Source organism: Nelusetta ayraudi, unplaced genomic scaffold (genome assembly GCF_046127955.1).
Source record: "Nelusetta ayraudi isolate G7.1 ecotype Tasmania unplaced genomic scaffold, CSIRO-AGI_Nayr_v1 ptg000135l, whole genome shotgun sequence".
NCBI classification, from domain to species: domain Eukaryota; kingdom Metazoa; phylum Chordata; class Actinopteri; order Tetraodontiformes; family Monacanthidae; genus Nelusetta; species Nelusetta ayraudi.
In genome coordinates, this window is record NW_027466185.1 from 5,783,848 (window position 1) to 5,928,026 (window position 144,179).

The 144,179-nt window shown below is 42.6% G+C and overlaps 2 protein-coding genes across 4 annotated transcripts in view; both read left to right on the forward strand.

Annotated features, from left to right (window-relative positions):
- Nucleotides 1-29,026, forward strand: part of scube1 (signal peptide, CUB domain, EGF-like 1) — a 95,628-nt gene extending 66,602 nt beyond the window's left edge. For both annotated transcript variants that reach the window (XM_076011211.1, XM_076011210.1), the window contains 15 exons: nucleotides 11,779-11,901; nucleotides 15,058-15,174; nucleotides 16,434-16,556; nucleotides 17,357-17,476; nucleotides 18,734-18,832; nucleotides 19,017-19,133; nucleotides 19,924-20,082; nucleotides 20,373-20,576; nucleotides 21,430-21,591; nucleotides 22,557-22,724; nucleotides 23,775-23,936; nucleotides 24,038-24,235; nucleotides 24,742-24,894; nucleotides 26,082-26,161; nucleotides 27,322-29,026. In XM_076011211.1, coding sequence (XP_075867326.1) covers nucleotides 11,779-11,901; nucleotides 15,058-15,174; nucleotides 16,434-16,556; nucleotides 17,357-17,476; nucleotides 18,734-18,832; nucleotides 19,017-19,133; nucleotides 19,924-20,082; nucleotides 20,373-20,576; nucleotides 21,430-21,591; nucleotides 22,557-22,724; nucleotides 23,775-23,936; nucleotides 24,038-24,235; nucleotides 24,742-24,894; nucleotides 26,082-26,161; nucleotides 27,322-27,474 — 2,138 coding nt within the window. In that variant the 3' untranslated portion in view covers nucleotides 27,475-29,026. The remainder of the gene's footprint in view (nucleotides 1-11,778; nucleotides 11,902-15,057; nucleotides 15,175-16,433; nucleotides 16,557-17,356; nucleotides 17,477-18,733; nucleotides 18,833-19,016; nucleotides 19,134-19,923; nucleotides 20,083-20,372; nucleotides 20,577-21,429; nucleotides 21,592-22,556; nucleotides 22,725-23,774; nucleotides 23,937-24,037; nucleotides 24,236-24,741; nucleotides 24,895-26,081; nucleotides 26,162-27,321) is intronic.
- Nucleotides 29,027-37,206: 8,180 nt separating this feature from the next.
- On the forward strand, nucleotides 37,207-119,470 carry mpped1 (metallophosphoesterase domain containing 1). Of its 2 annotated transcripts, XM_076011215.1 has the most exons (8): nucleotides 37,207-37,305; nucleotides 37,492-37,628; nucleotides 43,280-43,665; nucleotides 48,644-48,825; nucleotides 75,095-75,320; nucleotides 108,555-108,670; nucleotides 115,513-115,626; nucleotides 117,803-119,470. In XM_076011215.1, the coding sequence occupies exons 3-8, from the start codon at nucleotides 43,487-43,489 to the stop codon at nucleotides 117,919-117,921; spliced, it is 936 nt and encodes a 311-aa protein (XP_075867330.1). In that variant the 5' UTR covers nucleotides 37,207-37,305; nucleotides 37,492-37,628; nucleotides 43,280-43,486; the 3' UTR covers nucleotides 117,922-119,470. The 2 variants fall into 2 exon arrangements, with proteins under 2 accessions (XP_075867330.1, XP_075867329.1); XM_076011214.1 differs by lacking the exon at nucleotides 37,492-37,628.
- The last annotated feature ends 24,709 nt before the right edge of the window (nucleotides 119,471-144,179 follow it).

A 144,179-nucleotide genomic window follows, 5' to 3' on the forward strand; every position in this document is an offset into this window, starting at 1 on the left:
AAAAGGGATCTGCCTCATCGTGTCTGTCTATCATAATCATTTCAATATAAACTATGTGGGGCATGTCTTAAAGCTACCAGTTTGATAAACGCCCTTTCATCTGCGTTGACAGATGAGGTTGATTCAGCCACTCACGATGACAGACACGCCGGTTCGAGGAGGCGTTTCATCGCAGGGCTCTCATGCCAAACAAGGCAGACGACTACTGGGGCGAGGGAAGATATTTTTGAACTGTTACCAGATGTCTGATTAGAAGATGCAGTCTGGAGGTAGGGTGAATTATTGTGCGCGTGTGTGTGGGTGTGTGTGTGATGTTTGCGGGTTGATGAACACACACACTTTGCATATTAGTCTGTGCGCAACACAGAAAAAGCCCCATTAATGTGCCAGGACAGTTGTGGTTGTGTGAGTGGGTGCGTGACTTGGTCCAAAGCAATGTGGTCTCAGTTTTGTAAAGCATATAGTGTGTACTGGCACCTGAGACACGTCCTCACTGGCCTGCATTCCTCCTCGACCTGATAAAGGTCTGCACACTCAGGCAGACACACACACACACACACACACACACACACACACCCACAATCAAATCCTGGCAAGAGAAATGCACGATTGTGTCATTTAAGCAAAAAGGGCCTTTTAAAGTAGAAGATAAGTGAAATTTTGTAGAATATGCAAAGGGAGGATTTCCCTCCCCTCCAATTACGAGGAAATCACTTTAGGTTTGTGTGATTTACCAATTTTGCATTAAAAAAAAAAAAGTACAGTATAAAATGTACTGTATTTCCAGTTCCGTACCAAAGTTAACTAAATGTCCTTTCAGAGAACAAACAAGGTTTATGGCTCATTCAGCAGCCCACCTCCGGGGGACAATCAAGATAATTTAGTCTGCCTTTAAGACCCCCAAATTCCACTGGAAGTATCTGCGCCACAAATCGGCCTTGATGGGCTGCACTGTACACTGTAGAGAAAACAGTATCTTGTTCTAGTCAATCTGTGCAATTGGACCACATGTGGCGGGGCGCTTCTGGCACCCCGTGGTGCTGTTGCCTACCGGATATGTGCCAGGTCTATTTCCAAGTAGTGATGTAGTCAAGACCACCTTTACCAAATCAGACCATGATGGGACCAAGACCAAGTCAAGACCGAGACTGAGGCCAAATAATGTGTCTCGTAAGGTCTCATGAGCGAGATTGGACTGAAGTATTACAACACCATTTTCAATTGCAGCTGCCCAGTTTGTGTCAATAGTAGCTTAGTATGTATATATGAATGCCCCAAAAAAGAAATCAGTTGCAGAGAATGCACAGTTTTTATTGAAAAGTATTTGATCTATATGCTATATTTCATAAAGAATCATTGTTCTCAATGCTTTATAAACCAAGTTAACAAAGGAGGTAAACCAAAGAGATGCAGAGTAGTATTGATCTGAAAAATTCAAATTAGGCCGTTTTTTTTGCGAGGTTATCACTACAATGTGCTGTGTGACTTAGCTCATACCTTCAGCCAGAAAAAAAAATATATATAAATCTTTACTAAAAGCTAAGATCTGTCTTTGATTTTTGTTGTCATATTTTGTTCATACTTTGTGGAACAAGGAGCATTTGTATTTAAATCTTATTTCCATCCATCCATCCATTTTCAATACCCGCCTCTTCCTCAACTCAGGGTTGCAGGGATCTGCTGGAGCCTGTCATAGGGCTGTCATACAGCGAAGGCAGAAATCTTCAATAATTCCTTTACTGCAAAATCATTTCTAGTAATCAGAGAGTTTTTTTTTTTTTTTTTGAACATCTTAACAATCTCAATATCGCGATATATGGCTGCAGTATTAATGGCAGTCCGATGACGCTTTGCCAAAACAAACGTAGATCGCCGGCTGTTTAATTGTTCCTTAAAACTGAATTTCCACTGGCCCACATGCACCCCAGGACTGTTTGTTATTAAACCAAACCGAGTGCAGGGGTTGGTTTAATACCTGAACAAATACACGCTCCCTCCTGGCCTGATGTCTGTCCTCCACTCTGGCAACACCCAAGAAGAAAACCAGTTCTCTCCAAGAAAACTAGAACCCCTGTAAGTCCGTCCATAATTATTTGTAGAGGGTTCGAGTTTCTGCAAATGTAGTCTATTTAATTGCCTTTCACTGCAAATATTTGGTAAAACTATATTTGGTCGAACGCTCCACTCTGTGCATTTGCGCCCGATCGGTATGAGCAACACATTCCTTCAAGAAACTCTAGAATGTGGAAAAGGTGACGGCACAAGACTTCAGCTAGGTCACTTTTTGCAGGTCGCGTCTGTGCCTCCCTCCGCTTCCCCTCGCCCTACATCCTCCCCCGCCCTCCGCCCAACCCCAACTCACACACACACACAATCGACTGCCTCTTACATAACATTGTGACCAAGGATTTGACCTCTGGAACCAGTTTCACTTTTTTTTTTTAGCAGAACCTTAAAGGTTAATTGTGTAATATTTGGACATTTTGAAGACGAAACGGCCACATCCAGTAGTTTCACTCACCCACCCCCTTCTGAGCTTGCCAGTGAACTACAGTGACCTGCGCACGCAAACCCAGATACCTCGTCCATCTTCTTCTTCGTTGGTTTATTAGAGGACGCCAGCATTCACCCTAAATAATATATATATGTATATATATATATATATATACATATATATATATATATATATATATATATATATATATATATATATATATATACATATATATATATATATATATATATACATATATTTATATACACACACAATGGACCTTTAAGCAGCACCAGCCCTTCCCACCAGTCCAGTTCAATGACATTAGTGGAGGGGATGGTCCTTTTTATGCAGCTAAGCTCCACAGTAACAACTTCTGGAGCATAGGACTCCATTGGACACAGCTTTATGCACACAGGTGCAGGCAGAGAGTGGGGGAGGGAGAGGGGTTGTTTAATTTGGCGCATATGAGATGGCTGTGGGACTCCTCCACGAACAGCATATGCATGTGAACATTTCTGAATAGTTCTTGCAAAAGGACATTACTAAGACATGCATGGTGTCTCAAGTATTTTCCCATTCCGGCTCCGGCTCATTGCAAATTTGGAGGGATTGGCCTTAGTCTTGATTTACCGTTAGTCCCCTACCAACATTTCTCAACCTTTTTCCCCCAACTTTTTGTGTGCAAGTCTTTCCCAATCTCTGTGAGGATTGGGCAGGTTTTCTTTATTCCTTTGTATGAATACAAAACCAAAATCAATCTGCTGACCAGGCGCATTGGGGAGCCTGTCATTCTTCAGAATTTTGTTAAAAAGATTTTACTCATTGAAATTCATTTATTTGTTCATTATAAGTATAAGTTGAAATGATCAATATTTTAAAATGAGCTTACACAAATTTAAAACATTTTGCCACTTTTGATAAGTACACACTTTTATTGGTTCCGAAAGTTTTTGTTTCTTGGTTTGTAACTTTGTTGATTATGTCTTTATTACGGTGGCCGACAAGGGCCAAATACAATACAACTGCCTAATTCGCCTTAGGTGGCGAAAACAGCTGCAGGTATGGAAACGATGCAAATTCCCAAACCCGAACACAAGTCTAAACCAGGTACACAAAGAGGATTGTGGTGCAAACGGAAAAAACGCGCTGCAAGACACAAAAACATATACTTAATCATCAGATACAGAGAAGCGATGCAAAACACAACAGGTGAAAACCAATAAAACACATGCAAACCAAAAAAAACGCTACATAAGCCAGTCACTACAGTCACTACTACGGAACAGCTCAATGGTGAGACACACAGGTAGACCGAGGACGGCTCAAACAACAGCAGGAACGTAGGGCTTAGCATGGTGATGTGACTTTTATTTGAGTAGATTTTATGCCAGTTTCTACTTGAAACTTTGTTGTCAGCCGTTCTCGGTCTACCTGTGTGTCTCTCCATTGAGCTGTTCCGCTAAGAGCGCCCCCTGCAGGTTTGGAGCACTTCTGTTGTAGTGACTGCTTTATGATGCGTTTTTTCGTTTGCATGTGTTTTCTTGGTTTGCATCTGTTGTGTTTTGCAACGCTTCTCTGTTTGCAGCACATTTGATGATTATGTATATGTTTTTATGTCTTGCAACATATTTTTTTTTGTTTGCACCACAATCCTCTTTTTGTACCTTGTTTTTTAGACTTGTGTTTGTGTTTGTGAATTTTGTTTCCATACCTGCAGCTGTTTTCGCCAACTAAGGCGCATTAGGCAGTTGTATTGTGTTTGGCCCTTGTCAGCCACCGTACTTTATTGATAGTGAGTCCAAATGATGGAATAGGGTTGGGGGAAGCCTACCTAACCTTAACCCATCGTTTATAAGTATGAATACACAATCAATACACAAATATACTTACAAATCAAGTAGGAACTGTGAATAAGTGTGTTCATTAACAGCTTACGAGTGTGTATTAATGTAAGAAAAATGCTTTATGAATTATCAGTTGCAACTCGATAAGTGTGCACTTAATATAAATTGCTACTAAATAATTTGTAACTTGATAATGAACCATATAATGTTGTATACGTGTTCAACCTGTAAAATGCCTTACGTATTCATTTTAACATAGCTGGAAAGTTTTGCTTGGGGCTAATTTCTCTTTTTTTTTCTTCTGGCAAATGTTCCCATCAGAGCTATAAAACAAATTACATTGACCAATCAGATGAATTTTCCAACACTTTTTTTTTTTTTAAATTAAGTCCTTTATTCAGTCCTATAGTCCTACCCTTTTACATCATTATCTTCTGGAGAAAACCTAAGGTCACTGAGGCTTTTATGAGCCATGAATGAGACCAGTGGGAAAACTGTGATAGAAATTCTTTTTGTTTTATTCTGCCCTCTTTTTGTACTTTTCTGTCATGTCTTGTTTGGTTGCACAAAAAATATTTAGTTCAACATGGTTTATTTTGGTCATCATGGTCAAAGCTGTGTTAATGTTATGTTCCCATTAAATGGCCTTTAACAAGTTTCCCAACATGTTCTTAGAATTATTTCCTTGTAACATTTTTTAACGTTCTGTTTATAGTCTCAGAACTTTCATAAGCTATGTTCAATTGGAAATACGTGACTTTTGCCAGCTTTTTTTATTTCTACTCTGGTTGTTAAGTTGCTCTTAAATCCGATTCCGTGTTGCTTTAAAAATGCCCTAAACAGCACTAAATGTGGCCCTCTGGAACAGACTGCATGCCAGAGCAGACAGTGGCCGACTATTGGTCGAGGGAAATGTGTAGTAGCACTCTTCCAGGGCTACACACAGCTCTTGGGCAATAGATGGAGCTATTGATTGAAGGTTGAGCTGACATATTGATCGTCTACAGTAAATGTCAGGCAGACATCTGCTGTGTGTGTGTGTGTCTGTGTGTCTGTATGTGTGTGCGTATAGGCGTGCTAGATTGTGGATTGTGCACCGTGTGCAAGCCTTGTAGCGTGAAAGTGATAAATGACTGTAGAGACTCAAGGAACCATAAAGAGACGCTGTCATGTATGTTTGTGCATCCATCTGCGTGCACTTGACTAACAGTTACGATTCAATCGATGAACGTCATGAGCAGCAGTTTTTCATCCAAGTCTTTTCCTCTGTGAGTCTACATCTGGAGACTTCAACTGGTGAGGAATGTTCCGTGTTTGCACACATAACGAGGCCGCAGCGAGTAGCAGTGGTGACAGCAATATTAGCAGATCCTGGCTTCGTCGCCGTGATCACAATTTTTACAAGACTGATGTGGTCTGTCTCTTTCGGAGCGTGCGTATTTTGGATAGCATTGTGATATGGTAGCGCTGTGGTTAGCGAAAAAGAAAAAATGTCCTGCGTTTGAATCCCATGGTCTGGTCGGCATCCCAGGGTTCTGGTGTTATGGAGTTTGCATATTCCCCCCGCCGTGTACGTGTGGGTTTCCTTCAGGTTTTCTTGTTTCCTCCAATCAAAAAAAATCTGTTGGGCACTCTAGGTCAAGTTAGGTTGCAGTTAGGGATGCACTGATACCACTTTCTTACAGAACGAGAAGAGTATGAGGGCTTGCATTTCAGTACCCACAATTACAGAGTACTTCATAAGGCCATTATAGAATGACCTTGATTTTTTTTTTTTTTTTTCCACAGATTTTCTGTTATTTGAACCAAATTCCTCAGCATGTTTTTCTAGAACAAGTTTCACTGCAGTACAAACACACATTTAACAAATTTGTCATTTCCTTACATATACAACTGGTATTGGTGTCATGGTATCAGCACGTATTTTAGGAGTACGAGTAGAGTACTCAACCCCTGTATCGGTAGCGATACCCGGTACTAGTATCGGTATTGTGCGTCCCTAGTTGCAGTGGCATAATGACAACTGACATTTTAAATTGATAATTATTGATTTTTTTATGAGCAGTGATTTACAAATATGACGTGTGGAGAGAGGGATTGCTTGACTATAATTAACAATCTTGAATAGGGCAACTCCAAAAGTTATCAATTGATGATGAAAATGAATTAGCAGCGAACATTGAACATTTTGAAGAGAAATTATTAATGTTTATCGTTGGAAAAAGAGCCAAAGCCTAAAGGCCTAAATATGTTTATATTATATCTAACTTCAAAAGCTGTTTTTTCCTCTGTTAATACTTTAATTTATATTTTTGATCTGTTTTGTTCATAAAAGTATCTCCTTAGTTGAGTTTTAACACCCTACTCCAGTTAATCACAGAGCCAACACACAGACAAGCAGCCGTCCACACTCGCAGCCACACCAGTGGAGAATTTAGAGTTTCCTGGTCAACATATCTTCACCGCTGTGGGCAGAGGGATCGAACGTCAACTGTACAACTGTAAAATGTAATAACTAAGAGTATGCTCCCTGGTCATCAATTCCCCTCTAAAATTCATTTAGATACAAAACCACATGTAAACAATGTAAACATGTAAACAAGTAATACAAAACCACTGTTGACAGCACTTTTTGCATCACCCCCATTCCCATATGAGCACTTTTATTCATTTTTATTCAGTTTCCAAACTTCCAAAATTTAATTTCTCAAAACTTACTAAACAGCCTGTTTACAATTGGATGATTTTATTAAAATGTTTCCAAGGTCTTTTGATGGCGAGTCCTAAACTTTCAGACCATGTAGGTCCATGGGGCCATTCGTTGAATATATTGTCTCTGCAAACACTTTGCTACCATACGTCACCTTCTCGGAATGGATTCTCTGAAGTGTCTGAACTGTTGCTTCAACAACAATATTAACAGTTTTTCAAGAATATTGCTCAACACACAGGTGTAGTACAGATATTGTACCGAGATGTGCAAACTCTGTGACCATTATTCTTTTTTAATCTCAGGTCTTAAATACTTTGGTAGCATTTCTTTGTGTTTTGCTTGGAAAATCTTCCTCTGACACACAGATTTTGAAAAATAAATAAATGTACTATTTCAGTTCTGAATAAATAGAAGGGAAACACCAAAAATGCCTCCCTCTCTCTGCCTCTTGCCCACTCTCCCAACTTGCTTTCATCTTACCTCTCCCTTCCCTCACAAACTTTATTATTTCAAGATGTCCCAAGGCCTAATGTGTTTAGTTAAGCTCAAAGCTTATTTAAGCTTAATTAAAGGTAATTATATACCTAGTTATAAGGCTCCCCAGAGTGGCCATTAAATGTGGGTAGTTGTGGTGGTTCTGGCAGTGTATGCGGCTGCCAGAATCATTATCAAGCTGTGTTTGTCTGTGTCGGGCAGATCTGGGGTGGTATCCACTGTTTTAACATAGGCATCAGAGCGTAAACAAACTGGGCCAAGGGGCATTATTGTGGAATGGTTTGTATATTTATTTATCCCAGTTTGTTCTGACTTCCAGCTGCAGCGAACTCCTTGTGTGCTTTTTTTCTTTTCTTTTTTTTGGATTCCAACAAGCTACTGTCAGCTTGTCATTAGCAAAGTATAGAACAGTGCACATTATGGATTTGGATATTTTGAGGCTACGTGAGTGGCAAACAAGCATCAAAATAAAGTGTTGCTTAGAGCAACAGAGGACTAATATCAGGTTTAGCATGATGAACACTATTGTTGGCTGAAACACTGCACCTTTCGCTTCCCCTGCTGTCCTCACACAACCCCCGAAGCTCCTTCTTCTCACTGCAGCCGTAGGGAAATCCATTTTGATCCCGGCCAGATGGTGGGGACAATCCCTCTGAAAAAGGCTGCTGACAGGACGTGCACATTTACACACATTCTCCCTCCACTACCAGCCAGCCTGGTCGTCGATTTCCCTAGCAATTGCAACATATTTACATGAAGAGTTGAATACAGCCCGAGCTCCCCGAGGTCACCGAGTGAAGGGATCAAGCCTGGGAGGCCGAGGTCTACCCTGCTGGAAAAACACAGTGGCAGGCTTATTGGATGTTTTATAAGAGCTCCTTTTACGATACACTGAGGAGGGCCGTGAAAGTGAGCGTAGTGAGTGGACTTATCTGTACACCGACTCACTCCTCTCCACTCTTTTTTCCCATTCTTTTCTGGCGTAGCATTAACTTTTCAGCTTGGTACGCATAGTGCAAAGTCTAAATTTTAACGCTGTCTTCCCCCAGTAGATTATTTTCTCGCACAAACACGCTATATTCTATTGATACACCCCAAACGCTTCCACAAAGCCTCTTTTTTAACATTTTTGGAGAGATGTTGGAAAGATAAACAGAAGCCACAAAACATGTTGACCCCGCGTCCTGAAACCCTAAGAATGTTTGTAATTTTTGTTGGAAGGGTTTAATTGGTCTTGTCCTGGTGCCAGTGACATTAGATCTGTGGCCCAGCGGTGGAGGAGTTGATCGTCCAGCAACAATAAAGTAAACACGGTGAAGGCACACACACTCTTGCCGGCTGTGTTGAGGAAGTGAAAAAGACACATAAACAAAGACTTGCACCGGCGAAATAAAAACCAAACTCTTGTTGGCTCAGCCTCTCTTGAGTGGCTGTCGGGGTTGAATATTTAGAAACATGGCAGCTTGGGTCGCTTGTTTTCTTGCAGAGACACTGACAAATTTGTGATGTGGGTTTTGGCGGGCAGCTGTTTTTCATTCTTTTCGGTAGAACAACTCAATTTGTCCAACTTTCTAACCATTTGTCTTGTCTGCCTCCAACTGTCCCACCAGTGGTAGATTTATAAAGTTCATAACAGTGTATTACACATTTTTTTTTTATCTAAAATAAACGACATTTTTCTTTTTACATTGAGTTGGACATTGAGCATATGTCTGTTTATTTTATAGTATTAAGCTGGCAAGTTGGCATATCAACAGATCTGCTTTTTATTTTGTCTCTTAGCATATTTTCAAATGTCTGTGAATAAACTGGACATATTGGAAACGTATGAATTCGTTTTGGGTGATAAGACATGTATTGTATGTATTATATTTCTTTTAAGAATTGAAGGTGCCTAGTATAAAAGCTTCCACTGAGGCATCACTGGGAATGTTCTCAGTGGTCTGTCCCCAACCACTTAGCCCTCTGTGTTGTGCATCAAATTACATATATAGTGTCCAGATTCTTTTAAAAGGTCCAGTGCGTAATATTTGGAGATTTTGAAGAAGAACCAGCGACACCAAGTGGTTACATTTTGAATTACAGTGCTCTTTCACTTCAGTCTCTTTTGGGAAACTGTACCCTCCCTCTCTTGAGTTCGCCAGTGAGCTACAGTGGCCTGCGCACACAAACCTGGATACCTCGTGCACCTTCTTCTTCTTCGTTGGTTTATTTGAGGATGCCAGTGTTCACCCTGAATACCAAACACACAGTCAGGCAGCTGGATAGTCCACACCAGGCTTCCTTACAAATATGGTGGTAAAAATGGCAGCTAACTGTGAGCAAGACTCTTGATACAGCCCATTAGAATATACATGTATATTCTAATGGGCTGTATGTTAAGCTTTTACCAATATAAAACTAATAAATCCAGCCAAATTTTACACACCGGACCTTCAAACAAAGTGGGAGAGTGAAGTGTCATGGCTAAATAGGTAGATATAGATAGATATATTTACTTTATTAATCCCAAATTGGGAAACTCCACAGTTGCACCACTCAAAAAACAAGTCAAGCAGTTATCAAAAACAGTAGTGAAGAAGTAGCTACGAAAACACACAAGTCAATCTATGTACAAAAAATACAGTTAAATTGTGCAGAGGCAGGGATAAGCAAGGTTTTCAAACATTAGTGCATATTTGCCATTGAGTCCAGGAATAAAGATGGTCATTAATAAATGGTCCTTCAAATTAAAATCTTTACCCCATGACCCTCTAACGCCCCCAACCCACCCAACCCCAACCAGTGATACAACAGTCTGTTCTATGTGGGAGATGTGACATGAGGTAGAAGCAAACATATCAGATTTATGGATTCATAAAAATTACAACAAAAAAGATGCTGAGGGTGCTGTAAGAAGAACCCGTTGTAAATTTTGGGCTGAGATTTTTTGGTAGCATGAAGTGCTGTCAGTGAACAGGCAGCTGTTTTGCTATTATTGTTCCTGATAAAAATTTTGGATGGGTGAATTGGAACGGGTTCATCTGAGGGAAGAGAGCCGGATGATGTTGCATGGTTGGGGTTTGTGAAACCAGATCCACTCAAGGCTTCACTCAAGGCCTCATGGCAGCCACAAAGCCCCGGGATGATTGTACTCATGGTGTTATTATTTCAGAATTAGTGCCTCAGGACAGCAGCACTACACCTGGGCAAGAGCTCAAGAATGGTGGAGCTATTTTTCTTTCGTCGGCTCAGTGATGTTACCACTTTCGTAACACCAGTTTTACCAGAGATTTTAGAGAAAGATGTTGAAATCAAGGTCTTAAAACTGAACCACAGGCCGAGGAAAACTTTGGTAATAATAGACGGAGTAAGCGTAAGAGGTGAAAGTCGAGTCGTTTTTATGGGGTTTGGTGAAAGAAAAAAAAGATGTTGGAAGTTTTCGCTTTGGGTATTCAACAACACATGATCGTGAGTTTCTCAGGAAATATTCTCTGTACATAAATGTAATTTCAGCAAATAATCCATATATTTTTCCAGCCAAAGTTCATCTAAATTGGTTTAGCTATCATTATTTATAATTTATCTCTTTTGAATTGCCTATAACTCTGTGATGTATTTTTGGGCATTTTTGTGTGATGTGTTCAGATGTGTCAAACTCACTTTGATTGGATAATGCCACATAGTTCTGTGTTATTATGACAGACCATCTAGAATTTGATACATTGTTATTTTTCATACCTGGTGTGTTATTTAGCAAAAAGCCATGTTAAAAGAGATGAACAAGTCAGTTTCTCCTAAAAGCTTCCCTTGAGTCAGAAAAAGCTTTATTGCCAAGTCCAATTTTACAGATTTTACACATACAAGGAATTTGTTTTGGGGATACTGGTGCCAACAGTCTACTAAAATAAGGGGGATGTAGTTTCTGGTCAATATATTAACACACCATTGACTTTTAATGAAAGACAAACACACACATTTGTGGCTGTGTGAGGCTGCGTAAAATGATGTGGCAGGCCAGATTTGGCGCGTTTGTTCTTAAAGTTAAATTGACTTTTTGGGGATGTGAGTAAAGAGTGCAGCACTGAAGTCAGACAAATCTATTTTACAGGGACAATACAGTGTATCGTCTCTCATCTCATTTCATCTCTCATTGAATTTGTTTATCAGGGGTCATGAAGATATTTTTTTTTTTTTTCTGAGAATTAGCTGAAAGCCTTTTTTTTAATTTATTTTCTTTTTTCCCTCAGACATCGATGAGTGCCTGGAGAACAACGGAGGCTGCGACCACTTCTGCCGTAACACAGTGGGATCTTTTGAATGCAGCTGCCAAAAGGGCCACAAACTTCTCACTGATGAACGGACGTGTCAAGGTCAGTGAGTGACCAGCAGCTTTTAGTGCCACATCATCTCAAGCTGAATTTTCAAATTGTTTTTTTTTAATGACGGATACCAGTTATTATTTTTTTGACACAGGTTATTTTGGGGTTTGAGCTGTGTACTGGTTAGGTAAAATTGTATCGCTGTCTTGGGTGTAAATACAATTTAAAAATGTAAAAATAACAATGCAAGTTCATGCAAATGTAATACATGTTAAACCAGAGAATCTAATGGAGTTTCATATGTGCTTTTGTTGCTAATCTTATGGGTAATTCCTTATTGTTTAAAGGGGTAATATGTGCTTTTCATCACTGTCAGACATAAAATCATAAAAAGAAATGGAATGTAAAGCTCTTGTGGTGCAAGAGCTTCACAGGACGTACTCTTTTGAGCCCTTTCTACCCTCTTGTTTAGAAAGCCAGACTGGCCACACATGCACGTTGGCACATGTGACTCGTTGCCTCCTCCTCCTCCTGTCCATCAAACTGTCGACCCAGTTATACATAGCGAGAAGCAACCGCCCCAATGGCCGACAAACAATGCCGCAACTTCAGAAAACACATGCAAATACCATTAAACACACTCCAAATGAATGCCAACATTAGCTAAAATTATGCTGAACATAACAGACATAACCCTGAGTCCAAAGGGTTGTCTTCTGTTACCTGAGCTTGCATTTTGATAGATTGGTAGTTATACTTCCTGTAGTTGGTAGTAGGCTACAACTTGGTAGGTTAGCAGAAACCATTGACTTGTGCTAGCCTAGCACTGACCAACTCTGCAAAACTAGAAGGACTAGCTGAAATGTGTTGAAACAGCACATTGGCTAATTTGGAAATGGGCTCCTATGTCCAAAATTCTGATCCACCTCTTTGACTGGCCTTTGAAAATTGGGGGAAATTTGGGAAGCTTGATAAAGTCTGTTTGTGCTGAAAAAAGGCGCTGTTTGTTGAATTCAGTATAGATGGACTGTAGAAAGGAAACATTCTTGTGCTCAGTGATTGCATTTGCACATCCACAGGCAGATTCTTGCTTACAAGTTGCAGCAAGTGAAGCATTGGGGCAGAGAAACAGTCAATATTATTTCTAATCAACAGTAAAACCCTGCGGAGCCTCTATCTACAGCTCAGACCACAAAAAATGTGCATGTGGGCGTGTTTGGTGTGGTGGGTGTTCAGCAGTTTGAGGGCGTCTCACATCACTCTTTGTTGTGTTTGGATCATTTTAATAATGTGGTGTTGAGTGTTGCCAGCCACATTGCAGCTTCAGTGCCCAGGTTTTAGACACCTTCACCACTGTGGCCACCAGGTTTCCATTTCTCATGCTAAAAAAGAAATTGATTAGTCAGCACTTTTTTTGTTGCCTTTGTAGAATTAAAGGTTAAGTGTGTAATATTTGGAGATTTTGTGAAGAAACAGCAACCTTAAGTGGTTGTGGTGCTCTTTAACTCTCCTTCCCCCTCCTGGTCTTGCCAGTGAACTACGGTGGCCTGCACACCTAAACCTGGATACCTCATCTACCTTCTTCTTCTTGTTTGTTTGAGGACGCCAGCGTTCACCCTAAATACGAAACACGCAGTCAGGCAGCTTGATTGTCCACACCAGGCTTCCTTAGAAATATGGCAGTGCAAAATGGCAGCTAACTGGGAGCAAGACCCTTGATCTATGCATATTTTTATGTGTTTATGAGAATCTTTCCAAGGGAAGGAAAACCAAATGACTTTTAATATTATACTGCGATTACACACTTTTATTAATGTATTTATGTTCAGTATGTTAAGCTTTTACCAATATGAAAACCATAAATCAGGCCAAATATTAAAAACTGGACCTGTATAGCTCATAGTAGCTCATAGCCACGCATGACAAGACAGGATTTTTTTTTTTTAGAAGTGGAGACAGAAGGAACCAAAGAAGAAGAGTAAGTACTTGTCAAAGGAGCAAAAGGAGTTGTCAGCTTTTATTCCTTCCTTTTGAATGGGATGGGCTTTGTTCTCTAGAATAGAACATGCAAGCCACGACTGGAAGCCAATTTTATAAATAATTCTTTTATATAAACAGGTGTAGACAATTTTTGTGTGTGTGTGTGTGTGTGTGTGTGTGTGTGTGTGTGTGTGCGGCTTTACTTATGTAAACTTTGGCTGTGGGCTTGGTCTAAACATGTGAACTAAGTCCTCAGATGCCTGGAATATTTACCGAGCCAACATTCAGCTCATAAAAACTTCCTCCTTATGACAAACTCCATTATAACTTGCTTTATTTTTAGTCACTGTGAAGCCCCCAGCAGGAAAGGGCAAAAAATAAATCAGGGGGACGAAGATTTTGTAGCTTTTTAAGTCGACATCAACACGTGATAGTGAAGATAAGCAGAAACTAAAGCAGCTCTGTAGGGTTTTTGTTTTGTTTTTTTAAACCATTTTTTTTACCTTGTTGGTGTATCAAACTGTTTTTCTCTCAACACTTTTTGTTATGTTTTTTTTTTCCTAGCTCCCGTAGCTGCAGTGGCACTATCTGTAAACAAATGTGCCTAATTGCATGTGTTTTGACACAGTTTTTCAGCACAAACCTTCAAAACTGCGCTTCACACCAATGCCCTTTCTTAGCACAACCGCAAGTGCGATGTTGCTTTTATACAATTGTACTACAAACTTAACTGAGGCAGATTTTCTTTTTAAAGTCAGACTATGACCTTAGTTTAGTTCATTTGTCATCAGCCTCCATTAAATCAAAGGCTCTACAAATTTCTTGATTGACATTTAGTTATTATTAATTACTGATAAGCAAAGTGTATCCTCGTAGCTCACTGACAAGCTCGGCTAGAGGGAGGATGAGCGAAAGAGCGCTGCAAACCTGATGTCGCTATTCCTTCTTCAAAATCTTTACTCAAAATCTCCAAATATTACGCGCTTAAGCTTTAAATATAGTAGTCAATATATTCAGATCCAATATATTGATTCAAGTGGTGGATCTCGTCAAACTGGCATTAATTGATACCAGTACCAGCTTTCTTATCTGTATCAGCAGTGTTGGGCTCAATACTTCCGCCACTATGTGAGACCCCCTGTCGATCTCCTGTGGAAAAAAGTGCCAGTGCTGTAACATTTTATCATCATAACAACAACACTCCCCTGCCTCCACTCCTTCCTCCAGACATTGACGAGTGCTCCTTCGAGAGGACCTGTGACCACACCTGCATCAACTACCCCGGCAGCTTCGAGTGCCTCTGCAACAAGGGCTACATCCTGTACGGCCTCACTCACTGCGGAGGTGAGCGCTCGGCGGCATTCTAACGCCTGCTGCAATGTCGGCTGTGTGTGTGCGCGCCCGCGTGTGTGTGTTTGCGGATGGAAATGCTTGTCAGAGTGTGAATGTGGCGAGGGGGGGGGGGGCTCACTGAGCGTGTGCAAGCCAGCTTTTGCTTTAAAGTCCTCTCACACATCAGTTCCCCTGAATAAATCCTCCACCTGGCTTGTTTTTTTTATGTGCCTGCATGGCTGCACCATTAAGGTGACATACATCACGATTTATGATTCAAGATTCAAGAACTTTTGTTTGTCACATGCTCACAGTATGTGCAGTGAAATGTCAAAGTGGCAAACAGCAAAAAAAAACAACATTCACAGAACAGAAAGCAGCAGCAGCAACAATCTAGAAAAATACTAAAAAGAAAAAAAGGAAAAGAAAGAAGCACACTGAAAGCTTTTTTATGTACGCGTGTGCTCTGTTTATTTTTTATTTTATTTTTTCTTTCTTTATTTCCTTCTTTCTTTCTTTTTTGCTTTCATGCGTGTTTTGTCACACACCTGTGCACAGTCAAAGCCGCCACCGCTGCTGCGGACGTCACTTATTGAACAGCGTCATGCACGATCGTTGGAGCGGGATACAACAACACTCAGCGGCCACTTTATTAGACACAGCTCGCCGATACGGATGCATAAAGACCGCGCAGACAGAACGCTGCACCAGAGATTCCGAGGAAGAAGTGGGGCAAAGAAAAAATGCCTCCCCTTTCAAAATGAAATACAATCTATCGTGATTACTAAAGATCTGACCAAAAAAAGCAATGAAGTGGCTCTTGACGAACTAAATACCTCGTCTTGAAATGCGTCTTCTCGGGACACAGTTCCCAACGTCTTATATTTCAATATACTAGAACTATATTTCACTAGTTTTGGCTTTCTGGCACTTAGTATTTTTTGTTGTGGCTCGATTTCAAACATTTTTTGCTATCAGTCCTGTAAAATAAAATGAGATAAGATTACCACAATAAGAAGACCATTTTTTCTAAGTAAAAAAATAAAATATTGCAACACATGTCACATAAACCCTGGCAAAGCCAAAGTCATTTTAAGCAATGTGACACACAAAATTATGGCAGTAAAGACAGAATCTTACTTCCCTATGTCAGTGATGAAACAATGTTACAGTTTGGCGACTAATAAAAATATTTTTTCTTGAAACTTTCATGCGCCTTGCAATCAGCATCATTGCTGTACTCTCTCTCTCTCTCTGCTGTTGCATCTCAGACGTCGACGAATGCAGCATCAGCAATGGGAGCTGCGAGCACGGCTGTGTGAACACCCAGGGCAGCTACGATTGTGTGTGTCCACCTGGACAGAAACTGCACTGGAACAAGAAGGACTGTGTTGGTAAGTTAAATAAAAATAAATAAATAAATAAATAAATAAATAAATAAAAAAAACTGAGACAAAAAAACACCTAAGTATTTGTACTACAAATGTTTGTTTCGAAAATGTTCCCGCAAATTGAAAAAGGTTCTTACAGTGAGCTGAGAAGATTTTTGGGTGCAGAAATGAAGAGTCTCACTCCTCATTTTCAATTCGAGCCTCATCGGAGCCGATAGAATAGCCGGTAGTCTGTGGTAGACTTTTTCTCTTTGTTGCCTTAAAAGTCCAGAGTGTAAAATTTGGCCTGATTTTACAATTTTTATATATGTATATACATATGTAAATATATACATATATATATATATATATATATATATATATACATGTATATATATATATGTATATATATATATATATATATATATATATATATATATATATATATATATATATATATATATATGTATACATACACCGCTATATTTCTAAGGAAGCCTGGTGTGGACAACCCAGCTGCCTGCGCATTTGGTATTTAGGTCGAACGCTGGCGTCCTCAAATAAACCAACAAAGACGAAGAAGGTGGACGAGGTATCCAGGTTTGAGTGCACAGGCTACCGTAGTTCACTGGCAAACGAAGGAGAGGGAGGGTTGAGCAGTTGAGCGGTTGAGCACTGCAATCTAAGCCTTTAAAGTGTCACTTTCTCTTTATTTGATGTTGGAAAATACCTCTGTGTGTAAAGGCGTTGATTATTAATTTCTCCGTGTGTATGTGAGCGCACAGAGTGGTTGTCATGGTGATGTAACTCTGTGTACTCCTCAGAGGCGGTGAAGTGTCTGCCCAATGGGAAGCCAATGCCGCGAGCCCAGCTGACTTGCACTAAGAGTGGCGGCGCAGAGGTCTGCTCACTGTCCTGCTCCTCCAACGCCCTCTTCATTGCAGGTACACGCACACACACACACACACACACACACACACACACACACACACACACACACACACAGTCAATGCAATGAAAAGCACATCAAGGCAGGAAAACAGCTGAAAAATTTACATTGGATAGATAGATAGATAGATAGATAGATAGATAGATAGATAGATGAGGGTGATATTTTCAAAAACATCCTTGTCATATTTAGGCTAAATCAGAGTCAAAGGAATTACCATATACAGTTTTAACGAAAATAAAATAATCATGAAATATAAACATATTAATTTTGTTTTTTTCAGACATTATTCTTGAGAAACAAATTTCTTATCAAAATTGTCTTACGTGACATAGTGTCAGACAACTCCACTAAGTCACTGCATGGAACCAATAAACAGAGTGCAATTAGCAGTCTGTGTTGTACTTACTAGTATTATTGTGTGTAAAACTCTATGGAAATATGGTTCCTTGTCCCATGATGGGTTGAATTGAATGTATTTTTTTATGTCACAGGTCAACGTGACTGTTGACTCTCAATTCAGTAACAATTCATACATGTGATGATTCAGACTTTTGAAAAATAACAACCACACAAGCATCTGTTTATTTTTTTAATAGTTGAGCCGATGTGTACACTAGTGATGCTATGGGTTTTTTTTCACTGAAAGTATTTGGACGACATATACTAATGTTGAAATCCCTCATTTACTCTCTGTTAAATGAAAAATGTTCGCTAATTGGAGACCAATGCAGGGACTTCCAGTCTCATCGTTATAAGACCAGAGAACGTCGTCGACTTTTTTTTTTCCCCCGCCAAAAATGGTCAGAGTGGCATTTCATTTCGGAAGAAGGAAGCCAGTAAAATTTCCAGACGTAGCTTATTTCTGACCATTTGATAAGTGCTTTTAAGAGCCCTGAAAGACTCACCCTTTGTTTCTTTTGAAATCTGCTTTTGTGAGTGCTGAAAATTTGATTAAAAAAAACATTGAGAGTGAAAGAAGGAGATGATTAAAAAACAAACAAAGTTGTGACTATAAGTTAGCATCTACAGCAATGTAATTAATCAATCAAATCTCACATTTTCATCAAATGTTGAGCACTTGCAAAAGCAGCTTTTAAAGAAACAAAGGGTGAGTGCTTCAGGGGTTTCAAAAGCAAAAAAAAAAGAAAAAGAAAAAATCATATATCCCTGAAGGCAGCAGGAGCATTTGTCTGAACTGGTATTTTTCTGATTGTGTTGCCTCTTTCTGTGTCTGTTGTGTTGTTCTCAGACTCAGAAAACAGCTACACACTGAGCTGTGGAGTCCCTGTACAGCTCAGTAAAGCACCCCCGAAGAGGAACACCACCACTGGCCCCCCCACTTGCACTGGTACGGTCGAGCAAACGCGGCCGGAAAGAAATGCACCACTGTGCCAACCTCTGGATTAGGGGCGGAGGATTTCCTCTGCCAAATGAGGACATGTCCATACAAAATTCAACACATTCTATCCTATATATGCTATGATTAACAGTTTGCTGTTTCTTTTTTGTTTTTCTGTTGTCCTTGAATGCAGATGCTCTGGCTCCGCCCATCAAACAGAAAGCCAGATTTAAGATCAAGGATGCAAAGTGCCTCCTGAGGCCCCGTAACAAGGAGAAGCACAGAGAGGCAACCAGACAGAATCAGCAAGGTGACACGAAACCTTCTGCCCGACTTCACTTAACGTTCACCTCCTCTTTCCAATTGTCCATGTGACTTTCCATGATTTTTTTTTTTTAACCTTGCAACCGAAATTTAACCAACTAGTAGCAGGGGAAACTCAGCATGACCCTTTTAAGACATGCCGCCGTAGCTCAATGTCGTGTCCTTGTGTGTTTTGTGTTAATTTTCCTTTTTTGAAAAAATAAATGTACCTGTTCCTTTTATACAAAACACACAACACGAGGTGAATGTGACAGACTTCTTGAAGACTCGAAGGCTGCCTAGTTTCTGGAACATTTGAAGTGAATCCTTGATTCGCCATGTGCATGCAATACTGAACATAACGGCTGAGATCTCTGTTGACAACTTTCATTTTCAATGTCAACATCCCTCCAAAAAAAGTGACAAATATGATTTGTTTTTTTTCTTCTTTTTGTTTTTTTTACTGTTTCAATCTGTTTCATTCTGTACCTTATGTCGTTATTTGACATTTTCCTTGCTCGTCAGGGCTTTTGGTTTTCCACAGAGTGCTCAGCTGCCCCCTCTAGAGGTGAAAAATCGCATAGCGCCACTTTAATATTCTATTGTATAAAAACTTATAATATATATCGGTTTTAGAGTGAGCGTCATTTCTCAGCTAGCGGTCTATAACTTGAATTCACACCGCCAGATTTAACATGTAGCATATATGCTACGTACTTTAGCTCTGCATCTTTTATCTTAAATCAAGATTTTTTTTTTTTTTTTATATATATTTTTTTCATTTTGCACTTTACCAGGAGGCCAGTTCCCCTGCACCAACGACTGCCAGGTCACGTTTGTCAACCTCAAGTGCGACTCGTCAAAGAAGCGCAGACGTGGCCGCAAGTCCCCTGCCAAGGAGGTTTCCCACATCACCGCCGAGTTCGAGATGGAGATGAAGGAAGAGGAAGCGTCAGGTGTGGCACCCCCTGGTGTTGGCCCGATGTGGCTTTTGCCTTGCGCAACTTTTGTCGCATTACGTCTTTAAAGAGAGCCTGGAAATTAATCTTCATCTCTCCTGTTTGGTTTTCCCTGGAAAATGGAAATAATTTGAATATGTATTTTATTTCTTCATTTCTTTTTAATTCACTATTTGCACTCGTACTTTAATGTCTCTCTTTGCACTGTTCATGCTTCTATAACTATGCAAATTTCCCCAATGTGTTATATATAGAGGCATTCTTAGTTTTCTTATTCTTGAAATCAGACTCCTGCGACGTGGACTGCGTGCGGGAGAAGATAAGGCAGAAGCTGCAGAGCACCATGCGGACGCTCAGGAAGTCCATCAACAAGCAGCAGTTCTACGTCCAGTTCTCCGGGACTGAGTACGAGGTGGCCCAGAGGCCGGCCCGGGTCCCGGACAACGCAGAGTCCTGCAGTACGGGCCAAGTCCTCCAGGGGGGCAAGTGCGGTAAGTTATTCTGCTGTGATTCCCGCAGCACTTTAAAGAGGCGCCTGTCAAGTGGTGGGTCGCAATACAAAAGTTGGGCGCGAAGCTGTTTTGATGAATATCTTGAATGTGCAAATTTGATAAGGCTTCCTAACTGCTATGAAACAATTCCTTAACATAAAATAATATAGAGAGAAAATTTAAAGAAGCAAAATTAACTTAACTCCAGTGACCTATTGGAAAAGGAGTGAAAAGAAGCATAGCTTTGTTATTGGCTAGACATGATAGAAAAGGGGCGAGCGTTTTTATTTTTAATATTAATATTTTATCAATAATATTTGGATATTTATATATAATAATTAATGTGTGTCCCGACTTCATGATAGGTAAAAATGTGAGTCCAGAGACTCCACCAGTTGATAACTACTGCTTTATAGGGATAGTAGTGTAGGGACAGTGTGGTGATGATGATGCATGCAGGTGGTCTGGATTCAGACGGAGGGCAGGATGTTGAAATGGAGAAAGAAGTCCATGGAGGAAACTGCTGAGGAGAATCCATATTGTACAGATTTGGAGCCTGTTTCAAATAAACCCAGTTAGCTCGCTAGTTAACGTACCTTCCGATGAAGTGGTCGCTGCAGACGCGGATTAGCATTAGCATTAGCAGACTCTGCTCCTCCCCAACCGCAGATGTATGGTTAAATGCACTTTTTACAGTGTAGTTCTATCAGCTTTTTACTCTTCTCACCTTCATGAACAACAAGAACCTTTGGAACTTTTTTGGAAAAACCCTGCTTCTCCTATTCTGAGTCAGAGCGATTGGAGCAAGTGTAAACTACACAAAACATGCTCACCTGAGTTTCCTCCCCGTCAGTGAGCTGTGCTGAGGGCACGTTCTACAGCGGGGAGCAGGAGCAGTGTGTACAGTGTCCCTCTGGGACCTACCAGGACGTGGTGGGCCAGTTGTCCTGCGAGCCGTGTCCCAGCACTGAAGCACAGGGCGTCGCTGGAGCCAAGAATGTGTCCCAGTGTGGAGGTGAGTCACTCCCAACAGAAAACTGTAAAGTCTCAACCTCCTCAGATGAATGAAAATGAATGAAAACAAATGAAAATCATTAATATTATATTGTGTTGATCCATTTAAACTCCATTTTAAAAATGTATCATTAAACGTATGTGAAGGAACATGGTTTCACTGTCCGACATGAAGCTCATGATCAGGGAGACCATTAGGCATCAGACTGTGTGTTCAGGAGAAGCTGATTTTTTAGTCTTCTGACTGCCAGGCAGCTGTAGTCTTTGCTCACTGGCACTAAAGGCAGCCTTACCTATGGTGTTGCTTCAGGTGGAGGAGTCTTTTCTGCACACGTTTCATTGAATTGTAAGAGTTGGCACCACCATGTGGCTATGTACTGTATTGCACACTAAGACTCTGAAACTGAACACATTTTTATTGTACGTGAAATCAATATATACTGCAATACATATTGCTGATGATATTAAGACTTCCAACAGCATCGGAAAAAACAGCACTTATCATTAATTACTACTACTGTGGCTACGACTACTACTGCTACTACTACTACTACAATCTGGCTCTTCACAATCCAGTGCAATAGGGCCATGCAGAATACAATCAAACACTGAAGCCCTTCCCTTGACTAATTTGGCACTCTAGCCTGGTAAACAAACATTGTATCATTCATCTCTGAGCTTCCTGTGCTCCTCAACCCTCAACCCTCAGTATTGTGGTGAGGTCTGCCATAGAATGTTGTAGATGTTGTTCTTTATTGTATTTTTGTTTGTTTGGATTTTTGCAATTGATCATCCAGTGGAGATTGGAATCCGCCGCCTGGCTCTTATTCACAATATTAACATCAAAAATGTGTATCATCCCCTTTTTCAATAAGCACATCAGAAGAACGTAAAAAAAAATAGTGGCAGTTGACTTTTTTTTTATTTCTTTTTTTATCCCGCCCTCTGACCTTTCCTTCGTCTCAGGTCAGTGTCCGGCAGGTCACTTCTCTGCTGATGGGTTCCGTCCATGTCAAGTCTGTCCTCTGGGCTCCTACCAGCCAGAACCGGGCCGGGTCCTGTGCTTCCCCTGTGGTGGAGGTCTCATGACCAAGTTCGATGGCGCCATGTCTTTCAGGGACTGTGAAGCTAAAGGTGATTCTTTGCTGCTTGTTTGTTTGTTTTTGTTTTTTTTGTTACGTCGAGCTACTCATATTGTCTTTAAAGGTCATGGTCCCTTGACCTTTAACCTGTTGAAGATGGATTCTGTGCATCATGTCATCATGGACAACTGTTTACTGTTTTTGTTTTCTGTTTTTTAGCAAAATAATGCAAACTTTTTCAAAAATCACCAAATACCACCTACAAAATAACGACAAGCTCATCAGATTCAACTGAATGTTGTTGATTTGCGTCTCTATTTTTGACCTCCTTAGAAGACACACCAAGGAATCTTTTTTGATGCATTTGAGACATTAAGAAGACTCTTTGGTTATCATTTTTACAATACTGCTTCATTACTGTGCAGTGATCTAAATCGAGCTTGAACTTTGAACCTATTCATGCCTGTTCTTTGTTGGGACACGGCGAGTGTCACAGTTCGTGTTGTGCTTGTTTGTCTACTTTCATTCTTTACGGAGTAAACTGTACGCTGACACCTACAAACATTACATTACAAAGGTAATTGGCTACAATTATAAGATACCCTATTGAAATGTCATAGTAGTGTAACTATTTCAATTAATTTATCAAAGTAATGTAACTAATGGCATTTGACTATGTTTTGATTTGATTGCTTTTCTGAATTTGGAATAAATGTTCTCAACTGTTTAGACCTGTTCCAGCACTGGAACCTGTTTATTAACCACATTTTTCTTGCTGGAGCTTCAAAATCACTCACAAACTTCTGAACTTGACAGGGGAACCAATCAGAAGCTTCAGAGTAGTATCAAGCTTTCATCCGAGGAGGGAAACAGAAAAAGGACGGTGCTCATGCCAAGCCAGTGCGCGAGAAAACCAAAGCCTTTTTAGTAAAAATTGGTCTGATGTAATCATGAATATTTCCACAAGAAACTGTAATTTAATCACCTATTTTTTCCCAGTAATGTAACTGATTGCAGTTATCTTTATTTTGAAGTTAAATTTGCGTCATAACGTTAACTAGTAACTCGTTACTCCCTAACACTGCCCTGTTACCTCCTGCAGTGCACTGCGCTCCTGGACACTACTACAACTCCAGCACTCATCGCTGCATCCGCTGCCCCGCTGGAACCTACCAGTCTGAGTTTGGCCAGAACTACTGCATCACCTGCCCGGGGAACACCACCACTGACTTCGATGGCGCCACCAACGTGTCACATTGCAAAAGTAACCACTTAATAATAAAAGTGTTCACGTTTTACCAGATGCACCATTCGCACCGGTCAGCCGCCTAACAGAGGGTTCCTGCGATGTTGCCCGTCCCTCAGATCAGGTTTGTGGAGGCGAGTTGGGGGAGTACACGGGCTACATCGAGTCTCCCAACTACCCTGGGGATTACCCATCCAATGTGGACTGCGTGTGGACAATCAACCCACCGCACAAGAGGCGGATTCTCATCGTGGTTCCTGAGATCTTCCTTCCCATCGAGGACGAGTGTGGCGACGTGCTGGTCATGAGGAAGAGTGGTAACAGGACTTTTCCTCTGTCTTGTAGTTGTTGCTATCTAACAATATGCTTACATTAGGAGTCTTGCTCTGAGTTAGGGTCATGGATAGATGGTATCAAAGATTCGAAAGGAAGTGACATAGCTTCTAAGAAAGCCTCGAAAAATCCTGTTGGAAGACGAAGCTAACGTCAAAGAGGGTGGCTAACATTGATAGAGATAGGCAATGATTTTACCCTGTGTGACATCCTTAGCCTCCATAACTGTATTCTTGACCGGCACAGTAACTTGAATTCTGGACCCCAATCCTAAACCTAACCGTGACCCAAATTCTGATCCTAAACCTAACGGTTGATTGATTGATTGATTTTATTTAATTCATGCTTGCAGTGGAGCCTGGGCAACTCGGACCCTCCATCTCTTCCGACGAGAGTTGCACCACACTCTTTCTAAGGAAGCTTGGATTGTTGAGATTATCAGTGTTTTTCCCCAGAATGCTTTCTAAAAGGCTGCTCTTCTGTTCTGCAGCACTTCCCACCTCCATCACTACCTATGAGACATGTCAGACCTACGAGCGGCCCATTGCCTTCACCTCTCGTTCTCGCAAGCTGTGGATCCAATTCAAGTCCAATGAGGGAAACAGTGGCAAAGGTTTCCAGGTGCCTTATGTCACATACGACGGTGAGTCACCATGAACACTTGAACAGTCACAGTCCGGCAAGTTCATATGGTTAATGGACGGGTTGAAGGAAGTGGGCGGGCCAATGAGAAGCTCCAGTTTGAGGGCGGTGTGATGGTAAATGGACTGGACTTCCTGTATATAGCACTTTCCAGCATCGTCATGGCACCCCAAAGCAGTTTGCCTCTCATTCACCCATCCACACACACACTCATACACCAATGGGCAACTGCTGCCATGCAATGCGCTGCCAGACCCATTGGGAGCAACCTTGGGTTCAGCGTCTTGCCCGAGGACATTTTGGCATGTGGACACTTGGAGCCGGGATTTGAACCGCTGACATTTCAACTGTTGGACAACCCTACCAACCCTACCCCCAACCAACTGAGCACCGATCAGTGTCAACTGGAAGGAGCTCTGAACAGAAGCAATGAAAAGAAGAAAATCCCTGTAATCGATTAGTTGGGTCAAAGAGTGACGAGCTGACCATTAAAACAATGGATGAGAAGCGATCTTGTCCTCCCATCATTCTTCTTCTGAGGTGTTTTCTGCACCAGTGCTCGCAGTATGTTCTTCAAGTCGCAATGTCTTGTTGTCTCGTTGAGTTGAATGATCGTTGCCGATTGTTCCTTGCTATATATTTTGAAAAACACTGTCTGATGACCGGGCCTGGGACCTTTCTGTGTGGAGTTTGCATGTTCTCCCTGTGTCTGCGTGGGTTCTCTCCGGGTTCTCCGGCTTCCTCCCACAGTCCAAAAACATGCATGTGAGGTCAATTGAACATTCTAAATTGTCAGTGTGCATGTGAGTGTGAATGGTTGTTTGTTTCTATGTGGCCCTGCAATGAACTGGCTACTTGTCCAGGGTGTCACCCTGCCTTCACCCTAAGACAGCTGGGATAGGCTCCAGCAGACCCCCATGACCCTGAGCTCGGGACTAAGCGGGTATGGAAAATGAATGAATGAATGTCTGATGACCACTTTACTTGAAAATAACAAATCTAGACCCATGCAGATTTTCAGTCAGATTGAAGTTTGTTTGGTCAGCTCCAGAGTCTGGGTGCTGTGTGCTTTTCAGCAAACTCTGGTTCGGACAACACTGTTGCAATGTGGAAGCACCCAGATCTAGTGCTTAGCTGCTGTCAACACCCATCACATTCTAACACATGCCTCTCTCTCTTTCTCTGTAGAGGACTACCAACAACTGATAGAGGACATAGTAAGAGATGGCAGGCTCTACGCCTCCGAGAACCACCAGGAGATCCTGAAGGTACAGATTTGAGATTCAAAGATTTTGTTTGTCATGTGCCACGTTACGTGGCAGTGGAATGTTGGTGTGGCAGAAGTGAACTTAACTGTGTAAACAAGGAATAAAGAAAGTGTAAAAAGGAATTTAAAAAGTGGCAAGTTAAGTGTACTGTACAGATAACAGTGTTTGAAGTGTCATGCATTATAATATCATATCATATCATATCATAAGTTGCGAACAATGGAATGCAAAATTGAAACAATACCATAATAATATATGATAATAACAACTAGTGTTGTCAAAAATATCAATGTATCGATATTTTTTTGATACTGAAAATTAAAAACGATACAATATGACTTCTCCATAGTATCGATATATCAGTACTACATCGAGGCGACGTGCGGCGCCGCCAACACACACACAAAGACCCCGAGCGCTCCCTCCGCTACTTCCCTGCGAGGCAGGAAAGGAGGGAGGTCGCATCGCGAACAGACTTCTGTGGGACTTCAGCATGACCCCCCCCCCCCCTCCCCCCGTCGACCAAACAAAACTTCCGCGGGACTTCAGCCCGATCTCCGTCCGCCCCGCCCCCCTCCACTCCGCCCCTCGAAACTTCTGCGGTGGCTAGAATCGAAAATCAATACTTTCCCAAATATTGTATCGAAGTCTGAAATCCAATATCGTGACAACACTAATAACAACAACAGTGAAATAATATAATCAGAGTAATTATTAAGTAATCACTATGACTGTTTAAATGGGACTTGTTAATATAAAAAAAAGTTATTTGTAAATTTTAGTACAAAGTTAAAAAAGATTTTAAAAAGTGGCAAGTACAGATAAGGGTGTTTGAAGTCTCATGCAATATAATATAATATAATATAATATAATATAATATAATATAATATAATATAATTAGTTGCAAACAATGGAATGCAAAAAGGGAAACAATGTCATATTAATATATAATAATAATAACAACAGCAAAATGGTAACAAAGATAATAATAATAATAATAATAATAATAATAATAATAATAATAATAATAATAATAATAATAATAATAATAATATTAATAACCAGCCATGACTGTATAAATGGAACTCGTTTGTTGCTTTCAGTCTTTGATTTGCCCAGTTTGCCGACTCTCTTTGGTGTCTGTGCCCTTCCAAAAACAGGACAAGAAGCTGATAAAGGCCCTGTTTGACGTCCTCGCCCACCCCCAGAACTACTTCAAGTACACGGCGCAGGAGTCCAAAGAAATGTTCCCGCGCTCCTTCATCAAGCTGCTGCGCTCCAAAGTCACCAGGTTCTTGCGGCCGTACAAATAGAGGGACGGCCTTTTGCAGCCTTGCGGAATATTTTCCCTGCCTCGCCTACGCCAATCGAAAGTCTAGCAGCCTAGATGTAACTCTCCCACCTCCTCTGCTTCATCTCACGCCAGGGTCAATTTTAATGCTTATAACCATTCTTTGAGTGAAAATCAACTTTCCATATATGGTCACATGATGCCTTTCCTCACCTTTGACCCCCTTTAACAACAACAACAACAACAACAAAAAAAAAGCTAACGTCCCTTCAGTTAGTGCAGATTTGAGCGTAAGGTTTCGACTGATGTGGGTTTTTGAAGGGCAGTATTATTGTTTTTTTGGTAGTGTAGCAAAAGAAACCTGATAAATAATTGTGTGTATATATTGCTTCTTTTAAATTTTAGACATTTTATACCAAACTGTTTTTTGTTTGTTTGTTTGTTTGTTTGTCTGTTTGTTTGTTTAGTTTGGTACAGTGATATTATATACGCAGGGTAGCACCCACACTTACACGCTGATTCAGTTCATGTGCAATCTGGAGTGCAATATCTGGAGGTTCCGTAACACGAACCAGAAAGCAGTGAGCAGAGAAACGTGACGTTCGTTTTAGCAGGAAGAGGAACAACACTTGGCAGAAAATGTTGACTGAACACTGAATGAAAGGGAGGGATGGCCTGTAGATGGCCCACAGTAAACTACTCCAACAACCAACCAACCATCCAACCATCCAACCAACCCTTAGTGCACATTGATGTTTTATGTTACAAACACAGGGTCCAGAGTGCTGTAGAATTTGCTGGCATACTTGTTGTCATATTAGCAGGATAATGATCTTGAACGCTCTGCGATCATTATGAGTGCACGAAAATAAGTCAAGATGTACCTAACAAGTATGGGAACATTTTAGTGTTTAATGAAAATCATTTACAATGTCTAATTAAAAGTGATGGGGAGAATTCCAAGTGTGCAAGATTCTGTGTGACTAACATTAAATGTAGGCTGTTTTAAAGAGCCTAAAATATGAACCATGATGCTTTGTTTACTCTTTATTGGTTTAGCACACAACTAAGTGTGATTATAATACAAAGCTTTGTTCTATAAATACTTACATTTTTCAAGTTTTAAGCATTTTTAAATTTTACAGTATTCAACTTCTGTAATGATGCTGCGCATTGCACACTTGACATTCATTCTCGAAAATAACATTCCATTAGACTTTCAAGGCATCAACTGTCAAAGCCATCCCATAATATGTTCAGCACATCCTGGCTGATTTTCCTGCACTAGTATTGTTCTTAGAGCATTCCAGTAGATTATTTCATGAAGCTGCTTCTAATGGTTTGCTATCAGTGCCCTGGTATAGATTCAGGATAGACATTATTGCTGACCTTTCATTAATAGTCACCCTTACAATAATGTTTCCTCTCACACAAGAATCCCACTTTCTTTTTGGCTTCTTTTATTATGAAGTTTTCACAGCAGCCCGAACTGTACTGATTATATAATTTAAATTACACTTCCAATTGCTAATGGTGGCTTGAGAGAAGAATAAGACGGGTTTCCATTTTTCTCATCCTGCAAACCGACTGGGAAGTCACCGCTTAATCAAACCAGAAGACTGAAATTCTGCAGTTTCCGCAGTTCGTTTGCTGCAGGGCTCAACACCAAAATAACCATTAAAAAATCGACAATAATCAACGACTTGGACAATTTGTTGGGAAAGAAAGAAGAAATGTTTTTATTTTTAATTATTTAATTTCCTGTAAAGGATTAATAAAGTACATCTAATCTAAATTTGCAGGCAAATGGCACCAATGTCAGTGAGGCCAGTGAAAACCAATGTAATGGTCAAACAGATAATATTTTCTACCAACATTACCAAATTTCTGCACTTAAATTACTTTCGTATACATTTTTCTAATATGTCCCCGTTGTGTCCCGCATTGTTTTCTGTGTTGTCTTGTTTTTATAATATTTATATTCCAACATGTTTGAGAGCCAAGTTACACATGTGTCTCCCATTCACACATGTGACACTGTACATGTGTTGTAGGTAAACATGCAGTGCAGCCCATGTGAGCACAAGGCAGAGCCGACATAACAATCGACATATTAATCGGCCAAACAAGAAAACAACAGGAAACATGATTTGAAACAAATGTGCCAGTCGGCTCTTTTTTTTCCACTGGAGAACTGAGAGAAATTGAAAAGGGGAAGAATCAAAAGTTTATATTGTAATTTTTTTTTTAATTAGAAAAAAAAGATATACAAAACCAGATAAACTACCTGCTAGTAACAGAGTGTTACGTTAAAGAGAGAAATGTATGTGATGTAACTAATATTTGGAACTTTAATTGCACTTGAATTTTATATTTTAAACTGTACTTAAAAAACAAGAAAAGAAAAGAAAAAAAGTTTTGTATTTTGTTACCTTTTTGTGTCGTTACAAAATGTGCCACGTGTTGGCACTGCCGAGAGCGAAAGACAAACTGCCTCTCCTGCTATCAATTCCACTCTGTAGCCTGCAGTTGCTCCGAATAACTCAGTTCCAGTAGCTTCAAGTGCCCAGTTATTTTCTTCGACTCAATCGTGTTTTTTTTGTTAAGTGGTCAAAAGTCAAAAGTTAAAGTGAAGCATCAGTAGACTGTACGTGCTTTTTGCATGAGGTGTGTGTGTGTACATATGTATCTGTGTGTGTGTGTGTGTGTGTGTGTGTGTGTGTGTGTGTGTGTGTATATTTCCCGTATATATATATATATATATATATATATATATATATATATATATATATATATATATATATATATATATATATATACATATATATATATATATATATACATACATGTGTATATATTTACACACATATATACATATATTTACATACATGGACATACAGTATGTATATATACATGTATACATGTACTTGTATATCCTCATCCAGACACAATCTTTGCATCGCATAGGAAGTACAGAGTGTATACTCCACTTTAAGAATCTGACTAGATGTTCCTGTGTCACTTCATTTTGCTATTAATATGTCTAGAGATCCTATATTGCGTTTTGAGGATGGACTTTTATCTGCACAATGCGAGTGGAGGAGTGGAGAACCTCGCGGGCCAGAGTGGAGTGTTGGTCTGGAAGTGAATGTACTAGCAATGGAAAGAGAGTCAGAAAAGAGAACTTTGTTTCCTGATTGTCTGTCAAATGTTTGTATCATTTGTGGCTTCAGGTTGTATGCCGGTGACTTTTTCTTTGGCCGGTTCATTAAGAAGCACGTCTCCCTCAAACAATTCATTCGGAAAATGGGACACTCACCATGCAATGCCTCTTGATGGAGACAAAGCTACTCCAGGGGTTCCTGTTAATGGTTTGCAAAGAGCAGGGTTTTACATTAATATGGCCAGTGTTGATCTAGAATGAATGAATTGCATCATTAAGGACCAGACTCAGAGTCTTTCTTTTTTTCTTTTTTTTTTACCCTTTAACGTACAAATCATGTGCTGCAAAGTCTTACTACTTCCTGTTTACTGTCTCTGAGGCACTCATCCATGGTCCATGGTCCATGGCTAGCTATCTATAAACAATAGCACCCCCATTGTATAAAAAAGATGGGCAGAGCTTCAGGACCCAAAAGGGGGGCCAAAGCACAAGGGTTGAAAAAAAAACCTGCATTCTATTGTTTGGCAAGCAGAGGCCGCCAAAATGGTTGAAAAGAAAAAAGAAAAAAATGAATGTCAATTAGGAGCATGAATTTCATACCTATACAAATTGGTTCCATTTTTTTTTGTTGGTCTAAATCTAAAACCTAAGTGAGAAACTTGATCAGCTTGATCCCCATTTTCCATTTTTTTTTTATCTCATTCTAGAACTTGAGAATCAGATAATGTTGACTGGCAGATTTGAAAATCTTACTACCTAATAGAATTACGATTACAAATTTCCTCCTGATCTGAATCAACTATTTTGTAATAGACTGTGACTTCTCTAATATAATAAAGGCAACATTATGACGGGTTTGATGTGATAGGTTTAAATTTGTGGGCAAGGACAGAGAGATGTCATGCATAAATAAACTTTTCTTCAAGCATTGTTCTCCGACATGTTGTGTCAGCAGCGTTTCTTTCAGTGTCATTCTCTGTCATTTCGGGGAGGTCATTGTAAAACACAGCACTGAAACAAGATGCAACACTGCAGTTTCGTGACACCAGGCCATTTAAAAGATTCAACAATTGCTTCAACTGTTATTGTGAAAGAATCTTGAACTGCTTTCCTCAAACCTCTCTGTTGATTTTGACAGCCAGAATTCTTGCAGTGAATCAGAGGGATTGGACCAGTAGTTCATGGTTTTGTAGTTAGCAGAGAGGAGCAGGCTGTCCAGCTGTACCGAGGATTTACTGTGAGATCAAAATTTGAAATTTGAAAGGTGTTATTAAAATCCTCCTCCTTTTTATAACAAATTCTTAACAAAAAATGGACTTCACTAGAGCATGATCCGTCTCCCCGAAAATAGACGTAGAGGTCTCCCGTCTTGCTGTTGTTTCAGGCTGACATGGTGTGGTACGTCCCAATAAACCTTTCGAGGTGGCCGCTGTTCTACCACAGTGAGACACACATTATACAAATGCCCCAAACCTGATTATTGACTGACTGTTTTGTTTTTCTTCCGAATGTATTCTGTTGTGAGTGAATCTGAGACTGTGAGAACTCGAATAATGTGCGTAGAGTGAGTCTGTGAGTTTGACTCTCGGTGCCTGTGTTAGGGATTGAGTGAGCCTGTTCATGTATGTATGAATGTATGTATGTTTGTGTGTATGTAAAGTCCAGTTTGTAGGGGAATCATTTTTAACGTCTGTGTTAGTCGGTTGCACCCAAAGACAGAAGCTGTCACGCAGTGTCGTGCCATTGTCTGGTCCCCAAGAAACTCCAGTGCTGAACAAATAATAAAACAGTAGCAGACAAGTGACTCCCGCCATGTCTTTCTTCTGCTTGCGTCGCAGCGGGGGAGCGGAGGAATCCCCGTATCTGCTCATTACATCTCCCGTCGTTCCCCAGTGCCGTTGTTACCGGCGACCAGCCCAGATCTGCTGCGGGACGAGTGAAGCTGACGCTGCTAATATTTGCCGTTATCTTCTCAGTGACGCGGTCTATCTGCGCGGCACATCTGAACGCTGCACCGGAAAACATTGGCTGTCATCCGTACCAGGATGGCACTCCCCCACCCTCCTTCCTCTCCACATATTCTTTTTCCATTCCATCCTGGCTAGATGGAGATGCAGAGGGAAGATAACCAAATCTGCACTCTTCATGCTCTCACACTGCTACAACTGAAGCAAACGGTGTACAACCATTTATTAAGCTAATTTATTATCCTACTGAATCCTATTATACGTTAAATGTCGATTTGATGCTTTCAGTTTACATCGTTATAGTTAAAAATAAGCTGTGTAGAATAATTACAAGAAAGTTTATTGTCCTTCTTTAAAGGTCCAGTGTGTAATATACTAACCATAAATACATTAATAAAATGTATAATTGCAGTACAATAAAAATCATTTGATTTCCCTAACCTGAGAATGGTTCTTATTTATATTTAAGAAAATCCATAGATCAAGGGTCTTGCTCCCAGTTAGCTGCCATCTGGGCCACTATATTTCTAAGGAAGCCTCGCGTGGACAATCCAGCTGCCTGACAGCGCGTTTCTTATATAGGGTGAACGCTGGCATCCTCAAATAAATCAACCAAGAAGAAGGTGGACGACGAGGTATCCCGGTGTGGTGTGTGTAGGCCACTGTAGTTGACTGGCAAACTCGAGAGAGGGAGGGTGGGCAAAACAGTACTGCAATCTGAAATGTAACCACTTGATGTCACTGTTTTTTCTTCAAACTCTCTAAATATAACACTTGAACTTTAAGGGCTAAATACAGAGTTTCTAGCTTCACACTGATGCTCGGGATCACTACGTTCTGCGGCCTTCCTGCTTTAGTCGGTGCAAAAAATGATTTCTGAATTCTATTGAACGTAAGCATTTTAATTGAAAGAAGAGGTTTGGACTTTTTGGAAAATAATTGATCACAGCACGACGCCTCCACTTGATTGATTAACAGTCTGAGTGTGTTTGCTCCAACGTAACATCCTGTCAGTCGGCTGTGATACACACGTCACCTTGCAAATGTAGCGACGCATCTGCATATGTGCCCATTTCATTTTCTCAAAAGCAGCAGTTCGTGGCAGTGTTCATTTTTAAGACATTGCAGAGGGGTGTGACGCTGGAGTACATGATTAACAGTGTAAATGTATTTATGTAAATGTTCTGGATGCTGGTCTCCTTTAATGATGGAATTCAGTGTAACTTGTCTGGTGCCTTGCTGCCTTGCTCGTTAATCACGTGTGACAGGTTGATCCGATATTTACCGCCTGACTTATTTTCCCCCCCTCCTTCCTCTTCCTCCTCAACGGGACATCCAATCAGCAGACAGCATCTGGAGGCAAATGTGACTTCGCCAGATGGTCAAATGGCTCACGCTTTACTATCTTCTTGCCTTCCGTTGCTCTGTTAAGAGTTCAGTGATGAAACGCAAGAAGAGAAACGTGTGTTAAGTGGTCTAATTGTCGCATTAATTCACGCGGGTTTGTTGGGTGATTTACGGAAGGTTTACAGTATTGGCCCATACACACCTACAAACAAGCCTATGGTTTATCAGTAGAACTGATACACTGTCGGCTATAAACATGGATTCATTTACAAAATATGACTTACAAGTATTTGTAATATATGTTACAAAACAATACTTTGAGGTTTTATTACTTAATTTCTACTCGTGGCTATTTAACCTGGAGTACTACTTTATCTTATGCTGCCGTTCTTAAAACATTGACAACCTGCTAATTCCTTTTGCTTCTTTAAATATATATTTAATTTTGCTAGTTAGTATGCAACACAGAAACCAAAAAGCTTAACAATTGCAGTGTGAAAATACACACTGCGTTACCAGGACACAAACTCCTAATTTTCTCTGAGAAATATTTAAAAAAAAAATCAAAAAAACAACAACAACATATTAATCAAAATTTAATTGATTCTTTAAAACTAATGATGACTTCACGTTTTACATCGCTTTCTGGCTGCATAAACTGCATCATCCTGACAGACTTGTCGAGGGCGACAGTATTTTCTTCAATTGTCTCTTTATATTTCCTATATAATTCACACATTGAGCGACATCTTATCTGTCTGCATCCTCGCTTTTTGCCAAAGATGCTGTACGGAGGCAACAGGCAGCAGGCTGAGTGACTGCAAGTGCGCCAAAGTCCCGACAATGACACTGCGCGTCCAGCAGATGGCAGTGTCCATCCGAGCTGGGATTCGCGACGCCTCTTGCGCCCAACCTTTGCCTGCGTTCTCGAGCTCCAAACTGCGGTCTGTTCGCTGAGCTGATTACCGGGCTTAATCCCGCTCCATTCACCTGCGGATAAACAGGAGCAGGGCCGGTGATGTGCCGTAATGCTCTCATTTCAGCGATTATACCCCTTTTGCAACCCAGAAGAGGAATTATTTGATACGTTTTAGCACGAAATTGTAGGGATTTATTAACATTTGTTGACTTGAACAATAAGCAATCAATCAAATCAAAAGTGATGAACAAAGATTTTCACCAAAAATTCCTTCCTAATAATTTGTTGTCGTTGTAATAATCCATCTATCCCAATCCACGAGTTTATATAATTTGCTTATTTGCTTATTATTCCCAAAATATTAACACACCCTTACTTTCTTCTTTATTTCATTTCATAGTTAATTACCAGGAACCATTGCAGTAAAGGAACACAAAGCTGTCTCAACCTCATTTTAGAAAGTCTGATGCCTATTGTAACAGTTGCTGCTGCAGGCTTCCCTGACAATTCATCAGAGTGAACCAACAAAAGGTGTTGAAACACAGCTGTCCTCCTATGTGTGGGCGCATTAACTTTAATATAATTTTAAATGTTATCATTATCATTAGTGTTGTTGCATTTCAATTCAGGGGTTATTGGAATATTTCACTGTGACATCGTGTCTCTCGGATGGACTTGGAAGAGAAACTAGCATCTGACTGGGTATTTGAAAATACACTCAAGCATATTGGAAGAGAGGATATAAAAGTTAGATTTGTTAATGTTTTAACTGCAGGGCTCTCGTCTGACAATAGATGGATGCCTCAGAAACAAGAGGGAGAAACTCCAATTATCAGCAGATTTTTCCCTTTTGAATCTTCTTCTGAACCAAATTTCCAACTGTATCTGCATTCGACACCGTTGAATGCAGTGTTTGTCGACTGTAACAATCCGTCCGTGCACGTCAACCGTGAGCAGCAGGAAATTGTGACCATCAAGTCTCCTTTTTTTGAAACATTTTCTGACAGCTGAATGATGAATGGATTAATTTTGATTTGAATTAATCTTCATCGCTGGCATGGAAAGTTGACTCATTTTCTTCTTCTTCTTCGTCTTCTTTTTTATTTTTTAGAAAGTTACAAATTCACTCTCAGAGAGTTCTGGTGTGTGGGCTCACGGGGGAGAGAGAAAGAGAGAGATGGAGAGAGAGAGAGAGAGAGAGACTTTCTGTCACCTGGCATGCAATTAGGTCAGCTTGATTAAACAAAGTCATTATTTTTCTTCAATGTTGAGAAATATAGAAGAGTGAATGCAAAAAAGTCAGTTCAGTAAAGATTACATTGTTTAACTTGATTTAGTATAATGGTAAAAATTTAGTGTGAATGATTTTGGCCTAACAGAATATTAAAACACATCAGTAATTTGGCACACTTTTGCTGTGCACTTACTCTAAAAGTTTACAACACAGCAGGTTGAAAATGTATCGAGCTAACACAGTGTATGACAAATTTCAAGTAGATAAAATATCCCAAATCCTTCAGTATCTTTAAAATTGGAGCGTCATCAAAATGATAAAGCTTCTGCTGCTGCTGGTTTATGTCCTGCGAAATTAGGTTTCATACGTGTTACATTTATATTTGGTATGCCTTTCCACATCAGAATGAGGAAGGGGACAACTGAAAGATAGATTTCCATGTTGAAAGAGTCAGAGTGTGACAGCCGCTAACAATAATCAGCATGTTCACCTTTCACGTGCTATTGCTGAATAGAGGGATTTTTTTTATATCATTTATTTATTTACGTAAGTATATATCTGTATTTTTTTATGTATAACTTAGCTAAAAAGCCTTGCACTGTCACCTTTTTACACATTTTCTAGTTTCTTGTAGGGGGAGGAGGGGTGGCGGGGGGGTTATGACCCCCCTGTGTTGGAAAATTGACCTAGCACAGCCCCTAGTGTCCCCTCTCCCTGCCCCCGACACAGGGCGCCGCGTTGTGCGACGCGCTGCGAATGAGCAGCTCCGTCGCTCCCTCGCCAGGAGATCCTGTGGGCAGGACCGTGTGTGTGTGTGCGTGCGTGTGCGTGTGTGCGTGTGTGTGTGTGCGTGTGTGTGTGTGTGTGTGTTTGTGTGCGCGCGCGCGTGTGTGTGTGTGCGCGCGCGACAGAGGAGGAAACGGAGGCTGGCACAGAAGAGAGGGAGAGCGAGAGAGGAAGAAAGGAGGAGGCTCATCCCCACCACCACCGCAACGAGGCAGCAACAGCAGCAGCAGCAGCGGTGCACCACGGGGCTTCGCGTTCAAACTGACCAGCGCGTCTCAGTCACTCTTTGCCGGCCGGCCGGCACATCACACACGCACACACTCGCACGCACACACACACACACACACACACACACACACACACACACACACACACACACACACACGCACCGTCCTCCCTTTTCCTCCGCAGGAACCAGCAGACACAGCAGATTCAGGGTACGTAAATTCATCTTCCTCTTCTTCTTGCCTTTTCCCCCCTTTTTTTTCTTTCTTAAAATTATCCGCAAGCCCTGTGTGCGTCGGTTACGCGGCGGAGAAACACGGGCTGCTTCCCCGTTGTTTTTGTTGTTGTCGTCGTCGTCACTCGTCCATCATTTTTTTTTTTTTTTTAATGTCCCCCAGTTAGAGCGCGAAAATTGTAGGCGCGAGGACAAGGTGCGTTCAGGGCTCACCGTTTAGAACGGACACGGCTCCAGCGGCGACAGCAGCTGCGGCGGAGGAGGAGGAGGAGGAAGGTGAAGCCGGGTGACGAAAGTCAGGTCAGGCTGAACCGGACTCAGAAAGTTTGAAGTTAATTTGAGACGCACAGGTGCTAACGACACATCTTGCATGAGTGGCAAGGATGAGAACTTTAGTGCAAGGTTAGTACATACACACATATATATAGATATATATAAACTTCATTTTACTTTACGTCCAGTTGACGCAAAATAAACAAAACGTCTTTAAAAGGCGATATCAGTTAAAACAAAAATACGACCAAACAACGATCTTCCACGCTGATAATTCGGCTTATTTGACACAGCTGCGGCTCCGCACTCCTGAATGATCGGAGGGATGCAGCGCCACACTTTAATGCCCTTTCCAATTTCCTGTGTGTGTCCATATGTAGCAGACAAGACAAGCAGCAATAGTGGGTGCGCAGAAAAAAAAAAAAAAATGCAAAAACGCCAAAGCTTCCCGGGTGTTTGTAATTGTGCGGGAAAGGGAAAGCTTTGAATCAGACAGCTTCCAACCCACTCTTGTTCCCTTTCATTCTCAAACCAACCTTACTCTGAGATAATTCATGGTAAATATGTACATTTTTGTGCGAGTAATGCTTTGACAAAGGCTTAAACTGAATTGAAATTCAAATGCCAACAACTAGACTCTGTAGTTCTGTAGTTATTTATGGTTTTTGTTTTTTTCCACACGAATATGCAAATTTAATTTTCACATAAAGATGCGCTTGAACAAAACCATAAAACATGCAATTGATTATTGCCATTGATTTTAAAGAGATTGGGGTTATCAAAAGTTGACCAATACAAAAGCATTAACTGAAAAGTTCATGAAGGGAATGTTTAACAGACAGCGATTTCAGATTAATTGGATTGTTATATTTGGCAGGTAGGAAATCAGTGGCTGCTTAGTTCGGAGCGTTTAACACGATTATAGAAAGTCAGTGGTGCAGACGTTTGAAAATGAATTTAGAATCCGGAAACACACCCTTCCCGCTGAGTCAGCCGAGAACTGTTGTACTGTTGGAATCACAAGAGACTCAGTACATATCAGTAAAAACATTGAATGTGTGAGGTGACGCAGTCGTAGAAGGAAAAAAAATGTTTGTACCTCTTTATAATTTTACAGAATGTCAAAGATCACCTTTAAATATAAGGAGGAAAACCTTTTTGGTGCATCAGGACGACACAACCCATCGCAATGATATTTTTTTTCTGTCAAGAAAGAAAAAAGATATATCACAAAATTATTTTACTCGCACTGGATGTGTGGCAACAGGACAGTGCACGCGCAGAAGAGAGCATGGGAGCTAATGTGGGTGATGGTACTAAAAGAAATTGCGCATTAAGACTTCAGGGTGATTCTTTCTGTGTATGTTACAAATGCATGCAGTTTCCATTAAAATGTAACATAGAGATCTTCGCAGTATGCTTAAAAGTCACACCTTTGCTGTTCTGATGCTGCTCACCAGACCGTGAACACACAGAAACACAACTAGAATTCAGTCCATTTTATTTACTTTTACTTTATTACAGTACACAAAGAGTAGAGTTTTATCCCCTCACTTTTTAAAGAATTGTGTAAATATCTCTTGTTTGAGATATTTATGGTGGAACTTTAGACTTCACAGTTTCTAATTTCTGGGCGGCTTCATAAGTTGCTATGATAAACGTCAGTGGTTTCAAGGTGAGCAAGGTTTTTTGAGTTTGAATGAGGTCTGCTCCATTGTTAAGATGCTTGTTTCCTATTTCAGTTTTATTTCTAATTGTTATTAAAGGGCAAGGCGAAAAAAAAGTTTCACATGTGATTCTTTTTTTTATTGTGGCCGGAATGAACTGTTGTCTTCTAGAATTAACAGATCTTAACTATGGTCGTGTGACTTATAAACTTAAGACTTTTAAGATAAGAAGAAAACCATACAACCCCAAAGTTCTATATTTGCTGAGTTCTGAAGCAGATTGATAGTGATAAAACGGGAATGCAACAATTGTTGGTATTTTTTTATTTTTTTTTATCACATATACATACATTTTTGGGGATTTTGGTACTTTGACATGTTTCAGCGTAAACTTGCCGTCTTTCTTGGAAGGCCTCACAGCGGTGGTGTTGTGGGACACGTTTTATCAACTGATGTACCACCAATGGTACATGTTAAATTAACTCATAGTAATTCAATTCAGTTTGGAATGCAGTAAAACCAAGCGAAACGTTAATAGTATAGGACAGATGAATGAGAAACGAGGAAGAAGTGCACGACCAACTGAAGCGCGATTGTTGGTGAAAAAAACAAATAAAGAGAAAACAATTCAGTGACCGGCAGTTTGGACATAAGAAAAAAAACATGACGAGCAAATACTTTAAGAGTCTTAAATTAAAAAAGAAAAACTTAAACTCTATAGAACCGTTCTATGGATAGGAAAACCAAATGACTGTCATTGTACTGTCATTATACACTTTTATTGATGTACTTACAGGCAGTATCTGGACGACAATAATAGTTCTTATAATTATTGTATAGCAGATGTTTTGTATTGTTTTTAGCGCAACAGCATAGTTTCCCAATTTGGAAATCAGTAAAGTACATGTATTTTATTTTGAAGTGTGTATTCAGCACTCGTCTCGTCTTTGCCACCTTCTCACAACATCTGCTAATCATCTTCCTCTCGCACGCTGCCAGCGGCCCCGTCACGTTCATGACAGCACAAACACATTTTCATGTTTCGCATGCCCCCCATCCACACACACACACACACACACACACACACACACACACACACACACACACACACACACACACACACTCCTAATGTATGCACTCCTGAAACACATCCAGGCAGCGTGCTGGGATTGGCCAGTGACAAACAACTGCAGCGCGAGGCGTGAAGTGCCATCCTGTCACCACCGCCGCGCCGTCAGCGTGTGAGGTTGCGGTGAATGATGAAGTGGAGATGGCGCTCCGACATGGCGCCGCCATTCGCGACCGACTTTGCCAAAAGCCGCCAAATTATCACCTCCGTCTCCGTCTCCCAGCATCCCCGTCGTCTCGGCTCGGCTCCTGGCGCTGGAGAAATGAGCTCCATCCAGCCCTGCACACTGTCACACAACCCAGACAGCCCAAAATCATTTCACTTCAGCATTTTTATTTATTTATTTTTATTTTGAGAAGGATCAAATAAACCAAACATGTGAATGCACCCAGGAAATATGTATACGGGCTTTCATATAATATGTCATGATCTCCTCATGATCTTTTCCCAGCAAATAAATAATTAGGTTTTCTGTTCAGGGGGAAGCTGTTGGCTTGAGGTACGTTGATATTTAACCTGGACTCCAACCTGCTGCACTACATGATGCATTGTGGGAGGACGAGGCTGTAACGAAGTCTGAAATCAGTGGCTCAGTCACTACCACTTCCAATTCTCTAAAATTTCAATTTCCAAGTAGTTAATCAAATCACTGCTGTCGTACAATAGACACGTGCCAATTCAGGGCTGGATGCTGTCTGTGTTTTTAACTCCTAACCAACAGACAGCACTTGTATTTCCTAAATGTCTTTTTTTGCTTTCGAAATTACCCATCTACTCATTTCTTCTATGCGGTCTCATATCTGCAATGCATATTCTATCTATCTATCTATCTATATATATGTATATATATAGATATGTATATATATATATATATATATATATATATATATATATATATATATATATATATATATATATATATATATATATATACATATATATATCTTATTGATTTTAAGTCAAAAACTCAAAATGTTCCCAATAAGTAAAATAATCTGTGCTGTTTGCACTGAAAATCCTATCGTTGTGTATGTTGTATGCAATGTTCACACAATATTCATTGTCTTCTTCGTTCCCCGAGCCATTTGCTGGGCCACAGTGTGTGTGACGTGGCTGTTTGCGACTTCACGCTATGCATTGTGGCATACTTATGTCTGTTGTGCAGGGTGCAGTATAGCATTCTGTGGAAGGTGTGTGGTGAAATGCAGCACAGTTGACTGAATTGACAATAGTGAGCCTTTTTGGCCAGTGATTCTGTCATTTAATCACTCTATTTTTTAAAAATTTGTTTTAACAATAATAAACAGAGTGATAGCATATTGGGGTTAGGTGATGACTGACTGTCTTTGTGTCATTGCCAATGAAAGAAAGTGATGGTGTGGCTTTATTTATTTGAGGTTTTATCTTTCCATCGCCTGCGTTCCTTTTTGCGGGATGCAATGCAGTCGAGTCCTTGTGGTACCGTTCAGGAGCTGGAGTAGCCACAGCGCGCGAGTTTCCCCTCAGAGGCAGTTGTACTTTTTAATTAAAAGTAGCTCAAGCATCTTTGGAATTCACCAAAATGAACACATTTATAAAATAGTAGAGCTTTACATTTGAAGTCATTCAATCAGAAGCTGATTGAAACCAACACTTGCCTCACATAGCAAATGTTTTCTGTTTGCTTTGTCGTAGTTTTTAACTTTTGTTTTTCTTTTATTCATCTCGGTAGTGCAATATTTGTTTTTACTATCAAAGGCAGCCATGTCATGTTTTTGACAATGGGAAAAGACGGTTGAATGTCTGACATTGCCTGGTTTAGATTTAAGACTAAAACGTGCCTATTTTTCCTGTTGAAGTGAAAAGCAGTCTGTCTGCCTCAGGGCAGAAGCCTATCAAAAACTTCAATTTGTGACCTGTGGGGGGCAGTAATGAGGATTTGTCACATCCGGTCTGCCAGAATCTTTTTTCCAATCTCCCGTCGGCCCGACTTGCTCTGGAGCAGTAAAATAATAGACATGGCACACTTGAGGATGAGGGTTAGACAAATAATCGCCAGGCTGGCCCCGATTCTGGTCAAGCCTGGGGACAAAAACCTTCAAGTGTGTCCACAGCATTTGGCTCGGCTTTGTAGTTGTAACATGTCAGTGTTGTGCTTGACAAAAATGTTTTTACATTTTTGCATGTTTCGTTTGAACTTTATAAAAATAATAAATATTTAATGTATTCAGTAATTAACTCAACTATCTATTTATATTTGTCTTATCAAATATTTTGCCATTGTAGTTTTCTCACAAGTAATGTTAAAATATTGTCCTGCTGCATGTTGTTCTCGTGAACCGAATATCGTGTTTCGTCAAATCTCTAGTCTTAACATTTCCCCAGGTGACATTTTCTGTCTCGCAAATTGCTTTTATTCAACAACATCAGGCTGCAGTAGCAGTAGTCATTTTATATGAAATGTTTTTGTAAAGCAAAGATTACTGAACAAACTGCTGCACCAACTAATTATGAGGAATTGCTATTTTGCCACTGCTCATGGTGTTGAATCAATATATTTTTACTCTTGTGACTTTTAATTAATATTCAAATCGGGGGTTCATTATTGAAACTACAAAGTGATCAACAATTAATTAAATCACTTTCTCTTCTTGAACGCTAAAAAAAACATTAATATAGAAACCTGACAGTTCCAATTAATTGCAAGTGATCAGTGGTCTTTGGAATCTATTTAAATGTTAATAGATTAATCCGAAACAAAAAGGTCTTTTACGTTTCAAGGCTTTTGTTCCAAATTTCTGCGTCCTTAATGATTGCAACTGTGTGAAATTCAAATGGTGGGAAAATTCCACTGAGTTCCGCTTCCCGCAGTCACGCCCGCTTCACCTCCATGTCCCCCACAGGTGCAGAGACGAAGGGGGAGATGTTTGCACCAGCGACCCCGATGAAGGTTTGAGCCCGTCAGAGCAAATCTCGACCGGGACCCAGTGGATAAACCAGCGACAGGTTGCTGAAACGTCCCAACCTGACCTCACCAGACCAGACCTCGCCTCTCAAGCGGCTGCTCCTCCTCCAGCGCTCCCCCACCCTCACCCCCACCTCCCGGCGTCATGGCTTTCACCCTGTCGGAGATCATGGCAGCCCGGAGGCAGCAGTCCCAGGCTCAGTCCCATGGCCAGCGGGGTGGCCGCACAGCGGTGGAGGTGGACGAATACAGCACCAACCCCACGCAGGCCTTCACCTTCTACAATATCAACCAGGGACGATTCCAGCCGCCACACGTTCACATGTGAGTCTCTTTGGAACCCGTCGGGGCGCAGATATTCATATCTAGGGTTTGCTGTTTGTCCTTCTCCAAAGGTCCAGTGTGTAATTTTTGGAGCTTTTGAATAAGAAATATCAACATCAGGTGGTTACATTTTAGATTGCAGCACTCTTTCGCTCTCCCCTCCCTCTCCTGAGCTTGCCAGTTAACTACCTTGGCCCTGCGCGCACAAACCTCAATACCTCGTCCACCTTATTTTCGTTGGTTTATTTGAGGACGCCAGCTTTCACCCTAAATATGAAATGCGCTGTCAGGCAGCTGGATTGTCCACACCAGACTTCCTTAGGAATGGGTGGGGCAAGATGGCAGCTAACTGCGAGCAAGACCCTTGATCTATGGATATTGATATATATATATATATATATGTATATATATATATATATATATATATATATATATATATATATACATATATATATATATATATATATATGTATATATATATATATATATATACATATATATATATATATACAAAAAAGTATTTTGTTTTTTGTGTGTTTTGCCCTTGGCTTCTTGAGTAGTAGGTACTTGAACTAAATTAGACTCTTTCGGATAAAAGTTAAAACACTTTCAAGTAACCAAGATTGAAGTCCAGTCGCCTACAAACGAGCACTTAAAGACAACAATGACCTTAATGACTGAGAACGTGCAAAATGACATGCTTTGTCCTGTCGCTATCCTGGGTTTCGCTAGCTTCCGTGACATCACAAAGGGGCTGACTTCCAGAAAGGAGCGTTTGAGCCCGCAGCAAGCAAAGGACGCACTATTAATGCCATTTGAAAAACAGCAACACGCATTTAATGCAAAAAAAAAGCACACACCTTTACATTTCTCATTGCAACAGCCCCCCTAAAAAACAAAAAGCAAACCACAGCTCACTCTTTTTGTCATAGTTTTTTCAACTTTTCATGGCACTCCTTTATATTCCACTATACAAGCGCTTGAGGCCTCAAGCAAAAGTGTAAAGAAGTCTAAAGCAATTCCAAGGAAAAGCCTGTACACATCAGTCATCTGGAACAGGTACCAACCCTCAAAATGTCAGGAACCGGTAGAGGAAGGTGTGAAGTGGAGCCTGAACCAGTCTCAAGTCAAAACCAATCAAATTCAGACTGACCTTTATCCATTAGCATTAGGACAAGCAGGGCCGGAGCCAACTGCACTGAGGTAATAAAGTTTGGGGAACGCTTTATAGATCAGCTAAAAATACCGACTGTCCAATTAGCTTAGCATGTGGGCCAGGAAATCCCGCGGGGAATACTGTTTGTGATTGGATAAGTCGCCAATCATGCAGGACAAAATGAAGGAAATTAGATTTTTGGCCCCTTTTTCCCAAAAGCTTGTTCACCCTCGTGTCCAAGAGCCTCCTCATACTAGGCTGCTTTCTATAATACTCATTGTCCTTAGCTAGGCTGGCTAAGATGGTCAAGTCCGATGGGGCTAGCTTTCATCTTTCCCATTTATCTTGGCTTGTATGTGCACTGAAAAATACAAATTATATGTTACGAGGGCAACGAAAATAAGGAAAACCCCCAAATGTGGCCTGTTGAAGTATTTATTTGTGATATTCTGAGTGTTTATGAGCATCAGTTTGCTATTAGCAGTGTGTACTTTGAAGAAAAACTACTGTACTTTTCACTGCTCTAACCGAGGGGACTTCAAAGGTCCTCAGCTAAGGTTAGCATAGCATAGATGGCATCAACACTGTTGCACACGAGTGTGTTTAAGTGGAAGGACATGTACCCCTGCTATGAGTTGTATACTGTATAATTTTTTTTTTCAAATGAACTTCCTGATAAACAAGTTTGCTAAAGGCAAACTGGCAGGGGACTGCACAGGCTTTTCGCCTCAGTGGCCCAAATTTGCGTCGATCTAACAGTCCCCAAGTCTTTTACATCTATTATGGTTTTATTGCCTGACGCTTCGGTGACTAAGTCCCAAAACACCTGAGCCCAATTTTTGTTCTGATTTAGTTGCACAAATGGAGTGTCGTACAAATTCGACTCCCAACCAGATTATTATTAAGACGAGACCGTCTGAGTATATGAGAAATTTGATCTTGTACGGTTTTTAGGCTGACACACATATATATATATATATATATATATATACCTGTATATACATACATAAGTGTGTGTGTGTGTGTGTGTGTGTGTGTGTGTGTGTGTTCAATATATCTTGAATATTCAAGATTTGTTTTCAGCCCATTCATTTCTAAATTCAGTCACACTAAATTCACAAACTTGTGTTACTCCCTCATAGACTACAATCTTACTGATTCAGCTGAGATATTAGTAGCGTGACAAAGGAAATACTTTAATTCTTGAATTGCTATGTATTGTTAAAACCCTTATGCCGCCGTAAATGTAGCTTTGGACCCGAGCTGGAACTGAAAAAGTTAATATATTGCTAATAAATGTCTTTGAAGTCTTTCCATTGATCGCCAAAAAAAGGGAGGAATTCTCTGCACAGTTTGACAATCTATCGCTTTACATTTGCACACATTTCTAATTTTAATCGCAAACTTCTTTTTCCGTTTTTCATGAATTTTTATTACTTGGAGACTTCTTATCAGCTGTCCCACAAGCGTGTGTACGCACCCTCCTGTTTCCTCGTGCAGTGGCGGGGGAGGAGGAAGAGGTAGAGAAGAAGGAGAAAGAGGTGGGGGAGGAGGATAAGGGAGGGGAAGAGGAGGAGGAAGAGTTAGAGAAGGAGGAGGTGGAGGAGAAGGAAGCGGTGTAGGAGGAAGAGGTGGGGGGTAAGGAGAAGGAGAAAGAGGAGGAAGAGAGAGAGGTAGAAGGAAGAGGTGAAGGAGGTACAAAAGGATGAGAAGGAAGAGAAGGAGGAAGAGGAAGAGGGGGAGTAGGTGGAGGAGGGAGGGAGGAGGAGGAGGGGGAGGCTGGGTTTGATGGTACCTGGAGGAGAGTGCAGTAAAGTGGGCCATGGTTATTCACCAGCTCCTCCTCGGCCCCCTGGAGGCCTCCTGGATGATGTGCGCTCCTGCTGCAAAGTCCCACAGGACTTTATTTTTTTTCCTTCTTCATCCGCGCCTTTATTCTTTTCTCTGCAGCTCGACACATTTTCTCTATCTGTCTATCTCAGCGCCTGCGCTCTTTATTGTGGCCACCCCCTTCCCTCCACCCCCCACTTCCTCGGTTTGCTTGGATGATTTCCTGCAGGATGCTGGAACAGAAACTTTTCTCACTTGTCGCACTCGCACCAGAGCAACTTTTTTCCACGACTTTTTGTTCTTTCTGACGCCGCTGATTCAGTTGCACAGGAGACTTTTAAAGGTCCAGTGTGTAAAACAGTCTTCCTCTGTGTGTGAGTGTGTGTGTGTTTATATTTGTTTAATCTCTCTCGCACTCTGATGCAATGTACTGACAAATATAACAGACAAATATGATCGAATTTGTCATTCGGTTTTTATTTTGAAAATTCACCGGATTTTCTCGTGTTTTTTTTTGAGCGACTTCCTGTACTATTGACGAGGATCGCTCGTGGCTCGCGCACAAAATAGAGCAGACGCCGAAACGACAATTGCATGGCGGGAGCCGCGCGCTTTTTCGCGTCTAGTGTGAACCACCACATTGATTAACGTGGGCGCCGAATGGAAGCGCTCGGCGCTTCGCTTCCACGTCCAGTGAACTGACGTTAAATGCATGGCGCGATCCGCGGCGAGGGGAGCCGCGCGCCTGTTCGCGTCTGGTGTGAACTACATTGATGGATGAATGGAAGCGCTCGTTACAGTAAATGCATATCACTTTTGTCCTCTCAAGACTGCCAATCTGGCAGGGTTTTGAAGTGGAACTTTCCATTTACAATTGACGCCTTATCCATGTTAGTCCTTCCTAGTGCTCATCTACGCTCAGTGTCTTTTTCTTTTTTTGTTGTGTTTACAAGCCGGCTGCAAGCGTGTGACTGTGTGCTGTGAGTGAATTAATTTCCCGTTTCCATAATCTACGGAGCGGCCAAAGGTTCAAAAGGCACCGTGTGCGTTAATCGCGCGATAAAAAAAAGTGTCGGCGATAAAGCGGCGTTGAGTTAACGCGTGCGTTAACTTTGACACCCTTAGTGTATATATATATATATATTGTTGGATTACAGTATTTTCTTGATTCCAACAATATGTATATATATGTGTATATATATATATATATGTATATATATTTATATATATGTATATATATATATATATATATATATAAATATGTATATATATATATATATATATATGTATATATATATATATATATATATATATATATGTACATATATGTATATATGTATATGTATATATGTATATGTATATATGTATATATGTACATATATGTATATATGTATGTGTATGTATATATGTATATGTACATATATGTATATATGTATGTGTATGTATATATGTGAGTGTGTGTCGACATGTATGTGTAAAAATATAGATATGTATATGTACGTATAACAGAATATACATAGATCAAGGGTCTTGCTTCCAGTTAGCTCACAATCCAGTTGCCTGACAGCGCATTTGGTAAATAAACCAACGAAGAAGAAGGAGATGGACAAGGTATCCAGGTTTGAGTGCGCAGGCCAACGTAGTTCACTGGCAAACTCAGGAGGGAGAAGGTGGGGGAGCGAAAGGAAGAGCAATCTAAAATGTAACCACTTCATGTCACTGTTTCTTCTTCAAAATCTCCAAATATTACACACTGGACCTTGGATTGGGAAGTGGGTCGACCCGCTGAGTTCACACCAGTGAGTCGTTTGCACCTCGTACAAATACAAAAATCAGCACTCAAAAGTTGTTCAGCCTCCTGCCGTTTTTGGCATAAGAGCCAAATGCTAATTGTTAGCAATTGTTGCTAATCCCAGCCAGGTAAATGGGGTCTACTGCTTCTCTTTTCTTCTAATCCAGCCTCTCTGTGTTTTCTTTTCCTCTCCTTCTCAGGGTGGACCCAATGCCCCACGACACGCCCAAGCCACCCGGCTACACCCGCTTTGTGTGCATCTCGGACACCCACTCGCGCACTGACGCCATCCAGATGCCGTACGGCGACGTGTTCATCCATGCCGGGGACTTCACCGAGCTGGGTCTGCCGTCCGAGGTCAAGAAGTTCAACGACTGGCTAGGTCAGCACCACCTTTTGAGTATTGTGGCTTTTTTTGCATGAGTCCAGTGAGGTTCACAGGTGTCTTTCACTGCGTCCCCTTGTTGTTAATAAGGTCAGGGCAGGCTAGAATCAGTTACTGCGGGTGCAGTTTCTGCCTTTTTATGCAGTTTAAAATTTAAAAATTTAAAACCTGCCTATAGGTGCCTATAGTTATAATTTAAAGGAGCATACCAAAGATTTTTTGCATATTTATCAATCAGTCAGTGACATCAGATTGAAAAACTGCTTTTTTCCCCAATTTTTTCCCGTTTCACTTTCATGAAAAGGAAGATTTTTTTTTATTTTTAAAGTGCAAAGCGGCAAGATTTGCTCATTGTTTGTCTTCTTTTGAGTTTCATCTTCCCACAACAAAGCCCATGAAGGCATCGCTGAATGGTCATCATTTCTCAAGTACTTAACAGGTTCTTTAAGCACAATACAAAAACAGCATGTTTTTTTCCCTTAAGTGTTTTCTACTCGCCTCCACACAGTGAAAACTTTACTTAAAAAAAGAGTCGAGATGCTGGTTCGTGCTGATGGATGGAAAGTTTATTTTCATCCTTTATTGACCTGCTCACTTTCAAAGCATAAATAAACAATATGAGATGATATGATTGTTCGTAAGTATGAAGCGGAGCCTTTTGGGTTAAACTCATCAGTCCAAAGAAGCACAAACATTTATTAGGTTTATTAGGTTGATTTATGTATGTATTTTTTTTTCTTTTTGCCTCATGCACATTTTTCTTCCATGCGCATTTTGCGAACAAGCTGGAGCCCGTGAGCAAAAACGTTGAGTCACAATATGCTTTTTAAACCGTTTCACTGCGCCACTGAACGGGGTTAGAAAGAGAAACCGACGTTCTGGATTAGATGGGATTGAAAAGGATTGTGGGAACTTGGAGGCCCTGGGTGAAGAACACAGGCCTCCTTGAAGTTCTCTGTGCGATTGCGTCTCTTGGCAGATTTAATGAGATTGCAAAAACGCCTACAGTTAAATAAAAGTGTGTAAATATATACATATTCGGGGCGTCAGCATTAACGCGTTAATTGCAATGAGATTAAATACAAGGCATATTGCGCTAGTTATTTTAAATTGCATTCTCCTCCTTTCCATGACCCGTCGTACGCCTTATTCACACACACAATTGTTCACACGTACAGGAGCTGTATGAAGCCGTGAAAAGATGCGTAAAGATGTAGGTCTAGATGCACTGTTCTGAAGGAAATAATAATACAAAAGATCAGTAAGGAAATCCTTTCTTTGTGTTCCTTTGGTTCCCAATTAAGACGCTCCGTTAAGAATTCCTTTGCATTAATATGGACATAAAAACTGTCTTGAAATTAGAAAAAACAGAAACAGAATTTTAAATGTCCAATTTAAAACGCGACTAAGTTAGAGATTAATATTGATTCAAAAAATATGCTTTGGAAAGATGTTTTATACATGTATACATATATATATATATATATATATATATATATATATATATACATATATGTATATATATGTATATATATATATATATATGTATGTATATGTATGTATATATATATATGTATATATATGTATATGTATGTATATACATCTATACATGTGTACATATATATGTGTGTGTATTTATATCTGTATGTATTTTTTTTATTTTTTTTTAATACATTCATCATCCAATGCTTTAAATGGGTAGTTGCTGAGGTTGGAAGCCTGGAGGACCAAGGAGGAGTTCTGTGGAAGTAGCGAAAGAGAAGCTCTCTCATGCTGAATTTTCTAGCGCTGTATTGCAGATTGAAGAATATTTTGATTTGCTGTTTTTTTTACATCGATCCATTATGTGTCAGTGCAGTGCAAAATCTTCTCAGCAGTCAGAAGTGGTTCGATAGCTAACTGCGATAATAACATCATTGCGCTTGGCGACTAGAGATTCATATTCCCAAACGTGGTGAACCTCTCTCTGTTTAAGTAGCTTCAGCTCTACAGCGCCATCTAAATGAGCTTCCGACTCGTCCAACTTCCCCGTGACTCCCAACTGTGTCCTATTGTGTTCCGAGAAAAGATCAGATCTCTGCGGCTGCTTCTTTTTGTCAGACATCCCACCACCACCACCACCACCACCATCATCATCATCATCATCATCATCAGCATCAGCTTTCGCTGGAATCTACCTTATCTCCAGCGAGTCTGGAGCGAGCGCATGTCTTATCTTTACTACCTGCGAAATCTGATGGAAGTGTGACGGGGGGGGCGTCAGAGACCCATGGACGATGGGTCGGGAGGGGTCTGGGGGGGGGGGCAGAAGAGTGGAACTTGTTGTCCTTACCCCACTCCGACTCACACAGTCACACACAGACACACACACTGGAGCTGCGGGGAGCGCGAGCTGCAAATCCGCTCGCCTGCACTCCAGCGGCGAGAGAAGCGGCCGGGGGCGGGGGCGGTGGGGGGAGATAAACCGGGCCGACCGCGTTGCCGCAGCATCTGAAGTCCGCCTGCCTCCCTCCCTCCTCCTCTGCCGTTATTTCCTTCTCCTCCTGTCTCCTCCTCCTCACGTATAAATATTTATCATCTGGCTCTCCCTATTCATTCTCTCTCTCCTCCCGCGGATTGAACGCGTCTCCCGCTGCTTTGCTGCGTGCGCCCGAGCAGATTTACAGGGGAGATCAGGCGTTAATGTATTCATTCCGACGAAGCCTCGGTCAGGTTTTATCCCCTGAACTCCCCTCTTTATTGTACCTTGTTTCCTTGTTTCGCAACCCTCAAACTCATCGCCGCAACCCTTCTGCTTTCTTCTATCTTTTCCCCTTCTTGTCAAAAACGTTTCTTTCTCTTGATGATGATGGGCTGAGGTTTTCTTTTTTCCACCTCGGCTCCTATGTTGTAGCCGGAAGTCACTCGGGTTTTTGGGGCTTTGGAAGGGCAGAGTGCAGGGGCAGAAGTAAGGCGAAGAGGGGATCGTCAATCAATCAATCAATCAATCAATCAATCAATCAATCAACTAACCAACCAATCAATCAAGTAAGCAACCAATCAACCAAGCAATCACCAACAAACCAACCAACCAACCAACCAACCAACCAGTTAGCTAGCCAATCAATCAATCAATCAGTCAATCAGTCAATCAATCAATCAATCAACTACCAACCAATCAACTGAGCAATCGCCAACCAACCAATCAAACAATCAATCAATCAATCAATCAATTAATCAATCAATCAATCAACTAACCAACCAATCAACCCAAGCAATCACCAACCAACCAACCAGTTAACTAGCCAATCAATCAATCAAGCAACCAACCAATCAAACAATTAATCAATCAAACAATCAACTAACCAAGCAATCAACCAAGCAATCGGCAATCAAACAATCAATAAATTAACTTGCCAATCAATCACTCAATCAACCAACCAATCAAACAATTAATCAATCAAGCAATCAACTAACCAAGCAATCAATCAATCAATCAATCACTCAATCGGTCTACTTTTATTTGTATCTCTTCAGCAGAGAGAGACTCACAGAACTGTCTTTTATATACATAATGATAGAAATATGTATATGAATAAATCATTCAACTAGAAAGACACTCATAAGTATATGTCCATATGTGTTATACAAATAAATGTTATTGCATAACCACACCCTAAAATTATTATGAAATTTAGACATCAATGTGTATTGGGCTGTGTCTGCTGTTGTCCATATAGAAAAGCATTGGTCTCTGATGGAATCGGGAAGGGTTGGAGGGGGACCCTCCTCCTTCCCCCCCAATACCCTACCCCCCCCCCCCCCCACACACACACACACACACACACACACACACACACACACACACACTCTTATCGAGACCCAGACCAGCTGCCAGTCACACGGCTGGCGTACAAGGAAATTGCCGCATGTGATTCCATCTCGCTCGCTGTATTTCTCATTCCCTGATCTCCATACATCCATACGTCCCGTCTGAGCCTCAACAAAACCATGGGGTGTTTTTTTGGTGACGGGTCCTCAAACTCGGCGGTTGTGGAGCTTCATCCCAGCTGACTTAAATAAATCTCGAGATTGTGGCCTCATGGAAAGATAAAACACCTATTTGCGCCCCAATGGGGACCGCCTTATTCAGGGCCCGATTTATTAAAGGTTTGCACGCGGAAAAATGGTCAAAAACATCATCTGACGCTCTACTTAATGATCTACCGGGGGCGAAGTGAGGGTTGCGACTGACTGCGGCCGTAAATTTTGTGCTTTTCATTTTAGCAGCTTTGAAAAACAGGTGTTAACTTCGGGCCGCTCAAGGGTTACACAAAGGGACAACCGATCTGATGGGATCTGATTCAAAGCCACTTGTCATGAGCCCTTAGACTGTTGGACAGTGAAAGTATTTTTTTTTTGCCATAGCTAGAGAAAACCCACACAGATGCTTACTACTGCTACTAATTATTCTTATCAAAGTACTGCACTGCTGCTACCTGCTAATATTTGTGTCCGTAGCTAAATAAATAGTAGAGTAAGTAGCTTCCATGTGACTATGCCCAACTGATAAGATTTATGAGAATGGAAGGAGTTTTCACCGCCTGTGCTGCAGGGTTTTGGTTTGGTGAAATCTGATGTTAAAATGGGTCGTTCCAACTTCAACACGACTACATAGTTGCGGTCGTATAGCAGCTCCTAAACAATCAGCTGTGACAGGAAGCAGGACGTGGCAGTTCCACGTCGTCCCTTGAAGCCCTCGAAGATGAGAGAGAAGAAATTGGAAGTGATTGTGACTCTTAGCCTGGAGAGATTTGCATGGGTGCTGTGGTGTAGCTGCACTTTTATGGGAACGGAATGACAAGATGGCGTTTAAAAGAACTGAGAAGGGAACTGAATGCTTTTCTCAGCGGAGAAGATGTTATTTTCTGGCTTTAGTTTGGCCTCAAGCGCTGTGATGCAACCTCTCACATTGATAACCCTAACACCTCCAGCTGTTTCTTCCTTTTTTAAGATTAAACATTTTGTCACTGCGCATGTCACAAGTACAGAGCAACGAAACGCAGTTCTAACCCAACCAGAAGTGCTTAGCAGTGAATTAAATACAAATGTACAGTATAGACACATTATAACATATTGCATAGTGCCAATGAATAAATAACTATAAATAACTATTGACATAAGGTGCAGGTAAATGGTAAATGGACTGCACTTATATTATATAGCAATTTTCCAGCACCTTCACGGTAGCCCAAAGCACTTTACAATTCACCCATTCACGCACACATTCATACACCAATGGGTGGCTGCTGCCATGCAAGGTGCTGCCTTGCCCCATTGGAAGCAATTTAGGGTTAAGTGCCCAAGGACACAACGATGGACTAGGATGGAGCGGGATTTGAACCACCAACGTTTCGGTCATTGGACAACTCACTCTACCAGAATACAGAATACAGCGAGTTGAAAATATACAGATGACATTTAGATGATTTATTTTTATATTTCGTGATATAAAATGATTTTGATGATTGCAGTATTTACATGAGTGCAGGGAGGCATGGAGAGTAATGCAAGGAAGTAGTGGGTAATAACTCTAGACAATTGCAGTATGTACAGTGGTGCAAAGAATGTCCAGTTTTGTGATTGTTCCACTTGAATGTATCAGACAGAAGGTTTATCCAACCACCTTCACATTTGTTTTGGGAATTTCCCTTCCCGAATGGTTTCTATGAGCTGAACATGCAGAGAGAAATTCCAAAGATTTTCTTTTTTTGGTGTTGTTACAATTCTATTGATTTATCCTCTGAATTGACCCCTCAGTTTTTTTTGCCTTTGCCGATAAAATTGAGAGACTAAGAGACCAACGACAGGTGGGTTCAAAAACAATGCGCTGCGACCGTTTGACCTTTTGAAAAGGAAAAACCCAGTTTCGAAATTTGCAGCTGCGTTAGCGAGCGCTGACGAGGTCGATTGAGCAGGATGAAAAAAGGGAAATCAATCCTTTTTTCCCCCCCGTCCACTTTATCCGAACACGACAATTATCTACAGATAACGGAAACAAAAAAAAAAACCAGCTTGCTTTATGCATGACTGCCAGTGAGCGCAAGGCTGTGCTTTCTCAGCGTCATTGAAGGCGAGAGAGGGCCGGGCTGTCGAGAATGGAGGCTGATTGGGCGCCAGGATGGAACGGGCGAGAGGAGACGTGGAGGAGAAAGAGAGAGAGAGTGATTTCCAACAAACAACAATAAATAACAATGAAAACAAAGTGTTAGCGATGGTGAGAGGTGGAACCCCCAGCTCGTGCGCTGGAGACTGAAGCGCCTCAGTCCACTTGTCTCCAATAACGGCCCCCTTTGATCAGGTCTTCGGGAGGCAAACGCGTGTGCACGTTTGCACGTGCGCATTTTGGTAAGCCGGCGCTTCTTTATTGGTGATGTGATTGCGCGTTTGTTGTTTGTGAGTGCCGGGGGCGGGGAGAGGAGCAGCTTTCAACTCTGCCCCTCTCTCCTTTTCTTCTGCTCTTGGTGCCCGTCTATCTTTGAGCAGCATCCAGAAATCAATCAAAATATCACGTAAATGTACGTGTAAATATCCTGTTTTTTTCCTCCTCACTCTTTAAATATTTTATGTTGTTTTTATTTTACTTGTACTTTTTGTTGGTGTAATGATAGAAATTTCCCCAATCTGGGATTAACAAAGGCGTTCGAGTCTATTCTATTCTTAAAAGAAAATGAAAGAATTACTGTAAACAGATTGATGGACAACCTAGTTTCCCCCAAACCAGCTCCAAAAAAGACATATTAATGGCATGAGGTGACTCAAGGTGAATGTTAGAATTGATTCTTTGGCTGTAGAGCAGACCCAAGCTCTGCCGATAAGTGGACTGGGAACACTGCAGTGTATTCTACCAGTTGGGAAGAGAGCAGGGCTGAAACTGGAAACCTGGCAAGCGCCTCACGTGTCACGGCTTATGTTGGCAGGATGGTGGTGAGAAGATGTTCGCTTCACTTTGGTTTTCATTTCAGCCATTGAAACCCTGAAGTGAAGGGCAGCTAGCGCTTCTGCTGAGACAAAACCAATGTCGTCCGCTAGAATTATACCACCTCTGACAAATGCGTTAGACCAGAGGTTCCCGCACTTTACCAAACCCGGCCTCTACACTAACCAACAGGATATGTCGAGAAACGTCAACTTTCTCAGTGGTTTTTGTAATTTATTATTAATTTCTAAAATTGTCACATCTGCTTAGAATAAGAATACTATCAACTAACATGTTGATAATCATGGACATTTTTCATTTACTTAATGTTTGATGCCTCATAATTTCTCACTCTAGTGGCCAATTCTGAGGTGTTTTTGCACCATTGTCTTCCACTGCTGGACCATTTGTCTTTTCCTTTGCCCTCTTTGTCTCTCACCTGTTCATGTTGCACTAGCTCGACTAGCTGGAGGAGCTAATCACCTTTAGAAATGGAGCAAACCAGCACGTCACACACACAGCTTATTATTATAGATCACATTGAATAGTAATTATGAAACGATAACTAGATTACATGTGTTCATAGTAATTCAAAGATAATTCCATTCTATTTATTTATTTGCATTTTTTTTCAATTCTTCTCTCACTAGCTTTCTGCGGTCCCCACTAGCGCCCCCTGGAGGACAGCCCGCTTTGAAAACTACTGCTTTAGCCAATCACCATCCAAGTTTCCCTTTCAAAAACCACTTTCTACGTTTTCTGTACCGTAAGTACCTGTGCGAGATAAATCCAACAGGTACTTCACTGCCACTGCCACTCTAGAAAAAAAAATGGGGCGTGGTATCACTTTCGGGAAACTATCATGTTTTTACGTGATAATTATCATGAATTAACCTGAAACTATCACGTTAATTCGTGATAATTTTCACGTAAATGCGCTTGCCAAAGCTCGAGTTGATTGAAAAGGAACCCACAATAGGACAGCGATTCAAAGGACTTTCTAGAAATCTATTTAAATCTAGCTCTATAATCTGTGTACAAATACAATAAAGCACTTACCCTGTGATCTGTTCTAATTACTATGGAAGCGCATTTTTGCCACACTAGAAAAAAAACAGGGCTCAGTATCACGTTATAACGTGAAAATTATCAAGAAATAACGTGATGGTTTCATGTTTTTACGTGAAATTATCACGAAAGAATGTTATAACGTGATACTCAGCCTTGTTCTTTTTTACTTGGGTGGCAGCAATGCGCTTCTGTGGGTTCTTGCCCGTTCAGTTTCTTTTTAGAAGATGTACTTCCTCCTCCTGCTCCTCCTCCTGCTCCCCTTGCTCCTCCTGCTGCTCCTGCGATGCCGAATCCTCTTCGATAAAACCCTCTGCCAGAGGCAGCTGCTCTCTCGCTCTCGCTCTCCCTCCCCGGGTTGCAAGGTCCACAGCCTTTAGCGTCTCCGCTACAACTCTTTATTTAGCGCTCTGCTCGGTCGGCGCCCCCCCACACACCTCCCGCCGCTTAATAATAGATGAGGGACGAACATGATGCGATCGCCGCCTCGCAGGCTCTTTAAATGAGCTGTGTGTTTTTCCTCTTTGGCCCTGGAGAGGCCGAGTCTCTCTCTCTATCCATATCCATAAGTTGCCTGTACTGCTGCTGCTGCTGTTCCATGCACCTCACCTCCTCCACCACCTCCACCTCCACTCTGGACCTGCTCAGCTTCCCTCCTTCTCCTTTTCCTCCTCCTCCTGCTCCCAGCTCGCTCCTTCTTAGCTTGGTAACAGCCAGGACATTAAACTTTCATCACTGCTGTCTTTTTCTGGCTTTCCCCCCCCCGCACCCCCCCGGCTCCTCCTGCCCCCCTCCATCGTCCTTCCTTGTTCCCGCTCGTGTCACTCGGCACCTTCCCTCCTCTTCCCTTCCTTCCTCCCTCATCTTTTCCTTCCCTTCTCTACTTTACCCAGCAGTGAGTGCTGATGCTGCTGTGGGGTTGGGGGCGGGGCGGTGTGGTTGGCAACGAGGAAGTTTGACACTCCTTCACCATTTTTTTTCCAACATTGGAAAAGTCGACGGAACTTCAAGTGACACAAGTGAATTTGGGCAAACTGTTTCCCTTCTGTCCCATCGCTGCTTTTGTGTTTCCTGTTTGCAAACTTGAAAGAATGCTTTCCTCCTCGTGCGTGCTCCTTGTCTGTGTGTGTGTGTGTGTGTGCACGGACGCATCCATGTTTTTTTTTCTTCGCATGAAAGCTGTCCTGGTGGAAAGATCTTCCCTTTTTTTCCGCCCCTCTTTCAAATGAGCTCTCCTCCGTCTTTTCCTCAGTAAAAGTGGATTCGGAAGCCTGCAAATACCCCCCCCGCGTGTTTTCTCTCTCTCTTTCTCCTCTCTCTCTCTCTCTTTCTCTCTCTCTCTCTGTCTTTGTTGCTGTCTTCTTCTTCCTCTTTCTTTCCTCTGCTGTTGTTGGATTTGTCAGGTTTTTTTTTCTTTTCTGGGTCATCCTCAGCCACTCTAATGCACTGTGTGTGAAGTGATTTGGCACCAGTCCCCCCCCCACACACACACACACACTCTGGTAATTGCTTATTAAAAAAAAAAAGAAAAAAAAAAGACCACAAGCAGTCACACAGAAAAGCAGGGGGGGGGGGGCGTATGAATCGCTCGATGTTTGCACAGCTGTAGGCATCAAATAATTCTCGGCCCTGTTGTCAGTCCACGTGCGTTCTCGCCCCCCTCCTCAGTCAGTCCATGTACACTTCAAGGCCACAAGCAGCAAGTTTCAGCACCCACATTTTTTTCTTCATCATGCAGTCACAAATCCCAAACATTTTCTTTACAAATATAAATTAGGGATGTACCGATACTATTATATTATATATTGATTTATTTTCCACATTACTTAGTATGTTTTTCTAGAACAACATGTCATTTATTATGGTATCGACACAGATTTTACAGGTATGAATGGAGTGCTCAACCCCAATATTGGCATATATATATGTATATGTATGTGTTTATTATGTTTATATATGTGTGTGTGTGTGTGTGTGTGTGTGTGTGTGTGTTAGGTTTGTCAAACAATTAATTTTTTAAATTGCAATTCATCGCAGGATCATCATAGTTTGAATTGCATGTGTAAAATTCTGTTATTTTGCATTTCAAGGCAGTTTTAACCCCATATTGTAAAGTATGTCTTACCAGAAATCGGCCAGAGGGGCCGTCTACGGGTTATAAAAAGAGACAAAAAGGCTTATGCCGGGTTCACACTCGACGCAGAAGCGGCTCAAAGTGGCGCGCCCACGAAATTCGCGTGCAAGCCTCAGTTCCCCTGTTCACACCAGACGCGCGTTTCTCAGCGACGGTCGACAAGCACTTCTGCTCAGCTGTCGTTTACTCCCATTCAGAGCTATTTTTTCCGAAGGGAAGCGGCCTCCGTTCCCGTTCCACGTTTAAAATGCGACTAAAAAAAATGAACGCATCATGGATTGATAGATTTTACTGCAGTTTGATTGTCTGATTGCAGCTGTATGTACGACATGCAAGACATCAAAGTGCAAATTTAAAAATCTTCACATTTCTGTGTTTTTTCTCTTTGTGTAAAACCAGTTATACTGAATAAAGGCAAATCATTCAGTCCCTTCAAAGTATTTCTATTTTGCGATTCATAAAGGGTTTCATTTGAAATTTGGCAAAAATCAAAAGGAATCTCTAAATGTCAAGAAACGTATATATTTGTAATGTAATCTGAACCCCTCTTTTTGAGGTTTATCATGTGTTGACTGGTGTTGCATCATGGTTGTGTCAGAGCCGTCAGGATGAAACTCTGTGACGTCTCAGACTGGACGAGTAAATCATCGTTAGGCATGGCTCGAGAAAGTATTTTCTTACATCATCAGTTGTCATTATCAATTGTGGTCATCAAATTTCTTTATTTTCTACTTGTCTTTAAAAAAGACCGGATGTATTTTGTAAGTAAAAATCAGATGTTTGTTGCCTTTAAAATATATATATGTATGTGTATATATATATATATATATAAATATATATATATATGTATATAATAACATTTAGTGTTTATTTCTTATTATCTTATTTTCACAGCCGTTTTTAACAGTTACCCTTCACTTATGGTAAAAATGGAACACAGTCAGACTGCTGAGGTGAGTCGCCCGCCACTCTGACAGCAGGTGGCTTCAGTGCCACTCAAATAAACAAACAAACACGGCAAACATTTTCCTCTTTTCGGCAGATTCCATCTGGGAAAAAGCCATTCTGATGCTAATCCTTGTTTTCCAAATGCGCCACCTGGTGTCACATCTCGACTCTGATGTCAAAGCGAAATTGTAAAAAACGCTCTGCGGGCGGCGCTGTGCGGTGCGGGACGCCCTGTTACAACTGGATCTGCTAGTTATGTAAATGAAAACAAATGAAACGCAACAGTTATTACAAGTAACATGCACAAGTACAGTATATGTGTGTTTTCTTTTCCATTGCACGGCAGTAGATGCCGGAAAATGATGCGTATTTGCCCTTTAAATGTTCACCGTTTGTTATGTTTGTTTGTATTTCAGTGATGAATGCAGTAGTTGAGAAAAGTTTTCGGACAATCTTAAAATGTTTTGCTAAATTCAAAATACTGTATTTAGATATTAAAATTACAAATAACCAAATAAATTACATCAATCAAAAAGAGATAAATGAAAAGTTTTTTTTTTTATGTATATCTCAGCGAGATAAAAAGAAATTGAGACGTTTTCTAGTGAACGATGCCCATTAGAGGGGATGGAGAAGTGGCTGTATGCAATGCTGTCTTGGAAATAGGCTAGAATAAAATAGTTGTACTTTATTGATCCCAAATTGGCAAACTACCATGTTGCAGCACTAAAAACATTACAAAGAAAAATTTACACTGAGGCTCACCAACGTTTTTGAACCTACTTCATGGGTACACAATACAGTCACATAAAGGGCAACTAGTTTGCTACACTCTCCTGAAATAGCACATTTTCTCAGTTAGCCTTGAGGTGTATATGATTATTAATGATACTGATCTATGTGAAGACTCTCATCACGTCAGTGAGATCTCAATAATTCTTGAGATTTATTGACTATACCTGGTGGCCACAGGGCACCGTGTTGGTGACCCCTGGTCTACACTGTAATTACTAGAAAGAGTCAAGGGAATCTATAGACAACAAACAAACCATTGCTAGATGTGCAAAAGAAAGGCCGCACTTGAACGCAATGCAACGCAACACAATGCACGTCGAGCCGAAGAATTTGACTCCGGCGGGGGGGAGGACAAGACGGCAGGGGACAGATGGCGCGTGGCCAGACGTTCTCGTTCATCCGCGTTCATCATCACAAGCCCACACACACGCGCACGCAAACACACACACACACACACAAAGTTGCGGCTTAAATCTTCGTCCCGGAGGCGACGTCGTCACGGCGAACGACAACGTGGAAGTGGAGCAGACAGGATGAAAGGGACGAGGACGGAGTGGGAGGGAGAGAGAGAGAGAGAGAGAGAGGGGGCGAGAGAGAGAGAGAGAGAGAGAGACCACCTACCAGCAGGCCGCTGGATGATGATGCACCATGTCCGTCTTTGTCTCTTTTGTTTTTGGTGTGCGTGTGTGCGTGCCTGCGTGCGTGCGTTGCTGCTGCTGCTGCCGCTGCTCAGATGAAAAAAATTGAAACAAAAAAAATGAAAACGAAAATGTGTGTTTTGGATGAGTGCTGTTTGTGTACAGCCTCTCGTAATTGCGGGTCTGTCTTTGTTTTGCGTCCGCTTGTGTGTGTGTGTGTGTGTGTGTGTGTGTGTGTGTGTGGGTGGGTGGGTTTGAGTTAAATGAAAGTATTAAGTTTAAGCTGAGGTGAAGGCGGAAAAGCCCCTCGTCACTTTCATTCCCGTGTTTTTCCTACCTGTTTTCCTCCTTTTCATGTTACATGTTACTCCCTCAACACACACACACACACACACACACACTCACAACACACATACACACACACTGCCGAGCACACACCTGCTCCCAGTCAGTGCGGGCACACACACACACACACACACACACACACTGGCTGTATAGGAATTAGCACTGAGGCTTCATCTTGTCTGTCTTTGAACATCCAGCCTCCCTTTGAATCGCTGCGTTTTTCTCTTTGAGCCCGAGCAGATAAAGGCTCCTAAAGCCGCCGTGTTTCAGCCGTAATCTCGCTCCCTCTTCTTTCTAGACGCGTTAAAAAGACACGCAAGCAAGCACCAAAAACATGCAGCACCGGCGTCGGCGGCAGCGCTAAAAGCCGGGCAGACACTCAGCCAGAAGAGAAGCAACAAAAGAGGCTTGTCGTTGCCCCGGATTCGACCGTTTGGACTTTGGCGATTCACCAGCAGTTTCCATCAGACAAGTCAGACTGAGACAAAAGTCAGTTACACAATCAGACCGACCGCAACCACGCCAGCAGATTACGGCAAAGTGTGACCGCGACGCTGTGAGCGTCCTTTTGTCCTCTTTTAAACAGGATGGCTGTTTTTTTTTTTCCCCCCATCTAAACAACAACAAGGGTCTTGCTGCCAGTCAGCTGCCATGTTGCGTCACCATATTTCTAAGGAAGCCTGGTGTGGACAATCCAGCTTCCTGGCACCGAGCTTGGTATTTAGGGTGAACGCTGGTGTCCTCAAGTATACCAATGAAGAAGAGGAGGAAGGTGGATGAGGTATCCAGGTTTGGGTGCACAGGCCACCATAGCTCACTGGCAAGCTCGGGAGAGGGGAGGTAGGGTGAGCGCTGCAATCGAAAATGTAACCACTGGATACCACACGTTACCTAAAAAGCAGAGTTCAGCAATAGTCACAATTTGACAACAGCAGATAGAAGTAGAGAAAAGGCAAGCTCATTCAAACCTAATTGGAATCTTAGAGCGTATTCACACCAGGAAAGTCCTTTAATTCGCTTTCTTTGGTCCAGACTAAAATACAATGTATCTTTTTTTGGCTTGGTGCGGTTCCTTTTCACATTGCAATTTTCGCAAGAGTCCCAGGATTTGACAACAAACCCACGTGTGTAAAGATCATTCAATCATTGGACAAAAACGGTCTGTAACACAGTAAAATACAGAAAGTAACCAATTATGGAGTTCCAGCGTGCTGCTCTCGTTGTGCTCATAATGATTTTTTTTCCAGACAGTTACGAGTGTTGGCAGGAAATTTGGAGCATCAGAGGCTTTTGATGCAACGTTGATTTTATGAGGAGATGTTTACCATTTCGCAACATCGAAGACGTTTTGCAAGAACCGTCTCCTCATTGCTCCACGTTGAACCGCGAATTGCGTTAGCCTGACGGACGGCGACGTACAACTAAACTTTCTACTATGCTAACCAAAACATTATTTCCCATAATGCCTGTGGCTACGGAAGCCTGTGACGTGTGAAGAGGTGTGTGATTTCAGAGCTGATTCGAACCACGGTGCGGTCGATCTCACACATCAACCGAACCGCACCACGGTTCGATTGGTAGCGAACAGAGACCACCTCTCCGGCGAGGTCTCGGACCGGCTGCTTGCTCCCCACCAGAGTTCGCTGGTTTGTATTCACACCAGCCCAACCACCACGCACCAGGAACTTTTTTGGTTTAGTCCGAACCAAACAGGGCAGGTGTGAATATGCCGTAAATTTTAGCATTAGCATGTCCATTGCTGCATTGTTTTTGTCAGCTTTCTGCATTTCACCTGTTTTGGTATCACATCTAGTTGGTTATAGTTAATAGTTAAAGTTAGACTTTCGTGATTTCGGTGTAAGAGACGATGCTATGTGTTTACCCATGTCAGAATTGTAAAAAAAAAAATCCCAAAATGGATGAAACTGTTTAAAGGAAAACGGAGATTTCTCCTCAAGAATAAAAAAACATTTTGAAAGCGAGTTCACTCGGTTGCAGCAGCTCAACAACAACTGTTAACAACTGTTAATATATATATACAGTATATACATATCTATATGTATGTGTATATATACATATATACGTACCTATGTATGTGAATGAATAAAAAGTCAAGCAACTTGATATGCTTTGCAATGCACCATAAATGGCTCGCATGAGACGGGATCTGTGCTGGACTAATTGGATTTTTGGAAAAAAAAAAAGTTTTGGCCTCTTCCTCTTAGACACACACACACATGCACGCACACGCGCACTCTCTCACACAGACACAGACACACACACATCCAGTCATACTAAAACGCTCACGCTGTTAATAATTTAAGCATTTTGGGTTGGCAGGAAAAATTTGGCGCCGCTTGTCTCCCCCCCCCCCCCATAACTACACTCACTCATTCACACACACACACACACACACACACACACACACACACACACACACACACACGCACACTGTCTAAGTTATTTGGCAGAACATTCTGGCCACTAGTTTTGGGTATCAACGCGCAAACATTGAGGAATTAACTTTGCCTTGGCAGCCGGGGCTTTTCTGGCTTTTTTTTCGTGATTTTTTTTGTGTGTGTGTGTGTGCGTGGGGAGGGGGGGGTTCGGCACACACGCACGCACGCAAACACGCACACGCTCGCACACAATGGGCAGTAATCCTGGCCTACATGCCAAAGCTTTGGGCAGAACAGGGATCTTCCCTCTTCAAAGAGCAGACCACCATGGCAGCGTCGGAACAACGGCGGCTCAACTAGCGGAAGATGCACACACGCACGCACGCACACACACATGCACACGCACACGCACGCACGCACACGCACACACATACAGATGATGTAGCCCAGTGCTATGTCCAGTCCACACATCGGCCATTCGCACACACACGCCAACACACGGAGGCACACACGCCCACAAGCATCCACACAGCATGCGCGCGCACACACACACACACACACACACACACACACACATACACTCAGATGATGTAGCCCAGTGTTATGACCAGTCCACACATCCGTCATTCGCAGTCATACACACTCACACACACTCACACACACATACACACACAGATGGTGACGCCCAGTGTTGCGTCCTGTGTAAACATCAGTAATCCACACACACACTGATTAGAGTCGCCAACCTTAAGATACAGAATTGTCGGGGCGTCGTGTGTCACGTAGTTCCAAGTTGTCTTGAACATACATTTATTTTCGATGCAAACTCACGTTCGTTTCCATAAAGTTTGCGTTCAACACCGTAATCTACGTAGCCACAGGCAATACTATTGCGCAACCCATTCACAACATCTTCGTAGCTTGGAGTAGGCTATGAATCGGGATCGCTTCTTCTTTTCAGCTTTATTTATCTCATTTCTAAATTAAAAACATTTATCCTGCACTTGATTGATTGTTTTGTAAAAATATGTTCAATTAAAAGATTTGAATCCAATTGAAACATTCAGCTTATTTCTAATGTTTATTGGGAACAAAGCATTTTGAACATTTTGAACTACGTGAACCATATACTTTGTTGAAACTCATGTTTAAGTTATGATTTACCACTACTGGCGAGCCACTGGCCACTGGCACTGCGGGAGGCGTCCTTTATTTTTCTGAATGAAAGTTGGTAACACTAACGTCGGTGCACCAACCCCCCCCCCCCCACCACCCCCCCCAGGGGTCATGTTTGTCCCTGCGAAGTACAGGCTTGTTGTTGTTTTTGGTTGTTTTTGTAGTGACAGACAGCTGATTTGAGGTGTGTCTGTGTGTGTGTGTGTGTGTGTGTGTGTGTGTGTGTGTGTTGGGATGGGTGGAGGGGAGTCGAACCAGAACCAGAACCATATGAGTGGTAAGGTCTGAGGTCCAGTTGTTTTTTCTTCTCGCCCCTGAATTTTTGCAACCCTTGTTTTTCTGCTTTTCTGTTTCTTGTTTGCCCCCCCTTCTGCGCTCCCCCCAACCCCGCCGCCGCCGCCGCCGCAGTCATCCTTCTTCTTTTGTGGCTTTATTGACGCGGCGGAGGGGAGGACGCCGCTGCCTTCGCTCGCAAAATTACGAGTGTTTGTCGCTCAAAAGCGGCTCTTTGAATTAAGAGACAAAGAGCGGCCTCGCGTGCGGGGGGACTGGGGGGGGCGGAGATGAGGGGAGTGGTGCAGATACACGAATGTTTAGATGCAACCCCCCCACCTGCCAGTACAGTCACCGCCCCCCCAACCCACACCCTCTTTCATTTCTCCCTTTTGTCCCCGAAGCGACAGTCGCAGTCGCTCGATGCCGAAAAATGTCTGTTTGTGATTGATTTCTTCTTTGTGGACTCTCACAATGAGTGGACTGTTTGTGTTTCAAATCCTGCGCTCTCTCTCGCTCTCTCTCTCTCTCTCTCTCTCTCTCTCTCTCTCTCTCGCTCGTGAATCGTTCTTATATTTGTACTGACGGATGTTGCTGCAGTTGCTGCCTTCAAGTCAGATTCCACCAGACCAAGGGGTTCCCGAACTGTCCCACTTCAAGGCCCCCAAACAGCATTAGCTTCAGGCTATCGGGCTAATAGGACCCTCTTCAAAAGCCAACAACACACAATGTTACAAAATATGTAAAGGAACATCAACTTTTAGAGTGTTATTTCTCTTACTTTTATTTGCTATTCCACAGTTGTTGGGATAGGCAAACTTTTTGACTGGTGGGCCACAATGGTGGTGACCCACGTTATAGGAGAAAAAAAATCATCATGGGATATGTAGAAAACTTGACTTCATGTCACAAAAGCGTTGCAACAGAATATGTCTTTGAAGCCCCACAGTGTTTAGCTCTTTATTGAAATGACTCTTAAAACACTGAAAGAAATGGATGAAATACAGCTGTTTTATTAAATTTTAATAACGGGCCGCATATAGTCCCTAGGCCGTAGTTTGCCCACCCCTGGTCTAGAATAAGAACACTACCAACTAACATGTTGATAATTATGGACATTATTTCATTTTTCTTAATGTTTGCTGCCTCAAAATTCCTTGTTGTATGTTGCAATAGCTAGACTAGCTGAAGGAGCTAATTCCTGGCAGGCAAGCATATTATATAATGTCATCTTATTTAATTATGACATGCCCCAGTGCCATGTGCGGGGCGGTTTGCAGCCGAGTGTGAAGCGGCTGGGATGAGAATCAGCACCTCCAAGTCCGAGGCCATGGTTCTCGACCGGAAAAAGGTGGTTTGTCCTCTCCGGGTCGGTGGAGTGATCATGCCTCAGGTGGAGGAGTTCAAGTATCTCGGGGTCTTCGAGTCACGAGTGAGGGGAGGATGGAGCGTGAGATCGACAGGCGGATCGGTGCAGCGGCTGCAGTGATGCGGTCGCTGTACCGGTCCGTCGTGGTGAAGAAGGAGCTAAGCCGAAAGGCGAGGCTCTCGATTTACCGGTCGATCTACGTTCCCACCCTCACCTATGGTCACGAGCTTTGGGTAGTGACCGAAAGAACAAGATCGCGAATACAAGCGGCCGAAATGAATTTCCTCCGCAGGGTGGCTGGGCGTACGCTGAGGGATAGGGTGAGAAGCTCAGTCACCCGGGAGGAGCTCGGAGTAGAGCCGCTGCTCCTCCGCATCGAGAGGGGCCAGCTGAGGTGGCTCGGGCATCTGTTCCGGATGCCTCCTGGACGCCTCCCTGGGCAGGTGTTCCGGGCATGTCCCACTGGGAGGAGTCCTCGGGGAAGACCCAGGACACGCTGGAGGGACTATGTCTCCCGGCTGGCCTGGGAACGCCTTGGGGTCCCACCGGATGAGCTGGAGGAGGTGACTGGGGCCAGGGAGGTCTGGGCATCTCTGCTGAGGCTGCTGCCCCCTTGACCCGACCCCGCATAATGCAGCAGAAGAAGAAGAAGAAGAAGAAGAAGATTTAATTATTAATGATTAAACAATAACTACATTATATCTTATACTAATAATTCAGAGATTATTCAGTTATAGTTATTCATTTATTTGCTTTTTTCTTCTCTTCTCTTCAATTTTCTGTGCCCCCCTGTCAGCGGCCCCTGGAACCACCCTCACCCTCACCCCACCCCACCCCGCACCCTCCGCACTAGAGTGTTCGGCTTGTTGGAAATTCCGATTGTTGCTGCTTCTGAGACTTTTTTCACTAATGTGATCGAGGAAATTCAAATTTAATATCGCAAAGTATGTGCATGCGTGTGTGTGTACGTGCGTGTGTGTTGGGATGATGGGGGTATTTGTGTCCAGCTGGTTGGAGTTTTATATTCCCCCCCTCTGATTTATCTCCCCTCACATTAAAGTTGGCTGTCAAACTTCATGGGTGAAAACCTGCTGCCGCTTGCAGAATTTCTGAGGGGCCACAGATCGCATTTATTTTCTTGAAAATTTATGAGCATCCCGTTGTTCTCTCGATGTCTTGTCTGCTCCTCTGGCAGAACGCTGGTGCGGCAGCGTAGCCCATCTGCTCCCAGTTCTTTGTCCTTAGAACCTCACATGACAGCACAGTGTTTGATGCATTGAGTAATTGACAATTATAAATGTAATCCAGCAAATGATTCACTCTTCTTCTGAGCTCAGTGTTAAAGGTAAACCATGTAATATCTAGAGATTTTTAAGAAGAAACAGCAACGCCAAGAAGTCACATTTTAGATTGCAGGTCATTTTCACACTCCCTCCCACTCCTGAGCTTGCCAGTGAACTACGGTGGCCTGTGCCCCCAAACCTAACTGGGAGAAACACCTTTGATCTATGGTTATTCTTATATATAAATAAGAACCGTTCTCAGGGTAGGAAAACCTCATGACTTTTATTGTACTGTGACAATACACTGTTATTAACGTATTTATGGGCTATGTATTAAGCTTTTACCAATATAAAAATCATAAATCAGGCCAAATTTTGCACACTGGACCTTTAAGGTGAGGTTTTGTTAGTAGAATACCTTACGTCAGCGGATTGAGAGATTTATTTTTTTTGCCATTTCTTGCAAAACGTGCTGATTTTGTGCCAGTTGGGAATACAAAAGCCAAAAAGTGTAATTATCAGTGGAAAACACGACAAACGGAAAGCCCTAATTGCATCAGAGCACCCTCTGCTCAGCCGCTTGTTTGTTTGCTTGCACGCGATACATTTCATTTGGACCTGCAGTTCCGGCGCCGCTGCAACTTTAACAAGCACAAAAATGGAATTGATTTATTGGCTGAAGCGTGTCAGCAGCGCCCCCTTTCAGCTTATTAGCACTGGATCTTTAACAGGTGAACTCGTCAGGCCAAACGATTCATAAACATTGTTAGCCGTTAGCATAAAACATCTCATGCTGGCTACATTACCTGAAATTCTATTCATTCATCCATTCTGCATTTAATTTTTTACATTTGTTGTGCATTACATTAGAGTTTGATGTGCAGTCACATTTCCAAATATATGAACCCAATAGAATTTACCATTGAATTGGTAGCTTGCACACTGACCATTATTTTTCCTATCTTTCATCAGCATTCTTTTCACACACACACACGCACACACTCACGCATGCGGTCACACAAACACAATGTAAGGTACATATTTTTACAGGCGGACTGCTAATTTTATAGCAACTCAAAGATTGACAGTGCATTTCCTCCACGCACTCCTTGTCTTGTTATTGCCATTCCACAATTCATCCTGCTTCAGGAAATGTAAGAAAACACTGCATCATGCACAGTTTTACTTGAGAAGTGAAGTTTATTGCACATCTCAGTGACGTTGTTTTAAAGCTCCTCCTTTGTTTCTTTTAGCTTGAAAAGTCTTCAAGTTTGAAGCAAACCTTTTAGCCCTAGAATTGCTTCAATGACATTTATCACATTGTCTTTTGATTGAAAGTCTGGCTGGGATTTTTATTATTATTATTATTATTTTTTTAGCTTAGATAAAATTTCTGCATTTATAGCAAACTGTCTTCTCTGCTTAGAAGAAGAGCAACAACACGAGAGAGAGATTCCTGTGCTCCTGTGTTTGTCTCAGGTCAGCAAGACTCAACAATATTTTTTGCATTTTGGTTAGATTTTTTCAACATGTTTTTTCCCCCCATGATTTTAGAAGCATCATAGAAGGAGGAGGCGGGCAGACAATGGCAAAAAAAAATAAAATAAAAAATAAAATAAAATCTTAATTTTATTCTTTAAGATCTGTAGTGTGAACGTTGGCTAAAAGTAGCCGAAAATGCTTCAGCTCAAACTTTCTAAGATAGTGGTTCAAAATCCTAGTGATCGTATAGCTAAGTGTTTTGGGCCAAATGAGACAAACAGGTTTTTATGTCACACAGGAGTTATTAGTTATTCTCTGACTGATGCAGCCCTCAAAGTGGCAAAATTATTGTCATTATTGTTTTTGATCTGGGTTTATTTGTATAAGGTGATGCAGTGCAGCGCCTTCTGAAAACATTGCTGACCTGATTTAACGTCGATATGCGCTTTCAGAACCCAGAGAGTATCTTCTTCTTGACCCCTGTTCATTTTTAATGCTTGCTTTGCATTTCTGCAACCATCGCACTCTCAGGTCACTCCTGTTCCCATCTCAGCTCCCTCCAGTCTTCAAAGAACCAACAAGCAAACCCACTATCCGGTTTTGTGATCTTTTTTTTTTTCTTCTTTTTTTAAATTTTTGGCTGATGTTACAAATATCGCACTTCAAGCCTTTTTTTCAAGCCGACGAGGAAATATTCTAATCTAGTTTGAAGCATCTGTGTGAAGACAAAATGAGATTCAATTAAATCAAGATTTGTACGTCGTTGCGAGCAAATTGTCGCAAAAAAAAGTGTTGTCAGCTGAAAGCCGTAATGCTAATATTTATATATTCACAAAGGAGCGAAGGACGACGTGTTAAAGAAGAACTGCTCATTTGGATGAAATAGCAGAGATTTATCACTCAGCAGCTCCCTGCAGGTTTTTTTATTAAGATTTCTTGGCAACATGGTGCTGATTGTTTTCTTCTTAAATTGGTCCAAAAATGTCGCTTATAGTGGCTTGGAAGCATTCTGGAGGGAAGTTGGAACCCACTTCAGGGGTGAAATATGTACTATTATTAGTTTTAACAAAATAAAAGTGTATCACTGTCATTTCCAATGACATAGTGGTTTGGCGTATGCAAGCATTCCCTCATGGATTAAACATTTAACTTAACATTTCTTACACTTTGGCAGTAGACCCCAACCACCCATTCATACAATATATATATACATATGTATGTATATATATGTGTATACATATATAAATATATATATATATATGTATATATATATATATATATATATATATATATATATATATATATATATATATATATACATATATATATATATATATATATATATGTGTATATATATATATGTATATATATATATATATATATATATATATACATATATATATATATATGTATGTACATATATATATGTGGAGATTGGGGAGAGGAGGCCTTGGAACTGGGGAGAGAAGACCATCATGGCAGAAGGCAACGCCCCTACAACTGCGACAGTTGGTGGTCAACGAGGTGCGCCAACAAGAGCAGGCAGAGACGTGCACTAAAGCGGTTGCACATGCAAAGCAGGGCCAATGGATGTGTTGGGAGGAGGTTGAGAGGAGGAGACTGTCATGGAAGGAGCTGTGGGCAATGGAGACACATCGAACCAGCTTTCTCATCCGATCCGTGTATGATGTTCTCCCATCTCCTACCAACCTCAGCCAGTGGTATGGGGAAGACGCCACATGCCCACTGTGCTCTTCCCCTGCCAGCCTGAGACACATCCTGGTCGGATGCAAAACAAGCTTGTCACAGGGCCGCTACACCTGGCGGCACAACCAGGTTTTAAGATGCCTGGCAAGCAGCTTGGAAGGCAAAAGGACCTCCATTAATGCCCTACCTGCTCCACCTCCCAGATCTACACCCTCGATAACTTTCATCAGTGCCGGCAAAAAACCAACAAGAGATCAGGCCTCCAACTCCTATCCTGGGCTGCTAGGTGGAGCACGGGATTGGAGGATGCTAACAGACCTGGACCAACGCCTCTGCTTCCCTGCCGAGATCGTAGCAACAAACCTCAGGCCCGATCCTGTGCTCTGGTCCTCCTCCCTTCGCTCGGCCTTCATAGTGGAGCTGACTGTGCCTTGGAAGGATGCGGTCGGGGAGGCCTTTGAGCGAAAGAACCTCAAATACTCAGAGCTGGCGGCAGATGCGGAACAGCATGGATGGAGGACCAAGGTTTACCCAGTCGAGGTGGGGTGCAGAGGCTTTGTCGGAAAACCAACAACAAGACTGCTGAGAGATCTAGTGATTCGAGGTCTGGCTCTGCGGCACGCCATCAAATCCCTTTCCAATTCGACAGAGCAATCCAGCCGCTGGCTCTGGCTGAAGAGGAAGGACAGCACCTGGGCCGCGAAGCAGCAGCAGTAGCAGCAAAGGGAGCAGGGGATCCAGTGCAGAGGGGGGCACACCTGGGACGTCAGGTCGTGCCGATGAGCTCTTTGGAGGTGTCGGGGGCTAGTCATCGAAACACCGATGAAGGGGGGTGCCCACCTGATGACCCCCATTACGCCCGCGGCCCCCTGCACTCAAACCTGAACCCTGAACACCTGGACGAATGGAGGAAACCCCCCTCCCCCCAACCATCAGTGTGGAAGAGCTCAAGGGATTGTAACACCCAGTCCTACTGATAAATCAATATGTATATATATATATATATATATATATATATATATGTATATGTATACTGTATATATGTATATGTATATATGTATATATATGTATGTATATGTATACTCGCTGACTTTTAGGGGGGGGGATTCCCCTCTTGCCCCAGCCAGGGACAACAGCAAGGGGAGCTCTTCCTCAGACGATCCCATCAGGATGATGAAAGGGATCTAAAATTAAAAAACAAAAACAAAAACAAAAAAACATCCCATTTTTAAAAAAAATAAAAAACACGTTTTTGTGCAAGCAAGTCGTGTGCATACTCATTTGCGTGGCTCTTTTTGGGGTCCGCTTGACAGCTAAACACAACCCCACCCGCACCCCCCACCCTGTGCCAACACATTTTTTTCTTTTTCCGGGGGAGGGGGGGTAGGGGTGGGGTGGGTGTGGGGGGGGGGCAACGCAGAGAGAGCTAGGACGGCCTCTCTTTGACAGCTGCTCTCATCTTGTTATTATTCCTCCTTTGCACAAGGATTTTTGGGGCTTTTTCGAAAGTATTTCTTTCCCCCCCAGCCCTCCCAACCAACACGCACACACACACACACACACACACACTTCCTTCCTTCCTCCTCCTCCCCTTCTCTTTTTTCTTCCTTTCTTCCTTTCTTCCCTTCCCACCATTCCCACCCTGTGATTGGCTGTTGTGACAGAGCCATCGGCGGGCTGTCAGCCTCCTCTAAAGCTCCGTTTAATTACTGCTTTTCACCGACGTGACACGAGGAGGGGGTGCGCAAACACACACGCGCGCGCGCGCACACACACACACGTATTGATGCAAAAACTCCAAGAGGTGGGGTATAGAAAGAAAAAAATCCAAGCCAAACTGATGGCCTTCTGCTGGATCTGCGTCTCCTCAGCGGACCTTTGGAAAACATCTTGTAGATTTTTTTTTAGGATCATTTTTTATTTCTACGAAGGCCAACCACCCCGTCCCCGCTTCGCCGATCGATCTGGCGTACCGTTGCGCCGTGCTGGCCTCTGAATGGCCAATTACCTCCAATTGAGGCGGAGGAAAGAATGGGGGGGTGGCGGTCGGGGGGGTTGTTTTGATCAGAGACGGTAAACGTTTCTAATACTCCGTCCCAGCTCCCGCAGTTTGGCCGTTTTTCCCTCTGTTGCCCCTCCCCCACAACACCCCCGCCACCCACCCACCTCGCTCCCATCCCATCACTCCTCCCCCCAGACAAAAAGGTTTTCCCGACGGATGCGTTCGACTCCACGCTTCCGTAGACAGAAGACGAGCGACTCGCTGACTGATGGAGGGAAGCTGAGACAGATGGATAGATTTGCCGGTGACAGAGGAGGAGAGACGAGAGAGTGAGAGTGGAGGCAGTCTGGGACGTCGTTCCATTCTCTCCTCTCTAACCCCCCTTCCCTTTTTCCTCCCCCCCCCAAGTTCACGTCCTCAGTCAGACGCCCTCTCTATATCCCTTTCTTGGGGCGAGGACCCATATCTGCTATACATGATTCAGGTTTCAAGAACTTTATTTGTCACATGCTCATAGGATGTGCAGTGAAATGTAAAATATACCCATACATGAACATATCGTGTTTTAACAGAATAGAGTACAGCAGATTACAAATACTTGCATTTCAGTACTCACCGATACCAATACTGAGTACTTAATATGGCCACTACACATAGAATTGCTTTTATTTTTTCCAAATTTTCCACAGATGTTCTGTTATTATCCGTAACATTCCTCAGTGTGTTTTTCTAGAACAAGTTTCACACACAAATTTAGCATATACATACATATACAATGAGTTTCAGTGTCGTGGTATCATCACATATTTTTTTATGAGTGCAAGTATAGTACTCAAGCCTGGTATCGGTACCGGTATTTCAATATTGTATATGAATATGTCATATTCATGCACAAAGATGAATATGACATTGACTGGTTTTCTTCAACCTGCCTGTTACATTAACTTAAGGTTTAAGTTGAACTCGAAGTGCTGAAATGGTTTTCACACTGTACCATGAGACCTTCTTCTTTGCTGTTGCCTTCATATCCAACAAGGAAATTAATTCTTCTATCTCCTTTTGACACTCTAGAAGTGAGGTTTTAAAATAGTCCCCTTTGAAGGTCTAGTCTGTAAAATTTTCCTTGATTTGTTATTTTTACATTAGTAAAGGCTTAATATACTGCCCACAAATACATTATAAAAATGTATACTCACTGTACATAAGTCATCTGGCTTTCCTACCCATAGAATGGTGCTTAAGAATATCCATAGATCAACGGTCTATCTCCCAGTTAGCTGCCATCTTACACCACCATATTTGTAAGGAAGCCTGGTGTGGACAATCCAGCTGCCTGACAACGTGTTTGGTATTTAGGGTGAACGCTGGCGTCCTTAAATAAAAAAAAATGAATAAGAAGAAGGTGGGGAAGGTATCAAGGTTTGTGTGAACAGGCCACTGTAGTTCACTGGCAAGCTCGGGAGAGGGAGGGTTGCTGAATGAGTGCTGCAAAATGTAAAAGTAAACTGTAACCACTTGATGTCACTGTATCTTCTTTAAAATCTCCAAATATTGCACACGGTACCTTTAAGGAGTTTTTAATACACGTCTTAGCTGCCCAGAGGCGTCTTATAAAAGCACACTTTTTTCAATCAACTCTTTTTCTTCAAATGTGTCCCAACACGTATATTTTCCCAACTGTTTTGCCAGGTACCCTGCCGTACGACATCAAGATCGTCATCGCCGGCAACCACGAGTTGACCTTTGACCAGGAGTTCATGGCCGACCTGATCAAGCAGGACTTCTACTACTTCCCCTCAGCCTCCAAGCTCAAGCCGGAGAACTACGAAAACGTCCAGTCGCTGCTCACCAACTGCATCTACCTGCAGGACTCGGAGGTGACGGTGCGAGGCTTCAAGATCTACGGCTCCCCCTGGTGAGTAGCGCGTTCCCAACATCTTCCGCAGATTCTGGAAAAATCCACGGGGCGCTGTCATAGCTTTACTTTGTGTGTCGGGTTACCAACTCCCTGACAAATAAATGAATAACGAATGACATAACGAATACACAAAAAAAGGAATATTTTTCAATTATGTACTTTTTAGTGGAAAACCTCTTTTGCAAGAAATCTGTCCTTCTTAACTTTACAGAATGAAAAGAATAAACCTTGACCAATGTTATTGTTTAATAACGATTAAACAATAATTCAATTATATTTCATAATAATAATAATAATAATAATAATAATAATAATAATAATAATTAAAGAATAATTCAATTCTATTATTTATTTATTTGCATTTTTTTTCTTATCTCCTCTCCAACTTTCTGCGGCCCACCCCACTGCGCCCCCTGGCGGCCCTTTCCCAAAACCCTCCTCTTTAAAAACCACTGGTTTGCTTCATGAGCCCTGCTATACAGGAAGTCAGTTCGAGTGACCGTGGGAAAATTCCTCCTCCTCCTCAAAAAATCAAAACAGCGACTCTTGTCCTTGTCCGACTCCACGCACGTACTGATGCTACGCTGACCTCCTGTTGCAGGAGGAGTATCACACACCAGAGGACTGGTGGCCTCACCTCTCACACACACGTGCCGCAGACGAAACTTAACGAGTCAGACGGCAAAAATGAAAGCGGTGGGCGGGGCTCGACTTTGGGAGACCCATCCGGAGGTTAATCTGAACCGTGGGTTCGCCGCCAAAAAGTCGAGGCTTTTCTTCGCGCAGCCTCGTCTGCGAATCGCGGGCATTGTTGAGATGAATAAATTAGCCGCTTCTTTATTTAGCCTCGACTCGTGCTGCTCTCTGTTCTCCGTCTCCTTGCGGACCAGCTGCCTCTTCTCTGTGAGCGGAAGAGTCGAGGAGGAGGTGGGCTGTGATCTACTTTGTGTGTGTGTGTGTGTATGTGTGCGTGCGTGCGTGCGCCCCCCCCAGTGTTGGGTAATTGGTTTGCTGTGATAGCCAAGGGGTCCCCCGAGTTTATTGCCGGGGCCACTGCGGCTGTGCTGCCCGAGGTGGAGGGAGAGGGAAGCTTCCTCTTTTCTGGGCGTAAATAAATAAAAGGAGGAAAATGTCAGCGAGACGGAGACAAAGGGAGGCTGTGGCCGCTTTAACTGGGACAGACTGACGACGGGAAAGATGAGCGGAGACTGAGGCAGCAGTGACTTTGTTCCCTTTTAACCGCCCGCCCGGCCCTGGTCGGGATCATGTTCCAGCGAGTGGGTGACAAGTGCGAGTGTGTTTGTGCGCCCCGGGGTGTGCTACGACAGCACAGAGGGGCTCCAGCTGGAGACCCCCCCCACCCTTCCCTCTCCCCTCCCCTCACCTACTCCCCCACCACAGCTCTCCCTCCCCTCATGCCTCTCCATCCCTTCCCTCGGTCGCTCTTGATCAGGGGTGGGCAAACCTTTAGACTGGTGGGCCACAAGGGGTTCTAAAATGTGACAGAGGGGCCGGAGCAGCAGCAGATGGATGGAGTGTTTCGGTGAGCCACCTCATAGGGGAAAAATATATCATGGTATATGTAGAAAACATGTGCTTTAATGTCTATTGAAAATGAATAAGAGTTGAAACAAAATGTCTATGAAGCCTCACCGTGTTTAGCTCTTTGTTGAAATGACTTGTAAAACACTGAAAAAATGGATGAAATACAGCTATTTTATGACTTAATTACTTCAAGTTCAGCGGCTGTATTAAAAAGCTTAACATCAGGCCATCGCCAGAGCAAAGTTTTTCTTTTATATTGTTATTATTTATTACTTATTTAGATTTAGAGATATTTTTGGGATATATATTTTATTACTTTATTTGTTTTTAATTCACTCTTTGCACTCTTTTCAATCCTTCTCCTTGCACTGTATATATCCTGCTGTAACTATGCAAATTGCCCCAAAGGGGGATAGCTTCTTCTTCTTCTTTTTTTTACACGTTTTTGTCCGTGCCCCTGAAACTAACCCAGTTTGGCAAGCAGGTCAGAACTGCCGAGAAACTTAATAAAATACCAGAATGAGACCTCTAACTGCTCTGGAGCGCCACCTATAGGTGAAAAGAGAGAAGAAATAGCTCGAAAATGGAAGAGAAGGAAAAGTGCAAAAGTGGAAATGAAAAAAAAACTGTAGACTGTAGGAAGATTCTTTTTTTCTTCTTTTTCGGTTTAATCTTCCTCTTTTCCCTTTCGCTGATTGGCTCAAACGCTGTCTGGCGCCCTTTTCTCGCTCTCCTTCCTTTTGTCTGCCATTCTATTCAACTTTTGCGTCTCCTCTTCCTCCTCCATCCTTCCATCCATCTGGCTCTGCCTGCCCACTCTGCCATCCCTCACTCCCACACCTTCTCCTCCACTCTCCCTCATCTCCTCGTCTCCGCTGAGGTGTTTCTGATGCGACGGGGCCTCTCGGCAGACTACTCCACTATTTTGCTGTTCCGTCGTCCTACGCCTGGATTGCTCCGGCTCTCGCACACACACGCAAAAAAACGCACACCCATACACACACGCAGACACAAACGCCTCGTCTCCGCTCGTCACTACCCCGGCCCAGATTAGATCCAGCTCGCTCGTCTCCCCCAAAACACTTTGGATTTGTCACTGCGTGAATTGAACTGGGCCTGCCCCGCTGACAATGATGTGACTTTGCAAGTCAATTGGCACGGCCGCAACAGTGCAGGCACACTGGAAAATAAAAACCGAGGAGTAGAGGGACCGGAGGACAGAGAGCATTAATGGATGTCTCTACGTAGACGGAAGAGAACTTAGTGGCAAAAACAGGACGTTCACACACTCTGACACTTGCAGGCTTTGAAATGATTCACATGGACCTTCAGTACAGAGAACAACCTTCAAACATTAGACACTGTTGTTGCTTTTGGCTATAGAATTGGCCCAAACAGCATGATGTAGAATAGAATAGAATAGAATAGCATAGAATAAACTTTATTGATCCCCAAGTGTGTGTGTGTACAATAATTCTGAATTGAAAACAGTCTTATAAGCCCTCCTTTTTATTTCCAAAGTTGTTATTTTGCCATAATTCTGGATACCAAAATAGTCAGAATGATTTTTCCTGTTCATGCAGGATGTTAGTCTGTGTTAAAGACGTTATTTTCTGTGATATTCTTGGGATACTGCATTCAAAAGACACCAATGTCGTTCTGTCTTCAAATAAACCAACAAAGAAGAAGAAGGTAGACAAGGAATCCACACTTGTGTGCGCAAGCCACCGTAGTTCACTGGCAAGCTCGAGAGAGGGAGGGTGAGGTAAAGGGCGCTGCAATCTAGAATGTGACCACTTGCTGTCGCTGTGTCCTCTCAAAATCTCCAAATATCATTATGTTACAGTGACATATAACAAGTCCAACAAGTCTAACATTGTCGTCTTTATTCCATTCTAGAATAACGTACAACAAGCTCTACATAGACAATAACAGTCATGTTTTAAACCTGGTCGTGTTTATGTTGTTCCTTACCAATGTTAATATTTCATGCCAGATGTTTGTCAATCTGATTAGAACCAGCAGATACACAGCAACACTTTTTATGGGTTGTAAAATATCTTCATGGTTGGACTTGCAGCATTTTAGAAAAAAAGTGTGTTTTAATTGAACATTTCCTCATCTTCCTCAACATTCCCTCAACATGTAAATTGTGTAGTTTCTATAATATCCATGTATTGATTTTTCAAAAAAAAAAAAGAATAATAAAAAAGAGCGTAGTAATTCTTTAAAATGTCCAGCAGTGTACATTTTTAAAGTTAAAAGAACTATTTATAGAACATAAAGGTGGGAACATATATATGTATATTTTAATATATACATATACTATTACAAAGCAAGGACACAATCATTTCACCAGCTGGTGTCACAGATCTTGGATTCTTTGTCTCACAACTTCTCACTTCTCTGTAATTCAGCGACTATGATGCTGGGCAGCAGAAACCAATCTGGCAACCCTGGCAGATTACATCCCAGTCATTATTGATAACGAGCTGTATGGCCCATATTTTTGCATCTGCTCTTCTACACCAGGGTAAATGCAGCCATGAGTATGCACTTCTCGCTTTGTGTGATTTATTCATCAGCAGCCAGTTAAGGGAAAACCCTATGTCTGATGGAAAGAGGTGTGGGGAAAAAAATCATCTTCTTGCAAAAAAAGGTCCCAGTCCACATACAGTATGTATAGTAGGATGCATGAGATTCTGAGGCCTCAGTGTTTTTCAACAAGACTTTTTTTTTTTTTTTTTTAGAGAGAGAAATGAGAAAATATAACAGGATACATGTGTCATCGTGACTAAATTTGTTATTTAACGTTGAACATATTTCTGAAAAAAAGGCTCTTTCCCAAAACTGCTCGTATACACGTGGGAACCAGTTTTTGTTTGCGCGCACATTTTTTTGCGTTGTCATTGGTTCCAATTATCGGATCTCTGGGTCCAAGTCATGTGTTGGGAACACATTGGATTGAATGAAGAGCTCACTAGCTTCAACACAACAGTGGAGTCTTTCCCATGGGATGATGTACCTCTGCTTTCATGGGTTGTAGCCAGACGGCGGCTTTCTTACTTAAAGGTCCAGTGTGTAATATTTCGAGATTTTGAAGAAGAAACAGCGACATCAAGTTGTTGCATTTTAGATTGCAGCATCTCTCACTCTCTATCCCTCTCCCAAGCTTGCCATTGAACTACGGTGGCCTGCGCACCCAAACCTCGACACCTCGTCCACCTTCTTCTTCTTTGTTGGTTTTTTTGAGGACGCCAGTGTTCACCCTAAATACCGAACACATTGTCAGGCAGCTGGATTGTCCACACCAGGCTTCCTTAGAAATATGGCCGTGCAAGATGGCAGCTAGCTGGGAGCAAGACCCTTCATCTATGGATATTCTGAAATATAAATAAGAACCATTCTAAGGGTAGGAAAACCAAGTGACTTTTATTGTACTGCGATACAATTCTACTACTACTTTACACTGTTATGTATTTATGGCCAGTATATTGAGCCTTTACCAATATAAAAATCATAATTCAAGCCAAATATTACACAGAGGACCTTTAACATCCCAGATGTTTTTTTTTTCTTTTAAAACCTCTTTGTGAGACTGGTTAGCCGGAGGTTCTTCTACTAGACGCTCGGAATAATTGAATTTCAGCGGGGCGAGCCGAGCCGCTTTGAAAAAACAAAGAAGGGTCGAGGGAATCTTCTCCCTGGGATCAGGGGTTGGAGGTCACGGCGTCTTAATTGCTCTTTAGTTAAAAAGTGCTTCAGGATCGGTGCTTTTCCCCCGCTGATGGAGCAGAAGTGGGATTGTTTCGAATGTATTCGGCCGACAGGAAAAAATGTTCACACTCAAGACACAAACACGCACACACGCACACACACACACACACACACACACACACACACACACACACACACACACAAAAACACACACACACAGAGACATGAGCGGGGTGGATAAGAGGGACAAAGTCGGCTTGTTTGTTGATGGGGGATTTGCGCGGAGCGACAGGGGGGTTGTGTGAGTGTGTATGTGCGTGCGTTTGTGTGTGTGTGTGTGTGTTTTTATTCCTTCTTTAAATGAAACGGGCAGAAATGTATCGCTCCCCGCTGCTCCGCGCGGAATAATTAAGGACGGAGATGCAAAAGACTCCTTAATTAGATTTTTTAATTATTGAGGATTCACTTCTCCTTCTATAGTGGCCCAATTAAGAAAGCTCATCAAACACTAAAGAGATGAAGAGAGGCCTCCTCCTACTCCTCCTCTTCCTCCTCCTACCTCTCCTCTACCTCCTCCATCTCGTCTTCCTCTGCCTCTTCCTCGGCGGAGACAAGAAAAAAAAAAGGAGACGGGCTACCTGGGATCCGTTTGATGGCGCCGTGATTGAGAAGTGGAAGCGACTCGCGCTGACTTTAATTAAGCAAACTTGTTTTCTCAGAGAAAAGCAGGAAGGAGGAGGAGATGAAGCGAGATGTTTTCACCCGAGTGAGATAATGAGTCTGACAGCGGCGGCGAGGGCACCTTGGGCACCTTGGGGTCGTGACACCCCCTGCTTGCTCCCCCACTCTCTCTCTCTCTGGCACTTTGTTCTCCATGTGGATGAGAAGAAGTTGGACTTGATGTGGGGCCGAGATGAACAGACGACATGAGAAAACTTCTCCCGGGACGTTTTAGCCCCATTAACTGCAAATTGCGTTTGGTTTTTAATGCCGCCGCTTACCGTCCTCGCTCTGATTCTCTCCCTTCCGGGCGCACTGGCACGTCGGTTATCACTTGACGCGGGCGATGCAATTTTGTGTCCTTGTTTTGCGTTACACATTAACAATTTAGCAGAGGCAACACCACAACTTCCTGCCAGACCTCGTGACAGACTTTCACGTTGCGTGCTTGAATTCTTTTTTGTGTTTCGTTGCTTCAAACTCCACCCCCCCAAAAAAAAACTCTATGCATGCAGATGAGGTGCATTTTAGATATGCAACATTAGAGATTGGATCAAATCAAACGTTTCAAGCGCAGCATTAGCGCACTGTGTGCGTTTTGCGGTGTGTGCTGCTGCTAATTCACAGTTGCACCCAACACGTTCCAATAATTCAGTGTGGAATCATAATTAATTAGTTATAGCAGACGCACCTCGGCATCTCCATTTGATAACAGCAGCACAAATCAGAGGCTTCATTTCAAACATCTACGCTGTCTATGAGCTGTTGCTCGGTTCTCTTTGCCCACCGTATGCTTTACGTGACGTTTTTCCCAAGCTAACATTAACTTGTTTCAGTTTTCGTAGAAGTAAAAGAAAAACAAATTAAAATAAAATTCACATTGGACTACCTGGTCGCCCCCCCCTCCTCTCACGAAACATAGGTTTTTGGGCCGGTGGGTTTTCTATCGTGGGCGTAAACGAAGTGAAACCAATGGCTGCTTGCAAGGAAGGAAGGAAATCCATCTGTGAAGGAAAGAAAGAAGAAAAAAAGACAAGCCACGTGCGACGCTGCCGGTGGCCGTCTGTGGTAATGCGGCCGCTTGCACGGCTGCTCCTCAATGGGCTGTGACGCTGCTGTGGCGGTGGCCAACGCTAAATTAACACCCCATCCACTCTGAGCCCCCCCCAAACCTTTCCCCTCTCCCATGGGTCCTGTCCCCCCCCACCCCCCCCCCCCCCCGTCCCTCCCTCCGTCCCTCCCTATAGCCCCGACGCTCCCACAGGAGCTAAACAAAGTATCCAACCAGCGCTGAACATTAATAAACGGCTACTTAAGGGGTTTGGATGATAGAAAAAAACGAAAAGGAAGATCTGGCCTACTTTAACACTTGTCACTTTTCCCACCCTCTCTTCCCTCGCTCTCTTTCTTTTTTTCCCTCCTCCTCCTCCTGGTCCTCCTCCGATCTCAGTCGGTGCTGCCAGTAGCTGAATAAACAGCAGTGGAGAAGCAGACAAGAGGACATTTACTGTGGCTTGTGCTTCCTCCTCCTCCCACCGGAGGGATTTCTCTTTAAATTACCTGTTAAATGGCCTCCAGGGGGCAGGAGTGTGTGCGCGTCTGACTTGCTCTGTGTGTGTGTGTGTGTGTGTGCGTGCGCCTGTTATGGCTGCGCCACAGGGCATTTTCCTTCATTTCACACATGCCTTCCTTCCCCAAGGCGTACGCAGTATCGTTGAGGAAGAAAAGAGAAGAGGAGAAAAAAAAGAAAGAATGAATTAAAGTGATTCTGTCCGTATGTTCCTCCTCTTCGCCTCAGTCTCTCCTCCTCCTCTTCCTCCTCCTCCTCTTCCAGTTTAGTGGTTATGTTCGCTGGTTTGACCAGGGAGTCGGGATCCCACTGCTGCTGTTCCTGTGCCGGGTCTCTTCTCCTCCCCAGAGGTGGCCGTTCTTCTCTCTCTCTCTCTCTCTCTCTCTCTCTCTCTCTCTCACTCTCTCTGTCTCTCTCTCTCTTGCTCTCTCTCTGTTTCTGCACGCAATTTCATTTATCAGAGCAATTTTTTTTGCCTTTTTTTTTTCCGCCTCGCACAAAACAACAAATGGGTTTGTTGTGCGACGAGGCAGATTAACTCAGACTGATCCCCTTTTGCATTAAAATTAGTCTTTCGAGCAAAAATAAATATGTAGACGGGCTGAAATTAATGATGGATGGGGATGGGTTTTTTTCCCCGCCCCCTTTTCCAGCTGCATCCTTTGTTGAAGATGCTGCAAAAATCCCACCCCCCACACCCCTACTCTGATGATTTTGGTTCTTTGTCCAGGTTTTGTCTTTAAACATAATTTAATTCATTGAAAAACTATTCTTTTTAGCGTTGCAGAAACATTTCAAAATGCTGAAACAATGTCACTCTGGGGTCTCGCTGTAGTCTGAGAAAGGCTTCAGAGGTGAATCTGGACCGTTGCAAGTGTCACAGGAACGACCGTTAAAATTAGTTGAATAACATTTAAATAAGAATTTTAAAAAATCCATCTCTCTTTTTCATGTCAGGCTCCTCCTGATGAAGGTCATGATGACCGAAAGCTCGAAGAGTAATTTTTGCGCCGACTGGAGAGAACAGATTCTTCATTTTCATATCACACTGAAGATGTGATGGGTGGATAGATGGATATATGGATGGATTAATGGATGGATGGATCAGTATGAGATTTGCATATCTTTGGTACACTGTGAATTCTGGCTAATGGCTAGTGGAGCAACCATTGCTTTGTCTTAAAGGGAAACATCTCTGCGTATCCTTCGTCTCTTCTGTCCCTCTTGACCCTTTTATTATTTCATTCAATACAGTTTGCCTGCGTCTTGCCTGTTGATACTGACTCCAGTAATTGGGTGACTCAACCTGACTAATTATAGCACCAAAGGCTAATCAGAACAACTCAATATTTACAAAAAATAAATAATTGAACTGCATAAGGCATTCAGAGGATTTGAGAAATTTCGCACCCTCGACTAGAGTAGCTAAGACATGCACTGCACATTATCATCAATATGTGCATGCGCGCGTGTGCTTTCGCTAGTTTTTGTGATGGATTTTTTTTCTTTTTTTTCTCTTGCTCTTCTCCCTGTTGATCGCCAAACATCAACGCTCATGCATTCATTACTGCTTCGGCTCCACTGGAAATCTCTCAAGAAGAACACTGTGTTATTCTCCACTTGTGCCAGACAGTTTCTTCTTTGACTCAAGTCAAACAATACTGTATTCTACCAGAATGTCCTTGGTTGCGTCATCTCATAAAAAAAAACATTTCCAAGTATGAATTTCCAATTGGAACTCCAACAATCTTCCCTCATCGTTGAAAAATTGGAGGTGCTGATGATATTCACATCCGATCTGAAGCCAGTTTGCAATACATTATTTCCAAAGGTTATCAAATAGAAAGAAAACAAACTTTTTTTGGCCTCTGGTTACAAAAAAAATAAACCTCTAGCAATGTAATGCACATGCCAGAACAGTAGGTGGCGATATCACAACTAACAAGATGGCATTTTTTTTAGCCAATCACATGGCTGGAAAAGAGGGCATGACCGGGTTCATCATAACAAGATATGACAATACGGATTAAAGTTAGGGGAGCAGTTCACCGTCACCCACTGTGACGTTTCAAGGTGTAATATTTGGAGATTTTGAAGAAACAGCAACATCAAGTGGTTACATTTTAGAATAGAGCGCTTTTTAACTCCTAACCCCCTTAGAGACTACCTCCCTCTTCTGAGCTTGCCAGTGAACTACGGTGGCCTGTGCACACAAACCCGAACACCTCGTCCAACTTCTTCTTTTTTGATTTATTTGAGGACGCCACCGTTCACTCCAAAGTTCTGCCAAGCAGCTGGATTGTCCACACCAGGCTTCCTTATGAAATATGGCGGAGCAAGATGCCAGCTAACTGGGAGCAAGACCCTTGATCTATGGATGTTCTTATATATAAATAAGAACCGTTCTATGGGCAGGAAAACCTAATGACTTTTATTGTACTGTGTACTGCCAGTATATTAAGCTTTTACCAATATAAAAATCATAAATCAAGCCAAATTTTACACACTGCACCAGTGTGCCAACAACAGATTACTATTGCGGTTTTCCTCGATTGTCCTGTCCACACATGACTGCTGGGACCGGACTTCTCAAAGAAGTTGAACTGCTGGACTCCGGTTACAAAAAAACTGGTTTCAGGAGCCCAACAACTACGGTGACGTTTACAGATAAATAGGCCCAAACCGTGCAGAGAAACACACGGTTTCAAAAGATACCCACATTCATGTTGACGTCCCCTTAGATTTTAAAGCTGTGTAAAGTGTGTAATATTTGGATGTTTTGAAGAAGAAACAGCGACATCAAGTGGTTACATTTTAGACTGCAGCATTCTTTCGCTCAACCCTCCGTCTCACAAGTTTGCCAGTGAACTACGGTGGCCTGCGCACCCAAACCAGAATATCTCGTCCACCTTCTTCTTTGTTTTTTGTGTCCACGGCCCCTTAGATGTTTTTTGTTTTAATGTTGGGATTGTCACCGTTTTAATTCTTTTTCCAACACAACACACTTCCACTGCTGCCCTGCGGGGGCAGCTTGGTGCAGTTTGTCCCTTCTGCCATACTGGCACCGTCCTCCCGCTTCCTCTCACTCAGCCGAGCGCATTTCGGTCGGATAGAGGGGAGGGAAGATGAGTAGGGGGAAGGCTGGAGGTACCCCACTCCCCTCCCTCTTCCCTCTATTGTCTTTGCACTCCTTTCTTCTTCTCCTCTGCCCGCCACCACATGCCTCCTTCTCTTCTGCCGCCCAACTTTGAAATAATTTGCGTCTCGTGGGTTATTTCCCCCTTTTTTTCTTATTTTTTTTTCTTACACACGCGCGCGCACACACACACACACACACACACACACACACACACACACACACACACACACATTCTAATTTCCGACTAAATGGGACATCTGTTTGAGAAAAGGGAAGATTTGCCGCCGTTGCCAAGGCAACTATCACTCTGAAAAGAAAGATGGGGCGGTGAGGGGGGGGAGGGAGAGGGGGGGAAAAGAGAGAAAAAGTCCAACGGCTTTTATGGACGGAATTTTCGACTTTAGCGGAATATTATTTATCATCTACAAGACAAACAGCGGCGCTGCCTCCCCCCGTCCTCCTCCTCCCCCTTCTCTCCTCCCCCACCGTGTCACCCTCCCTCTTAAGTCGTCGCCCGTCGCCTTACATCATCTTCTGTTTCTCTTTATCAGCTCTTTTCTTTTCTCGCTCTTCTTTTGCCTCTTTCGCTGTCCTCCCCTTTTTCTTTTCCCTCCCCTCACGATGCTGCAACATCATCACAAATATAAGTGCGAACTCCGCCTACAATAAGAGGCCTAAAAGATGCAAGAACATTCAAGATTCCAGAACTTTATTGGTCGCACGCTCGTAGGATGTGCAGTGAAATGAAAAAGTGGCCAATGCTTAACCAATTGTGCAAAAAAAAGCTACAATTTATAACTAAATAAATATTCACAGTAAAGAAAGAGCAACAGGAAGAATCTACTGTAGATCAGTGGTGGGCAAACTTTTTGACTGGTGGCCCGCAATGGGTTTTAAAATTTGACAAAGGGGCCGGAGCAGCAGCAGATGGATGGAGTGTTTTGGTGACCCACCTCATAGAAGATAAAAGTACATCATGGGATATGTAGAAAACATGTGCTGTACTGTCAATTGAAAATAAACAAAAGTGTTTAAACAAATGACAGTATGTGTCTTTGAAGCCCCACAGTGTTTCGGTCTTTATTAAAATGACTCTTAAAACAATGAAAAAATGAATGAAATACAGCTATTTTATGACTCACTTCAATAATATAATTTCTTCAAGTTCGGCGGGCCGGATTGAAAAGCTGAATGGGCCGCAGTTTACCCATGCCTGATCTAGAATAACACTATATACAACCAATTTTTTTTAGACATGTATATATATATATATATATATATATATATATATATATATATATATATGTACATGTGAAAGCTCACCAATTTATTTTTATTAATTTCATTCACGAAGGTGCTTATATGGAAAAAATATGTGGAGTGTTTAAGCACAGCCCCCCCACCACCACGCACACACACACACACACACACACACACACAAAGCTAAAGCAAGCTAAAGATACCGAACGCCAGCTCTGAGACGTTTTTTGCGTTTTAAATGTCACGCGCTGCGTCTCCCGGAAATGACAAGATGCAGCCGTGGAAGGATTTCCAGCGGCTGACATTTAATTGAGGTTGGGTTGTTTTGTTTTTTTTAGAAAAGCAGCCGGTGGATGGCAATTCTCCGACTTGTACGCACGCACGCTCGTCGCAAAAACATGAACAGCCAGAAAGTGGAATGTGGCTGAAAGAATTAAGTGGAGATGTTTTTTTTTTTCTTTTTTTCTTTTTTTTCTTTTTATCAGCGTTGATAATACAGAGAAGAAAAAAAAATGAATAGCAGCGTCAGTGTTGGTCAGGGTTGGGGGACTTTGTGCAAAATGCTCTCTGATAGTTCTTTTTTTCTTTGCATTAAAATTGCTCCTCCACTTTGGAAACAGCCAAGCAGATGAAGAGAAAAGTCATTCAAGCCATTCAAAACCTGCAGCCTGACTAACACAAATGGTCTGAATTTGAAAAAGCAGTGCTTGTTCAAATTCAGTTTCTGATTTTCGCACAAAGGTGAAAAAAATTAAAATGAAGATGGTGGGATTTCCAGAGCGACGTACAGTGCTCAGCAGCATAAAGTTGGTGTGGTTAATGCACCAGTTGTCCTGTTAAGGTCCTCGTCAAGCATCCTAAGATCTGATCCACTGATGATCTTTGACCATCAGTGTGTGATTTGCTTTTGTTTTTAGTTGCTGGTCCTGAGACCCAAACACATTGATGTGACATTGATGTATTGTAACTTGTTAAGGGTGAAGGACTTCAGCCCAACTTTTGAGTTGAGGCTAAACAACCTGACTGCATTACCAACTTTTTTGAATATATTTTTACACTGCTGCACCTCATATTGAATGATGGGTTTGTGATTTCTCTCCACGGAGCTGACAGTAAAGGGGTCCAGTCTCGACTCTTTTAGCTCTTTGAACTTCATTTGTTCGTCTTTTTGTAGTATTGGCCTAATGGCTAATTGGTGAATTGCAATCTAGCTCGTTATTTGCGTCCCCGACAAAGGAACTGTAGGCAGCATAGGTTTCATATGTTTCATGTGAGCCACAGATCTCATCCATCCATCCATCCTATTTCGTTGGATGGATGGATGGATGGATGGATGGATGGATGGATGGATGAGATCCTGCAGGTTTTCTTAACCTGCTGGTTCTAGTTTTATAGCCAGCAGCACTACAATTAGTCATGTTAGCTAAGTGTAGAACCTCCTTTGTGTGCCGCCAACTGCTGCAACTGCGCGCCAATGTTCCCGTTGGATGGAATGTTGATTGACAACGACTTTGCCCAATCAGAATCCAGGAAAGTCATAACTTTGTTTTGTCTTTGTTTGTATTTAAGAGGAACTTGACAGAATAGCAGGCTAACCAGCGCAGATCTTCATCTCACAGATGATTTTGTAGCTTGTTTAGTTCATTTAGACTGAAAGGTTTGGCTTTTCCATTCAGAGCTCACGCAAAGGGAACTTCTCCCGTAGACTTGGTGAGAGTTCAGCTGTTTTACGACCCCCACACCACACGCACACACTTCCTGTGACATTCCACTCGAAGGGAGGGGTCTTCGGCACTGTGTTGTGCTGTACCGTACTTACTCCTGCTGCCCCCGAGTCCAAACACATGGCCAATGAATGAATTAGGCCCCCCAATGTCACCTGTCCCCAAATGACTCTCTCTCTCTCTCTCTCTGTCTTTCACACACACACACACACACACACACACACACACACACACACACACACCCATACACAGTTTGAATCTTCTACCTGCCCCACCGAGAGAGGATGAAACAATGTGCTCTTCCTTCTTCTACCTTCCTATCAAATCCAGTGGGCTCTCTGCAGAGACCCTTCGCACTCGTCCCCACTTCCTGCTCACCCATCTGCTGCTACCTCCCCCCCATCCCACCCCTCACCACCCTCACTCCTCCCCTCCCGCCCATCTTCGACGTCGACGTCTTATGTTTTTTTTTTTTTCGTCCTTTGACAAAAAAACAAAACGTCTTTCCGCTCCCCGTCTCGGCCGATTAGCTCGTCGCTTCTCGTTGTTTCTTCCCTTCGCCGCCGCTTCCGCCGCAGCAGCAGCACATCATCGTCGTCGTCCTTCGGCCCTGCGAGGACGCTCTCCGGCGGGAGCTCATTATCGCCGGGCATGAAGTCGACTGTCAGCGTCCCGTCTGATTTGTTGCATCCCACAGATTAGGGAGGGGAGTCCGGGGGGCCCCGGGTTGGGGGGGGTGGGGTGTTGGTGTTGCACGTGGGTAGGTGGGGGTGGGGTGGAGCTGTCTGCGGGGGAAGGGGGAAGGCATCACAAAACGTTTTTTTAGTGTCTTGTTTTCTTGACAGCGGAAGAAGAGGGAGCATTTTTCCCCCTTCCTCTCTCCCTCTCTCTCTCTCTCTCTCTCTTCCTCCCCGTGTGCCATTTGTCACGTCGCTCGCCCGCTCACTCACTCACATTGTTTACAAGTGATTCATGCAGTTTTTTGTTTACAGCCGTGTATTTATTGTGCGGCGAGATGGAAGATGGCGCCCTGGCAGGAGCTCCGTCTTCGAGAGGAGGAGGAAATGAGCAGCGAAGCCAAAGATGGATGACTGAATGATACTATTATTTTTTTATGATTTTTTTGGCTTCGTCACAGCGTGTAGATTAATTCCTCCAGGGGTCTGGCGTTGGTTTTTATGCAAGTATTTGGTGTGGTAGCGTTCTTAATCACGGTTGCTCTGAGTTTCATTCTGAGCTGAGCAGCGGCAGCGCATTAATTCTAGTTTAAAAAAAATAAATGTCTCAAACAGGGCATCGGTGCAGTGTGCTAAAAAAAAAAAATGGCTGATTTAGAAATTAAATTAAAAAAAAGAAAAGCCCAATTAATCTTTAGCCCTTTACCTGCTTGATTAAAAGATGTTCTGAGGAAATTATTCACTGAACTTCCTCCCAAAAACATGTTTCTTCCAGCTTCACTTTAACTATTTCTTCGTCACAACAGAGTTTCATGACATGCAAAATGACTTAATAATTAAGAAGGTAAATGAGCTATTCAATAAATATAATTGATTGATTGATTGATTGATTGATTGATTGATTGATTTACATCAGACAATCCAGTTGCTCGATAGTTTGCCAACTGCCACTCAACTCACATCCACTTCTTGCAAACTCTTCATCCAAATATTCTGCACAACTCGTAAATGGTGCTCCTTTGGATGTTTATGATAGGGATGCACGATTCCACTTTTTTACAGAACGAGTAGAATACAAGTACTTACAATTCAGTACTCATCAATACTGATACAGAGTATTTTGTAAGGCCATTACTAGTTATAGGATTACTTTGATATTATTTTTTATTCCTCAGCATGTTTTTCTAGAACAAGTTTCACTGCAGTATAAACACAATTTGAACAACATTGTCAGATACATTCATATACACCTGGTATCTGCATGTATTTTACTCAACCCCAGTATCAGTACCAATACCTGATACTGGTATCAGTACCGGTGCATCAGAATTTTTTTTTAACTTCTTCATATATAGATATAAGTTATGTGGATGTGCTTATGTAATTGTTGCTCAATCAATCAATTAATAAATAAATCAATCTCAAACTAAATCACACCAATAGGTCTTTTTCAAGTGCTTTTCATGATCAAAAGAGAAAACTTAACAGACCAATCCAGAACAAGTATGACGTGACAATGCAGGAAAACAATTCCCAGTGGAAAGCAGCCTGGAGCAGAACACTGACTGGAGCACACCCCCGACACTGGGGGCCGGACATCTACTTTGACCGGCTGGGGTAGAACAAGGAAATAGAAATAAGGCAGAGACTGAACTTGAAGATATTCGCGCCCCACCGGCCGGGGGAAAACTTCAGACACTGTGGTAGCATCTTTGCGTCTTGCAGGTGCATGGACATGCAGCATTGCTTGAATAAATAGATGGTTTGTTTTAGAGACTAGGAACCAAATGGAAAGTGACAGTTGCTCCAGATGCATTTAGTAAAACTCCCTTCAACGCAAGAGAAAAAGCTCCCTCAGCAGTCTAGTTGCTGTGCTTTTGGAAATACAGCTGACACAAAGTAAGCATACAATTAACACTGTTGAAAGACTGTTGAAGAAGTCACAGAAAGTAGCCACAAATGTAACCAATTTATTTAAAAATAAATAATAAATCAATTTTCACAGCCAGATTTTTCCTTCTTTCACTGAGATACTTCACCAGTCCATCACTGGGAGAGATTTTCAAAATGAACGTTCAGTATATAAATAAATTCATTAGCATCCAACTATGACATATCCCATACTTTGTTTCAGTGGCAAAGCAGGACCAGAATCACTGCGTGACGTTAAGAGCTGCTCAGCGGAAGAGGGGAGGTGGGAGGGGTGACTGGGGACGCTAATTACATTTGCGGAAATTACAAAATCCAGACTTCCTGTGAAATGCCTTTTGTAGTTGAGTCACTTATAACTCAACTACAAAGGAGAGTGCAATGCTACAAAAAGTACTGTTTTTTTTTAAACCTGAAACAATCATCTGAGACAAAAAACACTTCCGTGTTCTATCCCTTAAGTTAAAAATTCCTCCTGAAACATGTAAGGAAAAAAATGATAAAACATTTCACAGCTTTATTAACATTTCTTTCCATGAAATTACCTTTTCATTTTTTTTCTCCTTTTACTTTAAGCAGCTGTTATTCTACCTTTAACAACCTTAAGTTCATATTTCTCTCTCTTAATTTTTGGGCTCCAGCACCTCACCATAAGTCCACTGGCAGATGAGTGGCGGTGGTTTCTTCACGATTTCATCTCCTTTGTTAAAAGTTTAATAATTTCCTTCGCCACACCTTTTGTCCTGAACAAACTCGACATGCTGATTCAAGGCGTTTTGATTCGCCAAACACCCGCAATTGCTGACGCGTAGCGCCGCCACTGTGGGTAAGACGTCGTTTGATGAGAGACTCAAGACGGAATCATCTCATCTCAGGGTGACGTGCCCCCCCCCCCACCACCTTTTCTTCGACATCACACTTGTTTGGAGAGCAAAAGGTGTCTGGTAATGGAGAGTGAAGGAGAGCCGGAGTGGGGTGCTGAGGACCCTCCCGCTCATCTCTCGCTAATCCTGCAGCGTTCCTCGCTGCCCCCCCCCCACCCCACTCCCCACCACCACCACCACATACTCCATGTCTGCCTCTCTTCATGTGTTCTGTTTGCGTCTCTTGTTATCGCCTTGTATCGTTGCAGTACGTCCCCTCTTCCGTTCCAGTCCCTTTTCTCTGCTGTTTTTTTCTCTTTGTGCTCGCCTTCCCAAAAAAAAAGTCCCCCAACTCCCTCCCCAGCCCTGCCTGCCTGCCTGCCTGCCTGCCTGCCTTCGAGGTGGCAGCTTTTTCCTCTTATTAACACGCGGTGTGTCGAGAGGTGCCTGCCAGATGTGTTTGTGTGTGTCAGGCGCAACGTTTCGGCATTTCTTTTTTAGCAGACATGCAGATTCTGGGGCCTCTGGGATGGATTGGCTGCATCGTTAGCTGGAGAAAGAAAGAGCAGACTTGGTAAATGAGAAAAAGTTGGCGTGAGAGCCACGTTTTTTGGGGGGGCGGCTGAGGTGTGGTTCATTGTGTTTTCAGGAGGAGGCGGCTGTCAGTGACAGCACTCACTTGGGGAAAAGAGCAGGTATTGGAAACTCTTGAGAAGAAGAAGAATAAGGAGGCAGAATATTCACAAGATTCTCAAGTTTCCGCTGGAAACTTCTGGATTTTTTTTTACAATCTTTTTATTTTCAGCCCCGTGTCTGTTTACGTCTTGTCTGACGCTGCCCAAAACTGGCCGTGTACAGTAAATATTTTCAGTTGAAGACATGTGACATTGCAAAATGTCACAGCAGCCAAGTGTGCAAAGCATCCTTGAAAAGACCAATAACGGTAATGATGTTGCTAAATGATGTGGCAAAAAGGGATCCATGGGGAGGGCCAGCAGGTGGCAGTGTGACTTATGTAGATGAGCCCGCCAGCTGAAGTTGAGCTGAAGCCGGGCACAGTTTTGTTCACCTCCTTCATAATATGCTGGCCAGCTTGGTGATGTTGCGTACGCAGCATACTAGCAGGGAGTGACAACGTTAACTCCACCTGTTCTGCCTTGGTCCATATTTTTGACGATTTTGACATGAATTGGAAATGTATCCAGCATCTCTGTGGTGCTTTGAACAAAAACAACACATTTGCGTGATATTCCCGATTTGACACCATGGTATCTCGCAGGGTTTTAAGCACTACTCCGCAAAAATCAAATGAAAATTAATTGAAAAGGCTGATTTCCAACCAAGTATTACCGGCTGTGAGAGCATGTCAAATATTCTAGAACAAATAAATAAGTAAAAATCCAGCACTTTTTTGCAAGGTGGCATTGTGGTGAAAACATTTGCAGACAATAAATATAATAACCACATTCAAAAGCTGTTTCAAAAAAATTTGTCTGTGATACAACCTTTTTGCCATCACGTCCTCCCCCGTCAGTCCAGGGCAAACACTATTTCTGCTTTTCTTTTCTTTTTTTCATTTTCAAGCTACTCCCCAGACCACCACCACCACCACCCCTTCCCTCCCCTCCCGTCCCCCCTAGGGGAAAGTGTGTCAAATGGACAGATGTCCTCGCTCTGTGTCCCACAGATGGGCTCTGCGCTGCCACAGTGTCCTGGTCCAGCATTCACAGCAATTCTTGGACAGGACGAACCTAACTGGGCCGTCCGCTGAGCGTGTGAGGCTGGGCGAGAGAGAGTGCCGGCGTGTGTGTGTGTGTGTGTGTGTGTGTGTGTGTGTGTGTGTGTGTGTGTGTGTGTGTGTGTGTGTGTGTGCGTGCGCGCATGTGTGTGTGTGTGTGTGTTGAAGAGGCCTTTAAATCGTAGTTCTCTCAACCTTTCAATTCTTTTGCCACTTTTGATCGTTCATTTATGGCTTCATCTATGATTTTTTATATTGGTACAAGCTTAATGTACTGACCATTAATACATTATTAAAAGTGTAGCCTGGCAGTACAATGAAAATCATTTGGTTTTCCCACCCTTAGAACGGTTCTTATTTATACATAAGAGTATAGAGCAATAAGGGTCTTGCTCTCAGTTAGCTGCCATCTTGCACCACCATATTTCTAAGGAAGCCTGGTGTGGACAATCCAGCTGTCTGTCAGCGCGTTTGGTATTTAAGGTGAACACTGGTGTCCTCAAATAAACCAACGAAGATGTAGAAGGTGGACGAGGTAACCAGGTTTGGGTGTGCAGGCCACTGTAGCTCACTGGCAAGCTCGGGAATAAAAGCGCTGCAATCTAAAATGTAACCACCTAATATCGTTGTTTCTTCTTCAAAATCCCCCAAATTACACACTGGACCTTTAAACAAACATTGACCCAGGTGGAGTGGAGTCGGCTCTGAGATGTGACGGTGCTTCGTGACAATCTAGCCGTACTGGGGATAAACAAAGGCAACGCAATCTGAATTGTGTTGAAATCAAATTACAACGCACATCAACGTTATACGTGGCCAGCCTCTGCCGTGCCGATGAGAAATTGAATTTTAATTGCCGGCGTTGTGACTCACGCAGGCACGCGAGGAGCCTGTTGGATTTTTTTGAAATTGACTTATGTTCTTGTTGACGAGCGGCGGCAGCGCCCGCTACGCTACTCCTCCCCTGTCAGGATGTGTATTCCTGTTGGCGCACTGAATTATCTACTTCCCTCACCGGCAGCAGCCCGTCGTCAGCGTGCAGGTGGAACTAATAATTTAACGAGACCTCAGTAGCGGCAATTATCGTAATGCAATGCAGCAATTATTTATGGTGTTATTTATGTAAAATGTCCGATGTGAGAAATGTCTTTGTGCCTCCCATCAGCTGCACCTCCACTCGGGAAATCATTTTTACAGCCTTTTAAGAATAACAATAGGAATAAGAAGAAGGAGAGGAAGAAGAATGCCTTTATTTTTCCCATATTGGGGAAATTTGCAATTACAATTACAGCAGCCTATACAATACAAAGAGTGAATTAAAAAGAAGCAAAGATAAAATAAAAAATAATAAATATGTATACATATTAGTGACATATCTAAATAAGAGTTAAAAAAATGTTTTATTGCACATATTATTGAAGGAATTGAGGGACCGAGCGTAAAAACAACCATCAACCAAAGCATTGATACTTTTTGGACAACATCCTTTTGTTTCAAGAAGAGCAGGCGATGCATGGTTAAAAATATGGATGCAAAGAAATCACTAATAACTAATAATAATTAAATGCCCTCACTACCGTTCAACAGTTTGGGTTCACTGACTCATTTCTGCATTGAGCTCCATTATAAGCAGCTTCAACAAATTATCTACTGGGGTGCTCTTAAGAACATTACTCGTGCAGGAAAACCAGTCAGGATGTGCTGAACACATGATGGGATGGCTTTGACAGTTGATGCCCTGAATGTCTAATTGAATGCAATTTTAGAGAAATGTAAACATTTCTAAAACAAAACGTTGTGTTATGATCACATTTGAGGCTCTTCAGAACAGCCGACTTTTAGTGCATTCACACAGAATTTGCACACTTGGGATTCTCTCAATCACTTTGAATTAGACATTGGAAATTGTTTCCATTAAAGGTCCAGTATGTAGAATTTGGCCTGATTCACGATTTTTCATACAGTTTAAAGCTTAATATTCTGCCCAGAAATACATCAATAAAAGTGTATACTCGTATTTGTTATGTACATATCATCTCCTTGTTATTGGCTGAGCACCTACCCTCCCACTCCCTCCCCATCCCCCATCTGAAAACAACAGCTGTTGATGATTAAAGGAAATGTACCCACCAATCATATCACTGTAGGGATTAGGGGCTAATTTGCCAGAAATGTTGAACCGTCTCTATAAAGAAGTTTTGGATGGAGTGAGGTTGTGTGAGGACAGCAGTAACAGTTAGCAGGGCGCCGCCGCCGGGTCTCCGTTGCCGCTCTAATCCTCAGTAAGATGTACTTCTGCCCTCGAGCATCATCTTTCTCCTCCTTCTCCTCGTCCTACTCCTCCTCCTTCTCCTGGGCCATTTGCTGCATCGATCGCGCACGTTTGCATCCCTCGTCCTTCTTCTATTTGCCCCCCAACTCCCACCCCCTGCTGTGTGCAACCGCTCACGTAAGTGCCTCGCCCAACATTTTAGACAACAAAGTCGGCAAAAGAAGAAAAAGGAAGAAGAAGAAAAAAAGAAGCTACAGCGAGCGGAGTAGCGTGCGTCTGCAGCGGGTTTCCAAGTCGTCATAAATAATTCAATGGAAGGACGGCCTCGCGCCAGCTACTTCTGAAACAACTTTTTCCCCCTCCCCCACGTCTCAGCGTCTCTCTCTATCTGCCTCTCTCTCTCTGTCGGCTTCCTGCTGAGGCTCTTGTCGCTACCGCCACAGGCTAACGCAGGCTAGCGCATGTGGCCGCTGTCTGCTCAGTCCTGACCTGCTTGGATCCGCCCCTATCTGCCGCGACCCCGGGTATGTACAAGACCAAACCGCAAACCCAGATTTAATGTGATCATCTTGGGTCATATTGGCTGAATATTGAACAGCATGTGGCCACATTTAAAGATTCAGTGTGTTTATATTGGTAAAAGCTTATTATACTGTCAATAAAGAGAGAGCGAGAGCGCAATGAGAGTCTTGCTCCCTGTTAGCTTCCATCTTGCACTGCCATTTTTTAAGGAAGCCAGTCTGACAGTGGCCTGAATACAAGGCTTCCTGAAATATTTTACTCAGTGGACTTTTAAGGTGCCAGTGGGTCAACAAGGCTTCACCTTAATGAAGCAGCTCCTCCAATAAAAGCCTTCAGAATTCAGCTTGTTAGCATGTTATTTTTCACACCCAGATCCAAACCTGGAAAAGAAAAGTTTTGAATAACCACCAGGTGATTTCGCAGGTACCCTTTGACCCAGGGCAGGACTCGCTAGAGCTGTGGTTGTGGGAGGTTAGCAGGAAGAGAGGGAAGAGGGCGAGGTCTTATTCTCAACGTTTTGATTTTTTCCCACTCTTTCGTGTTTAGACGTCTCTCTTGCTTGTTCCTCAGTTTCATGCGAACTCCCCTTTGTTCCCCGCCAGTCCTCTCTCATAGTCGTCGGGTCAGACAAGCCTTTGTCGTGAACAATTGCACTCGTGAGGTACAGATGTATAGAGCTTTTTTTCAACTTACCTTTGTTTAGTTCAATTTCAAGCGCTTCGGGGTTAAGTGCTTCAACTGTAGCTCCACAATGACTGCGCCTCCCGCAAACTTTCACAAAAAGGACCTGTGGAGTTGCCTTTTGTTAACAGGAACTTGATGGTAGCGGATCAACGATAATGTGCCTGAATCAATGCAAGTCTCTCAGCTGGAGGCGTGAGTGTGTTGGCTTTGGCAGGTCTGGTCTGATATTGTAATGGAAAATAAGTATTCCCGGCATCCCGTGTAATCTGTTAGTCTGTCTTCTCGAGACATTCTCCTCGTGGGCCGCCAGGGTGAGGTCACTGTATGTCTTCTCGAGACATTCTCCTCGTGGGCCGCCAGGGTGATGTATTTGTTGTTTTGTCTCCTCTCATCCTCCCCTCCCCTTTCCTTATCCTCGTCCTTCCCAGTCCAAGGGGTAAAGGACCTCCATCTTCCTTGTCTCTTTGCACTAGCACTTGCATTCATTCGAGCTGTTGCACTTGTTGCATCTGTTCTGTTGGTTGTACTGTGCTTGTGCCTCGGAGCTCCGATCTTTTATTTTCTGTTCATTAAATTACTTATTCACTCAGCATTTCTGCCTCGGTAGCGTTGCTCTTTTCCACAACAATTTGGCGTCACGAACAGGATAGCTGAAGACCCGTCAGTGAAACTCTGGGACGTCGAGGGTCGGGCCCACCAGGAACGGAGGAATCTCCTCGTTCCACCTCTACCTCGAACCAAGCATTCAGAGACGAGAGGTTCGACGTTTTGGAGTGGATCTGATCGGCTTCACGTCTATCCAACGAACCTGGAGAGAAAGTGCTGATCCAGAGATCGGGTGGGAAGTAATTGTTCTTTTTTTCCAGACATGAATGAATGGTCCTCGTGCAGGACGGAACGCATGTGTTAGTCGTTTCTGTATGGGTAGGCAGTGATTGTAAATCACTGCAGTCCCAGTACAGAGTGTGCGTTGGCCGGGCCTGTCCCGCTCACTAGATATCCAAGAAGGTTGGTGAGGGTTGAGCAGGCAAAACCTTTGGTGATAAGGCACCGAAGGGGTCAATTTTTCTCTACCTTTTTGCGCCTGAGTCGAAAAAGGGGGCACAGGGACGCCTGTGCAGCTACCAGTAATAAGTCTAGACAGGGATGGGGAAGAACCAGAGCAAAGTGGCTGCTGCAGTTGCCCAGGGGGGACAAATTGTGGATGACATGAGGAAAAAATACGGTCCAGATTGTCTTGATATGTTCTCCTTTTATTTTCTGTTCATTAAATGACTTATTCACTCAGCATTTCTGCCTTGCCTAGCTTTGCTCTTTTCCACAACAATATAAAAAGGAAACATTGGGAACAACTCCTTCATTCCTTCAGTCATCAGCGACAAATCGATGTTTTTGCATTTCAATATTGATTTCCTGCACTTCGGCAAAAAAAGTTGGAATTGAGTCCCATCTTGAGTCTTTGGTGACGGTAATTAACAGCAAAGATAATTGAAAGGTTCAGTGTGTAACATTTGGAGAGTTTGAAGGAAAAACAGCAACATCAAGTGGTTACACTTTAGATTGCAGCGCTCTTTCGCACGGTCTCCCAAGCTTGCCAGTGAGCTACAGTGGCCTGCACACCCAAACCTTGATACCTATCCACCTTCTTCTTCGTTGGTTTATTTGAGGACGCCAGAATTCACCCTAAATTCAAAAATTATATAATATGACTCGATCAAGAGTAAGAGGACAAAATCTATATCCAGTATTGTCCAATGTGTAATATTTTGAGTTTTTGATGAAGAAACAGTGAAATCAAGTGGTTACATTTTAGATTGCAGCGTATTTCATTTTCTCTCCCTCCTGAGCTTGCCAGTTAACTACAGTGGCCTGCGCACCCACCCAAACCTGGATACCTCGTCCACCTTCTTCTTCTTCTTTGTTAGAGGACGCCAGAGTTCATCCTAAATACCAAATGTGTTGTCAGGCAGCTGGATTGTCCACACCAGGTTTCCTTAGAAAGGCAGTGTAAGATGGCAGCTAACTTGGAGCAACACCCTTGATCTATGCATATTCTTATTCTTAAATAATATAAAATAATATTTATATGGGTGGGAAAACCAAATTATTTTTTTGTACTGTGAGGATACACTATTATTTACAGGTGGGAATGAATGAATTGTTCCTAGGTACCTGACAATTTAATTTGATTCAGATTCAGAGGGCAATTTATCACGATTCATATACATATATATATATATATATGTATGTATACGTATATGTATGTATATGTATATATATATGTATATATATATGTATATGTATATATATGGAGAGAGAGAGAGAGAGAGAGAGAGAGAGAGAGAGATGAATCGATTCATAATTGCGATTAATTTAAGAATCAATTTCTTTTCCCACCCCTACTATTATTACGTATTTAAGGACAGTATATTAAGCTTTTACGAATATAAAATCCAAATTCATGACAAATTTTTATACACTGGACCTTTAAAACAGTCCAACTTTTCGGAAAGAAACCAAACCAACTGACACAATCCGGGAAATAGTTTAGCGCAGGAGTTACAACATGCTCACCGATGCCGCTGCAACCGCGATCAAAGTTTTATCGACTGTCAGAGTGAGACTTCTCTGTGCTTTGAACAAGACCGACGGTGTAGTTTATTTATTAGGATCCCCGTTAGCTAGAGCAGAGCTGCAGCTATTCTTTCTGGGGTGTACTATCAGTTTTTTTAAAAAAAGTAACAGTGCAGAACATATCCCAATGAAAACAAACCAAAAAGGCTCCACTGTGACAGAGTCTGTGTGAGGTCTCTATCAGGCAGACTCATCATTTAGTAACATTTGGTCCAAAAAAACTGCATTTTTGGGCTGTAAGAGGAGCAACTTTCACTAATAGGAATGTTCCTTGCACTGCATTGCCAATTTAGCGACATATCTAGTATGTTTATAGATATCTCTTTTTGGAAAAAAACAAAACAAAAAAAAAGACTCTGCATTGAAATCACATATCGGTATTACTCTTCTTGTTTTGTGGTCCTCCCCCATCCCAAAGCACCCACAGGTGGCGCCAATTCCCAAAGCAGAAATCTCTCCCAGCTGCTGTCAAAGCAGGATATCTGTTCGGCCACACTGCAAATAAATTGTGTATGTGTGATTGCAAACTAGGTTCAATTGAACTAAGCTGCTGCTGGACAATGTGCAAAAACTAGCCTTTTTTTTTTTTCCCCAACAGCAGTGATTTTCCTTACTGAAGAATCAGCAACACTTGCAACCATTTAGTTTTTGCATTGCCACATAACAAAAAGTTGTGAAATTAATAGGAGGTGTCAGCCTTGACGCATTAATTGCGATGAGATTAAATAATCACATTTTTTAATCGTAAGCCTTTTTTGTCCCTTCAATTCACGTGTAGTCAGGTCCCCACCTGTAGTCAGGCCCCGCTGTGTAGGGAAACGGCATCCTGCAAACGTTAGCTGCGTTTGTCTACCAGCAACCACCTGCACCAGTAGGTCCTCAATAAGTTAAGTTAACAATGAGTTGATAGTTGTAGAAGTCACAAATTTGTCACTGAAAGGTGCAAGTGCCCCCAGTTGATTCTTCTGTTTCAGGTCATATTGCTGTGATCCCTGGTTCCAAAGAAAAAAAAATAGTAGCAGCAAAAGAAGACGAAGAAGAAAGTAATGTCGGTCTTTGCCAGTGGAGTTCTCAGCAGGGGGTCTCCGCCTGCTTCTGAAACAGACCACCAGGTGGTCTCACCTGCAGAAGATGCAGCTTAACCTCTGCTAAAGAGTGGGTTCCCAGGGGAAACACAGCCTACCTTCCCCTTGAAGCTATTTTTAATTGAAACCCGGCTGGTGGGTGAGCTTTTTTTAATTAATTAATGAATTTATTTATTTTAATTTCCCTCTAATGATGGGAGCGAGAATACAGAGAAAAATAATTCAGGCAGAATTTTTAAAAAACAAAACAAAACAAAGAAACATAATCCCTGATTTTCTTTGTAATGTGCAGCTTATTAAACAGCGAGTGCACCTAATGGTCCGTCTGTATGTGTGTGTGTGTGTGTGTGCGCGCGCCCGCGTGTGTGTTCTGCCCGCAGAGCTCTGCTCGCCGTCACGCTGCCTTGCAGGCTGTTATTAGGGTCGTTTAAGTCGCGAGTAGTTAATTAAATCTGGCAGAGGTGATCGCAGTTGTACGACTTTGCTGCGTCGCCGGGTAAAGTGATTAGCACAGCGCGAACCTGTGTCACACATTAACCAGGACCTTATTACCCCGTTACCACCTTATTATTACCATTACCTTTTGGTCTAGGCCCTGTACGTCTCTTTCTTTATTCAGTATTTCTGAATTTTTAGATTTAATTTTTTTTTCTATTTTGGCTTGCATGTGTAGATCTCAGCTGGAAGGTGTCTGAGTTCTACACTGAAGTTGAGACTGAGGAATGAGACTTTATTTTTGTAGAAAAGCTTATATTAACAGCACTTTAACAAAAATAAATAAAAAAAATCATCTCTTGTATTTCGAGTAAACTGACCAGACTTTATTGATTAAAAGACACTCTTATTTTAATCACAGAAGTTCTATATCTATTAATATTTAATGTAATTTAGTCCCACTGAGATGCTTTTGTATTACTTTGGCTGCATCAAGGAGATTAGCAGTGCAAGTAAGGATACCATTGGCGTTGACTTAAATGTCCAGTGTGTAAAATTTGGCTTGATTTATGATTTTTCTATTGGTAAAAGCTTAATATACTGCCCATTAATACATAAATAAAAGTGTTTACTCGTAGTACAAGTAAAGTCATTTGCTTTTCCTACCCTTTGAACAGTTCTTATCTATATATAAGAATTTTCGCAGATCAAGGGTCTTACTCCCAGTTACCTGCTGTTGTGGACAATCTAGCTGCCTGACAGTACAGTTGGTATTTACGCTGAACGGTGGCGTGCTCAAATAAACCAGCGAAGAAGAAGAAGGTGGTCGAGGTATTCCAGGTTTGGGTGCGCAGGCCACTGTAATTCACTGGCAAGGTCAGGAGAAGGATGGGGACTAAAAGACACTACAATGTTAATGTAAATACTTGATGTTGCTGTTCTTTCTTCAAAATCTCCAAATATTGCACACTAGACCTTTATGCGACCAGGAGAGGTTGCTAGTTCGTCACACCACCATCGTAGAGACAAACAATTCAACAAATGGTTCATTGAGTGAAGAAACTTGAAAATGCAATCCTATCTGATGCTTCCTTGTGCGTTGAGCCATGAAGCAGTGCAGTTCAAGACTTCCTGCAGGTGCATGAAGTGACATTTCAGCATTTTAGTCATCCGCTGAAAACTTTTGGTGAGAAAAAAAAAAACTTTTCCATGTTGAAAAGCTCTCAGCGCCTTTCAGTCTTTCTTTTTCTTTTTCCTTCTCAACCCCTGAAATGGCAATCGGCTCCCATCAATGGACAGAGGTGAAGTGATGCTGCTGAATGATTCAGTGATTCATGGACTCACTCCAGTGGTATCAATCTTCCCACTTCAGCAACACACACACACATGCGCACGCATGTGCACACACACACACACACACACACACCGACAGCAGTTTATAAGCCCAAAGCTGCGCCGTCGTCGCCGCCCTGCTGGTGTTACATAAATGCTTTTTTCACATCAAGTGTTGTTTCGCTTTGACTCCTACGACTTTAACACGTGTGTCTGTGCGCGAAAATGAAAGCGATGACTTGAACCGTGTTGTCTTTTTTTCTCCCACTGCGCCTGGGGGGGGACGGGGACGGGGGGAGCATCCAAACACCAACATCTGTTTTCTCCTTTTCTTAAAAAACAACAACACAATAAATACCGGCTTGCACGCGTTTGCAGACGACTCAACGCGCTTCTTCTCCTTCTTCTTCTTTTCTTTCCTTTTGCCGCACTCTCCTCCTCTAAGTTGATGCAAATCGCTTGTACCATTGTAATCCCCTGCCTGATAAAAAAAAAAAAAAAAAACCCAAGGAGGGAGGAGAGGAGGAGGAGGGAAGAAAAAAACATTCTTATTCTAAGCAAGAATATTATCCGTGGAATTAAATTTTAGTTTGTCATGGGTTTTCTGGGATCTGTCTCTCGCTGTAGGAACTGTATGGTAATTTCTCTTTCCACCGGAGATAATCTCTTTTTAGAAACAGGATAGAGATGTTTTCTTGGCTCGCCGGACACGAGGAGGGTCCTGCTGCAGAGTGAGATATCACGTCACTGTTTGACTGGCGCCTTTTCATCAGAGAGGATGATTGATGTGGCCAAATTAAAAAACAAGCGGCCGTGGTTTTATAAAAGGATGCGCTAATCCCAGGCTGACAAAATGATCGAATGGATCGTCGCTGTTTTAAAGTGGCACATTTTAAGGATTTAAATTGAAGGAAAGACTGGATGAGTACATTTCTAAAAGTTTTGACGGAAACAATGATTGATTACAGATTTGCAATGCGAGTAAGGATTCGATTGGCGTTGCCTTAATGTCCAGTGTCTAATATTTGGCTTGATTTATGGTTTTTATATTGGTAAAAGCTTTATATACTACCAATAAATACATTCATAAAAGTGTATGATAGCAGTACAATAAAAGTCATTTGATTTTCCTTCCCATAGAATGGGTTCTTATTTATATCTAAGAATATACATAGATCATGGGTCTTGCTCCAAGTTAGCTGCCATCTTGTACTGCCATATTTGTAAGGAAGCCTGGTGTGGACAATCCAGCTGCCTGACAGCATGTTTGGTATTTAGGGTGAATGCTGGCGTCCTCAAAAAAAAAAAAAACACAAAAGAAGAAGGTGGAAAAGATATCCAGATTTGGGTGCACAGGCTACTGTAGTTCACTGGCAAGCTGAGCAGGGAGAAAAAATTAAATACGCTGCAATCTAAATTTCAACCACTTGATATCACTGTTTCTTCATCAAAAACTCTAAATGTTACACACTGGACAACACTGGATATAGATTTAGTTGTCTCATTCTTGATAGAGTCATATCATATGATCATGCAATCGTGTGGTACTCAAAACCACTTTGACTCAAGGGTGACTTTTAAAGCAGTCCAGATAATTGCTGTCATAGTTGCTTTCAGAAATAAAAAGCAATCAAAAGGTACATAACTTCGCCATTTCAATTTCCACTTTGAAATAAAAATCCAATCACATCATTATGACCTTAATTTTGTGAATTACTGCCTATGACTCATCAAAATCCACTTGGAAACACGTCAGCACAATTGTTAGCTCAAGCGCTATTGTAATTACTCTGATCCTGGCTATCACTGTCACATGTATATTTATATATATAACAAAGGCATCAGATTCACATATGTTAACATATTCCACCGAAATTTGAATTTTGTCCCACAAAGCATTCACATTGCTACTTCTAGTGACTTTGATATGTCAAATAAACATTGTGTAAGCATGTAAATGGAGCAAAATTGCTGAAAATTGTAAAAATAAAATAAAATAAAAGTGTTTAATGACATTCCAACTTACACTTCTTTTTCAACGTACATGTAGCCAAAACACCCTCAACACTAATTTAGAGTGATTACTATTGTTGGTTTAACATATACTAAGTGCGTCAACAGGGCAAATAGAATACAGCTGTTAAAAAAATGTGTATCCTATGAGATGAAAAACTGCCTGTGAACAATATGTGAAAGCTTCTTTACAACCACTTTTAAAAATCTTTTTGCCATTTATTTAATACATAAGAAACTAAAATAACTAAAATAGCCCCATGCGTTCACTTTTTTTTAATACCCAACCCTGACTCTGATCACTGGACTCTTCCTCTGCGTTCAACCACAAAAACTAATTTTTTTTGTTCATCATTCTAATTGGTCATCTTATTTAAGAAATTGTAATTTGCATTTCCAGAATTTCTGTTTTTTTGTGTGTTTTATTTAAAAAAAAAAAAAAAAAAAATTAATGTCCTTCAATAGCAATTGTATTTCAGCGTTAAATAATATTATTTTTCAGTTGAAAAAACAAAAAACTTGGGTTAACCATTACAGAAACATCAAGAATTTATTTTGGTAGTTTCTAGTTCTAGTTTGTTCCTGTAAACATTCTCCTATGAACATATATATATACATATATATATATATATATATATATATATATATATATATATATATATATATATATATATATATATATGTATATATGTATATATATATATATATATGTATATATATATATATATACATATATATATATATATACATAATATATAATATACATATTTAGATATTTTTTTGTCTTGGCACGGTAGGCGGCTGAGTCTTTGGGGGCAACTTTTTAAATGCATCGTGGCTAACAAGTCAGTGCAGACAGAATGTGGAGAGAAACGCGAACAAAAGGGTGAGGCTACTGATTTGTTAAGCGCATGCAGACATTTTAAAAAACAAACAAAAAAACCCCAATGTAGCCAAAAGTGCGCCAAGCAGCTTGCGTGTCTGCCGCTTGTTAGCTCGTTAGCCTTCTTCTCTGGCAGCGGCAGCAGCAGCACTGCTAGTTGTGAAACACACAGTGACACCAGCTACTCGCCGGTCGTCCTGGAAGAGACTCGCTGGCCGACTAGCAGGAGCCCAACTGGACGGCGGCTGGCTTCGCCAAGTCAGAGATCACTCTTTTTCAAAGTGTGAAATCTCTAGGGCACCGGCCACGTCACTGTATTGTTATCGGGGGGAACAGAGGCCGAAGAACGAGCCTGGCCGCTTTTTCCCTTTTTTGATATTTTTTTTCAAAAAAATCTTGGTGGCTCTTCCCCTCTGCCAGTCCTCTGTTGGGATGGCGGCGGTCCACTGGAACCCCCAGCTGAGTTCTCCTCCTCTGCCCTTTTCACCTCGTCCCGCCGGCCGCTGAAAACCGATCAAACAACCCGAGGCCTTCAGCCGCCCCGGCAGAGCTCCTCTCATTTTAATTGCGACCGTCCAGGCGAGGACGGCCATGAATATTACATCACAATAGCATTAATATGCTGAGGACAGCCTAAATGTTTTAATATTCGCACTGTAAATTATTGAGATTGCGTTCGACGGCGGTTGGGGGCGAGGGTCGTTCCTCGGAAGTGTTTAGCGGTCCGTTTGTATCGGCGAGCTTTTGGGATTTTTTTTTTTTTTTTTTCATCTTTGTGGCTTTCCCAGTGTGCAGTGCAAGAGCTGCTTTTGACCGCTGGGTCCCCCTGCTGGTGGAACCCTGCGATACTGCTCTTGTTTTCCTCAACGGGAAGGAAGAAGCAACCAAGAACAAATTGTTGTGTGCGTGTGTGTGTGTGTCTGTGTGTGTGTGTGTGCGTGTGCGTGTGCGTGTTTTGTATGTGTGTATGTGACTGGCAGGCACTTCTTCCTCTCAGGCCCAACTTCTTTAGTTTTCACATCTGTCTTTGCTGTCCCCTGGCATGTCATTGGTGGACACACACACACACATGCATGCACACTCCAGAAATGATTCTCAAAAAGAAAAAAAAAACTCCCCCATCTTCCTCCCTCATGTGACGTCCCGCTGAGCTCAGACACGGATCAGGTCGGGCGTCGTTTTCGAGCGACTTGCACTCGGCGATGTTTCTTAAAGTGACGGCGTGGTCGGACGGGAGGAAGACGGATCGGGGAACAGATTGTAACTGACATGTTAATTTCTTCACCGTCACTCACGACCGGGGAAAAGAGGGAGCGGGGGGGCGATCAAAGTAAGGGGGACCCCCCCTCCTCTTCCTCTTCCTTCCTTCCTTTTCTTTGCCGTTCCGGGCGGTGCCGCTGTGATCAAGGAGATGCTGAATGTTGCTCTCGCTGTCTCTGAAACCACCACCATAACCCCACCACCACCACCAGATCTGTCGCATCGCTCCGTCCCCTCGTCGCAACTGCCAACCTCCTTCTTTCATTTTTTTTTTTCCTCGAAAGGTCAAACCGCGTGATTAGACGGTGAAAAAGCAAACAGCTGGCGGATGTTTGCGTGGGAGGGAGTGAGAGGTCGTCCCTGAATCGAGGATCTCTCTTGTTAGGTTCTCCCCTCTGTAAACGTTCGATATAGATACTATTAATGAGACGGGGCGGATTTTCTTTTACACGTATCAGGGATGCACTGCTCTGATACCATTTTTTTTTTTTCACAGAACGAGTAGAGTACGAGTAGTTGCATTTCAGTACTCACGATACCGATACTGAGTATATAATAAGGCTGTTATACATTATAGTATATATATATACGTATATATATATATACATATATATACATATATATACATTTCAAAGTCCCTGTGCTGTAAGGCCACATTAGAGGAAAGGGCTGCATTTAGCATTAGCTCTTTAAGTTCAATAGCCTAGAAAAGAAAAGGTGAAAATGTTTGTTTCTCCTTATCAATCACATATTTTCCCGAGTCGTGAGACTCCATCTGGTTCTAGAAATATTGGCACTCTCAAGTTGTTGTTTTTTTTTCAGGGTGGTGTGGGAGCTGGTTTTATTTTCTAAAGATTCTTGCGGATCATCAACACCAGTTTTACAGGCATATTCAGCACTCAGTCACCTGCTGTGGCAGCTTCATGCAGTATAAAAGCGAAAAGTTTAATGCTGTCGAGTCGTGTCTGCAAGAATTTTTCAATATCCTCTTGAGGTTTTGCAAAAGATTCATTTGGGAAGCTTTTGAGCGCATCTGAATTTCGAGTTGCAAATGTTCAGTTTAGTCAGCAGTGCACGGTATCAGCTAGCGCTGTTTGTCCTGCTGATGATTGTCACTTTCAATCAGTCCTATTTTAAAAAAGCAGTGTTACTGATGTTAAAACTCCCCTTTCTCACTGCGCGTGTGTGTGTGTGTGTGTGTGTGTGTGTGTGTGTGTGTGTGTGTGCAGGCAACCTTGGTACTACGGCTGGGGCTTCAACCTGCCCAGAGGTCAGGCCCTGCTGGACAAGTGGAACCAGATCCCGGACAACACGGACATCCTGGTCACACACTGCCCCCCGCTGGGTATGGAGCACACTACAGCGCTACACACACACACACACACACACACACACACACACAATGAAAACACGTGCAACAACGAACGGACGTACTTATTCTTCCAGATTCAAGCTTGAATTAGTCGTATGTGGAAATTCACAGTGATTAAACACACTGTAGGCACTTCCGTCCCCTCTCAGCAAGAAGGTTCCGAGCTCGAATCCGGGTCCTGGGTCCATTGTGTGTGGAGTTTGCATGTTTGTGTGTGTTGGTTGTCTCCGGGTTCTCCTTCTTCCTCCAGCAGTCCAAAGACATGTGCGCAAGGCCAATTTGGAACCTCCAACCTGTGTTTGTCTCTCTACGTGGCCCCTGCGACAAAGTGACCTTTGACCCCTGACCGCTGGGATAGTCTCCAGCTGACCACTTTACGACCCTGAGTGCAGGACGGGGAAACGGGTCTAGAAGATGGATGGATGTTATATTCTGGCACACTTCGTTAGGAAAAACGTTACACCTTGTCAGTGTCCTTTTAGCTACACAAAAAACATTAACAAATATACGATGAAAACTTGAAAACACCCCTAGCCTCGGTATTTGGGTCAATTCTATATAATTTCCCTTAAAGAAGCACGCAGAAATTGAGGAGGGAGGTGTGGGGGGTGACGGGGGAGAAGAGGGGTATTTTGCCTTAATCAGTGCGAGTGATGCAGGTTAATTCATGCCGTGCAGTCGAGCGTGTACAACAATACACTCTGCTTCACAAGAGATTATTCGCCTTCGCGGGCGACCACCTCTCAGCTGGGTTTTTCTTTTATTTCTTATTTTTTATTTTGCACGCCTGTTTATTCACGCCCCGGAACTAAAAACACGTTGGCACGCAGCACGCCGCTCCTCTTCACGCAAACACCAGAGCTTAAAGGGGTCAAGTCTGCAATTTCCGTCATTGTCAGATAGAAGGTAATAAAAAAATAATTGAGTCTGTGAAGCTCTCGCAGGTGCTATTTCTCCTGCGTCGTCAGGAGCGTGACATCACACGCCTTCTCTGGCTGTTCAGTGTCGGTGCATGTGAATCTCCCTCACGATTTTGGGCTGTCTTTCAGCAAAGTTTTAGCTTAGCGTTAGCATTGGGTATGAGCACAGGTTATTTGTTGCTTCACATGGGCACTGATGTGTGTGTGTGTGTGTGTGTGTGTGTGTGTGTGTGTGTGTGTGTGTGTGTGTGTGTGTGTGCGCGCGTGTGTGTGTGTGTGTGTGTGTGCGTGTGTGTGCGTGTGTGTGAAGCCTCTCTGTTTTGGTTTACATGCGCTCTCTAGTGGTGGAAAGAAGAAAAATGCATATTGTCACTTTAAAGAAAAGACAGGTGCTGCCTTCCGAGCTAACTGACATTTGTATGCACGTCTCTCGCTATCACGCTCACACGCACACACACACACACATGCGCGCCGTCACACCTCGCCTCCCACCGCAGCTGTGGTCGTTCACATGAGTTTGTGTGTGATTGATTTCCGCGCCTGCTGCCGTTTATTTTCCGTTCAGCCTAGCCAAGTGTCTCAAGCTAAATCTGCTAGCATATGGAGCGGCTACAGCTACAGCGGGCTGCTAATGCATGAGTGCGCGCACATACACGCACAAAGGCACACACACGCACACTCTGGAGGGAATGAGAACGAGAGAGAAAGGAGAAGTAGAATAAACGGGAAGACAAAAAGTTTTAATTTTATTTTTTCCAAAGTGCCGCAAGCTACTTCCCGGATATTTCCGACACAAAGAGGCGCGGCGTGAAATACATTGTGGAGAATGTTGAGGTTGAGGGTGGGGGTGGGGTGGGAGGGTTTGAAGGGAGCAGGATGTGCTTTCGCACTGCGACAAAAAAAAAAAAAATCTTTTATGAGGCGCAATAAAGCAGCAGATCGGCGGCTCGAGAGGAAAATATGGCCCCTTTATCTGGCTGCGAGGAAGAAGTTAACGGCGGTAGCGAGAGAAAAGTGAGACCAAAAAAAAAGGAGGGGAGCAGGCTGGGCGCCCGCAGCAGCAGCTGCTTTCAAACAAGCGGCACATTAGGAAGAAAAAAATAAAAAAGAAAGAATAAAAGAATACCCCAGGACACACGAGCCCCGAGCTCGTAACGTCCCACGACTTGTAAAATAATACAAGTTACAGTTTGACGGAGGGTTTCGAACCCAAACGGAGCTTTAAAAACACGATGCGTTCAGGGGATACCTGACACATTCACCGCCCGCTGAGATGCGGGAACCTTTTTTTTTTTTTTTTTTTGAGAATGAGTGGCTCCATTGGCTCCATAACTTTGACGAGAGTTAGGCTGTAAATAAATAAATAAATAAATAAATGAATAAATTAAGCTCCGTAAAGAATGTTGAAGTTGTCCCCAGGGTGGCGTCCCCTCTCGTTCTGCTTTAAAGGCTGCGGTAAAGCTGCAGGATCACCGTTGCCCGTCGCTTTCAGCGCCGCTCGGTCTCGTAAGAAGGTGAAGGCAAATACGACTCGGTAAACAATACACGGGAGGTCCGAAGGGTTTCGACTCCAGTCAACAAAAGCGTGTGAGCCAGTCAGAGTTCTGCTCTCGACTCGGGCTGTTTTCCTTTTCACACTATGCTGCTTTAAACCCCCCCCCAAGAACTGTTTAAATAGAAATTTCCAATTGAGATGACATGCTGCATTCTGTGTCCTACTTAAGTAAAAGTATGGATACTTACGTTAAAAGGTTTTTGTTTTGTTTTTTAAAGTACTCTGGTGAAAGTAAGAGTGCTGATTCAACTCCTTTACTAAAGTACAAGTAAAAAGATAGAGGTTCTGAAATGTACTTAAGTAAGAAGTAAAACATTTTTTTGTGCTGTTAATAAAACTATACATTCGGCAATAATTTTGCTAAAATAGAAAAGTTTTGACTGGCTAATCGTGACTGAACTGACCAGATGTCTAGCGGGAGCACCTTCATTTTTAGTTTTTCTCTGTACTGAAAACGTACTGAACTTTGACCCCAAAGCCAGGGAACTCTAAAATAATCTCTGTCTAAAACATGATCCACTTTTATATTTAATGAGCTACTACATCTAAAAATTTCAAATAACAGCAACTGCAATAATAGTTGCATTACTTTTAACAGATTTGAATCTTTTAAACACAAAAGTAACTGGCACGTTTTTCCAATCTAAGGAGTAGAAAGTACATATATGTGTCTAAAAATTTAGGCAGTAAAAACATAAAGTTGTCAGAAAAACAAATACTCAAGTAAAATACAGACACCTGAAAAATCTACCCAAGTACAGTAACAAACCTCTGCCTTTTTGTCATAGATAAGAAAGCATTTAAGTCTCATTCAAATCCTGCTTTTGAGCTCGACTGCAATTTATTCAACAAGCAGCCCAAACATCAGCCTCCTATTGAATAACATAAAATAAATTGGAAACCAACCAACAATGGAATTATTGAAAGTGCATCATGTTTCTTCCCTTTTCTTCTCCATTTGTCCCTGTCATTCAGCAGCGCCTCATTGATTTGTCCTCCTAGTCTTGCAGTGCTTCGCTTGTGAAACAGCTCTTTTCAGACTTTTGCAGCGTTTCTATTTACACGACTGCCACTCGAACCCTGCATGAAAGTTAATTTTACATCACGTGCTGGAAAACTGTGCGGAAATTGGCACTGAAATAGTCAGCAAATATTCTGTTTCTGAGACAACCACACTGCATTTTAGACCCAGTTAACATCACAGTAACATTACAAAGGATGGAAAGTGAAAGACTGAGACTTTGGACACCTCATGCATATCTGATGTACTGTATTATGCTCAGAATCAGTCTTGAAGGTTAAGTGTGTAATATTTGGAGATTTTGAAGAAGAAACAGCGACATCAAGTGGTTGCGTTTTAGATTGCAGCGGTCTTTTACTCATCCTCCCTCTCCTGAACTTGCCAGTGAACTACGGTGACCTGCGCACCCAAACCTGGATACCTTGTCTGCCTATTTCTTCTTCGTTGGTTTAATTGAGGGCGCCAGCGTTCAGCTTAAATACCAAATGCTCTGTCAGACAGCTGGATTGTCCACACCAGGCTTCCTTACAAATATGGAAAGGCAAGATGGCAGCTAACTTGGAGCAAGACCCTTGATCTCTGCATTTATATATTCTTATATATAAATAAGAATCTTTCTAAGGGTTTTATTGTATTGCGATTACACACTTTTATTAATGTATTTATTGCCAGTATATTAAGCTTTTACCAAAATAAAAATCATAAATTCTCCCAAATTTTACACACTGGATCTTTAAGTCTCCAACTGCAGTTTATTTTGGTGCACTTACCAACACTGTCCCACATACTGCACCCGCACCTCCCTTGTATCACACCCAGAGTACAAGAGTACAAGAACTGCAAGAATTTCCTTTATTTGACTTGTCTTGCCAACAATAAAAGGCAAAATAATTTGATTTGTTGGTGTGCTTCTGCACGCATACCCCAAAAAAATTCTCAGGCAAATATTTAATGACAACATTGGGGTTGAGTCAAATTTTAAGGGTGACTGAATACCTTTTTCCACTGCCATTCATCTACAATATTGTTTTAGATGGAAAGATGACATTACAATTTCAGTAGCTAGTTAAACATAATGTTTTTATTAGTGCTCATCATTTGTTCACTTTGTTTGCAGCACTGTGTTTAAGCAGCACAGCAGGGCTAAAGACTTGCCTTGACGTGGGGACCCTGTTTAAACATTTTTTTTTATGAATGCTTAACACTTATTTTAAATGGAAAAACTAAATACATTTTTTACTTATTTATTTATAATAAAAAGTGTTTTTTTGTTTTATTCCTAAAAGTGAAATTTCCCCCGACCACCTCCTAAATTTCAACACAAACCAGATAACAAACAAATTGTCAAGTTTCTGCTCTTGATTCTTGCGTGAATCCAAGGTGAAAACTCGGAGACGTGTTTTTCAAAAACACACACAACAATATCTTTTGAGCCAGAAAGGGCTCCAGCTTTCAATGCGTTTTTTTTGTTGTTGTTGGGGTTTTTTTTACATATAAAAGAAAAACAGCGCTAATTAAACAGATTGACTGCTGTCACTCAGCACATTTGTGCTCTTCAGAGAATAAACCTCCCTAATCTCCAACTTTCTTTGAGTTATTTGGATGAAATAGGCCTTTTTTTTCTTTTCTTCTTCCCTCCTTATTCTCGCTTATTCTCCCTTTGTGTTTGTCTCCTGATTCCTGTCTGTGCTGAACGACAGAAGATTGAAGCGCTGCTTTATTTTTTTGGACTCGCAGCCAGAAACTCTCTTCTGCTTCATCCTTGTCACATTGACTGGACGCTTCAACATCCAATCAATGTCTGTTAATTTAGTTTGAAAACCATCTGAACTGAGTTTTCAGGATTTTAGACCTAAAGGTCCACATAGAGCGTGGACTATTATACAGTTGTGGTCAAAAGTTTACATACACTACATGTTCCTACACTAAATCTCATGCCAAGTTCAAGTTACACAATCGAATCATGGCTAAACCAGCACCCAGGAAGCCCTAGGATTACTGCTTTTGGGAAATAAAAAGAAAAGGCAAAAATTCCTCATCATTTGAGATGTATTGATATTTATTTGGAGAACACCGTTTTTTTTACTGGGTCATAAGCTTACATACACCCAATTGTCTGGCCTATTTAACAGTAAATTAGTTGAAATCAGGTTGTGCAATCATTCATCAATCAATTCATGGAATCATCCCTTGAGTCTGGTGTTCATTCATGTTGTTTAAAACCCAAGGTGTAGAAATTATGGGGTATAAAAGCAGCTTGACTTTACACACACTGCATTTCGACTTGAGACTTGCAATGGGAAAGTCAAAAGAATACAGCCATGACATCAGGGAGCAAATTGTTGCCTTGCAAAAGTCAGTCTCGTCTCTTGGGACCATTTCAAGGCAGCTTGATGTACCAATGGCATCTTTCAGACAATTGTCCACAAATGTAAGCACCTTCAGAGAACAGCTGTAATGCCATGGCCTGGAAGGAAACAGAAATTAACATCCATGTAAACAACTGTACATACAATACTGTTATATAAACCAGGGAAGCACAAATACCGATACCAGTATTGGGTATCGGTACAGATACCGGGGTTGAGTACTGTACTTGTAAAATACATACCACGATACTGATATCAGTTGTATATGCATGTACATGTACATTGTACTGCAGTGAACGAGAAACTAGAAAAACATGCTGAGGAATGTTGTTCAAATAACAGCACATCTGTGGAAAAGAAAAATTGAAGTAATCCTATAATGTGTAATAGCCTTTTTACATACTCTGTATTGGTATAGGTGAGTACTGAAATGCAAGTACTTGTATTGTCCTGGTTCTGTGAAAAAGTGGAATCGGTGCAATCCTATTAGAAACTATCTCTCTATTTTCAAGCAAATAGGTTTGAATAGCGGAGGTTATTGGTTTTGGCATGGACCGGTTTTCTTCATTTGCTCCACTGATAATTGTCATTTCTTTCTGCGTGATAAATGCTCCCATGAAAAATTAAGCCTCACTCCTTAAATTACAATATAGAAACGTTATCAATATTATCCTAGATTTTATTGTGGAAGTACATTTAACACTGACTAAATATTTTTTAGTCAGTGTTTGTGTTTTCACAGCCTCCTTCCTATTTGTAACTCTTGCTCATTTGCCTGATTCACCTTCCTGACATCCTGACACAGCTTAGTGGTAATGGTTTGTTTGGGTTTGTACGCGTTTTTTTCCGGTCACTCAAATCGCTTCACATTGGAACCAGTTTTCATTCACACAAACTGGTGGCTTATTCATTAATAAGGGTGTTTTGGTGCAATTTTACTGGATTTTCAGGTTTCCTGGACTGGGTTCCCAAGAAGATGCAGCGAGTCGGCTGCATGGAGCTGCTCAACACCGTCCAGAGGAGAGTCCAGCCCAAGCTGCATGTGTTTGGACACATTCATGAGGGTGAATACATGAACTTTTTTGACTCTCCATTTATATGCATTACACCGTGCTGAATACTCAGTTTCATCTGATTCATCTGATCTACTGATGCACAGAATAACAGCCATCAGTCTCCAGGCCAGGCAGCATGAACCCATGAATCCATCACTTAAATGCACTTCAAATAGATGAAAAAAAAAATATGAATAGTAATATGAAAAAATCTGCTCTAAGTCTTACCATGTGCCATAACAATGTCATCCAGTCAACGCAGCTGCATCTTTTGTCCTTTGTACTAATGATTTCACAGTTTATATAATGTATATCAATCATAATGGAAACCAAACCAAAATAACAATAACAGAAGCCCTAAGTGAGATTATCTCCCATTAATAATCACTGTAACTAAATAATTACTTTAACTAAATTAAGGATAAATTAAAAGTCAGATATGAACCTAGATGAACCATGTACAATCTACTACTATTACACACACTCACATGTACTGTATATAGTCAAAGTGTCCTAAACTAACTATAAGTAACTCCAACACCATTTTATCCAGGCCAGCGAGGTCACTGAGTCACTGAGTCACCTCCCCGGACGACCGCTCGCTTCTTTTTGAGGTTATCAGGTCAGCGTTGAGTCTGTGAAGAAATGGTCCCCCATCATCAGAGAGCACAAGATTAAAAACCAGATAATTCAGATTTTACTCTAGGGTAAAAGACTTTACCCCCTTAATGAGAGAGAGAGAGAGCGCGAAAGAGACAGAGAGAGAGAGAGAGAGAGAGAGAGAGAGAGAGAGCGCTGACAAAAGCAGCAGTAGGTCGAACTATGTTTTGTATGCATGTATTCTAAATCTGAGTGCAATGACGTGGACATGCAGCCCCTCCTCAGGACTCTCCTGTGCAATAAAGTTAGCATAAGATTTTAAAAGGTGAAAACAACATCTGCTGCTCGGCAATGTGGCAATATATTTTTTCATTTGATTATTTTACTGTTTGTGTTTGGAATCCCCCTCAAGAGCACGTTTAATTAAAACTGTCTGCTGGATGGTTTGATAATGGAAAAATCAATGAGTCAGTCAATCCAAGTTTTGTTTGTAAAGCACTAAGATCCCATCCAAAGTCCAACTGATCCCTGTAGAGCGAGAATGACGCATCAGTGGCGGAGCAAAACTCTCCAGTGGGTAGAAACCGAGAGCAGAACCCCAGACTCTCTGCCTGGAGTGGCTGAATTCTCAATGTGTGGACATTTATTGCGTGGATAAGTGTCAAAGTTCCACTAGTCCATATAAAGTTAAAATTAGGGATGCACCAGTATCGATACCAGTATCGGGTATCGGTACCAGGGTTGAGTACTCTACCCGTACTTATAAAAGCATGTGCCGATACCACAACACGATACCAGTTGTATATGTATATATATGACAATTTTGTGTTCAATTTGTGTTTTTACTGCAGTGAAACTTGTTCTAGAAAAACATGCTAAGGAATGTTGTTCAGATAACAGAACATCTTTGGAAAAATCCAAAGTAAATCTATCATGTGTAATGGCCTTATTAAGTACTCAGCACCAGTATCGGTGAGTCTCGTACTCTACTGGTTCTGTAAAAGATGGTATCGGTGCATCCCTAATATCAACTATCTCTGTATTTTCAAGCTAATAGGTTTGACTGAGGTTATTGTTTTTTGCATGAACCTATTTTCTTTATTTGCATCTGAAACACAAGTAGTCGTGCACTATCCGTTCTGTTAAAGAAGTGATGCAACTCTACTGAAAGAGTCTGCCGATGACGAGTCCTGAGTCTCAAATCCACCTGGCACCAGGACCTTCAGGACTGGGCTCACTGCTCCTAATACCAGCCCATATATATGTATATATATATATATATATATATATATATATATATATATATATATATATACATATATATATATATATATATATATACATATATATATATGTATATATATATATATATATATATACATATATATACATACATAAGTTGTAGTTTATTTTTGTACTTGCTGTGCCAATTAATGCAAAATACAGCTTGTTTCAGAGTGTTTTCTTAGTAAATGCATATATATCGAAGGAAATGTGTCTCCACTGTAGGCATTTCTACTTTCTATTATTTTAAATGATCGCCGCGTAATAAAAGGCGACTGGTTCTCGCTGCTGCCCCCTGCAGGCTACGGCATGATGACCGACGGCACAACCACCTTCGTCAACGCCTCAGCGTGCACCGTCAACTTCCTGCCCATGAACGCGCCCATCGTCTTCGACCTGCCCAACCCCCGGACCACATGACTAGAGGAGGCAGGCTCTAAAACGCCTGCAGCCAATCAGGAGAAAGGAGCCGCCAACAACAGAGGGAGGTGAGGCCCACGGCCCCCAGTGGTGGTGTGGGGGAAAGAAAAAAAAACGGACTGGAACCTGTAAATAGAAGTGCAAAAGTGGGGACAAAGTTGGACGTGTGTCCTGAAGAAGCTCCCACCTAGTGATTTTTTTTTTTTCTTGCTCGCAATTTCTTCACCTGGAGTCCGAAAGCAGCTCACGCGGACATGCGGAGACGTACTTTCACATGCATCCCTTCCGCAATAACGTGCTTGTGAGAGAAGCAAAGCCTGCGAAACGTCCAGATTTAAAAACTAAACAAAGAGAAAAAAACGACGATGCGTGTGTGAACTCCTGCTGCTCCGCTCTGCTCTGCTCTGCTCCAGTCTTAAGGCTCGACACCGAGTGAGCGCACTCTCGCTTTTCTCTTTCACTTATGTGCGAATGTTTGATCAAAGCCGGTGCGAGAGGGCAGCGAGAGGTCCCTCGTCCATTAGGGGGGGCTGCAGTGCCCAAGCCGGAGCGTCAGAAACTCGTGGACGTGGTTCCTCCGAGCCTCGTTACGGACTTCACAAGCTTCTCAGCCGGCTGAGTGGAAAACCAACCGGCTAAAATAAAGAATGACTCTTTATGTCTTCTGTACTCCCCCTGTGCCCTGCTTCCCTCCGTTTCTTCCATTTTAACCCCCCCCCCCCCCGCTCTCTCCCATCCCCCCTTCCTCTCGTGTCGCACGAGGCGACGGGACGAGACTTTTCCTTTGTTTTTTATTCTTTAAAAAAACAAGAAACAAAGCTGTAATTTAACGTACTGTAACTGCTTTATGTAGACATTCTCCGTCAAGTAGATGGGGAATGAAGAGGGGAAAAAAACGTTTTTCTTGGAGATTTTCAAGTTGCTATGCTTTTAAAAACAGGGGGGAGAAAAAGAAAAAAGAAAAAAGAAATACTTGTTAATATTTGTGTCCGAAAATGTGTGGTTGTTAACATTTTCCTTTGCTCCGTTTCTCAGTCATGTAAATTGCTCGTTATGGTGTTTTTTCTTCTTCTTCTCTGTGAAGCTGCTCGGCTCCCCCTTGTGGTGATTAACTCTTTCATGTCCCTCAGCAGTTTGTCCCGTTTATTTATTTATTTATTTTTTTAGCTCTGCTCTAGCCATCTTCCCTCCCTGCGCTCTGCTTTATGAATAAAGGGGCCCTGCTCAGTCTTGAGTGTGCTTAGCATAACAAGGCCGCGTCACACTTTGATCTCCGACATTATGTAGCGACGTTCCCCGAGGCTGCAGTTCGACTCCCGTTTCGCCTGCGCATCAGCATTCATTGTGCTGCCTGATGTCTTAATGTTTCTAAACGGGCATTAGAGCAGAGAGAGAGGGAGAGCGAGAGAGAGAGAGAGCCCGAGTTCCTTCAGCCGAGGAAACACGTGTCCGTGGATAATGGGAGTACATAGATTCCTTTGGCGCTCGTCCGTGCAGGTTTTCTTAATGTGATTCATTTCGGCAGATAAAATCTTTTCTGTTTAGAAAGTAGTCCGTCAGAGTTAGGGTCTACATGTGTAAATCTAAAGTCCTGGAATTTTTTTTTTTTTTTTTTTTGTCCAAATGTTGGTCACGCTGCCAATCCTGTCATATATCATGCTAATTATGATGCTGTTTACAGAACACATGCAATTATGGTGTGTAAAGGTACAAAATGGGCAAAGTTTTTGACCTTTATTGATAGAACTTTATTGGTCACACACTCGTAGGATGTGCAGTGAAATGAAAAAGTGGCCAATGCTTCACCAATTATGGAGAGAGAAAAAAAAGCTAACATTTATAACTAAATAAATATTCACAGTAAAGAAAGAGCAACAGGAAGAATCTAGACCAGTGGTAGGCCAACTTTTTGACTGGTGGGCCACAATGGGTTCTAAAATTTGACAGAGGAGCTGGAGCAGATGGATGGAGTGTTTTTGTGACCCACCTCATAGGAGGAAAAAAATATATCATGGGATATGTAGAAAACATGTTGCTTTAATGTCCATTGAAAATATACAAAAGCGTTAATACGTGTATTTGAAGCGCCACAGTATTTAGCCCTTTGTTGAAATGACTCTTAAAACACTGAAAACTGGATGAAATACTATTTTATGACTCACTTACTATTATTATCATTTCTTCATGTTTGGTGGGCGGGATTGAAACGCTTAAGGGACCGCATGTGGCCCCCAGGTCATAGTTTGCCCATGCCTGGTGTAGACCTACAGTATGTAATGTCTTAATGTCTGTTTTAATGTACTTTTATTTTGGAACCCCAAAATGCTAAGTACTTCCTGATTCTTTTACTTATATTTGGCTGAGGTTTTGATACTGATGGAATGCAAAAAAAAAAAAAAAAACTTTTACATTTAATGTAACCAAAATATTCTTAGCATTTAGACAAAGAACACGAAGACCATCACTTCACATTGTGTCAGGTACTGTACTACTGTACTTAATACAGCAAACAGCTTCAGCCACCAACTCTGCGAGATGCCACGTTTATTTACTATAAAAACTAAGATTTTTCTTTTTAAAGTTGCACTACTTTATTGGACCAGAGGGGGAGAATTCCGGTACAATTCAGCAGGATGATTGTGATCGGCCAGCAAGCTGTGCAGGCGTGAAGAGGAAAAGGGAGAGGAGGACGACGATCAGGGTAGTAGGTAATAGTTTGAATTTGAGCTTTTTCCTCGTTTTTTTCCCCTTTTTTGGGGACTGAAATTCCTAATTTATGTCCACAGGGGAAATGTTCCTGGAAAAAAGAGCAAAATGGAACTCTTTAAAAACCAAAAGCAGGGAGGAACTTTCATGTCTTAATGAAACGCTGTCCGTTTGTTTCGCGCTCTCCTCCACTCGCAGGCCTCATTTAAGAGACGCCTCGCTTTGATGCTCCTCCGCCTTGGAAGAAGCCATGTTGCGTCCCTCCCGTTTTCTTTTCTTTTCCTTTTTTTTAAATTCTGTTTTCTCTCTTTTTTTTTTACTTCTCGATTTATTTCTTGAGGCATGCTTAAAGGAGTTAATGACTCCTGCTACTCAGACAATCTGCATAAGAAGAAGAGAGGGGGACTTGTGGGGGGCTGGGAGCGGGGAGGGGGGGAGGGGGGGGGGGGTGTTATTTGTTCCCAAAATGAAATATGTGCTGTTTGAAAAATAAAAATAAAAAAACAGGGACAAACGCCCACACGGCTGACTGACTGACGGCTGAAAGTTGAAAAGCGGGCTGCGAGCTGTCGGGGCCTTTTTTAAACGGAATGTTAATAACTGTCCTTCAATAACATTTGTACTTTGCAAGTTCAACAACAACACTGGGCGGGTTATGAATGTATTGGTCTCATTTCTAAATGGATGTAAAGCAATTTTTGTTGGGTTTTTTTTTTTGGGGGGGGGGGGGGATAAAAGCGTGCATATTGTGCTGTGTTTTTGTTCTCCGGGGACTTTTGACATATTTTCAGAATTGTAGGTCTTCATTTGAGCGCTGCGGAAGTTTGACTTGCGCCGCTCCGGGAGAGAAAACTCTAGAAAAAAAAAAACAAAACTGTAAAGTAGCTTCTCTTTCTTTAAACCGTTAAGATTCTGCTGGTTCCTAGAGATTATTTGCTGATTGAATAAAAAGCTTATCTGTGACCAGAGGTGCACGCTTCCTTTCCTTTTCTTTTCATTTTTAAATTATATATCGTCCCCCGCTCTTCTCTTTTGTCTCCCCTTTATTTCCACTTCTACGGCAGCAAAAAAAACACATAATAATAGAGAGGAGCCGAGGAAAATCTTTCTCGTCCTGGTTCTGCCCTCCCCCACCCACCCCACCCTTGTTCCAATCAAAGGTATCTGTGTCTCGTATCAATTATGGAGTCCAGAGCGGCGAGTTAATTTCCAGTAGTTTAACTCCTCGCTCGGCACGCCACCTCTCTCTCTCTCCCACCCCCCCACCCCCACCCCCCTCCATCTCCCCATTTGGTTCCGCAGGTTCTTCCACACCTCTGCACATTTTAATGAGAAGCCCCGTTCAAATAATTACATTAGTAATCCCGGGGGTGGGGTGTTGGGGGGTAATTTATTCGCAGACGGCTTTTCTTTTTTCTTTCTTTTTTTTCTTTGCCATTAATACGACTGCTGGCTGGTTTCATACACTTCTTCCAGCCCCCTCCCCTCTTTTTTTTCGTCCTCTCACTCTGCGGCGCCGAGCACTTCTTTTTTTTTTCTCAGTTCTCGTCGTCCCTGTTCTCCATCTCCATCTGCTCGTCCCTCCCTCGCCGTCCTCGGGATAATGACTCCCGGGCAGCTCTCGAAAACTCCCTCTCTTTTCTGTCTCTCACTCACTCTCTTTCTCTCCCTCCCTCTCTCTCTGAAAGAGATGCCTGACTGCTTTGGCTTTTGCTTTTTTGAACAAACGTCGAGACACTCAACGCGCAATCTCATTGTCACCCGTCTCACTTCCTGCAGAGCACGTTGGATTCATCAGTCACCATCAGTCATCATTCAAAAGGTCCATTTTCCCACAGTCTAGTGAGATGAGGTGAGGTGAATTGGGAACTCTAAATTGTCCGTAGGTGTGTGTGTGAGTGTGAATGGTTGTCACCCTGCCTTCACCGTATGACAGCTGGGAGAGGCTCCAGCTGACCCCCGTGACCCTGAGCTCAGGAAGAAGCAGCGATTCAAAATGGATGGATGGATGGATGGATGGATGGATGGTCCTCTCTTATGAACGCTACTCATCCCACATCGTTCCTAACGTGTGCACAAATGTGTTATTTGCGATTGTAAAATTTGTATTTTCCCACCTTGTCCCCAACATCCGTAACCAAATTTGCATCAGAATTGAAACTTGGTCCTCGGTTCATTTTTGAGGGCTTGAAGAGTTGTGTTCTCGAAAGGGCTGATAAATGGGCGTTATCCAAAGAAGAAGAAATTGGGGTGCAACAATTCCAAAACTTGAAGCTGACACACCAAACATGGAATAACTGAGTTACCCATGTTGGAAAGATTAAAAAATATAACATATAAATGTACATATTCCCTCAAATGGAACCTATTTTTGTTTGTCTGCCGCCTCACAGCAAGACGGTTGTGAGTTCGATTCCGTGCCTGGGACCTTTCTGTGTGGAGTGTGCACGTTCTCCCTGTGTCTGCGGGGGTTCTCCCACAGTGCAAGAACATGCATGCGAGGTGAATCGGGAACTCTAAATTGTCAGTAAGTGTGTATGTGAGTGCGGATGGTTGTTTGTCTTTGTTTGTCTCTCAATGTGGCCCTTGGATGAGCTGGCGACTTGAAGTCTACTGAGGTAGGTAGGTAAGTCTACCGCGTATTGAAAGTGGATGGATGGATAGACTGTAGGAAGAATTTATGGGAAATAGAAAATGAAATTGACATTGTTTAAGTACAAATGCACAATATATTAACTTTAAACATGGATGAGTGGAACGGTGGAGGGTTCTTTTTCTAACTTCGTTCGGTGTTTCACTATGGGAATCGCTTGGGCGTGACCAACTGCGGAAGCTCCAATGACACAACGTCTGTCCGTGACAGACAAGGTCGAGCTGTGCTGGGGCCCCGCCCCCTTATCCTCCTACAGCCGACCTGCCCCTCTCACGTCATTCTCGCTTTCTTCCCGTGAGGAACGAAAGAAGCTCCCTCAGCGAATCTAGCCGAGCTAGCCTGGACTCGCTCAACAGACCCATAAAGGGCTCACGTCACCGAACGCGGCTCCAGGTACGGCCCGGATTAGTCGAGTAAGTACCATTAGGGTCCAGAGCAGTGCCCGCGTCACGGCGAGCTGCTCATCCGGCTACCCAGTACTAGCCTACCGGCGTAGCCACCCGCGCTATTCACGTAGCATCAGGCTAACGCGTCACGGCGAGCCTCTACCTGCTACACCTTGTTAGCTCTTTGGTGTAGCTGGCTAACGTGCAGTTTCATACCCGCCGACTAACGTGTTAAGGCGAGTCGACAGGTGTGGGCTAGCACTGGTCCTCGTTAGCTGTACCGAGTACCGTTCACTAACGTGTCACGACGAGCGAACTCACTCGGTACGCGGGTATCTCTAAACCCTAGGAAGCTAACACGTAAAACGGTGGGCCCACGCGTTACGGCGCGCCTTAACGGTCTTTCCATTTTTCTGTAACCCCTTTCCAGACCATGTCCTCGGCCGCGAACCCCGTCAAGGGGACGGACCCGAGGGAGAAAGAGGCTGCATCCCGCCCGTGCCCCATGGTTCCCCGGAAATGCCTCCCATATTCGAGGACCTCCTCGAAGGAGAATTGGGTGGTGAGGACGCAGAGGGCGATGCCAACTCTGACCTCCTCGACATGGACGAGATGGAGGAAGAGGAGGATGATTCCACTTTTCCCGTCCAAGAGTCCAGACCTCCCAGTGCATCAGATGCTGCTACAGCAGTAGACAGCAATCTGTATGAGGTCTGCAAACGGGCTGCAGCAAAATTGGGTGTGCAATGGCCAGCAGCCCAAGGCGTGGAGGGGACAGAGAGAGACCTGTATGATGGAAAGAGGCTCCCACCAGCCCAACCACCATCAAAGCAGCTCTTACCACCAGTACCGGCTTGCATGAAGGAGATGAGCCGCTACTGGTCCAGCCCTTTTAAGAGCAAGCTCTCAACCATGGGCTACTCTAAGCTGGAGATCCACGGGATGGGAAATCTGGGGCTGGCCGAACCCCCAGTAGTGGAGCCTTCGGTGGCTTTTCACCTTCACCCTAACCGTCGCTCTCTCTCAGCCTCCTCCACCACCTCCCTTCCCAGCAAAGCAGAGCGCCTCACCGCCTCCATCTTTCAGAGGAGCTACAAGTATGCGGCGCAGTCTGTTTGCTCCCTGAATGCGATCACGCTGCTGTCGGCATATCAGGCAGAGATCCTGGAAGAGATGGGTCGCCAACTGGACTCAGGGGTACCTAACCCGGCCCTCTGGGACGAGATATGCATCATCAATGACCTCATCCTACGCTCCTCAAGAGGGGCAGTTCAGGGCTGCGGTCGAGTGATGGGTCTGGCTGTCTCAGGTGAGAGGGCATTGTGGCTTAACCTCTCAGGCCCGAGCGACGGTCAGAAGGCAGAGGTGATGGACGCGCCATGCGACCCCACCAAGGGTCTGTTTGGCCCAGCGTTGGAGAAGATGAGGGAGGCAAGCACCCTCAGAAAGCAGGAAGGTGCCTTTGACCTCTGCCTTCCACGGAAGCCTGCCCCTCGTCCTCCTCAAGGTCGGCGAAGCGGCTTTGCTGCTGCTGCAGCAGCTGTGAGAGGGAGACCGGGGTGGAAACAGACCCCAGAGGCAGGCCACCGGTCAACAAGGTGACCAGCAGCCTCAGCAGCGACCCCAGCAGAACCAAAGGCCATGGGGCAAACATTCCTTCACTGCGGTAGCGGCTAGAGGCCGCCCACAACAGCCCAGAGGTGGCAAGAGGAAGCAGGCACCCTGACGGTCCCAGCTTCCTTTTCTCCCCCCCCACAAAGAAAAGGTGGGAGTGGGAGGTGCAGCGAATCCCTGGTGTTCGGGTTTCAGAGACTCTGGCAGGTCCAGGGGTCTCTCTGTTTCTCTCCCCTCACGTTCAAGACGAGGAGGAGAGCCAGGGTCAAGTGTTCAAAGAGTGTCACCAAGCACTTTTACCTGTTGTGTTGAAAATAAAATTCACCCCCTCGCAGCCAGGCGTACAGCCAAGGGCGAGTTGCTTCCCCCAAAAAACACTGAAAACAAATCAGGGCGGTGCCCTCTTTTTTCCCACAGGGGGAGCTCATGCTCCTCGGTGGGGAGCTGGCGACGGAGCCCACGAGATGCGCCCAGTGACGTCACTACGGTGCGACGAAGTAAGTGCGCTACCTGCCCGGGCGGCGAGCTGGCGCGCATGCGCAGTTCATTCTTGGGTTCTGTCGACTGTTTCGCAGGGGTACAGACTGCAATTCGCTATGAAACCACCCAGATTCAATGGAGTGGTAGCATCAACAGCCAGAGGCGATGCAGCGCAAGTTTTACAAGACGAAATAATATCGCTATTCGACAAACGAGCGATCAGAGCCGTCCCGAGCGAGGAAACTCAACAGGGTTTTTACTCCCGTTAATTCCTCATTCCCAAAAAGGGGAGCTCGTCTCTTCGCCCCATTTTGGATCTCCGTGTGTTGAACAGGCACCTTCGAAAATACAAATTCAGGATGTTGACACACAAAGTGCTCTCCCAATCAATCCGTCCAGGCGATTGGTTTGTCACGATCGACCTCAAGGACGCGTATTTTCACATCGCCATTTATCCTGCGCACAGGAAGTTTCTCAGATTTGCTTTTCAGGGCAAAGCCTACGAGTACCACACGAATGTGTGGAGGCAGCACTGTCTCCGTTAACGAGCAGCGGTATCAGAATTTTTTCGTACATAGACGATTATCTGATTTGCTCCCGATCGCAGGAACAAGCGGTCAGAGATTCGGCCACGGTGGTGAATTACCTCATGGAACTTGGTTTCAATATAAACTGGGCAAAGAGCCGAGTGGAGCCCACACAGTGCACAGGAAAACCTGGGTCTCAACATAAACTCTCTCTCATATCGCGTCGCTATCGGAGGGGAGGTTAATGTCTCTAACACAATGCATCTCCCTCTTCAGGTTAGGGAGAGTCGTGTCATTCAGGCTATGCCTGCGTCTGCTTGGCTTCATGACATCAGTCATTTCTGTTGTACATCTGGGGCTATTGATGATGAGAGATTTTCAGCGTTGGGTCGCGGCGCTGCGTCTGTGTCCACGCCGTCATCTCAGCCGCAGGGTGATGATAACAAAAGCTTGCGTCGCAGCTCTCCGGCCGTGGAGGAACACAACACTCCTCAAAGCCGGGGTTCCGCTTGGAGCGGTGGCTTCCAGAGTAACCATGACAACAGATGCCTCCCTGTCAGGATGGGGAGCCACGATGTCGGGCAGAACGGTGAATGGGATATGGGATCTGAGCCTGACGGGTTCTCATATAAACGTTCTGGAGTTGTGGGCAGTGTTTCTGGCGTTGAAACATTTCTTGCCTTTCCTTCAGGGTCACCACGTCCTGGTAAAGGCAGACAATTCCACAGCAGTAGCATACATAAACCGCCAAGGCGGCACTCGGTCACTGCAGCTGCACAGATTGGCTCGGAAGATAATTTTATGGAGCAGCAGCCGACTCCTATCTCTTCGAGCCACGCACATACCGGGCGTTTTGAACAGGGGAGCGGATCTCCTGTCCCGGGGAAATCCCCTTTACGGAGAGTGGAAACCCCACCCACAGGTGGTAGGACAGATTTGGCAGAGGTACGGCAGGGCAGCCGTAGATCTGTTCGCCTCGCGCGAAAACGCGCAATGTCCTCTGTTTTTCTCCCTGTCGGACGGAAATGCACCTCTGGGTGTGGATGCATTAGCCCACCCTTGGCCGGACGTGCTGCTGTATGCGTTCCCCCCGCTCAGCCTGATCTCCCCAACGCTGATCAGGGTGAGAGAGCAGCGCCTGTCATTGATCATGATCGCGCCGTGGTGGACGTCCAAGCAATGGTTGGCGGAGATAATACAGCTGCTAACGGGCGAGCCGTGGCCACTCCCTATTCGCAGGGATCTTCTGTCCCAGGCGAAGGGGGAAATATACCACCCGCACCCGGAGCGCATGGCGCTCTGGGCTTGGCCCGTGAGAGGTGGAACTTGAGTGCTGCAGGCTTGCCAGAGCAGGTCATTAACACAATTCAAAATGCAAGAGCCCCCTCTACTCGCTCTCTTTACAGTGGGAAGTGGTGAGTTTTTGAAGAGTGGTGTAACCTGAAGCATATTGTTTCCTTCCTGTGTTCAGTGGTGGACTTATTATGCTTCTTACAGGATTTGGTGGACAAAGGGAAGACTTTTTCCACTATTAAGGTGTATTTGGCCGCCATTTCAGCGTGCTATGTGGGCTTTGGGGATAAGCCGGCAGGGCAACATCCCTTGGTCTGTCGTTTCATGAAGGGTGCACGGCGCAAGCTCCTAATTTCAAGAGCCCTGGTTCCCTTGTGGGTGCTGCCTGTGGTGCTGGATGCCCTCTCTCTGCACCCATTTGAACCCATGGAGGTGGCAGAGATGAAGTTTGTTTCACTGAAAACTGCTGTGCTCTTAGCTCTAACAACAGCAAAACGGGTGAGTGACCTGCAGGCCTTGTCAATACGGCCGTCATGTTTACAATTTTCAGCTGGGCTCACCAAAGTCTGTTTGAGGCCTAACCCAGCCTTTGTCCCCAAGGTGGTGAAGTCAGGTTATAGATGTCCCATGGTGGAACTGTTGGCTTTTCACCCACCGCCTTTTTCCTCAGCGGAGGAGAGGAGGCTTAACACGTTATGCCCCGTCAGAGCACTTCACGTGTATCTGAGTAGGACAGCAGGTTTCAGGAAAAATGACCAGTTGTTTGTGTCCTGGGCCAGTCCTCATAAGGGCAAGCCGTTGTCTCGCCAGAGACTGTCTCACTGGATTGTCGATGCTATTTCTCTGGCGTACGAGTGTAAGGGTCTGCAGTCCCCTCAGGGTTTGAAGGCTCATTCCACGAGGGGGATGGCCACATCATGGGCCCTGTTTAGGGGGGTCTCAGTGCAGGACATTTGTGCGGCGGCGAGCTGGGCCACGCCCCACACTTTTGTAAGGTTTTACAGGCTGGATGTCTCAGGGCCGTCTGTTGCACACGCGGTGCTAGAGGCTAATGGGCCAGGGTCTGCATAACAGATACAACTGGGCTCTAAGTTGCTTAGGGCTTCGGGAGGTTGTATGCGATCTGGGAGTGGTCTATATCTCCCATAGTGAAACACCGAACGAAGTTAGAAAAAGAACGTTGGGTTACTTAACGTAATCCCTGGTTCTTTGAGAACAGAGTGAGGTGTTTCACCATCACGTCCCTCCTCGCATGGACACGGGAAGAAACCGGTCTAGAATGACGTGAGAGGGGCAGGTCGGCTGTAGGAGGATAAGGGGGCGGGGCACCAGCACAGCTTGACCTTGTCTGTCACGGACAGACGTTGTGTCATTGGAGCTTCCGCAGTTGGTCACGCCCAAGCGATTCCCATAGTGAAACACCTCACTCTGTTATCAAAGAACCAGGGATTACGTTAATTAATTAATTTTTTTGCCTATATCATTGGTTTTATTTTGTCCAGAAGGAGATAAATGATGTTTATGTTAAGTGTTCCCATACTGAGTTGTTTCATTGGATTAGGTCAACAAAAAGCTGCATCTCCTCTTTAAATAAGTCTGAAGTGAGTCCTAACACAATCATTAACCCCAGTTGTTCACTGAACAGAATTGCACACCTTTGTCCCGTGTCTCAACTGATGGGTCATGACCCAAAAGTGGGTCGCAGCTTCGTGGGCAGTTTCACCCATTTTAAAAAGAAAGATATGTAGAGAGAGAAAATGTAGGGCATTTATTTTGCAAGATACACTATTCAATGAAATAATGTCAATAATTTTATTTACTAGGCATCAGTGTTGTCAAAAATATTGATATATCGATTAAATATCGATATTGAAAACTGAAAATAGTTCAGAATGACTTTTCCATAGACTTTTCTGTGATTGCTAGTATTCAATCGTATCGAAAATCAATATTTAAAAAAAATGTTGTGTCAAAATCTGAAATCCAGTATGGTGACAACACTGCTAGGCATGATAGAAAATTGCCTTTTTTGTGGAATAAATTTGAGTACTGTGGAATAAAGTTGGGTCACGCTCAAGATGAGTAAAATAAAATGTGGCTCCTTCGACTCCACCAGTTGAGAACCACCGATCTGATTGATGTGACTACAATTCAAATGGACATCGATGTGATGAGGGCAGCTGGTTCAGAAGTTCATCAAATGGAAAACATAGGCGTTGCAGATCGGCGGCCGCACGCCGTTACGCCTACTTTCTGCTATTTTCTCAGCCAACTGACCTTCATTCAGATGTTTGCCTGGAAAGAAGGTCAGTGTGGAAGCAGCTGGAGGAAGCCATGTTGGCAGATTTTCCCCACAGTGTTGGCACCCAAATAACAGCTGAGGTGGGAAAACTGTTGAAACAACGCAGCTCCTGCAGAGCAAGAAAACCCATTGAGGAAGAAAACGTTGCTTGTGTTTTTAGTGCGTGTGTGTGTCCTTGATGAAACTACTGCAAAAGACGTCATCGCTCAATGAGTTTGCTAATTGTTTCAATTGATTATTTTGGAGAGCCTTGTCTTCATTAGACAGGACAGCAGGTAGGAGACGTTGACTGTCAGCCGTCGTCCTCCTGGGCCAAAAAGTCACCGCGGTCTTGTTTCAACCTCTGGTTTAATTAAACAATTAAAAATACTGATTGGCTGTCAAACTAGCAGGTGTGTGTGTGTGTGTGTATGTGTGTGCGGCCTTGCTCCTAATTCGTCCATTTTGACATTGCTTGACAGAAAGTGTTTTGTGGTGATCTTTCTTTTGTATAATCGTTTAGCTTTCTGTGCAGAAACCAGGAAGCTGGCGAACATTAATGTCATTGAAGGTTAAGTGTGTAATATTTGGAGATTTTGAAGAAGAAGCAGCGGCATCATGTGGGTACATTTTAGATCCCACCCTCTCACCCTTCCACTCCCCGAGTTTGCCAGTGAACTACAGTGGACCTTCTTCTTCGTTGGTTTACTTGAGGACACCAGTGTTCTTCCATAATATGAAACATGCTGTCAGGCTTCCTTAGAAATATGGTGGTGCAAGCTGGCAGCTAACTGGGAGCAAGACCCTTGATCTATATGTAGTCTTGTATCTAAATAAGAACCGTTCTATGGGTAGGAAAACCAAATGACATTTACTGTACTGCGAGTATACACTTTTATTACTGTATTTGCGGGCAGTATATTCAGCTTTTATCAATATAAATATCGTAAAGCAGGGCAAATTTTACTGGACTGGCGTTCACTGGACCTTGAAGATGAAAATCAGGATGGGATTGTGAGTCGAGATTGGTGCTAATAACACCTGTGTTGCAGTCTTGCAATAGGTATTGTTTTTATGAGAAGGGGTGGTGTAACATTTGAAGAACAAAGGTTGGCACCAAATGCTTTTGTTTGAGGACAACATGTTTTTGCTTTAGTCCGAAATGGCCTTGGAATTTCATAGGAATTCATAGTAAATGCATTCATTATATACACAATCACTGTGGACTGTTATCAAGACATGACAATGAGTTTGGCGGAGGAGGAGTTACAGCAATCACAGCAGGGCTGGATGGTGGTGGTGGTGGTGGTGGCGGTCCAAAGAAAAGCTCTCACCCGACGTGGACCCGACCAAGTAACACTGACTCGGACCAAAGAGTGCATGGCCTGAGGCGGAGGGACCGCAAACAAGGAGCGAGAAAAACAAGAAGAGGGCGAGAGCCCTCGTGCTTAGCTGCTTCACACGCTGATAGCAACAACAGAGAAAGTGTTTCTTTGTGCCGCAACCAGATAAAGAGGTTTTGTGCACAACACGTGCAGATACGCACCATCCAACCAGTTCAATGCAGGGGGTCTCTGCAGTTTTTTTTGTTTTTTTGTTTTTTAACACAGATGGTGACATCGTTTGAGACAATGTGGGTCCTTGTAATTCCAAAGTTGCTTTGGAAGGTTGCAGCTCACGGGTTGCCAGATTAGGCCCTCACCCACACGCTCCGTCAAAAGGCTTTGGGGGCTTTGGCTCAGTTGCTCAGCAACTCTTTCAGAGCGTGCCCACTCGTGTGTCATTGTTCCGAGCTTCATATACACCTCCCGATGCCAAGGCAGCGCCGCAAGTCAACCAAACTCGCCCAATTTGCTCGTCATGGCGGCTGCGGTACAGAGCCCGAGGGTGGGGAGGTCCCTGCTGAGTTTACACAGTCTGGCCAACCCACCGTTTCCCTCTTCAAAATTATAAGAGATACTCCCCTCCGCCGACCCTCCCTGATCACCGTGGGTTTTAAGCAAAAGAGAAATCCCCAATCTTTAAACTCCGGTAGGAGACAGAAGTATTCTGAAAATATCACATTTGCACAAAAAGAAAAAAAGTAAGGATCAGCACAGGGATTGCTCACTTTCACTTACTTGAGTTTTATGCCAGACCTTGAGCTTAAAGTACCAGTTGATTATTTATTTAAATTAGATATTCAATTGTACTCTCTGGTTTGTTGGAAAATTTGAAAGTCAATCTATTTGTCTGTCTGCCTGCAGGTCTGTATACATATATGTTTTATTGTCATACATTCATACATTTTGAAACTTTTATCCCAAAGCCACAGAACAAGCAGCTGACGTCAAGGAACAAACAGCAGGATTTGACATACTGTGCAAAAAAAGTCAAAATGTCAAAAACAATGTGTGTTGTCGTCGTGAAATGTCGCCATAGACCAGATCGCAGGTTTTTGACTATGTCAATGCTACTCGATCTCAACCCTAAACGAGTGAACGTTTGTCTGCAATGTGTCCCTTTGGCCACATTGTCAGTGCCAAATAAGAGACCCGTACATTCCTTTTTTCAAAGCATTGCCATGGCCACCAGTCAGGTGTACTCTTCCTGCCTGAGGTGTGTTGTATCACTCTTGAGCGGGGCAGCCTTGGGAAACCCACCAAGCTGGGTCTGCTTAGGGATTGGCAATGCTTGGAGAGTACCGGCATGAAGGGCTGAGGATCGGACTCCTCTAACCCAACAGTATGCCCCACCATGTTCCATCAACTCGTCTTGTTTGTCCCCTTCTTTTGAATGTGTAGGTCATAGGTGTCAAACTCTGGCCCGTGGGCCAATTTTGGCCCACCATGTAATTATATTTGGCCCGCAAGGCAAGGTTAAATGAGTACAAGAGCTGGCCCGTCTGTTTTCACATTGAATGTGGCAAGCGCAGGGTGGCGGCAGCACATCCTTTCATTGTGTATGCACTACCACGGCGCAAGAGCGCAGCGCCGCGCAACGACCTGAGTGGCGCGCAAGGGGGGTGCCTGCCGTCGCCGCGCCTTACGCTTGATTTAAAAAATTCGGGCACAGTGCATTGTGACAACATCTTGGCGCGTCCAATAGGAGAACAGCCGGTTCTGAAAAAAAGCGCCCAGATGCAGAGCAGGGCGTCAGTTAGCGATAGAGCAGGAGTCTGACAAAAATGGAGGAAAAAACGTATAAATTGTGTCTCGCAGTGTCCCGAGCTCTGGCACTCAAGACTGCTGGTCTACCGTGACCAGAATATGAAGGGAGATGAGCCATTTGCTAAATTTGCCAGGTCTGTTCAAAGTGGCAGGCTAGAAAGGTTTACTTTCTAGCTTACAATATATGTATCTGATTGGCGACTCTGCTTGGTTTCAACGCTCTGACGTCCTTGTTAGGTCAGATCCTCGTACAAGCTGCAACGTGTTTTGCATTCAGGTGGTACCGGAGGCTTGAATAATTGCAGTGGAACGCAAACTCGTTTAACTCGTGCACTCTCATCCTCCTTGCTATTCAGTGCATTGCGATCCATTTTGCCGGAAACTCAAATACAAAGTACATTCTGTGTTTTCGAGAGCATAAAATAAAATGCAAATTAATGCAATAATGTCCCGACCCTAATATATATATATATATATATGTATATATATATATATATATATGTATATATATATATATATATATATATATATATACACATATGTGTGTGTTCATATAGGTAGGTTAGGCAATATATTGTGTTAAAACTCCCAGAATGCTCTGCTGGTAACGTTTTCTTTATGCACTTTTTCTTGCTGCTCCAAGGCATGGGCTTGAATGGTTGCACATTCATTGAAGGGATATTATTACTAGGTTAATTGGTATTTAATTGCTATTTGATTTTTAAATGCAATTACTGTTGAAATTTAAATCAGAAGGCTTCAAAAAAAAGGCATACGATTTTTATTTACATATTATTTTGCTTTTTTTCAAAATTAGAAATTCAATTTTGTATGTCTGCAATATGATGTTATTTATTGTGTAGCACTAAGCATCACTTGTTCCATATTCAGTGTTGAAGCAAAAATGTGTTGGTCCATATTAAAGGTTCACTATTATATCTGTTTTATTCATGTTAGCCCGCCACTTTGTCTAAGTCTGAAACTTTGGCCCACTGTGTGTTTGAGTTTGACACCTCTGGTGTAGGTTGATGGCTGCGAGGTTCACATCAGCCCACAGACAATCGCTGTGACTTCTGTTGTCAGATGTGAAGCGGAAACACCAGAAATGCGGCAGGGCGTTTGGCCCTCGGCTTCAAAGGGAAGACGTTTGACCTCGGCCCTTGAAGACGGAATGGCCTTGATAGTCTTGCATTAGCCATACCTTCGACACGGTGCTTTGTTTTGACTGATGACACTTCTAAGTGCAGTAAAATCATTAATACTACAATGTCGCTAAATGCTGTGCTGCCATCAGACTATCTGTGTCGTGTTTGTATTGTAATTTAGGGTCTGTTCAGAATTTAAAGCATTTATGTTTAGGCACATTTGGCACATGGGGCCAAAGGTTGAATACAGTCAATGTATGATGGAATATACTCCTCAGCCTTGTGTTTTAAGTTGGAACCAAATCCTTGAAGCTATTCACATTCTCTAAAAAAAACCTGGGACATCTGTGATGAGCAGTTTTCTCTCGCGCTTGATGCCGAACATCATTTTACCTGTAACATGACCTTCCTTTCATTTCAATCTCAGATTAGTTTCCTTGCTTCATTAACTCCAATTGTATTGCTTTGACTTTGTTCCACCTGAAAACCGTTTTCAGCGTTTCTGTTTTCTGTCATGGTCTCTGAATTGTGCCAGCTTTTGTGTGGCCTTGTGTGTGTGTTTTTTTAATTTATTTTATTTTATATTTCTGCACTGTGCTAATCTTTGAAGGTATTGTTGAAGTTTTCTTTTCTTTTTTTTTTTTTTTAACAAGGGACAATTAAAAAGAAAAAAAAGTTGTTTAGTTTCACCTCATACTGTGCGAGAGAATGGTTTGCAACATTAAAGCCCTCGATTTATGTGCTAACTGTGCACAGTTTGATTGTCACAGCCGGAATTCTCACTCGGTATGTGTAAAATAGAAAATAAAAGAGGCTCTCTTATCATTTTCTCTCAATAAAACCCATCTGTAGGGTTCCTGTATTTTTACTTTCTCTCACTCCAAGGCTCATTATCCCCATCCCTCAATTACACAAACGCACGCATGCAACGCACGCACACGTGCACACACACAAACACACAAGCGAGTCAAAGTTAAAGATCGGCATTTCATTTCTGATGTCATTCCGAACGGTCAGAAACCACCAGGAAAAACACACAAGACCATCAGGTGTCCGTTTACAATACTAAAAAATGTTTCCGCAAAATAAAAGATTCTTTGAATAAACTGTAAAGAAGGACTTGGCTCGTATGGTGCCACAGCTGAGCCAACTCACCCTAGAAAATTGTCCACAACATTTCATGTCTCTGTGTGGTGCTTTTAATGTGCTTTCAGGGGGAGAAAAAGTGACAAGAGGCACTAAAACTAGGGCCTGGTTATATATAACAAACTGAAATGTCTTACGTTGTAAATTTCCTGATTTTTATATTGGCAAAAGCTTAATTTACTGCCCATAAAATATATTAATGAAAGTGTACACAGTCTGAGTGAGTTTCAGGCTAAACAGCCTTCCGTATGTGTTTTGGGTTGATGTGGGACTCTCAATTTTTTTGACACTCTGAGCCTCTCAAAAATATTGACATTTTCTTTTCTATCACTCTTTTTCACACCAAACTATCATAGCACTGCCTTTCCTGCCGATCAGGGACTTTTATTTATTTTTTGTTCCATAAGCAGTTAGGTGACGTAACCTTTACTTTATATTTGCTGCATGCTTCATGGACTCCTCTCCAGATCAAACACTACACTGGGACTAAAATGCGGAATGTTAATAGTGTGATGTTGATAATGCAAATGTGCAGTGCGACTGATTATCCGCACTAAACGGTAGAACTCCTAACTTAAACTGGCCGTAATGTATATAATGTAAATGCTATTCTGTGTGGGCGTGAACACACAGTCTTTTCACTTGGATTCTGGCCTCCTGAGTTTGATGCAGTCTGGTGCATGCGTCTCATCACTCCCTCCTACTCCCTCTCACTAAGATCTTCTGATCACTCTGGTAAATTCCCACTTTTGGAATTCCAACCTATATATTGCTGTGAAACATTATTTGTGTTTACACTATAGAAATGAAGACTAAAGATTTTGTAACGAGGCTGAATGCCCTCTTAAACCAGGAGTAAAGAAGAAATGGAGGTTTTTACAGATTGTTTTGACATCTGAATCCCCGACTCACACAAGGTTTTTGGCTTTTCAAATCTTTAACTGAAATCAATGCAGATGAAGACATTTAAGTGTTTTGTTTTGTTTTTCTCACTTCACAGTCGTTGCCTGCTGCGTCGACCAAGTGAATTCTTTTACAGTCCAATGGAACAAATGAATAAATGTCAATGCCTGTTTCATCACAAATTCAGTTTATTTCTTCAAGTTGAAAACACTGGCCCTCATTTATCAAGTGCACGCCCAAACCAGCGCTCAGCAATCCAGGTGCAGGAATCAACTTGTGCCAGAGCTCACGTCTGATTGATTAAGCGTTCATATCTTGGCGATCACGCCATATGAATATATTTGGGGTTTTGACAAATGAGGCCGCTGTAAATCAATCCTAATTTTAGCATTGCGCCCACTTGTATTCAAATCCTCCATAGAGAATAAACTAAAATCAGAGATGGATGTCGTGATGCTGGTGTCTCAGGTTGAAGTTCACTGCACGGTTTTATTTTTAAAACTGAAATCTGGCCTTCAAGGTACCAACTTATACTGTTCTGATCTGAGTCAGAGTTTTACAGGAGTTTGAACATCTGATGAGATCAGATCATAAGAGTTATACATAAAAAAAAATCATAATATTTTGTAACATTCCTTATTAATATTTTTTCTTTCAAAGTCATATTAAATAAATGACTGTTGGCAGCTTGTCATAACACAAGAACAATTTATTTCCCAACTTAGTTTGTTGTTTTTGGATTGATTAAAAAGTGTCATTGTCCAGCAAAGCTGTGGATTCGGTATATATGGGTATTTACAGTTTAAATTGCAGATGATTCTGCAACTAAATCTTCATGTTCTCCTTCTGCCGTCGTGGGTTCGTCGTGGTGGCAACCGGATCTCCGGGTTCAGTTCAGACTGTAAGCTTCTCAGGCTCTTATCCAATCACAGGGCATGTACGTGTGACGTTCAGCGCAAGGCATCGCAGACTTGAAATCTGATTGGCTTGACACACATTGATTGACACACACACACACACACACATTTGCGATTAACAGTGAGTTAAATCAGGACACTCATGCAATTAATCGCAATTAAAAATTTTAATAGACTGATACCCCTAATATATATACATATATATATATGCATATATAGACTATTACTTCATGTACAAGTACCGTATGTCTTAATGATGATCCTACACAGACATATTTGCGACCCTTTGCATTGCAAATGGAAAATTTGCGTTTGCGAGGTGGGAGTTGGCGTGACATTCGGTTGTACTGTGCTGTTGCATCCAAACTGATAAATGCCAAGCTTTGCGTGTGTGGAAATTAGCGCACGCCTACTCTTCTGGCGTATGCTTTTCTTAAGATAATTTAATTAATTAATAACTGCTGGAGAACCGTCCCGACACCTCCCCGATCCTCTCGGCGGCCCTCACCTTGTTTTTCTGAGCAGATTTGAGCGCTGAGGCTGAGACAACAGTTTCCCTGGAAGCTGCAGGGGAAGGATGGAAGGCAGCTGGTTGGTGAACTCTCTGCACCGCTGCTTATTTTTCTTATTTTTCCAGGCTTCTGACGCAACGCTTGCTCAGGCAGGCACAGCGAAATGGAACACGTACACACACACACACACACACACACACACACACACACACACATGCAGGAGGAATTAGCATGTAACAGACTTGGGCAGCACACCATGTAACAGGGGTTTTTACACATGACTTGCTCTCTCAAGCAGTCAATAATTATCAGCATAAATGAATTAGTTTTTTGATGAGAATAAGCATCCGGCAAAATGTAGCAAAAATGTTCATGCTCTTGTCATTTGTCACTGTGGAGTGGAGCCAGTGTGAGTTGTTTTAGCTTGAAAGCTCAGGGAATCTTGTTGGAAACGTTTTTGTCCTCTTGATGCTTCCTCCTTTGAGTTCTCTGAATGATTATTCACGAAAATCTAAAAACATATGTTTGGCCTCTGCTTTACCCAATCATTTGTATATGACAAGTCATGGTGACGACAAAAACTGTCTGAAATACTCCTGACTAACAGAAGTGAAGCACAAGTGTCTGTCAGGTCTGATTTCACAAGAGTGCCCCCAAAACGATTTCAAGGATCTCATGCAGTTGCTTCTTGGAGTTTGTTCATTTCTTCAGTCACAGGAGGTCATGGTTTCTACTTGTAGACGTTTCCCTCCACGACTACAAATGCAGCGTCATATTGAAAAAGCAATCGACTGTTTCTTAATTACAATCTTACATCTAAAGGCAACATGTTCAGTTTTCAAAGCTTTAGTATCTAAGTTATGGCAGTGCGATTGAAATCCATCCATTATTTAAGACGCTGCTCACTGGTGTGCAGGGGCTGGTGCAAGCACGGGTTCACAGAGAGGTGATCACTGCTTCACCGATTGTCAGACGCTCAACCAATAGACAACAAAACAAGCACGCAGTTCCATCTGTGATTAAAGCTGAATCCTTCTTTCTACTTTTGTGACGGTGCATGACAGTGGTCACCGCTGCTCACGCTGCCCCCTGATCCATCCGTCCTTTCAATTGTAGAGAAAACTTAGCAAGACACATAGAAAATGCAAGGCTGATTGGAACTGGGTGAGATGTAAGAAGACTACAATCTGGCTTTTCCTTTTTTTTCTTTCTTTCTTTCTTTCTTTCCTTCCTGAGAGTTCTGAGTAGCACTTGAAAACTTTTGAGGCTATGACGTGCCAGTTTGAATTATGGCGTTGGAATCAATAACAGCCCTGCAGCTGGGAGACATGTGCCAATCAACTCAACTCAATCGAAAAGTTGTGAAAAAACATAAAAAACAAATAAATTTGTTTGACTCTGGAACAGCTGTTCACACTGTCTGCACACTGGCACAAACTTTAGTTTGGTGATGCTGGCAGATGGATACTTTGAAAAAAAGAAGAAGAAATAGAACTGACGCCCTCCACAGTAATAAGCGGTTATAAATCGCTCAGAAATAATGAATCAATTCCACTTTGCTTTTGACCCAGTTGTTCTCTCAGCTACACTTATTTCTTGTTCCGGCAAAAAAAATATATATTATTGAGATTTCTTTTAAATGAATGTAAAAAATAATACTAATAATTAAAAGAGAAAACATTCTGAAAATTTTTAAGAAACCCTAGGAATTTTCCTCGCCTAAACTGAAACGACCTTCAAAATAAAACAGGAAATGCACACACTAGACACTAACTCAGACTCTTACACAGGGTTTACATTCGTAAATCGAAAAACTAAAGACTGCACCTTTTTAAAAGGTCATTGATTTTTTTGTTTTAAAATTAAAATAAAAAAATTGGCATTACCATTCTAACCTGTCCTGAATCCATCTGGTAAAGAGCCTCCCCACCCCCATACATTGAGTTGAATGTATGAATCATTCAATTCAATCCAATTCAATGAAATCATGAATCATCCGACCAATCACATTTGTTCCTGTTAGTTCCAGCGACTGCTCGAGGCAGTAGGGGGTTCACAGCCATTCTTTTGTTGAGTTCAGTTTTTCCTCTATACAAGAAAGACAAAGACGCTGATAAATACTTGTCACCCCTCCATCAGGTTCAAACATGTCTAGGTGCTGGAAACACGTCTTTGTCTTGTACAGAAGAAAGGAAGATGCTGATGATCGGAAAACTCAGCGTGATGAGCGAACCCTGCTGCCAGCTGCGAAACAGCTTCTCTCGTCTCTGAATTATGTTTTCCATTTGGTCTTGTTGGAAGCAGACATTTAACATCATGCATCATAGCATATTGTGTTATCATATTGGTAACATTACATTTATATGTTGGAATTATTACATTGAGTTGAATGTATAAATGTATTGAATGTTGCTATATGTAGTGCTTTGGTGTATATTTGATGATCATGATCAGTACCCTGGGGGTGTTGAAAACCTTGTGACCAAAGACTGTGTAACTCATTAAGTCTCATAAACAGTGACCTGGGGTGACCAGAGAGTAGTCAGCTGAAGGAACTGTCTTTGTGACCCTCGTAAAGTTTGCGACCCATCCAGTCACCCAGTCACAGGGATGGGAACTTGTGACCTGAGCTTGTCTTGCCGCAAAATGGTTCCAACAGGTCACATCAGAAGGAAGGATGGACCATTTGGCTCACGGCCAAATAAGGACTTGCTTCCTCATTCACAAACAATGACAGTAACACCCAGGAACTGAAGGGGGGAGAATGGACAGCCAATTAAAGGGCGACACTTGAGAAGACATTCAAAGCAGGAGTCAGATTGTTTGTCTTTGCATTTCAGGACTTTCTTGGGAGAAAGGAGTCAGTCTGACTCTGGCGACGGCCAGGACTCGACTCCAGAGATCTCTCCATCAGATCTCTGTCTTGTTCTTCTTTTCAGATAAAATTGACTAAGATTTACTTGTCTCCTTTTCTTCATTAAACGAACACGCGGTTTGGTAGCATGATATTAGATAAAGGAACCAAACTAACAGTCTACACTTTATACTAAGTAAGTATTGAATGCTCGTTTGATTCAGTGAATGCCTGCTATTATTGTGCTTCCATCCCATTGGTAGAAAAGGTCCACTGGGTTGACCTTGGTAGAGGGTGCGTGGCTGGCTGTGATAGATTTACTCCCGTCCTTCACACCTAAAAGTTAAGTGTGTGATACTTGGAGATTTTGAGAGGAAACAGCAACATCAAGTGGTTGCATCTTAGATTGCAGAGCTCTTTCTTTCACTCACCCTCCCTCTTCCAAGCTTGCCAGTGAACTACAGTGGTCTGCGCACATAAACCTGAGGAGCCCGTCCACTTTCTTCTTCTTCATTGTTTTATTTGAGGACGCCAGCGTTCACTCTAAATACCAAATGCGTTGTCAGACAGCTTGATTGTCCACACCCGGCTTCCTTAGAAATATGGCGGTACAAGATGGCAGCTAACTGGGAGCAAGACCCTTGATCTAAGTATATTCTTAGATTTAAATAAGAACTGTTTTAAAGGTAGGAAAACCAAATGACTTTTATCTTACTGTGAGTAAACACTTAAAAATCAGAAATCAGGCAAGATTTCACACACTGGATCTTTAAAGCAGATATTTGTGCTGCTGCTTTCCAATAACCTTCTTGCTCACCTCATGGATGATCTCGATCCTGCCCTTCATAGACAATGACACTGCTCAGCAAAACGTGAAGGTCAACTTTCTGTCTCACACAAGGACCATCAGTGTCATGCTGCAGCTTCTTCTTTTTTTCTTGCTGCAATTTCAAAGGTAACCAACTTCAAACATTCGGCTCAAAATTGTTTTCCCTCTCCATCTGCTCTGTGTGAGCAAAATCACATCCGGCAAATTGGAATTATTGTTGGACTTTGTGAATGCTTTGCCGCACTCCTCAGTGCGCCCTTTGTGTGCGACAAGCCCGCTGGGCATTTAACTGCCTGACCCGGTTTACATTTAATTAGAAGTAGCACGCTTACGTTCCCAATCTAAGGAAGGAAGCTAATTTGCAGACCTCACCAACACGCCTCACGTTCTAGCGTCATTTAATTACAGTCCTCTTTTTTGTTACTGACTCAAACTACTCTAATTCTTTTTGTCTATTTATTTTTATTTTATTTTTTTTAGAGGGGAACAAATTAGAGCGATGCCCTGCTGCTCTGTTTTCCGCTTCCAAAGCACATAATTAGCCCAAACAAGCAGAAACGAGTGTGATTCTGTATCTGCTCCGCTAATGAGAGACGAAGAGGCTCTTCCTCTTCCTCTCTTTATAATCCATCGTGATTCCTCCAATTGCTCGCACGCCAAAGAGAGATATCATTTCACGGGAAACGGGGGTCTTATTATTTTATTTATTTTTTTAAATTATTCTTTGTGGCCATAATGACAAACAGAGATGGCTGTGAATTTCTTTATGATGGCTGACAGATTTTATTCTCACAGGCGGAGTTTTTGACCCCAGAGTGTGAATCACACAGGTGGGTTCAGGAACTACCTGTTGATTGGTTTTATCATATAAATGTTATCCCTGACCAAGACCCGACTGAGGGAGGGACAGGGAGTGAAAGGGAGAATAGAAAGGGAACCTAACATGGGAAGGGAGAGTGATAGAGAGGGATAGCGAGAGCAACTGGCAACAAAATACAAGAGTGTGTCATACGCAAAAGCATCCCATAACTAAAAAAAAGGAGAGAAAGAAGAGATAAATACCTAATAAATAAAGAGAATTGTGTGTATGTGAGTATGCACATTGTGTACAAATGTGTGTGTTTGACTATGAGTGAATGGCAATATGTAGAATAGAATAGAAGGCCTTTATTTATCCCACTTTGGGGAAATTTGCATAATTACAGCAGCGTATACAGTGCAAAGAGAAGAAGAAGAAGAAGAAGAAGAAGAAGAAGAAGAAGAAGAAATAAAACAGGATAAAATATTTGTAAGAAAGTGTGTGTGGCGGAGTGGGGGGGCTTATTTTTGATCGTCATTGGTGGGGTAGGAGTTTGGATTCAAGATGGACTGGGGGGAGGAGTACGGTGGTTGGGGGGGTGCAGGAAGGGATTTTTAAAATCTCTATTTAAGCGCCGAGCGAGAGCTCCGTCATGCAAAACTGACAGGATTGCGGACGTCTGCTGGTCGAGACGTCCTGGCAGCCGTCCGTCAGTCTCACCCTGCTCCCTTCACCAGGAACACGGAGCTCTGGATCCGCCCGTCCCGGACGCCCAGCTGTGCAGGGAGCTGGTCGGACTGAGTTACCATGGCCATCAAAGGCTGATTGTGGCCTCCCCTGCAACCCAAAGCATTAGATCCTGAGAGAAAACATATGCATATATATTATGCACATTCTTGTAAAAGGCAGAAGGATAAAGCAGAGACTATAATTATGTGAAAAACATCAAGCTAAATTGCAGATAAAGGAGCTTCCCTTCTTTGGAATTTAGACGTTGATCCTTTTATACTACAGACTCCAATTTAATCCAGTTTAATGGAGTGTGTTTTTCATAAATTTAAACCACAATTTGATAAAGTTTGTGCTGTTCGCTGTGGCTGCAAAAGACTGTCTGGACCCAGTTGTTCTGATTTTTCTATATCCATTTTTCTCTATACTGCGCAAGACATTTTTTTCTCTGACCATCACTTCTCTCTCTCTCTCTCTCTTTACTTTTTTTTTTGAAGTTGCCAACTGATACATAAACCTCACATTTTACCAAAACTACACAGTTACACAGTTTAACCAAACCACATTCAACATATGGATCAAGATCCCAAACAGCGATGATGCTGTCCTATTTTGAAAAACAGAGCAACACCTGCAGTCGGTGTAGCAACATAGGGAGCAATGCAATCACACTATTACCACAGAGGAGAGACTTTTGAAAAATAGTCAAACTTTTGAGAGAAACCTTTGCCAGAATACATTTTTAAAAAAAACGCTGTTTTATTTTCGGTGCAGTGTCTTGCTGCAAACACACAGACGAATCGTTTCAAAGTCAGGACAAATTGACCAAACTTTTTGTTTGATTATAAAGTCAATATCCATCACAACTTTTATAACACTTGAAAGCATGCATGCAATCCAGGCAAGCAATTTAGAGCCATTCAGAGAAAGAAAGAAAAAGACCTCCAGCCTAAACGCTCATATAGACTCCTGTAACATCCTGAACATTTTCCCCCCTCAGGACATAAGGTGAGGGAGGAACACACTTTCAACACACTTCAACAAACAAATTAAGCCAGAAGTTTTAGCACCTAGGCTAAATTGGATGAATGTTGTACAATTAAACTCATCAAACCTGACATAAACCTCTTGCAATTCAAATCACTCCTCGAGTGACTATGAAACTGCCCTACTACTCATGATTCCACACCTGTCACAGTCACAGTCTCAGCCCAGTTTCCTGTCACACACAATCACATTTAAGTCCATGTTTATTATATATATATATATATATATATATATATATATATATATATATATATATATATATATATATATATATATATATTTTTTTTT

Excerpts from the sequence above, each read along its gene's own strand:
- mpped1 (XM_076011215.1), top strand. The coding sequence starts at position 43,487 with ATGGCTTTCACCCTGTCGGAGATCATGGCAGCCCGGAGGCAGCAGTCC. Across the intron at positions 43,666-48,643 it reads CAGCCGCCACACGTTCACAT|GGTGGACCCAATGCCCCACG; the intron begins GTGAGTCTCTTT and ends TCTCCTTCTCAG. Across the intron at positions 115,627-117,802 it reads GTTTGGACACATTCATGAGG|GCTACGGCATGATGACCGAC; the intron begins GTGAATACATGA and ends TGCCCCCTGCAG.